The 144,179-nt window shown below is 38.8% G+C and overlaps 1 protein-coding gene across 12 annotated transcripts; it reads right to left on the minus strand.

The window, feature by feature from the left end:
* Positions 1-3,118: 3,118 nt before the first annotated feature.
* On the minus strand, positions 3,119-84,689 carry Mybpc1 (myosin binding protein C1). 12 transcript variants are annotated; one of them, XM_077798525.1, is made up of 34 exons: positions 84,513-84,689; positions 67,678-67,713; positions 65,028-65,069; positions 64,862-64,903; positions 57,878-57,916; positions 57,276-57,311; positions 55,578-55,691; positions 53,696-53,844; positions 52,880-52,997; positions 51,510-51,561; positions 49,258-49,314; positions 44,049-44,215; positions 42,878-43,010; positions 40,787-40,911; positions 39,792-39,897; positions 38,074-38,240; positions 36,757-36,919; positions 35,227-35,333; positions 34,769-34,902; positions 29,231-29,390; positions 27,926-28,030; positions 26,942-27,130; positions 25,972-26,106; positions 22,782-22,835; positions 21,748-21,915; positions 18,778-18,866; positions 15,367-15,562; positions 13,886-14,025; positions 11,138-11,297; positions 10,082-10,218; positions 8,186-8,372; positions 5,995-6,053; positions 4,538-4,580; positions 3,257-3,396 (listed from the first exon to the last, which is right to left on the minus strand). In XM_077798525.1, exons 1-33 carry the CDS (start codon positions 84,535-84,537, stop codon positions 4,575-4,577), a joined length of 3,597 nt encoding a protein of 1,198 aa, XP_077654651.1. In that variant the 5' UTR covers positions 84,538-84,689; the 3' UTR covers positions 3,257-3,396; positions 4,538-4,574. The 12 variants fall into 12 exon arrangements, with proteins under 12 accessions (XP_077654650.1, XP_026252572.1, XP_026252562.1 ...); XM_077798526.1 differs by having other exon boundaries at positions 5,986-6,053; positions 84,513-84,688; XM_077798529.1 differs by lacking the exon at positions 5,995-6,053 and having other exon boundaries at positions 84,513-84,687.
* Between the last annotated feature and the right edge of the window lie 59,490 nt (positions 84,690-144,179).

Genomic DNA, 144,179 nt, shown 5'->3' on the forward strand with positions numbered 1-144,179 from the left:
ATTCTGTTCACTGAGGCCAGGCAGGGCTGCAGGTAAATTGCTTCTTGGAAAAGAGAGCATGTGGAGGTCAGCACAGCAGGCCCATTTTATAGAATTATTTTCTTAGCTTCCTGTTCCCACCACCCTCATCTGTCTGTTCCCTAACACATCCATCTATCCATCCATCCACCCACTCATCTTCTATTGGTTCAGTTTCTCTGGAGAACCCTAATACAGAAGTCATGCTATAGCCTTGGAGTCTGGAATTCCTCAGTTCTACACTTATCAGGGAAGTTTCAGTCACCTGTCTTTGATTGAACCATATGGGGTTATATCACAAGTATCTCTGCCATCACCAGTATTAACTGAAGAACAAAAACCTTTCTTTTACTGCATTTAGTTAGCACTAGGGACGATTCCGGTTGACTTTAGAATCTGAGACTGAGGTAGAACCCCCACACAGGACAGAGAATTTCTCAATTCAATCCCCTTAGCTGTCCTCAGACTCATACTACATTTGATTTAGAAAAATAAAGCACTATGGCATGTCCTGTACTCCACACATTGATACTGTAACAGAATCCTTTTGAAATTAAAAGCCCTAAAATAGTTCCCCCCAAACTTGCTGGTTATTGTTTTCTCAATCTCAGTGGAAGCTGAAATACTGCCACTAAAGTCCAGGTGGCTTGAGCAAAGGCTGAAAAACAGGAATTGTGACATTCTCTGGCTAGCACTGCCTAGATAAATCTATACATAGGTATAGTTCCTGGCTTTTGTTTCTATAAAGTGTAAACTCCTCTATAGGACCTGCAGAGAAATTTACTTGCTTCTCCCTAGTTTTAGCCAAATTGTATTAAATTCATTTTTTTTCCTTCTTAACTGCTTATTTTTCATGCAGACAGCCAATCCCAGTCAGCTGGGATTTGGGTAGGTCCCTAGGTTGGCTGCCAGTAACTACTAACAAATATAGAAACCATGTTATCCAACTTCTGCAAATCCTCTAACACCTGCCGTGTTTGTTTCCCTTTGTGTATTAGTCATATACATTATCAATGCACGAAATGGTTTATTCATCATTTGAGTTCCTAGCTGAGCTGATCAGTGTACACATCAGACCTTCAATAACGCACAGGTTGAGCTAAACAGAACATTTCAGAATTCAATTTAAAAGTGAAGAGTTAAAGACATATTACCTTGTTTCAATGTTTCTTCTATTGGTTTTTCTTCTACTTCAATAATTTAGATGAGAACATTCAGCAAACTCTTTTAAATGAAGTAAATAAAGTGTAATCCTTTAAAATTCTGAATGTAAAGTTTCCAAAAAGAATTTTTGGTAAATTTCTGTGACATATAATTGAGCCATGACACTTTTGGTATGTTTTGCTCTTTACAGTTTCAAAATGAACTTTTTTCTTCCTTTTTAGAACTTTGCGGTGTATGGGTACCTTTAATTCGAGGCAAGATCATATGCAGAAAATTAGCATTATAAAACACAGGATATAAGTAGAGTGTCTAAGTCATGAATGTGGAACCTAAACCATGGAAGGATGCTTTACAGTCACTCTAGGCTGTGTTTATAAATGGCCTAACAGACTTGACCATGACTTGGCAAAATCAGGCAACGGATATTTGAGTTAGGCAGCCAGCCAGGCTGTTGCAATGCTGCCAGATTGGCCCTTTAGGTCCCTGGGTTTCACATCCAAGTATTCAACCAACCACAGATTAAAAATATTTGGGGAGAAAATGCATTTGCATTAAACGTGGGAAACTTTTTTCCTTGTCATTATCCTCTTAGCAATACAGAGCAAGAACAATTAAAATAGCATTTACATGTACTCAGTATTATAAGCAAACTAGTAATGATTTGAAACATACAGGAGGAATATAGAGATTATATGCAAACACTATGATATTGAAGAGAAGAGATAAAAGTGTTCTGCTTCTACAGGGAGTCCTGGAACCAATCCCTGATACCCATGGACTCAGGGATGACTATATTTTGGAGTTGTTGGGAATATAGGAGAGGGGTAATAACCAATATTCCTAACAACCATAAAGGGCAAGGTCACCAACCAATTAGAATGGAAAAAGAGGGGGCCACCATAGTTTGGACACAAACTAGTTTTCTCTTGCTGTTCTCAAATGTCCTGCAACTACCTGGATGATCCACCTGTTCTTTCATGAGCCTGTCATCACCCAGATCCACGACCACCATCACAACTCTGATCTGGAGAAGAAGCAGTGCAGAGATTTTAACAATGTCATCCCATGATGCTATGAAAGCACCTGTGAGTCACTATTTATTCAGCCTCTGGGACAAGGGAAAAGGGGGAGGAATCATGGGCAAAACAGTAATGAGGTGGTACCTTACACTTGCATTCTACTCCCTTCTCTGAAACTATAATATCAGGAAGAGCAAAGGAAGTTGCTTAAAAAAAAAAAAAAGACTATGGATTAGTACAAATGTTTCTCAGCTGCTAGAATTTTTTTTAAAAAAAGAGGTTCCCTTCAAATCAAACAGATACCATCAGCTAACCCTAATTTTGTAACTGCTCTGAAGTCTGCAACAGTCTCCCATCCCTAGGACTAGCTATTTTGGCAGGAGATCTAGTGGATTTGTCCAGGAAGCCCTGCCAGAGACACCATAGGGGTTGTACCCGAGTTTGGTAGCATCCTGGCTCTCAGCCTTTGTTCCTCAGTTCTGTGTCTGAGAATTCGATGCCAAACACATAAATGAATACAATGACATTTCATCGTAAACACTTGACATGTGTTGTACTACTTCCTGAATTAGTTTTCCTTTCTACTGAGAAAATTTGTCTGAAAGGTAAACTTTAAGAAATCTTTAATGAATTCAAATGGGAAAAAGGTGGAGGGGGCATAGATCTTTGTGTTAAGCAGGCCTGTGTGAAATAAACCACTCTTAAGTTATTTAGAAAAAAGTCCATATACCAAGAGCAAGATGGGTGTTCAAGTTTCTACCATGGTGTATTGCATTCTTTACTCCAAGAGAGGGGGACCTTGTACAGCCTATTCTTTGAAACTAAAACAATTGCTTTTGCTTATTCTTTTCTACGATGCTTTTTAAAAGAAAATACAGCGGAGCATAAACAATAACAGCCAAGGCGCTGACAGCAAATGAGATTTTGTTTGCAATTTTTAATTAAGCAACCAGTGCAAACAATTTTTTTTTTCTCTTCAACATTCAGAGGAAAGAAAATGACCACACTTGGGGGCCTGGTGGAAAACCAGAAAATGCTTTCTCTTTTCAATCAGATTTCAAAGCAGCAGAATTCAGAGAGGCTATGCCCAGCCCTCAGTATTCCTCAGGATTGCTTGAGTGTAAGTCTCGCAAATATGAATCAATTATGTTTGGAGGCACACCTTGCAAGAGGAGCCTGCAGAAGGACAGCCCACCTATAAAGGACAGAGAGAAGGGAAAAGTCAAAACCATCTATGTGAAAAATCACTGAAATAATACTACTGCACTAGCTGCCTGGAAATGAGACTAATTATGATTTTATTACTACAAAGATTCATTCAATCCCTACTTGGAAATCTTCTCCAGGTTTAGTACATTTAGAATTTAAAGCCCTTGGCATCTAGACAGAAAAGCAAGTTCCCAGAAGACCCATAGCAGTTACTCCCCTTCTATTGTTCAATCTTAGTTTAAATTCCTAAATGGTAGAAAACACTTATTGTTCTTAGAGAGGTTTTGTGATTGCTCTATAAATGATTTAAAGGTTCTGGCACAACAAATGCATACCATGTTATGGGTCAGTGGGAAGATCTGTTTCCAGTTTGTTAATGCTCCTTTTAATTAAGCACAAAAAGTTCTGATTCAAGCAGATTGGAGAAGAAAAGACTCTTTCCTTTAACTTTGACCACTTCTAAACTGTCGAAAGTGCAAAAATTGGAACTATTTGGTTAAAAATAGTAGGAATGGTCCAATACCTTCTGAAGGTGAGAGAAATGCCTAACATTTCGTACCTACCTTCCAAGTTTCTGAATTTTTATATTAAAAAAAACAAAAGCCTCATTCAAATGAGAACCCACGAAACCACAAAACTGCACGGTCCTTCAATGAAGGGTTTTACTACTTGCTAATAAATTCATGTCCAGACAAAAAACAGCATGCTATTTGAAACATTCTTAAAACTTCTTTAATGCAAATTTGAGAAAGTCATTCTCCTTAACAAAATAAAAAAACTCAAGTCACATATTGGTAGAAATGATGCCACTTATGTACATGTCCATTCCTTGATGCAAAGAATGCAGAATGCGTGGGTATCAATCATGTCCATCTACATTAAATGCTTTGATTCATGCTCTATCACATTCAACAGTTTGTTTCATGTCACTAGGAGATTGTCATGATGAATAAGTACTAGATATTAATTTAAGATGCTGAAAAATACAAATTAATACTACAAAGTTAGCAATTTTAAGGAGTCTATTTTCATTGGATTACGTAATGAAAATCATGCCATACTCCACAGGCTTGGTATGGCTTATGATAGTCATAAGCTTCATATGCCAAAACCATATGAAAGCTTACCTTAGATGGCAATATACATTCAAACATCCTTATTGTGCTACAACTAAGGAAAAGAGAGAAAGAGAGAAAGAGAGAGAGAGAAGTTGTAAGCATTAATAAACTGCTAACACCCAAGTTGAGTACTGGTTGGATGAAATTATGGTCACAATTATGAGGAGTTGATTTCATTAATCCTTAGTCATGTGAAAGATGTGGGAAAATAGAAGCACATGGAATGAAGGGTGAGGATCCAGTCACTTCAAAAGGATCATTAATATGTAAAATATATATATTAATATGCACAACCACTCTACCAGAGAGGTGGCAAAGCCAATCTGATGGTATAGTGAATATTTATGGTAAGAGCTTCCAAACCATTAGCTTATGAAAAAAAAAAACCTACAACATATATATATTGTGTTTTTCATCAAAAGAAAAACATAGATATTTTACAAAATGTTAGTGTTCATATATATATGTTGAAATTCCAAAAGGCAAAATTATCAAGTATAAATATTAGACTAATATATTTCATAATATTCTATCCTGAACTGATTATATATAAATGATGTAAACAAATGCAAGACTTAAACACAGGATACAAAGTGACAATATGTATAACAATAAAACTTCAAAAGCAGAAGTTAATTTCTTCTTTGTAAAACTAACTCTATGTCTGGAGATTCAGAAAGCAAATATTGTAAACTTAGGCAAAGTCTACATTAAAGGTCATAACAGATTGTCAACTGGCCCCAAAGAATTCTTAACTGGCTCTTTCAAATGGGGGTGAATTATACATACATAATAGAACTCATTTATTGCTTAAAACACTTTATAGTGGGTCTTACACTTTTCTTTCCTTTTAAGTTCATAGACATATAAAATAATTTGGGTCCCATGGAAATGACTAAATTGTCCAATGGATAGAGATGGATTACAAACACTCTACTCACAAATTTGTAATGGGACAATCTTAAATATGAGTTTCCAGATGTTGGGTCTATTTTTATACCCTCCATCAAAAATGTGCATAACACTTGTCTACAATTAAAAGGTTCTATTTTCTGAATTCTGTCCTTCTTTTAAGAAAACTATGCTGTAAATTATCTTAAAGGACAAATATATCTTTCTATATTCAAAAAATGAAAATACTAAATATATGCCATTGATTCCCAAGTTTTGATAATCTTATTATATAAGCTGAGGACCTCTTCAAATGTAGTGTTCTGATTTGACTCCTGGGGACCTGTGGTCTGGTACTTAGTTTTCTGACAAAGCTCATGGTTTCTACATTACTTGATATCCTTGAATAATTTGGCCTTCCTTGTTCATGGCATAAACACTGTATGCCATGAGCTGCTAAGAAAACAGAATTAAAAGCAAATGAGAAAGTCAAGCTTTACATGCAAAGTGCGTTTTCATGTAAGAGGAATGGAACGGAAAGTAGAAATATCCAGTGGGATATGAACTTTTTAAACCTGTTGCTGCCCCTCCAGGAAGACTGGTTGTCCAGGGGTATTTACTCCTTGATATATCACTGCAGAATCAGAATATTTGTACCAGTATTTATTTATTCTTAGTTGACATTCTTACCTTTTTTTTTTACACAGCTTAACTTGATTCAAGTTACCTATTATCAGATAATAATCTGATGATAAAGAATCTCAGCATTACTTTTAGGACCAAAAGCTTTTTTTCAATACCACAGTTGATACCTTATCATGAACTTATAGGTTAAAATACATTATTCTGATTATTAAGTTCAACTACTATACAATTGACTATATGATTATTACTAAAAAGAATATAACATCCACATGCATAATACTGTTTGCTCTTATGGAAGGCTCCAAATATTGAACCATTTATAAAAGCATCATCAATGTCATTAGCAACATTCAATTTTTTTTCAAAGCATGAATAGGTGGTAATTTAAAAAAAAAATTTTGTTTTTGTTTTTTTAGAGGATGTCGAAATCCAAGTATCAACAACAACTTAAAACTAATAAAATGAGGAGTTTAGAAACCAGATGATGTGCAAACGTGACCTTAATCATCATTTAAAGCAAACAAAGTGGCTAAAAAATAATGTTTACATTTGTATGAATTATCTCAATTGTAAGGTTTGAAAAATTTTAAGAATATTATATGCCTGATGAGATAAAAATAAATTTTCGCCTATCACTTAGTTACAAGTCTGCATACCATATACCAGAGGACAGACAGAAATCATATGAGAAAGAAAACTGTTTTTAAAAAAAGTTGTAAGAAAGAAGTTATTTTGTTCAATAAGTTTCTTATACTACATTTAGGACTACACAGCTAAATAACTCTTTAAAAGAAACATTAATACCCTGAGCATTTACTATGATTTTATTTTTATTTGTTTTTTTTTTCTTTTTCTTTTTCTTTGTACCAGGATTAAACCCAGGGGCACTTAACCACTGAGCCACATGCCCAGTCCTTTATTATTATTATTAATTTTGAGAAAGGGTCTAGCCTAGGGTTTGCCTAGGGCAAACTTGCAATCCTCCTGCTTCATCCTCTAGAGTCACTGGGATTACAGGCATGTGCCACCATACCCAGTTTACTATGATTTTCTAAAATAGATATTTACAAAGTCATTTTTCTGACTTTTGGATTACAATTTTTTCATTATAAAGAAATAAGAGGGTTCGGGTTGGTCCTCAGTGATAGAGCACTTGCCAGGCATGTGTGAGGCACTGGGTTCAATTATCAGCAGCACATATAAATAAGTAAAATAAAGAAATAAAGGTCTATTGACAACTGAAAAAGTATTTAAAAAAATAAATAAGAATAAAAGACATTAGTTATCATAGAATAGCAATATGATACAGTGACGGATGAGAAAAAACACATTAGGATCCTGTCACCTAGTATCTCCTAATGAGGATTTTCTGCAGGAGTTCTCATAGTGTCCCAAAGTAGGTTTTTATTAACAAGAAAAACTTCAAAACAAAGACTCTAGCCAATTAACGAGAAAACTAAGATGACTGTTCATGCTGAGACTCTCTTATCACAAAAATCCTTATGTTTTCATGGTTTATATAAGTTGCCACATTTCTTAAAACTAATGCCAATGAAATGTACAAGTAAAAATTCTCTAGCAATTTTAAAAGCAACGGATTATAATATGTATATGCTATATTCTATTATGTGTATAATCAAACACTAAATTAACAAACTTAGTCTATATAGATTAAAAGTTTCACAGATAAGTAAACCAATTAAAAATAATATGAATTCCTTAGCTTCAGTTTCATTAGATGAATTTTTGCAGTAGGCTTCTATTTCTAGATAGACTACATCACCAAAGTAACGTGTTCATTGTATTTATTCTCAGCATGCTGTACACCCATTAACATTTCACTAAAGCTAATATTCCTTTAGTTAATAGGAAATAAGAAGAGATAAAAATAAACCAATTTAAATAATCAAGTAGTAGCCTTTAACAAATAAAGCAGAGTGGAGGCAGAATATAAAAATGTCTCCTCTCCCTGAATCCCCCCTCCCCCTTCTCTTGCTACTGCTACCATTACAACTGCCCCAGTTGCAGCATTTTGGCAAAGAGCTTGGATTTCGCATTAAGAATCATAATTACACAATGTTCCTTTGCTTTGGTCTATACATGAGACGGTGGGTGGCATACCTTTCACCTCCAGTTTGCATTCGATCTCCACTGTCCCCAGGTCATTGACCGCTTTGCAGCAGTAGGTGCCTCCATCATAGGGGCTCGGCTTGCGAATCTCCAGAGTACAGACTCCCTGGTTGCTGAACATCCTGTATCTTGGATCATCCACAATAGCAACTTTGTTTTTCATCCAGGTTATTTTGGGCTGAAGTTCAGATTGAAGAAAGTGAGGTCAAAACCTATCTGTATGTAGCACATTCAAAGACCATCAAAGCCAGTGACAGAATTTTAACGCATAGATTAGAAAGAAAGCACACTGAAGACTACACATCTACTTGGGCAGTGTATCTCTCAAATTACATTCCACTTAGTGGTTGGCAAGAAAGCAAGTGGGTAGTTCTGAAGGAGAAAGTCAGATTTGTTCAGGGGACATTGCTAGGGCAATCTTCCCAGATGGATTCTGTTGCATTTCAATTTGATCTATGTGGATACAAACATTTAGGTGTGAGCTGAATGAGTTTGGGGCATCCAGTGTACAGTGTGCATGGTGATAGATGTGTTAATTGTGATAATCATTACACAATATGCATGACATCTGAAGTCATCATCAGTGACAGTGGCTCTGCTCCCATCAGACAATGCAAGATCAGTTCCAACCCAGTCCCCCAGAAAGTTGATTTCATGCTCTGTGACTTCTGAACTGCACTTGAAATCCTTGATTCTCTACTCCCTTCTTCTGTCTACTCCTCCACTCTCTGAACACCTTCCTCAACACCTTCCACTTTTTATAATATTTTGTCTTGCTCTGAACCTAGATATGGCACCGTTCCTATCTCTTTCACGCAGTCCTCTTCTTCCTTCCAAATGGGAGCGTTCCCTTACGCTCACACCTTGGTCCTTGGCTTTTCACAGTACCCTCTTACCTCAGTGATAATCCTTTCTAGAGCTTGGGCTCCAAAGGGTGAAATGTAGCACCTCCACACTGGGCCTCCCAAACTGACACCAACAGCCCTGGATGTTCTCCTAAGCTCTGGATGAAACCTCTGATCTGCCTCCTCATCCTTCCGCACATCACTTCCATTTACACATTAATTCAGGGTCTTCCTTGTGTCCTATCTGGCTTCTCCCTTTGACTTCCCTATCTCTGTTGGCATATGCAGGAAACACACTACTGTTGTAATTTCCCAGATTCTAGGGCACTTTTCCACAGTTGCACCCAGGGACATAGTTTTTCATGGACAACTTTGTTAATTTGTTGTTATTTTCAAATGTCAACAACACGAAAACTTAAAACCTTTCTAAAGCTCTTCAGTGATCTCTTCCTTCTTTGTACTCTGCATTCTGCCTTGCATTACAGCATAATTGTTATTTACTTTAATCTGTTATAGAACTCTTTCTTTTCTTTTTTTTTTTTTGACTCTTGATGAGTCAAAATCACCACCTAATTTTTCAGGTGACTCAACATTGCTTTATTTTATTTACCTCTCGGTTCTTTCAAAATTAGGTGGTTTCCTTTTTCTTTTTCTTTTAGTAAAGACAAACATTTTTTTCCTACTACTTTTTTTTTTTTTTTTGGTGCCAGGATTGAACCCAGGGATGTTTAACCCCTGAGCCACACACCCAGCCCTTTTTATTTTTTTATTTGAAGCAGGGCCTCCCTAAATTCCTGGGCCTGGTCTTAAACTTGTGGTCCTCCTGCCTCAGCCATGTAATGCCTGGCTTTTACTACTTTTGAATAGTGAACCTAATTATCCACAAACACTGCTACTCTCCATTCCCCACATCCCAAAAAGACACAAATAGTGGTTAGAAGGTTCATTTATAAAAGTGTTAACCATTATAACATGGGAATATAAAAGAGGGACCTCGAGGTCCATTCCTCAGTTTAACTAACGTGATAGAACAGTATGGTACCTTGGGATTTCCTCTCACACTGCAGTTCAGGGTGGCGTTGTAACCAGCTATAGCATAGGTGTTAACCAAAGGCTGAGTAAACATGGGCGCCTCTGTGAAATCAAAGTCTTCATACACTGGATTTTTGTAGATTTTGCCTTAAAAACAAGTATTAAAATATGTTCAAAAGTACAAATTGGCTTGAGACTATATTATTCTTGGTATGCTTCACTCATGATTAAAACTTCCTTGAGCTTAGAAATAACACATGGCATACATTCAGAAAATGTACAGCCAATCATTACACACAAGATGGAAAGCCAGAATGGTCATCTGACTCTAAAACAAATATTGACAGGATTGGTTTTTTCCCCAAGAATTTTGATCAGAAATGTGTTCTAATGTGAATATCAGGAAGGGCTTTAGAGGGAGAGTGATTTATGACAAAATGAAAGGTTAAAGATAGAATTCAGCTTCTCCTTTCTTTGCTGAGTGGGTCTCATGTGTAGCTATATTGAAAGTGTCCAAGAATCAAAATACCAGAAATCCAAGAAGTAAATGTCTACTTTTTCCTATCCCAGTGACATTAGCCATTTAAAGCTCCATGGCCCAGAAACTGGAATCAATTAAAGCCTATATTTTAATTTATTTTTATTTTATTTTTTGTGCCAGAGATTGAACCCAGGGGCACTTAACCACTGAGCCACATCCCAAGCACTTTTTATATTTTATTTTCAAACATAGTCTTACTAAGTTGCTTAGGGCCTCATTAAGTTTCTGAGGCTAGCTTTGCACTTGAAATCCTCTTGCTTCAGCCTCCTCAGCTACTGGGATTACAGACATGTGCCACTGCTCTTGGCTTAAAGCCTTCATTAAAAAAAAAATGCAATGATAATGTAATATCCCTTGAATGATTTTGCCTGTAAAATTTAAATTTCACTTGAACATTTTTATCATAATTTTCCAATAATAATTGTTTCCATAGTTTTCCCCTCACCACATCTCCGCTTCTTTCAGCCTTATCCATCTAATCCCTGCCCACCTAGTTTTCTGGATGTCACTCCATTCCCGACTCACCATCCTTGGCAATCACAGCGCTCTCTTTTGTCATTGTCGCATCCTCGCTGAGGCCACACATGTTCTCAGCAAATACCCGGAAATAATATTCATTCCCTATGACCAGTTCAGTGATGGTAGCATTGGTTCGGTGATAATGCTCAATGACAGTGAACCATTCCTGAAAGAAAAAATGATAACAGTTTGAGAAAAATCAACTAAAAACACACAACTCTTCCAACTGTTGTTTAGAATAAATAACAAGTTTGTTTCATTAATGAAAAAAAAAAGAGTACTAGTTTTTATATTGAGAGTTACAACAAAGTACACGTGGCTTAATATTTTACAATTTGATTATACTTGACTATGAAATTCAATCTTCATGTACACATTAGATTCCATATACCTAGATGTCATTTTCTACCAACTTTATATTTTTTCATAACCGTACCATGTCTCTCATTTACTTATCTACCTACTTCTCTATCCATCTTTTGTAGAACAAAGTATAATTTTAGTGCCAACTTCTCTATTGATATTGATAAGATATGGAACTAAATTACCAGAGGAAAATTAATAGCATCCAGTGAATTTTCCAAACATCATTGACAGATTCTTCCAGATATCACCCCTTCTCAACCACCTAACCTCATTGGACACACTTTTATCACCTAACTTAGCTAATTTCTCCCCACAACACTAGCTACCAAAATTATATATGTATAAAAATATATGTATGATATATATACATGAAAATTAAATATATACAAGTTATATATATTATAATATCTATTTACTCATTTTACTTGTTTCCTCTTCATAGTCCCTCCTTGGAAAGTGCACTCCACAACATAAAACCTGATTTGCTTCTCAACTCTTTGTACCAATAGTGCCCATCACAGGTTTGTTTTTGTTTCCTCACCACAACACAAAACATAACAGTTTCTCTTGCAGCTGGATGAAACCACATCATACCATGTTTCATTACTAATAATTGAGAAAATATATGTGCTAACAAAATGTCACTTTATCAAGAAAAGCATCTTCCTTGGACACTCAGAGGCCTTCATGATCTATGATTTCTGGATATTTCAGACAGCAGATAGTTATATCTTTCTCTATTGCCAAAGCACTTAAATGCAAACCTCCATTCTAACATTTACTATATTGTGTTACCATTTGGCTTCATGTCTTCCTTCTTGCCTTGACTATGAGTGCCCCAAGAGTGGGAGTTGTCTTTTAAAAAAAAAATTATATGGAAAAAATTAAAAAATTAAAAAGTTTGATTCAGCAGCTACAATAGTGCTCAATATATGGTCAGAGATGAAAAGTGAGTGTTTGGGCACAGAATAAAAATAATGTTGACTGGGAATTTAAGTGGAGAACAGCATCTGCAGTTGTGATGACACAGGGATGAGTCGATTTCCTTGGGAGTGGCACTGGGAGGAGCAGCATCTTGTGGTCTCTTGGTCTGTCCCTGCCGGAATGCAACTGGAATACATGGTGGTGGGGGGTGTCCTAGGCAGATCTCAGTCACAAGGAGTGGCAATAAAGTCCTAGCTCTCCAGGATTTGACTGGATACCCATGTTCTCAAGAAGGCAAGTGTTGGGCAAGTATGCAGAGGGTGGAAGAACAGGGAGGCTCTGCAAGGAGCCCTCTGGGTTCACTGCCAGTATCAGGCTAAGGTCCAGTGGAAAACTCTTATTGCTAAGAAGCTGGAGACGTTCAGATCCTTCCTTCGCAAGGTCATCTATTGGTCCTGCTTTCAAGCTGTCCAGGTTTCCATGAAAGATATCACTTTAAATACCAAATCTTATTTTGACATGTAATCCCTACAGGGGTGGGGCAGGAGTGTGGGGACAAGCCATGCCTGTCACAGAAAGAAGTGGCTGAAACTTCTTTTCCTCAAAAATGTCTTTTCCCATACTTTCTCCTTCTATGAATCCAATGTAACTGCCAGACCTAATTTTCTTACTGAGAACTAAAAGAACAAATGCATAGACTTTCTATCTACATCATTTGGTATGATATTTTACCATAAGATGAAAAATGCTCTAAGTCACCATGTCCACACATTGATTTATTCATTCATTCATATACAGGTCAGTACTAAGGTGTAGAGTATGGGTTCTGATTCAGACACGAATGGCTAATTTCTGGTGATCTCCAACAAGCCACAGATCCTATATGAGCTTCATTTACTTCATCTGTAAAATATGGGTTATAATAATTCATACGCCAACTAGGTTGCTCCTTGAACACATTGTAATATTTTCCTCTTTAGGATCTTAGCTTAGGCTGCACATTGTAGAATATTTCTTTTCAATCTTGCTTTTGTCTCCATTTTTTTTAAAGACACAAGTCTCCACAATCCAACATTTGTTTCACAAGAAGAAAAGAGTTGCCAGCTACAGATTTGAGTCAGAATCGCTTTGAGTGAGTAAATATTTGTTGAACTTTACTAAGCATCGCACTAACTGCTTTATTGTTTAGCTTTATAATAGATAAGTGAGGTATGTATCTGGGCCTCCATTTTATAGATAAGGAAAATGGAGACCAAAGAGGTCCAGTGATTGATGACATGCATGTGGCCTCAAGTGACCTGGAGCCCGACTCTGTGGCTCCCAATGTGCTACTTGTTCTGCTCTGCAACATCACTTCTCCGTGGCTCCACAGTCTCCTCACCTGGCAGAACCTCACACCACCCCACCACCTCTTACGAGAGGTGATTTTGCTCCTGCCACTGAACAGAGAGCACCAGCCCTTACCATGCTCTTCTTGTCAGCCTTCTGGATCGTGTACCCTGTGATGGCCGCATTTCCATCATCCTTTGGTGGTGTCCACGTTAGAGCCACGTTCTCTCCCCAGACGTCTTCAATCTTCACAGACTGGGGTGGACCTGGACGGTCTACAGGATGGATTCACAGCATCACTGTGAGGTCCTTTTCCCTGCCAGTCTATACAGTTACATCTTAAAGTGTCCTCCTTCCCTTTGCCACAGGGAGGCGGAGCTCTTCCACACCCTAACATGAGGGGCATCTGAGACCCTGGGCCTTTGGTCAGAATGGAGCAGGACCAGATCCAAGGCCACAGAGCAACACTCCTGTCAGCAAAAACTAGAGAGGTTTAGCCACAGGGAAGAGGGCTTGGTTATAGGGCATGTCCTTTCACCCGAGGAGAGGCTCATCAGAGGCCCTTTGGTTAGAGAACCTCAATTTTTAGCAAATTGACTGAAATATAATAAAAATTATTGGAGGGATAGGGTTGTAGTTTTGTGGTACAGTGTTTGCCTAGCATGCATGAGGCTCTGGGTTCAATCCCCACCCAGCACCATAAGAATAAAAATACTGGAAACGAGACTTCTCCTAGCTCTGCTCTTAAAAATATTTCTTGACATCAAGAGAGTTATAGGGGCTGGGTGCACAGCACATGCCTGTAATTCCAGTGGCTCAGGAGGCTGAGGCTGGAGGATCCAGAGTTCAAAGCCAGCCTCAGCAATTTAGTGAGGCCCTTTCTCTAAATAAAATATTTTAAAAAGGGCTTGGGATGTGGGTCAGTGGTTTAGTACCTCTGGGTTCAATTCCCGGTATGAGAAGTAAAATAAAATAAAAATAAAAATAAAATTTAAAAATAGACAGTTATAGATCAGTTTAATAAGCGAGTACACCCCAAAAGGATCTCTGTTCTATTCCCCTAACTCTGGGCAAAAGCAGGAACTAACCTTTTTCTTTGTAAGCATCTAATAAGCCCTGAAGGAGCAACCCATTCAGTGTTTAACTGTTTAATTTTGTTTAGGTTCATCTTCCTTATATTTAACAAAAATTCCTCATTTCCCATTCAAACTTTTAAAGAGATTTTTAGGTATAGTAAGAAACATGTTAAGCTACATCCAGAATCTACATTTTTTTTAAGGCAAGAATTCAATATATAGAGTAGATTTATCATTGGGGAATTGAGAAACTCAGAGAGAGCTTGTTTGCTAAAGTTGTACAGATAGATTTCACCAAAAAGTACATACATTAATTTTCTTGAACACATGTGCCCCAAATCTTTTATGATTAACATTTTTAGTCAGTGAAAAGTTATTTTGAAATGCTAACAAATCTTAACAATTTATATATTTTTTTAATCTTAAAAAATTTTATGTAAAGGTAACCTAACGAAACTTTCCATTTCTCCCCTAATGTCATGGACATTTAGTTCCCACACTATTCTGACAGAACATTCGAGTTTCTTCCTCCAAACCTACCAACAATCTGGATGTCGATGGATGCGGTTTCCACATATTTTTCCACTTTGACCTGCAGATCGTATTTCCCAGAGTGGCTTCTCTCCGCTTTTCTGATAAATATGATTGTATCAGTCTCAGAGTTGCGGATGTTTATTTGATTCTTATCAATCTCTGCACCATCCTTCTTCCAAGTTAATTCTGGTCTTGGTTTTCCCTAAATAGAAAGACAAAAGAAGTAGAGGGGAGAAGGTGGATTGCCTGAGAGTGGTTTTCAACATGGCAGGAATGAATGACCATGGGCAAGGATGGAAAACAACACCCTTGGAGCCTTGGTGGGGGTGACAGTAGCAGGAGAGCCCCTGCCTGTGGGTTGCCTCTTGGGTGCAAAGCATGTGCGTGACACTTATTATCTCCCTTGATCTTCACATCAAGATAAGTATCATCAGCCTCTTTCTCTATGTAGGGGAGTTAAATGATTTGGCAAGGCCTGGCAGCTAAGTGTGCTAGAACTAAGTCTCTTTCGGACCTGCACTGCTCCATAGTCTGCACAAATAGGCTACTCGTCCGGAGCATGAGCTCTGAAGCCCTGCACTCTATATTTGGATCCTGACCATTTAATAGATGTGCAATCTTGGGCAAATGACTGCAACTCTCTGTGCCTCAGTTTCCCAATCTGTAAAATAGAAACAATAGTACTTATCTTACAAGATGGTTACAAAAGTTGAAGACCTACCAAAATTTCTGCATACTCAGGAATGTTTTATTAATATCATCTAAAGGTTAATGATTAGTATACACTATATTGTGCTGCTCACCTCAGACTTGCTTAGAATTCTCTCTCTGCTCTCTCTACCTGCTGATGCTATTTTTTTAAAATTTATATCTGACAGCGGAATGCATTACAATTCTTATTACACATATAGATATTTTTTATATCTCTGGTTGTATACAAAGTATATTCACACCAATTCGTATCTTTATGCATGTACTTTGTATAATTAATGATCATCACATCCCACCATCATTTATAACCCCATGCCCCCTCCCTTCCCCTCCAACAACTCTGCCCTATCTAGAGTTCGTCTATTCCTCCAGACTTAAAAGATAAATTTCAATCTGATTCAAGGGCATGAATTTCAGTTTCTATTACAAAGGAATGTCCTAGAATTTCTGATCACCCAGGCTCACTCCTGCAGACAAGAACTAAAAGTTAACTCAGAAATTAATTCAGTAATTCGTTAAAGGCACAGTTTTCCTAATGTGTTCCAGACATGGCTCGTGGCTGGCTGGGTTATGACACAGGATGTAGATACACATTAAACTCCTGCCCAGGGAGATTAAAGAATAATTGGGGTTGCTCACACTTGCAGAGAACAATGTAGGTCCCAGTGGCTCAGGAGACTGGGGCAGGAGGATTGTGAGTTCAAAGTCAGACTCAGCAAAAGCGAGGTACTAACTAAGCAACTCAGTGAGATCCTGTCTCTAAATAAAATACAAAATAGGACTGGGGATGTGGCTCAGTGATTGAGTGCCCCTGAGTTCAATCCCTGGTATCCCCCCACCAAAAAAAAAAAAAAAAAAAGGACAAACAGTTCCACATCTTCTTTCTTTAAAGGTACAGCTTGCTGTGAGCTACAAGAGAAAAACTGAGTTCTCTAATAACTTATGGAATGGCAAAAGCAAGCGACAGGGGACAAGAACTCTGCTATAGGCACTACCATTTACTTGTTGTGTGACCTTGGGCAAATCACTTAACTTCTCTGTCAATTTCTTCCCTCCTCAAGTGAGGGTAAGGATATCTACCCTTCCTGCCTCACTGGGCATTTCTGCTACCCTGAGCTGCAGCCCCTGCTTCACTGGGTGTTTCTAAGGATCAGATGAGGAAATGTCTGAAGCTCTAGAGGGTATACAAACATGGCACACAATTCTCATGGTCCCTTCCTGGTGGCCGAGAGGCTCCTGGGAAGCCCAACCTACGAGTCCCTGTTTTCATGCTTTCTCCTTTCCCAGACCCAGTGATGGAAGACAGAGACCCCCAAGATCTTGGAGGCTGAATCAGCCCTGGTGGTAGAAATGATCTGGAAACGGGAGGGCAGGGTCAGCAGCCAGCTCAGAGTAGGGCTGTGGCTGGCACTGGGTCTCCCGCCTGCTGTGACATACTCCCTTAGAGACTAGGAGGAAGGAGGTGGGAAGAGCCTGGCCAGCTCCTCCCCTCCCTGCTGGGCTCTGCCCAGTTGCTTTGGCCTTTGCTCTGATTTCAGGTGCTGTGTCTGCTGTACCACCTTTCTAAGGCTTGGGCCTGGATGCAGTGACATGGTCAGAATTAGCTGTCCCTTTAGCTTGGCTTTCATGGGAACCTGGGTTTGAACAGAGCTCTGTGAGTGTGTGTGTGTGTGTGTGTGTGTCTGAGTGTGCACATGTGTGCAAAGACCTAAATTCTAATTCAAGACCATGCTGCCTGATACAATAGACATGAGTTACACATGACTATTTAAGTTAGAATTAATTAAAGAAAATTAAAAATAAAAAAAACCTCTTCCTTAAACTTGCATTAGTTCCTGGTGGCTACATACATAGAACATCACAGAAGTTCTATTGAACAGCACTGCCTATTGTGTTCCATAAAGGTAGTCACGTGATTAGGGAGGTGGAGGGCTCTGAGGCTTTGGGGCAAGGCCCAGTGGGTGTGCACCTGTGTACCTGTGAGACCCAACCTGATTACTATAAGCAAAGCCTGGTTAATCTTGAGATCAACAGCTCAACCATTTAACAGTGAGCACATATTTTAGTGGCCTTAAGATTTCATATCTTGGTTCTCTCTCTTATTGGAATTTTGCTTGGTTCAGGGTCATGTGGGAACTAAGTGTGTCTTGTTTTCTTTTCTTTCTTTTTTTTTTTTTAAAGAGAAAGTGAGAGACAGAGTCAGAGAGAGAATTCTTTTTAATATTTATTTTTTAGTTCTCGGCGGACACAACATCTTTGTTTGTCTGTGGTAACCCGGGTCGCACGCATGCCAGGCGAGCGCGCTACTGCTTGAGCCACATCCCCAGCCCCGTGTCTTGTTTTCTTGAATGTTACACTGAGAGTTTCACTTAAAAGGATGGGTGTTACGGAGAGCTAGGACCAGAGAGGCCGCCGGCCATTCCTTTATCTGGTATCTCTTCAATGTTCCTCTCCCGCCCTCCAAGCTCCCTGAACTTTGGGCAAGACTAGATTTCATTTGTTTCATGCAGAAAAAAAAAAAAAACCTGACTATTTTGTAGGTTTCTCTACTTTTATGTTAGGAGATCCTTTAATCACTCCTTCCATTATGGACTCACTCTCCCTCTGAGGGTATCCTGAATCATTTAAGTGCTAGAATAGCCTCAACCCCTGCTCTTAAATACCCCATGCCTTGAAAAGGAAAATGAGGGACCCCTGGATTATTACCTGGAAAGGTATAACCAGATTGACTGCTTCTCCAACTCTGCGGATATAGGTTTGCTTCAGGTGCCTCGGGATGCGAATCTTTGGAGGCTCTGGGGGAAAGTAAAATAGTATAATTTTGAATCAGCACAGTATTCTGGAAATGGCCTTGCTTAAGCCCAATGGCACAGTGATCCCTGGTCTCTCCTTGTGGTCACAGCTCTGCAACACAATCTCGGATGTGTCATAAGCTTATATATGGCAACTTTGGTCAAAATGGTATTCTTTAAGCAGAGATGTTTTATTTTGATTCCACAAAATATATCCCTGACCTCCCTAACTTTAGCATAACTTTGTATTTTTATTGTCATTTAGACCTAAAGCAACTTTATAAAAAAAATCACCAAGTTTTCTCTCTCTCTCTCTTTTTTTTTAATAGTTTCTATCAGTAAGAATGCTCTCCAATGAACCTTCCAGAAAAGACTTACAAGCACCACTTTAGCTGGTAGGACTGTCCATTATTTCTCAGTATGGGGGGGGGAACAGTTTGAACATCTAGCATTTGCTATTTAGATGATTCTGTTCAAGTTTGATAGTTACTTTCTCCCTGTGTGACTCTGGTGAGGTATTCAACGGACAGACCTGAGTGTTAAAATTCATTAATTAAACACCATAAAGATACTAGAAAATGCTGATGCAAACCCAGGAGCAGGAAGGCTAAGACTCACAGGCTCTCAGGGATAAAGCATTTCTTAGGATGTTACAGGATTACAGGTGTGTGTCATGGCACCTGAGACTCAGCTTTCTATTCTAGATCAATCAGACAGTGGGTCTGGTCTCAGTCTTCTCTTAAGTAAAATGGAGATGACAGCAGCATACCTAATTCTAATTCAGAGCATGTTGTGAGAATTAAATGAAGTCATCCATGAAAGCATTTAACACAATGGCTGAGAATTTAAGAGCTCAATCATGTTTTGGAGATGGTGATGATGATGATGGTGACTAAATGTTAGGGCTGGAAGGAAAATTGTAGGTCCTTGAACTCCCTAACATTACATATGAGGAAATAGAGACCCAGCAAGATCCCATAACAAATTAAACAATAATAATAATATAGCTGATATATATTGAAGGTTTTCTATATGGCAAGGTCAGTGAAGTAAACAACATGGACTAATTTATTCAGTTCTCATAACCTGTTGATGTATTATTATTGTCCCTATTTTACAGATGAAGATATTAAGGCCTTAAAAAAATCATGTATTTTGTCCAAGGTCACAGAGCCAATAGATGGCAGAAACAGGATTAAACCTAAGCAGAATGATACCAGAATGGACTAAGAAAATGTATATGCTTCATGCTTTCTTTTATTCATCCTCATTTCCATCCAACCATCTGTTCATCCATCCACTACCCACTTATCTGTCTGTCCATTTCCTAACTCATTCCCAAAAAGGTTTTAGGAAGTCACATGCAATCTATGGTAAAACCTTATTGCAACCCAGATATCCAAGCTCTCTATCCAGTGTTTTTTCCTCTAGATTGGGGTTCTTAAACCTTTTGGCCTCAGCACTCTATTACAGATTAAAACTTACAGCTGGGGATGAAGCTTAGTGGTAGATCACTTTTCTAGAATGCATGAGGCCCAGGGTTCAGTCCCTAGCACACACACATAAATTATTATAGACCTATGAAAGCTTTTGTTTATGTGGACTGTGTTTATTATCATATAGAAATTAAAACTGAGTTTTGAAATGTTTACTGGTTCATTCAAAAACAATAGTGTAAATAATAAATAACCATATTTTATATTTTTAAAAACTCAACAAGGTCAGTTGCATTGTTTTATATTTTGGCAAATTGCTTTAATGTCTAGCTTAATAGAGGAAGTCAAATTCTCATGTTTGTTTCTACTTGTGGACAGTTGTAAATATTGGTTGAAGTATATAAAGGACAACTAGTTTCACACAGATGAAAGAAATATTTTAATAATTTTTTCAACAATTTGGATACTTCTCTTTGAGTCCACACAAAACACGGTGAGTGTAGTTTTCTAAAGATTAGCTACAATGTGAAGTTTGAAATCATTTCAATGAACTTTTTCATATTTTGTCACATTAAAATCCATTGTCTATTTTGCATTTTGAATATGCTTTTTTCCCCTGGCATGAATGTTTTTTAAGATGATAAGTCTTACTATGTTGCCTAGGCTGGCCCCAAACTTCTAGGCTCAAGCAATCCTTCTGCCTCAGCCTCCTAAGCAGTTGGGGCTAGAGGCACATGTCACTGTGCCCAACTTCCTTGCATGATTTTGTAACATATATTAGTAATTTGGAAAGTTTTACTCCACTGAATTTCCAAATGCTAAAATACAATTGCTTCATACTTTTCATTTCATTGTCACATGAGCTTATAAAAAACAATGTAATCAAGAACCAAGATTTAATAAAACTAACAATTTTGATGCTTCATTAAACAGCACTTTAAGGCAAAATGGCAAAACTAGACCTTTTATTTGAACTAGTAGTGTGTGGAGGTTAGTACAGTTTGGTGGCACTTTGTTCACTCTAAGGCACCAACAATTTTATTTACTTTCACTTTTACACCACTGGCGCAGATGTTTAAACATGGAAAAGGGCCAGAATGTATTCATATTATTATAGAAATGGCTTTGACCTTTTGACTCATTTAAGCCAAACTTCTGGTGTGGTAATCATTTGTACTGTTGCATTAACACAAAATCTTTCTTCAAGGTGAGCTGGCTCCTAGAACCTGGTCAGGTTAATTAACTGGTCCTCAGAATGCAAATTATAAATCCAAAGCTGACCTCCCACATTGCTCCCAAGGAGCTATTTTTTGTTTACTTCTAAATCCCAAGAAGCATTCATAAAATACCAAAGAAAAAACAATAAAATAAAGTTTGAGAAAGAGGTTTAAATAAAAAAGGCAAACAGTGTAAATGGGAGACCAAATTTTGAAATCCTTGACACTAACCTATGATTTCCTTCACAAGAATGGGCTGAGAATAGTACTTGGGCTCGCTGGCACCAGCGGCATTAACAGCCTTTACACGAACAAAGATCTTGGCATCTGTCGGCAGACCTGTGATGGTGAACTTGGTCTTGTCAATTAGATCCGTGTTTGCAACTATCCAGTCCTCAGCTAAAATCCATAAAAGGAGAAGAAAAGGAGGAGGAATGGTGTTTAGTGGAAGAAATCATCCCAGTAATTACAGTCAACTCCAACAGTATTTTGCTCCTAATCAAATCATTTGGAAAGAGTATGGCTTTGGTCTAAACTCGGATCAAAATGGTGGGCATTTTTCACGTGTTTAAGTTAAAAAATGGCCTAAAACAGCTAACATACACAACAGGAAGAAACCTCTTATTCGAGATTAAGGTATCCTAAATAATCATAATTATCCCCAAGAGTTTTGCAGCAATTTTATCCCAATTTGGTTTTATAATGATTGATGCGATCATGGCATTTAGTCATCTGTGTACATTAAAGTTCAGAAAAATAGGAAATTGCTATTCTTCTGAGAGGCTTCGACCTTTATAATCACATAATCTCTCTACTTTATCTTGGCTGGTTCATGATTATCAGACACTAATATGAGCATAGAGAATCTGTGTTCATTTGTATGCATGAAGAAAAGATCTTAACATTCACAAAACAGGAAACACAGCTCCTGAGTTATAAGCTCATATAGAGTCATCTCAATTCTTCATTCTGTCTAAAAATCTGATTTTTTTTTTCTTAGCTTTTAGTAGCTTTGTCTACAACATCAAGAGAATTTAAACCCAATATCCTGGGCTTGCAAATATTTCAGCTCTAAAAGTTAGCATGCATTATGCACAAAGGACAAAAGAGGGCTTGGATTCCAAGGACTAACTCCCCTCCTCCTCCCCCAGCTCTAGGGCTTTTTGGCATGTGGACAGTGGGCGTTCTTCGTGGGAGGTCATGGAACCTTCCCAGAAATGCTATCATATGGTAAGAAAGGCCAAGAGCTTCACAGGATACTTTACCTGGTAGATCAATCGCAGCCTCCCCACTTTCATCAGACTGTTTGGCTGATGTACCTTTGAGAATCCGTCATTAAAATTAATTAAAGACACCCACTTTCACACCAGAAGAATATGGTATCAGTAGTCAGCATTCTCTGTTAGTAAAGTATGCAAAATACGCAGAGATTTGTCTTCAGAGCAGTGACGGAGGAGACCAAACATGTTAGGGGGGGGGGGGTTCCTCAGGAGAGGCACAGCCTGCCCTGGGCAGCCTGTGGTTTTTGTTCTGAGACTCCTGCCCCAGAGAAGAGGAGGGAGAAGAAAAGAGAAGAGGAGGAAGCTTGGACATTTCCAACCGTGAGAAGAAGATACAGAGAAGAACTCTGAAAGGAAAGGAGAAGGAGGCCCTGGAATCCATGGAGGGCCAGCACACAGAGAAACCATTTATCCCTGTACCTGATCTTAGCAGGAAGGCTCTTCTCTAATCTCCAGGAACATCATGCTCCCAGGGTGGGGCTCCCTCATCAGAATCAGGGAGCATGGGCATTGTGATAAGGTCAGCCTCTCCTGCCAGGGCTCAGCCATGTTTAACGAGGCTCTTAATTGGAAATACAATCTGGCCCAGCAGTTCAGGAGGCTGTGACAACAAACTGTGTCAAGAAAGCAAACTGGGTCTGCCTGAGTCCTTCCATTCCATTGGGGTGGCTCACAGGGTGGCCTTGGGCCTGCCCCACTGATTTGGGGTGGTGACTTTCTTGATACAGGAGAGGAGCTAGGGATCAGGGTTAGGAGTTAACTGTGCCTGGGAACCTTCTCCTGCCTCTTCCAACCGTACCAGGAATATCATGGAGAAAAGTCTGGACTAGCCAGACAGTCTGGCCATTGAGAGGGCGTGTGGATGATAGAAACTTAACGTCTTTGAAAAGATAAAACTTTAAGCAAATGGTCTGCTTGAGAGCAATGGTGTTGGTATTTCACAGTCAAGAGACAATGAATGAGAAAGTGAAAGTACTGGAGTGAGGGAACATGTAGGGAAGAGTGAAGAAATGGTAAAGGAAAAATCTCCAAGAGAAAACAGGATGGTCAAGATCAGGAGGGGAAAAAAATCACCCATCTCTTCACATTTGAGCCACTTTAACAGGAGGGGAAACAGAAAGAAAGAAAATGATGTCTGAGGGGATGTGGAAGGGATATGTTGAGTTATTTAATACACAAGGTGAATTTTTAAGAAAGAAAAGAAGAAATGAGTTCGAAGGGGGGAAAAAACAAGAATAAAATACTGCAGGCATTAAAAAAAACAAAAACAAGAGAAAGAGTCAAAAAACAACACACGATCTTATACAAGAAAGAATTCTCTTCCAGAAGAGACCTGACATGTCTAAAAGCATTAAACACTACAGAAGATTAGTCTAGAGGACAGCAGCCATTAAATGAGAATGAAGAATAAGGCAGCCACATAAAGAAAGAAAAGACTGCAAGAAGATATACACGTTAAGAAAGAACTTCCATAGAAAGCTAATTCCAAAACGTTATGTGGCAAAATAGATACATAATAATGATTGTGTACATATACATATGTATAGATGTATATACATATATATCTACACAGACCACACACAAAATTTCGTAAAATACACTTCATTGTATTTTATCTAAGGTGGGTAACATCAAAATGACAGCCATCTATCATTTTGCTGTATCTTCTTACTTTTTAAACCTATCAGAAAGAAAAGAGTAAAGAATTTGCTCTGTTTCATACATACACAAGGTTTGAGCTCAGCAGCCACATCACATATAAGACTGGGAAATTCTGCTGGCCGGGCAATACAAAAAGCAGAGTGCAGTGCTCACGATTTTTTTTTTTTTTTTAAATAAGGGGACAAATGAAATGGGAATAAACCATATTCTGAAATCCTCAAGAATTTTCCTGTTGCATTTGTGACATTACCCCCCTCTCTTGCTGCACTAACCTTTTAATATCCCCATGGGTTTGGGTTAGTGCCTTTCTAAGCCCTGGAGAACCAATCACCAATCACGGCTCTCTTTGAGTGTAGTACATGTGAAAGGAACTCGGGGATGCCAGGGTACTTCATTCCCCATTTCTTCTTCCCTCTTGACCAGGGAGGATCATTTCTGTGGATGCCCCCATCCAGGGCCTGGGATTTCTTTGGAAGCAGCTTTCTCTGGGTAAGTTTTTCTTCAAAGTGGTTTTCTTCCAGGAAGGATGCATTCGTGTTCATATTCCCCACTTCCCAGATGCGCTCTGTAGCCTCTTTTCTTCACTTGGAGCATCCATGTCAAAGCTTGGCGTCCAAAGAGTTTTCTTAGAGGTCAAACCTTGGGCTCATTTTTGCAGAATAAGAAAAGATTTCCCTGGGGGATCCTTTACCATTCACCCAGGGTGGAGGCTGGGTCCAGAGCCAGAAGTTTAACTTACCCTTTTCAAGTTCCACCGCCTTCTAATCATGGCAATGGGAAACCAAGGAAAGCAACAAGCTTTGGTGACTGTCACAGCTTTTTGGATTTCAGGTAAACTCTGGCCTATATTTTCTAATGTCATTTTCTCTTTTTCCATTACTTCTGTGAGTAATTGTTTTATGGGCCTTGTTTCTCTTTTCCCTTTAAATTTAAGTGATTAAATTTTCATATACCCAAACCTTGAGATAAGTAACTGTCACATGTTGAAACTATTTCTTATACTCTCTGGGATTTAATGCCATTTCCTTTAAAATTAAAAGTCACTGTTAATTCTTTTTCTCCTTAAGAATACAAGAGATAATCACCAGGTAGTCTCTTATTATTAATCTAAACATGCAGCTCTTTTGATAGTGAGCTTCTGCTCAGCATAGGTTTTAGAATTTTCAACTTGCTAAACCTCAACAAGGTATTCACTGTGTTCTGGTACAATGCAATCCCACCGGTGGGGTTACAAAGTGGAAGACCCTGGAGTATCGTCAGAAGCCCTGCCTCCTAGGACCTTGGCTCATTTGTGTTGCCCAACTTTGCAGCCCAGCTAGGATATTTTTGAGGTCTCAGTTTGTTAGCATCAAGTACTAAAGAAGGGCTACATTTTTATACATCTCAGAAGAATGATCTTTGGCTTAATCTCATTTTCAATGGGAAAGAGATGAGTTTCCTTGAAAGACGAAAGGAAGTGGGGCATACCTCACCTACTGAGGACGGTATTCATGTGACTTCTAGTTGTACTTACTTCCTTCAAAGCAATACTCTAGCACATAGCCATCTAAACCTGCAGCACCAATCTGATCTGGGGGCCTCCACTTCATGGTGACAGTGGTGTCGGTGACAGAGTCAACAGCAAGCAGAGTAGGAGGGCTAGTGACAGCTTGAAAGAGGAAGAAACAGAAGAAACTATTAGCTAAAAGTTATCACCCAGGAACTCTGATGAAGTGAACTGGGATATCACTATAATTGGGCACAGCAGACTCACAGCTCAATAAAATTCAACCTAAACTCCTTGGGCATGGTTGTATATAGTGCAAAGATATGATCCACACAAGAATTGTGGCAATGACGTCACTTTTTCTCCAATTTGGGTGGTTGGTGTGAGAGGATGGGAGGCCAAGGAAGTCAAAGAAATCTAAGTTTGAGATCTAATGATCCAGAGTAAATTTCTTATAACCTTCTAATTTTAAAGTGTGAACTCTTTATGTTTCATTTCTATTGAAAAAAATACTTCAGTACCATAAAATAGTGGAGACATCTTTTGTTTCTTTGCTTACGTTGAACCAACATTTTTTGGTTTGAAAGATAATGTTTAATGTACAACCTTAAAGTAAGAGACTAGTTTCCAAGTGCAGGCTGTTGAACTGATCTCAGTTGGTTTTAGCCATATTGTAATATGTACACCAAAGTCTGCTTATACCTTGGGAAGACAGATGGAGAGTAGAGTTGGCTCCATGTTTTCATTGGGAGGTGGCTCCTAGAGTCACCTATGACTATCGCTGGATTTCTGGACATGAATTCTAGGGTCTACATTATGAAGACATTCAACTCTACCAAAGTTATCTTTAAATTTACCAGACAGAAAATTGCCCTAACCAATTCCTACCTCCTGCCCACCCACGGTTCTGAGAAGCCTCCCAGCTAGACATCAGAAGGGAAGACTTATATTATGGGATAATGATTCCCATGACAAAGACATCTCTCTCTTGACTCACCCAAGGGAACGAAGGGCTTAGAGGGCATACTGGGCTTGGAGATTCCAACAGCATTGACTGCAAAGATGCGGACCTCATAGGCCACACCTTCAATCATCTTCTTGGGCTCAAAAGTAGTTTCTTTACAGAGATCAAAATTCAGCCTCATCCACCTGGAACTTTGCTTCTTCTTTCTCTCAATAAAGTATCCTACGGGTACACAAAACAGAAACTGAAGATTTCCCCCCCCCCTTGGTCTCCAAAATTAAATTTTGTCAGATATTAGACATTCTTGAAATTTTTGCATATTCTCAGCATGGTAGGTGAAAGTCATATATGTATGTATTTCAACCCATCATATTCCATCAATTGTTAGAGATTATAGGGAATGCAAACATTAACATCCTATGATAAAGATAAAATAACTACCAGAAAAAAATAAAATTATACTAGAAAAAGAAAAAAAAACAGATTTCAGATAAGTAGACCATAGCAACTTAAATCAATATGGTTGGACAATATAGTCAGAGCCAATATAGTTGGCTCTGAGCCCCAGCAATGACGATAAAGAGGGGTAAGTGATTAGTTTTGTGAGTCTCATTACTGGTAAGGAGAAAAAAATTTTTATGCCATTGGGGAACCAAAATTTTCGAAGCATTTAAAGCTAAAAAAAGTTTCTTCATAACATGACCCTATGGAACTAGATATTTACTGAATAAAGCAGTGAAAGTTAGACTTATAGTTATTCAAAATTAGCTATTGAGTATTAATGATAAACAAAAAAAGAGAATAGGGAATAGATTAGATGATATTTGTTAGATCTAGTTAAATCTCAAGAGACTACAGAGCATCTCAAAATATATAAATTTCAATTTGAATGGATAAAGTCATAGTATAAGAGTTATTCTTGTAACTCAAAATTTTAAAAATGTATTCTATACTAAAACACATCAAGAGGATACCAACTGCACTGGAAATTACATAGACTGATCAAAATCCAGTTACCTAAGATTGGAGACCCTCCATCATAGACAGGAGGCTCCCAGTTCATGATGCACCAATCATCACCTACTTCTGTCACATTTGGTGCCACTGGAGGATCAGGGATGTCTGTAGCAGACCAAAAAAAAAAAAAAAAAAGACATGAAATAAAATGAAGAGAGAAAACAAAGTTATGTATACACATACACACACACACACACACACACACACATACATACACACACATGTAATAAGCACAGAAACTACTATTTCAAAAACGTTTCCATATTTCTTGAAATGTACTTAGTATCTAATTTGGACCAAAAGTTATGCTCAAATTTGGGGGCGATGTTGTCTCCAACTCCCTTAAACCAGTGTTACAACATTAAATAATAAGCTCCATGTGAAACCTAAGACTATTGCTCTTTCCCTTGAAAATGGCAACTAAGAAATTATTACCTGGATACTAGATGGTTATTGTTGTTGTTGTTTTTAAACTACAAATGAACTTCCAGAAGAAATGAATCAAGGCCTAACTATAACAAATTTTACATTTGTTAGAAGATTCAAGATGCTGACCAGTAGATATCTGAGTTAGAAATGAAATGTTTTGTAAGTATAGTTCAGTTCCTGCTAAAGTGACCAGTATCGGCCAATTTGAAATATGTCTCTTAAGGGACAACTGAAAAGAGAAGAGAGATCATTGAGACTTTGAAACATTAATAACCTGCTGGACCCATTTTTCTTTGGTTTAGTTAGGTTTAAGAAAAACACACTAAGGGGCTAGAGTTGTGGCTCAGGGGTAGAGCACTTGCCTGGCATGTATGAAACCTTGGGTTTGATCCTCAGCACCCAAATATAAATAAATAAATTAAATAAAAGATCCATTGACAATTAAAAAATATTTAAAAAAAGAAAAGAAAAATGCACTAAGGACCAAGATAGATCTTATTCTTCTGCATTGACTGTGATGTGGGAAATTATTTAGCAATTGTGTTTCAATGACTTTTAAAGGGCAACAAAAAGAGACGATGACTTTGCAGTTAATGATCAGGAATCCCAAATGGCTGACCTTTCCTCCAAAGTCAAGTCCTTGAGGCAAGAAAATAGAAGAGAAATTGAAGGAAGGGGGAGGAAATGGAAAGGAAGAGAAGAAAGTGGCAAAGGTTGAAAGAGAGGGAACAAGTGAGATTTATAAAATATAGCTATACTGTGCTTTCCTTTTGTTGGCTACCCAGAAAACCTGAGGCAACCAACACTTGGCGAGGTCTCCTCTGGATCTAGGTGTATCCATCTCATTATAGATGTCTGCTCCCCAAGAGGACTTACCCACAACTTTAATCTTGATGCTTGCATGTGCTTCTCCAGCTTCATTCTTCAGATTTATGTGGTAAACACCAGAGTCATCTCTTTCAGCCACATCAATGACCAAGGTGCTGCTATCAGGATAGGATTCTGCTCGTATCCGGCCACTGCCCTCCATGATAGCCTGACAAGGAGGGATAAAATGCAGCATGATGCGCACAAGAAGAGATACTTCAACTTGAGCTAGAAGTGGTGTTAATGCCCCAAATGCATTTTCTCTGTTTAATCTTCCAGCAACTCTAGCGACAGAGGCAGTATCCCATTTATACATGAGGAACCAAGACTTAACCTGTTCAAGTCCACAAGCTAAGAAGTAGTGGAACTGGGACTGGATCCCAGAGCCCATCAACCAACTCTTCCCAGAGAAAGATGGAGGACTGAAAATACGAGGGAAGAAGTGAACTTTTAGGACAGGAGTCTCTTCTTGAATGAAATTAGAAATACTTGGACTCATGTCAGAAATTAAATAATGATTTGTTAATTCCTATAGATGTCTTGAAAATTTTAAAAACATAGAAAAGGTTGAAGAAGGCCACCAGGTCAACTTTCCACTCAAGTTGTTGAATATGGATTTTCCATTTCCAATAAGGACATGGAAGAATGAATATGTAATTCCCAAAGTACAGAGAGAAGTTGGGGCTTCTGTTACTTTTTATTAGTTTTACTTTCTTCTATATTTTATTACTTTCTTTCTTTATTAAACCTGAAATTTAAAGAAACAACAATTTTTGGATTCTCAGATCATATTTTCCATATGAAAAATAATAGTGAATACACAAAGAGAAATAACAGAGAACGTTGGGGTAATTTAGAAACTTGGAAATTTGCCAGTAACTATTAAATTAACTTTCTCTTGTGTCAGATTGGGACTTATATAGGTCTTCAACAACACAAAATTGAGACATAGTAAGAATATACAAAATAACTTTCATAATTCATTTATTTTATAGTAAAATAAAATTTACTCAGTGTAGCCAAATACCAACCTAAGATTATAAAATATGTCCTTATTTACTTTAATGTGAAAAGAATATATTTATTTAGGGTGATATTACATGATCCTCTTTGGTTTTCTGTATTTTGATGTTTGCATATTGTGCTATGATATTTATAGAGAACATTTATAATTTTTGTATACCTGGTTCTATGAATTTTGACAAATTGATGCAATGTGTAATCATCACCCTGATTAAGATATAGACTATTTCTGTCACCTTCAATGGTACCTCCATGCTCCTTGGCAATCAACCCATATCTTACAATTTGGTCCCTGGCAACCACTATCTAATATCTGTCCCTTAGTTTTTCTTTTTTCCAAGTATCATATGACAAGAATCAAGCAGTGGATTGCCTTTTGAATATGGCATTACTTTGCATAATGCTTTTTAGATTCATCCATGTTGCTGCATCTATTACTAGTTCATTCTTTTTTATTGCTGAATTGTATTCCATTGTACTTTGCATGTGTTATTGATTCACAGCATAAAAAATATTGGTACAACTAGACTTTAGAGTTATTTCCAGGTTTTGGTAAAAATGAACAAAGCTTCTACAAATATTAATGTATAGGTTTTGGTGTAGACATGTGTCTTCATTTCTCTTGTGTAAATAACTAGAGAGAGTATCATAGAGTTGTATATAGTAAGTATGTGTTTATTAAAAACTATGAAATGGTTTTAATGCAATTCATGCAAAGTGGATGTACCATTTTGCATTCCCACCAGTGATGTCTGGAAGTTTAGTTGTTCCATATCCTTGCCAACATTTGATGCTGACAATTTTTAAGTATTTTACAAAATAATGTTTTAAAGTATTTTAAGGTCAGAATAATTATTTTGAGATTCATCTGTGTTCTTCTTACATGTATCAGAAACACATTCCTTTTTATTGTTGAGTATACTTAAAATTGCTTGAATATACTTAAAATTTGTCTACCCATTCTCACCATGTATGGAACTTGGGGTTATTTTTAGCTTTGGAATATTAAACATAAAATTACTACGGACATTTGTTCTAGTATATTTTTTTTGTTTTTTTTTAATATTATGTCACCTGCAAATAAAGGCAGTTTTACTTCTTCCTTTTCAATATGGATGAATTTTATTTATTTTTCATGCTTGGTTACCAAGCTCAAATACAATGTTGATTAGAGGTAGTGATAGTAGACATCTTCTCTTTCTCATTCTTGATCTTGGGAGGAAAGCATTCAGTCTTTATTAAGTAGGACAGTAACTGTAAGGTTTTTATAATATCTTCTACCATGTGAGGAAGTTCTTTTTACTTCTTAGTTTGTTGAGAGTTTTTTAAAATCAGGAATATATGGAATTTTTCATATTTTTGCTGTTTATTGAGATAATTGTGTTTTTCCTTTTTGTTAATGTCATGAACTTTATTGATTTTCAAATGTTAAACCAAGTTTTCCTTTTCCTGGATAAATACATCATTCTTTTCATATGTTGATGAATTTTATCTGCTAAATTTTTTTTTAGAACTTTTTCATCTGTTCATAAGCGATACATGTTTGTAGTTTTCTCTTCCTGTGATGTGGGAAATTATTTAGCAACTTTTTGTACTTCAGTGAAAATGGAACCAAAAGGGATCACAGTTTGCTTATCTCTTCACCTATGGAAAGACATACTGGTGCTTCCAAGTTTTGGCAATTATGAAGAAAGTGGCTATAAACACTTGTAAGCAGGTTTTTGTACGGATATTCAGTTCTCAACTCTTTTGAGTAAATACTGAAGAAGAGCTGAATCATGTAAAAAAAAAAGTGTGTTCCATTTTGAAAGAAACTGATGGACTCTCTTCCAACTGGCCATAGCATTGTACGTTCCTGTGGCTCCACATCCCAGCAAGCATTGGATGTTGTCTGTTCTGAATTTTGGCCACTCCAATGGGTGAGTCCTGGTATCTGATTGTTTTACTTTGTACTATACTAATGACATGTGGCGTGGGACCTCTTCTCCGGTGCTTACTTGCCATCTGTACTTATTCTTTGCGGTGTCTGTTCAAGTTCTTTTGCTCATTATTAAAGAAGATGAAGGGAGATCTCTTGAGTTTTTACAACCCTGGAGTGTCTCCAGTGCTTCTCACTTTACCCCCATTTCTTCAGCAGGACAGGAAGGCCTGAGGGATCTACAGTGGAGTCTTTCCCTTCCCCCCAGTAGGTCAGGCTCTGATACAACACCAGCAAGTTAGGCTCTGGTAAAATATTTTCTCCCCAATGCACGCCTCATTAAGAAGAGAATGCTCTAACATACTTCACGACGGCTTCTCCTGCCCCTGCTGGGATCTTGCTCCAGGATTCACTGTGAAGCCTGACAGAGCTCCTGAAAGTAAAATCGAAGAAGTGGGGGGTTTCCCATGACAGGGTCCCCCTGGAGTTTTGAACTCTCAGACTCCAGATATTTATCAATTACAGTCTAGGTTTTCCTCTCCTAGCACTGGTTTCCCAGGCAGAGGTTTCTGCTCTGGGTTGTGATTCTGTGTCTGCCTTTGTCTCTCCACGGTAGGGGTCAGCAGTCTGCCCTATCCTCTCACTTCTCTGACAGATTTGGAGGTGCTCATTTTCCAGTTTGTATACTGCCTTCTCTTGTAAGATGGACTGGCGACCTCCAAGCCCCTTAAATGCTAGAATGGAAACCGGAAGTTCAATTGGATGCCTCTCTTAGTTGTTTTAGACCCTTTCTATCCTATACTTCATTTTGGAAAGTTTCAATCACTGTGTCTTCAAATTTGCCTGCAAAATCTAATCAGCTATTAATTCCATCCACTTTTTTTTGAGGCATTTTATAAAGAGACATTTTATTTACAGTTTTTATCTTCTAGACAATTTGATTTGGGTCTTTACAAATAATTTTCCTCTTCATCCCCCCACCCCCTATTTTACTTCACTCTCTCTACTTTGAATGGAGAACTTAACATTTCTCCACCTAACTGCTTGAACATTGGGATATAATTGACTGTTTTCATGTCCTTGATTGCTAATTCTAATACAAGTGCAAGATCTGAGCTGGTTTCAATCAACCCTTCTCCTTTTGGGTTACATTTCCCACTCATTTCTCTGTTGTGATATTTGACCAATGGCAGATATTACAAATTTTACCTTTTTGGATGCTTGGTAATTTTGTATCCCAAATCTTGAGCTTTGCTCTAAAATGCAATTAAATTACTTGAAAATCAATGGAAGCTTTTAGGGCTTGCTTTTCTAATTTGTTAGATATGTCCTAAGCAGTGTCCAGTTCATTATTTCCACAACCAAGGCAAGGCCTTTGGGATGATTCTCCTCAATGCACTTTGCAGGATGAGGCTTTCAGTCTGCTCTAAGGAGGGACAAGCACTATTCCTGGCCTTGTGTGAATGACGCCCTCTTCTTTTTAATCCTCGGTGATGGTTCTTTCCTCAGTCCTGGGTGGTTTCCTGAACAATGTAAATTGATAACTTCTGAATACTTGAGAGGGACCCTCTGGGGAGCTCCAGGACTCTCTCTGAGCAACTCTCTTTTACAGTGTGACTCTGTTGGAACTCCAGCTATGCAGCTATGCAGCCTCCTTGTATGAAGGGAGTCCTAACCTTGGACTCTGTCTGGGTTTCTTTTCCTGGTACACTGCCTGGAAACTCTCTTAAGGCAGGAAGCTGGGACAATTGTAGACACACCTATTTCCATATTCAGGGTCACTGCTTTTCATTGTTTGGTGCCCATGCTCTTGAAAACCATCGTTCATATGTTTTGTCAATTTAGGGGCTTATTTCAAAGGAGCGTATATATCAGGTTCCTATTACTCTATTTTGATTGGAAGTAGAAGTCTGTTTTGCATTTCTACTTTTTTAAATGTAAAAATAGAATTTTCTTTTTTTTTCCTTCTTTTTGCAGGAAGCCATGGGTTACACTTGAGCGGACACTACTCTTCCACTCCAATCTAATCTTTCTCTTCCTCATTCACTCCACCCCAGCCCCACCCTCTTTCTTCCTATTCCTCCAGCACACCAAGCTTGCTCTCTCGCGCTGGACTTTGCACTTGCATGGTCTCTACCTGGAAATCTCTTCCCTTTCTTCTCTGCCTAAGGGGTCCCTTGCTGTTATTCTCAGAGGCGACCACTGACTATGCAGCCACTTGCTATCCGTGACATTCTCTTTTATTATCTTCATAATGCTTCTCGCTCTCCAAAGGGACTTTGTTCTGTCACTTATTTACTTTATCTAAAAAATTCACTATTTCTTCTCTATCCTACCTCATAGCATCAACAGAATGAAGGACCTTGTTCATAATGGGACCTTGTTCATTATGAACAAAAGCATACTTGACCACATGGTAGGGAGTTAGAATATGAAAAGAAAAGAATTATCAGATTTGCCTGAAAATCAATCATCTTTCCTTTTCAAAGAAATTACTGTACTCTTGGTTGTTGATTTGCCTTCTCCCTTCATCTGACTATTGGAGTGCAAGAAGTGGGACAGCCTCTGTGTGTGTGTGTGTGTGTGTGTGTGTGTGTGAGACAAACCTTATCTGCTCGGCTCCAAAGGCACTTAGGAGGTGGTTCTCCAGAGACAGGAATCTCAAGACGAAGCTTACTCCCTGCAATCACGGTCACTGTATTGTCAGCATCAAGACCATCCAGGATGATCTTAGGAGGATCTGGAGTATTAAGCATGGCCTTTGTTATCAGACAGTCATTTCCATGTGGTTAGTGATTGGCTAGTGCTTATTTTGGTTAGTGATTGGCTGGTGCTAAACATTGGTAATCCCGTGTTTTTATCTGACTAAAAAGAACACAAGAAGGGTCAAAGTAGTTGGTGCCCAGAACCTTGCAAAACTATCCCACTGTAAGATTTAAGAACCGAGTACTTCAGTTAGTGACTAATAGCAGGTGATATATCATATGGTTTTGGATACATTGCAATTCCTAGGCAAACCAGATCAGACCAATAAGAATACAACTATGCACTGATTTCTACTCACCAACAACATGAACTTTGGCAGGCAAAGTAACATTGTAGGCATCTGGTGTAAACACATAATCACCTTCATCTTCAATGAGGGCATTGGCTATAACTAACTTGTGGACTCTAAGGAAATGAGAAAAACATATTTCTAAGACTTAAGACTTAGACTATATATGAACCAAACTGAAAAGACACCTGTCCTTTACCTGATTTACTTCTTTCATGCATGAGAAAGGGAGAGGGAGAGGGAAACTGAGAGGAAGGGAGGGAGGGAGGGAGAGAGAGAGAGAGAGAGAGAGAGAGAGAGAGAGAGAGAGAGAGGAAGGAAGAATGAATGTGAAGTCTTAATTATTTGTTGACTTAAATTAGACTTCTATTTTGGAGTACATAGAAATATTTGTACCAAAAAATACCCTGCTTATTATGCGTGCAAAAGTCTATTCTTCTTTTTTTTTATTTTCATAACTTTAAAAAGATTAAGACATAGCACCTCAGTAATGCTACATTTGAAGATTCAAATTATAAATCATAATCTTGACTTGGTTTTACATGCCAAAAGAATAATAGTTCTTAATTTTATTGGTGTCACAAACCAGTGAATATCAGATGGATATTATGGACCCTTTCTCTACAGAAAGTGTGTATTTTGTATACACACAGAATTTTCTCACCATTTCAGAGGATTTGTAGATTCCCCAAAAGTCCATTCATGATTTTGTAAGAGCCCATTGGTTCAGACCCTTGCCTTAGATCTTTGCTAGATTCTAGGATATTATGCCCACCCCCTTCAAGGAAAAAAAATGTGACATTTACTGTTGTCAAAAGACAACATTAAAACAAATTTGTTTTAAAGATCTTAACTGGCAATTCTGGAACTGGGCAATACCTCATTCTATAAAGTAGAATGAGTATTCTGATGAGCTGAGCAGAAATTGACTTTATAGCAGAAAAGGGCTCAAGAAAGCAAAAACAACAAAAATTGGATTATTTCAAAGTTGCTTTCCTTGTACAGGTTAAAGCAGAGGGGATTTCCCTATCATGCCTGCTAAAACTGGTCTGCTTGGGATTTGGCTATTATTCTTCTTTTTCCAGATTTCATGGAAGATCAGATAAGCAACTTAGTTTGGGCATGGTGGTGTGGAACTTTAGCATGAGTAACTCCATGATGACTTGGTCGGTTGGACCTAGTACAGAAGCCAAGTTCAAATCAGTGGTCTACTCTACATCTTTTTTAACTTTGGTTGGGACAGTTCATACATTTGACCAGCTTGTCAGCTAGAGTTCAGCCCATTCCTCTAACCTCTTGTTTAGATGCAACAAAATTAGTCAACAAAGAACCATAGTGAAGTACAAATACAGGATCGTGAATAGGACATGATGTACAACAAAGAAATCACAGGTTCTTGCTAGTTGGAAGCAAAGAGCTAGACATAGGTCATCTCCCCATGGCTCCTCTCCAAACAGAAATTGCACAAGTATGTAAATGAGGAAGTGGGGAAGGTGGAGATGGTGACCAACCCTCACCAGTGGCACCTCGTTTGCTTACTTTCCTTTGTGAACAACCTTCAGACGGTCACTCTCCTGAACAGGCAGGCCATTTTTAGTCCATTTTCCTGGTATGTTTTCAGAGATCTCACACTTCAAGCATACTTCTTTTCCAAGTTTTACAGTCTGATCAGTCAGAGGTGTCAAAATCTTCAGAGGTCTCACTGTGGAGATAAGGAGCATCATGAGTGCAGAACCCAAGCTCAGACAGGCCAGCATGATGGCATTTCACAATGGGACTCTCACTTCTGCTACCATGCTTGTTTTGAAGATGAGAATTTGTTGCAGTGCAATCCATACACTAGAGGACAATTGTTATATTTATTGAGCATTTACTATGGGTAAAATTGCACCACTGGTTTTTATGAGGTTCTTTTAAAAAAATTGTGTCTCTAACAAATTTCTTGGAATGCTGTGTCCATATTTCCCTTTCTTGTGTAAACCTTGTGATTTTTACTGCATGATTTTGCATAGAATAATGATTATTAGGAATGAATATGTTGAATTAGAGCAGAACTGGCTGTACTTGCTTTAAATGGATACAAGTATCAAGACAAGGACCTGCCTGTGGTTGAAAAACATTTGATATTAGACTAAAATGGCCATAATTCCATGAAGCACAAGGAGTGTTTTGAGATTGCTTCTGAACAAATCCATGATCATATAAACTACAATTGGACAAGTAGGGAAATGATATTTTTGCTCTGCATGTCTTACCACTCATCCTGACATTTTGCTATTTTAATTTTCATGGCAAACTGGGACAGATTCTGTCACTGAGAAGTGACGACCATTAGAAAACATTTGGGAAAGTACATGGATTTTCTCAAAGCTCTGGAGCCTATTAGCTAATAAGCTCTTATTCATTGGTGGCATGTTCTTGATTATGCCCCGACTTGGTCTGAATAATTTTCTTCTTACCTCAAATGCAATTACAGAGTGTTGATTACTTATTTAATGACTAGATAGAATGCTTACTTACGGATTCAGGAAATATTATTGAGATTTTATATCTAAGTATTTACCATCTATTTTTATGGTCTTGAGATTAGAACAATTTGGATCACTTTTCTGGCTGATGATTTTTTTTTATATTTTCTTCCTGATATCAGTACTCTCCTATTAAATTCAGTAGTTGGTTCCTTTTTCAGAGTCCCTGACTATCTGATAGACACTCAGCTAAAATGGAATCCAATTTCACATCTTTAAAGATGCCACAGGAATGAATCAAATAGATTGGAACTTTCCTAAAACTGGATTGAAGAGCGCAACATGATTTGTGCACCAGCTCCAAAGAGGCCCAAGCAATCGTACTTACAGTCAACGCTCAGTTTGGCGGATGACTGTCCTCCCGTTGTCATCACTGAATACTCCGCGCTGTCAGCCTTCGTGGCTCCCTCTATGATCAAAATGTGTTTTTTGCCCTCAACTTTAATCCTGTATCTTGATTTTGGACCAGGGAAGATCTCTTCACCATTCTTAAACCTGAGTTAATATGGATCATAAAAAAAAAAAACTTTTATAAATCAACCTCCGGAAAACAAACTTCATCAGTCCCATTTCTTGATTTATCCCAGAGTCTCATACCATTTCTGGCAGATGCCAAACAAAGAAGAAAGATTTGCGGAGTTAAAAGACTGTATCAATCAATCTATCTGCCATTGGATTCATTCTGTAACAAATACCGTCTACAAAAATCATATTAAGAGAACATAAGCCAATCGGAGGAAGATGCTGAAAGTGGATAGTACCCCCTTCTGGGTTCTTGACACATTTTAAAGATAGCTGTGACAGTAGATTTGCATGAACAATCTAGTCTGTACCATTTGCTACAGATTCCTCTGTGTAATTTACTGTACTTCTCAACATAAAATTTTATTTTAAGATTTGGAATCCTCTAGTTTTTAATTTTGAGATTACTCAGAGGGAACATGTAAGAAAACACTCTCCACCTGACCAGGAAATAAAGCTTTTATTTATTTATTTACTTCCTTCCTTACTTACTTATTTTTACTTTTTTTTTAGCACAGGAAATCAAACCTAGGGCCTCACATATTCTACCACTGAGCTATATCCCCAGCCCCAGCTTTTTAAAATTTTTTTTTAAATTGGTGATTCTTAGTCTAAAATATTTTTCTGAGGATGCTGTAACAATACAGTGATGAGGATGTAATGAAAAAAACATGTTTTTGGTTTTTTTTTTCCATCTAAGTTGTCAGTAAGGATTGGTGAGAAGGATAGTGGTGTAGAGAGTCAGAGTATCCTCGGTCTTTGGAGTCAAACCGACCAGAGTAACCTGAGTAGTTATAAGTCCCTACCTTCCTACATCCTTACCAATATAGATTTCTGGATCTTTTCTCTGTCTTATAACTGAAAAGAACCCCAAGATTATAGAATAGTTGTAGTTGTCATCTTTACTAAGGATGAGATCTTTATAAGGTCAAGAGTCTGTTCATATGTTTAAAAGCCATGTGTATTTTCTGTTCTATTAACTAGGAAGATACTATTTTTGTGGCTCAGCAGTAGAGCACTCGCCTAGTATGTGCGAGGCCCTGAGTTCAATCCTCAGCGCCATATAAAAATAAATAATTAAAATAAAGGTATTGTGTCCAACTACAATTAAAAAATATTAAAAAAAATGGACAGAGGGCTGGGGTTATGGCTCAATGGTAGGGTGCTCACCTAGCATATGTGAAGCACTGGGTTCGATCCTCGGAACCACATAAAAATAAAATAAAGATATTGTGTCCACCTGAAACTGAAAAATATTTTTTAAAAATGGACAGATCTGAATGCAATGGCAAACACCTTTAATCCCCAGCAACTCGGGAGGCTATGGCAGGGTGATTGCAAGTTCAAAGCCATTCCCAGCAATTTAGTGAGGCTCTAAGCAACTTAGTGAGACCCTATCTCAAAATTAAAAAAAAAAAAAGAAAGAAAGAAAGAAAGAAAAAAGGCTGAGGATATGGCTCAGTGGTTAGGTGTTCCTGGTACAAAAAAAAATAAAAAAGGACAGACATCAGGAAAACTACTTACCATTTTACATTGGCATCATCTTCAGACACCTCACATTCTAATTCAACTCTTTCCCCACAATAAGCATTCATATCTTCCAGCTGTTTAGTCACCATAATTGGAGGTTCTAGTGTGAAAAGGGTGGAAATCAAAATCATTAAATATCAAAATCCTGTCTCCCAAACCTGACTTTTTCACAAATGAAAATCCAACAATACCAAAGCATCATCTATGGTAGTTCTATGGTAGTGAATAGGAGGTGAAGGTTTACTTATTTATTTTTTTACTCTCTGTTATTGGCAAAACAAATAGCTAACAACCCTGGAAAAGTTCTCCCAATTCTCTCACAGCTCTCCAAATTAAATAAATCATTGTTTTAGAGAGCAGATAAAATATGTATCAAGTATCCTTCTTTCAGCCAATAAGATACCAGGTGATAGACACTCCTGATAAGGAGAATGAATAACACTAAAGTTCTTTATTTTGGTTCTAAAAGGAGGGTAGAGATTATAGAGTTGTCTGTCATCAGAGGGCTTCATTAAAAAAACAACAAGTGGCATGTGGCTTCATTTCACCCCTCCAGTTCTTTTCACGTCTTCATAAATGATGATCTACTGATGCCAAATACCAAGCTGGTTTTAAGAGAATTCTATTTGTTATCAGTGGAGAGTGTGAAACAAGGATCATCCAGTGAAGTTTTTTGGGTTTCAGAAGCTATAACTATTTTAATTATCAGGCAGAACAGTGCTTGGCTTGAGTCAAAACTATGGGGCAGTTTTATTCAGAAGTTTCTTCTCCCCTTGACTTTTCTAGCCTTAGGACTTCTGAAGATTCCTTAGGATTCATGATACCTGCCAGTGCAGGGTAGCCTCAATGCTGGGTCAATCTAATGGCCAACCCAAACCATTTCTAGCTTGGAGCTAAAGAGGTTCCCTGACCAATTCTTTTGATCATTACCCCTGGGAGTAATGATGTACTGGGAGCACTGATGACCGTAGGAAGAAATTTCATCTTACCTCTCACAAAGAGCTCAGTAGAACATTTTTCATCACCAGCTGTCACATAATACTCTGAGTCATCTGTCAGCGAACAGTTATTGATAAACATGATTCTTTCGCATCCTTTGTGTTCAAAGATGTATCTGTTTTAAACAGGAGGAAGATAAACAGAGTCCATGAGCTTAATATTATTCTTTGCCTTATTGTCAGCAAAGATGGCTTATAATTTGGTAATATCTGAAAGTAAGGGAAATAATATTAATCATCCCTTTTTGTAGCATATATTTTACATAGTTTAATTAACATCAAACAAAAAACAATTCCCATGTTTATGATCTATGATACACATGCATGTTTATATACATTATTTAATTAGTTTATATTTTCTTTTTTACATGGTTTTTCTTTCAAATATAAACCAGTTCTCACATATTTGCTGTTTGATTTTTTTAAACCCACTGTTTGACAACAGGTTTGGTTGACAGTGTCAGATTTTTAACTCTGTGCATTCTTTTGTTCTAGATTTTTTATTAGTGTATTATATTTATACATAATTTCGGGGTTCATTTTAATATATTCATAAAATCATAATAACAAAATTTGCTCCATTTCAATCCCAGTACTGCCCCCTTCCAACTCTTCCTCCCACCCTCTAATCTCCTTTCTCTACTTTATTTGTCTTCCTTCTATTAATTTGGATTTTCAAATTGGTGCATCATAGTTACACAGAAAAGTGAAATTCATTGTGATATAGTCATACATGCACATAGCATAGTTTGGTCAATTTCATTTCACAGTTCTTCCCCTTTCCCATAACTCTGCACATTCTTCTAATGACCAATTCATGTGCTCTATGAAGGGGGCAGAGACTTAATCTTATTCATTGACATATATTCCATTCATTGCCGAGCACACGTACACAATAAACTGTTGGATGATTGTTTAATTTAACAGTTATATGACTAATCATTACAACAGTAGTAATTCTATACAATGTGACAGTCTCTTACATGAGCCTAAAACCCGTGCTTTCATATCACTATTAACATCTATTAAGAAAGTATTTGAGTAATCAGAAAGAGAAAACAGGAAGTCAAGAAGACAACAAATTTTAATGCTATGACCTGGATCATGGAGGAGCACATTAGAGCATTATAACAAACCAGAAAAAGTTAGTTGGGGTTGGGAAATTATCAAATTGAGGACTACAAGAATAAAACATTTCAACAATGTTTTCTAGATAAAACTAACCAAATCAAATTATGTTTTGGTAAATACAGGATGTCTTTAAGAGATTTTTGCACCAGATATAAACAATATTATCACAAAGTCACTCTGTTGGCATGATCACATTAAGAAATTGGAAACCACCTAATTGTACTCCAGAAGTGACAGATTTCCAGGATTAAAGTCTTTTATCAATGTACACGTGGCCCTTGTTAACTTAAAAAAATATACTGGAGTTGAAAATCTCTCAGGCTGAGGAGGATCTCTGTAAAGTAGTTTCATAATAGACTAGAGATACCATCAGACATCAGGGATTAGTTTGCCTACTTCCTTTGGGAGAGGGCCAAGAAATAATAAAACATGGGCTTAGACCTGCATTTCATTAGATCTCAACATGAAACACTTGTATTCAGATGCAACACTATGAGTAAGCACTCAAAATAGCTCCTGAATTGAATATAAAAGGTATTCGGCCATTATCAAATACAGATACTGTTTTCAAAAAACAAAAGTCATCTAATTATGAGGCATGATTTCTCACTGGCATATCAAATATGTATTTCAAAAGTTTTTAAGTTTTACTTTTAAAAACTGTGAAAAGTTTGGCAATCTCTTAAATAATTACATATAAGCTGTAGTGGCACTAAACTATAACTGGGAATCACTTGAAATAGTCTGTATAGAATTAAACATAAAGCAAAGTTTATTTCATATAATACTATGGTTTTAGTAATCATGAAATACATGCAGTGATTAAATTTTTATTCTCCGTTCATGTGCTTTTGCATTATAACTAAAAAGCCCTTGTATTCTCAGAAAATTAAGTCAAACACTGTTTGATTCCCTTATTTTTGTCATTGATTACTTGCAAAGCCCACTTACTTTGTGCTGGGTCGAATTTCTTGGCCATTTTTATACCATTTCACCTCCAATTTTGGATCTGCCAGTTCCACAACAAACCTTACTCTGCCTCCTTTATCAACCTGATATGCAGGATCAAGAATTTTTGCAAAAGCTGATCGATAGAAACAGCAAAATACGTTAGTATGTGTGTACATATGCTGAGAATTTAGTCAATATGTGTAAGAGAGCAGGACGAGGTGTCACATGACTGTAATCCCAGGGACTCAGGAAGCTGAGGCAGGAGGATTGCAAGTTCCAAGCCAGCCTCAGCAATTTAGTGAGACTCTGTCTCAAAATAAAAAAAAAATAAAAAAAAAAAAAACAGGACTGGGGATGTAGCTCAATGGAAAAGCACTCTTGGATTCAATCCCTAGTACACTGCATCTCTCTCTCTCTCTCTCTCTCTCTCTCTCTTTTTTCTTAGGAGTTACAGGATAATAGGAATGATCGCAAATGTAAACAAAATCCCTTCTAATTTCTCAACCTTTTCGAGGTGGTGGGGAGGATAGAAACAAGGAGATTTTTTTTAAAAAAGAAGTAGTGAGAATCTTTAAATTCTACCTGGGCAGCCTTAAAACAGTAAACATGGGATTGATGTATTATCCTGATGTATCATAAAACAGGTAGTTGACTGTTAGTACAGGAAAGTGAAAAGCTGATGATCTACTTAAAATGTATTCCTTTCTCTCTTTTCCCTCTTCATAAAGGTATTTAAAACCACAACAAAGTGCAACCACTTCAGATGCCCAGAGAGATGCATAGATGTTTTACAAAAAACGTACGGGGTGTGAGAAGTGGGCTTCCCAAACTCCCAGGATCGTAAGCATATGATAATAAAACAGAGACTCTGAGTAAGGCAGACGTGGAGGCTGAGAAAAGGGGTCCGTTGAAAAGTTCCAAGTGACAGCGCGGCTATTTACCACTCCACGTGGTCGATGGGACTGTAAATGTCGGTCTCCTAAACTCATCAGGAGCGGTCGGCTATCCACGGCTAGTACCGTGCAGGGCAGGGAACCACGACCTGAAGCCCCAGCTAACCAAAATAAACCCCAACCCCGTGCCAGGCGGGAAGAAGCACGGCGTGGGGTTCAGTCTGGCCTTTCCAGCGCACCTGCCCGGGGCCCGCGCTGCCACGCCCCGCGCCACTCACCCGCGCTCTTCTTCTCCACCCTGCGCATGCGCTTGAGCCGCTTGAGCATGCCGCGCAGGTCGGTGATGCCATACTGGAAAGCGATCTTCTCGTACTCGTTGGGGTTCGCGTTCTTCAGCAGCTCCCAGACGTCTACCTCGGGCTCCTCCTCCTGCGGCTTCACCTCCCTGTCCGGGAGAACCATTGCCTAGTTTAGTAGCTGCTCTGGCTCCCAAAGACACGGAAGCTCGGGTACCCTGTCCCACTTTTCGGTTGCCTTAAAAGCTCTGTTTTTAAACCTGGTTATTTCAAGTCGAATTGTTTGACTTGTTTTTACTCCCCTGCCCCTTTCTTTTTTGGAGGTATTGGGGATGGAATCCCAGCCCTTGAGCATGCCAGGCCAATGAAATTTTGGAGACGGTTTCAATAAGTAGAACGTCCAATATATGCTTTTGTTTTCCTAATTAAAAACACAATTTTAGGGGAGCAGAGGATGTCAGGAAATATACTGAAAACATTTTAAAATGTAATTGGAAGTGAGATTTTAAGGAACTTGAAGAATGGTTTTCACCTAAGAGATGGGTATTGCATTCATTCTGAAAGTGGGCAAAAATCTGAAAGATTTAAAATTTTGGTCTAGGAATGAAAAATAACCGATTTCTATGTTATTAATGTGCATATGGATACAAAGGCAATTTTTTTCAAATCTTTGGGTTTTGCCAGTAGCATTACCCTTCTATATTAGTAAGTATATACATTGACCATTTTTTATTTTTATATTAAAAAATCGAAACTACCATGAAGACTTTTTTTTTTCCTTTTTAAAAGAAAATTGTTTTTCCAAAATGGCAGGGGAAAAGAAGGGTGAGATGGAAAAAAAATCCATTTTCATCTTAACATACCGTCTTGAAAGTTTTTTGGAAGAAGGTTGAGGTAGAATTATAAACATATAAATGTTAAACTTAAAATGATGTAGGATTCCACGAACAAGAGGGAAGTATATTCTTAGGACTATTACCAAAATTATGAGCTCAAAATTTGATAACATAAAAATGTATAAACATTTATAGAACATATAAAAATATATAATATTTAAAGTGCCCTTGTTTTCCCTATTTCAAAACTCCCTGGGATAAAGACTTTGAGAAAAGGGGCATAGTATAAATGCAAAATATAATTTAAATGGATTTTCTTCATTGTCTAAATGGTTCTAATTTTGTTTAAGCTTAGTTGACTATTTTTATCTGATTAATTTAAAAATGTTACTGTGACTACTTAACATTTGATTTGGATATGATTTTCCAGACAACTGGTCAATTCATCTTATACATCAGTAGGAAAACAGATTCATGCTATTGTGTTAGGGAATGATGGGTTACTTATGGTTGCTTTGTCGAATTAATCACACCTTTAGATTTTCTCCTTTATATTCTTTTGTCATCATGGGCAAAGCATATGGGGGAGGCTAGGAGTTTAAGGTGACTTTAGCAAGTATAACTTCTAAATATCTAATTTCGTTTTTATATTGTCATGAAAGTCTTTTGCACTCTATGAGAGAGGGGATCACTGAGGTCAATCTTCTGGAAAATGGAGGTGAGAGGTCATTGGTCCATCGGTAATCTTCATGGGAAAGACTAGACAACTCCATTAGGAAAATGGAACTCAAAAAACTCAAGACAGGAAGCATTATCTTTATCTCACTGAAATGAAAATTCACCCTCTATTAACATGAGGAAATTGAAGAGCTCAAGAAATTGTCCTAAGATTGGAATAGTGGTAATGATTTGCCAGATGTGCAAGCAGTCTACATTTCAAGTTCATCTTTTAAAATATTTTAGTAGGAAGTCTTGGGGAATTGCAGTTAAAATGTGTGTGTGTGTGTGTGTGTGTGTGTGTGTGTGTGTGTGTGTATCTTTCTCTCTGGGAAAAAATCTTTTAATGCTTTATTTTTTGTCTTTAAACAATAAAAACTTTAAAATTATGCCAAACTTTAAAATTATGCCATACTAGATTGTTTAAAATTTGTATTTTAATTGAGAAGAATTATACACATGCACATTTTAAGTATCCTCCTGATATTGGTGGACAGATTTAAAGATAGCAAACTATGTATGATTTAAATAGCTAACAGGAAGCACAAGTCAAACACTGTGACATACCTAGATCTGTGAGGTGAATATTTATAAAAGGAGGCCAGTAATAAAGATAATAATTTTCTTGATTTCATTGTTTTATGAATCTTGATAAAATGAATTATCCTCAACAATTTTCACAGAAACACCAAGATACATGCCACTCTACCACATTCCCTACCAAATTCTGTATATGAATACCAATGACCTCTTGCTTTTTCCTTCTTTTTCTATCCATCACTTCATTGTATTCCGAATTGCAAACATATTGGAACGTGAGGTCAAGACTCTTCACTTGCAGCGTTTCCTTAACTCTAGAATGGATCTTTACTTACCATGGTGGCTGCACAGGAAACTAGCTGAATGGTATGGTAATTGCAGTAAGGAGAAAAATCAAAATTTCTGATTCCTTTCCATCATTGGCATAGACCTGTATAATGTCCACAGTACTTTCATCTACATCAAAATTTCTATAACTTGATGATCCTAGTGAACTATGAAACATTTATAGAAATTTTATGTAGAATAAGACTTTTAAGTATTTATATAGGTCTAATCCCACAACAGAATACAGCCCAAAAGATTTACCCTGATTTTATCTAATGTCTATTTGAAATAGACTCTGATCAGGGCGAGGAGATATTTTCTTTATACAGAGAAGTTGGGTGTAATTAGACTCATTCTGATGAGGATTTTGCCACACACTCTTGGGGAAATGGGAATGGCAACCATGTGTCATTACCATAATGAAAACATGCAATTCACACACACTAATATGAAAACACATCACATCTGAAGTTATAATAATGGATTAGTAGAGCATATTAAATGGACATAGTATTATATTAACAACAGTCTAATTATGAACCCAAATCTTTATTAGGGGATGTAGAGAAAATGAGAACTGGAGACATGTCGGCTGCCCATTTTTTCCTAATAATTTTTCTCCCATCATTTATAATTAGATTTCTTTCATTCTGCGATCTGCTGAATGAAAAAAAAAAGTCTGTTTTGTTCCTTTTTAACAGACAGTGACATTTAATAATCTACCATATCACATTTTGATTGATTGTGCGTGTGCATGTGTGTGTGTGATTTCTTTATGAGTATATGCTCTTTGAAGGAAACATAACATTTTCCTAGTGGAAGTATGTATTGATTTGCCACCTACTATTAACCAGGCCTTTTATACTTAATTTAGTTTTCACAATGTCTGTTAAGTCGTATTATTCTTCGCATTTACTGATGTGGAAAGCAAATCTCAGTGAGGACATATATTTTAATCAAAGCCACAGAATCAGTAGGTGGTAGAGTTGAGATTCAGGTCCCTGTTTTTGCCGCTCCCTGTTCCCTACTACAAATATGTTCATTCTTTTCTCTGTGCCAGGAGCTGGATTTCTTTCCCTCATATCTCCTGGCATTATATTCTGCACAAAGCACTTGGTATTTTCCTGGCAGAATAAATGATTGGAGTGTTTAAAAAAAAAAAAAACAATACTCTGCTTTACCTAGATTGTCGACATGCATTATAAACCCAAGCACCAGCTTGCAGGGCAGATTTGGAGTAGTTTTTCTTACATAGAGTCACAGAAAATGAGTTGACTCAGAAAAGGGAAACATGGATTTGAGTCCTTGCCCTGCCTCTAATTTCTATGTGACTTGGAGTAAGTCACTCAGTGTTTCTCTGGACCTTGGTTTCACATCTATAGAATAAGAGAAAATGAGGTTCACTTAAGGGCACTTCATATACTGTTTCTTTAAAAATGCACTTGGGGAATTAATAAATATTACTGCAACTAGTGATTATTTGAGGTATTCAAAGGAAGAAACATGTAGTTGATATTGCCATGTCTATTGATTGACTAATGTCCATCAGTAGTTAATAAATCACACCTGTTAATATTCCTCTTCTGAACCTAAATGTTGTGAAGAGTATAGATGAATTTTTCATCCACTTGAATAAAACCATCCTGCTAAACTGAGAATAAACATGAGCCCAGTTTATTACAAAGATTATAATTTGTTGCTAAGCCATTTGTACTATGGTCCTTTAATAAGCATAGAAAGCACTAGAAATAAAAATAAACATTAAAATTTATTTAAAATAAACCTGAAAAGCTCAATGAAAACTGGTATCATTATTTAAAAATATTGATTTAGAGTTATTCTCATATTTGCTAGATAAATGCAGTCTAGCAAAACCCAATTTCCTTTTGTTGCTTCTTCACTATAGTGAGTATCTGGTAAAATGTATGAATACATGTATAGTATAGTATATTATGTGATATGCATATATCTGGTTAGAAGTCCTATGAAATGGTTATGTACTAAATATTCACACTAAAATTCTATAAATTTTATCAAAGATAGAAAAATATCAAGGGAGTGTGAGTGATAATATTAAACATTTATTTCCATTTTACTACCATGTTTTATTGCTTCTAAAATGTACATTTGGGGGACATTTTAAACATCTCTGGAATAAGGATGTGTTTTTATAATCAATAGTGTGTCATAATAGTATTTGGAATAATTTTTTCCTTTGTGATTTACAAAATACTGGTATGCCTTTAAATCAATAAAGTCTTGAATTTGAAGAAATATTAAAAATCATCAACAATATCTTAATATAGATCTGTATATATGTGTGTGTGTGTGTGTGTGTGTGTATCACATGCAGAGATGTCTACGAAAATTGTGAAATTGATTTTTCAGTCAGTTATCAAATGTTAAAGCCAGGAGAATAGAGGTTTTATTTATTCAATCATGAGAAAGAATCAATATGTACACTCTTAGGGACTTCTAGGTATTTAAGTCCTATGTCTCAGTTTTCAAATTTCTCCATCCCCAGATAAGAACATGTGTGAAAATTTAGGTACTTTGAAAAAGGAAGTTCAAAAGCATCAGCTGAAGTCTTTAACAGATTAGTATATAGTTGTTTCTCTATTTCTTAGTAGACTCTATTATATTCTATAAGCAAAACACATTTTAAGAATTAATAACTCCTTGGAAAACATTCACTTTAAACTTGACTTCTCTGGGTGGGTGTCTAAAAGATTTCCAGGCCACAGTGCCCCACTCCATCACTTGGTTCTCACCTACGTTTCAGGAGACCACTAAAGTCAAGTTCCCCTGCATCTTCTTGACCTTCTCCACTGTCATTAACAAAAGAAAAGCAAAACTAGGTTTAATGCAAACACATACATGACAGTTTTCCCAAAACACTCTACATGTAACGTATATGCAATTTTGTGCTGGCACACGAGGACTAAATCAACACAAACTACTATTTCTTTTCACACAAGTGACATTGTACGTCAGAGTATGTACTTGTGGAAAAGTAAACAGGAGGAGCTTGTGTTCTCTACGATTTCAAAGGACACGATTTTGTAGATTGCATATATAAAATTGCTTGGATTTGTGTTAAAACCAGGTAACACAAATGCACTTAAGCCAAGCAACACAAAGTTCTTTGTTTTTGCAAGTCCGGGGGCCATAGAAACAAACCTGTGTAAAAAGCAAAGGACTTTTGCTGATCTCTGTTATTCACATAGGACAGAGATTGGCTTGGAGGTTGAAGTATACCAATGTCAGATATATAAGTACAAAGCCTTATATTCAAAGGTAACCTCTTTGCGTCCATGAATAGATGAATCAGATAATGTGATACCAACATAGCATAAAGATGGAACTAGCATTGGAGCTTTTGAAAAGATGCATTCCTTTCTATTTTAAAGGGATTGCTCTTTAAGTTACAGTCTTTTGATTTTGTCATCAATATGCTTTTAAAGGTATTTTAAAAATTATATCTTTGATTTTGTTAATGAACTCTTAGTGGTTTTTAAAAGTACTTTCTTCTAAAGAAATGCATCTTAAATTAGGCATGCAGCCACCATTGTGATTTCATCTGAACTCTATATAGAAGCTATGGAGTTGACATTTAAATGGTACATACTTACTTACATGTTTAACCTTTTAATGAAGATTTTGTTTCCTGCTCTTTACAAATGTTAGTTATGGTTTCTAAGAAAAGAGTCTGTGGGTTTAAAAACAGTGTGTATAACATGTAAGTCATAAGAATTAAACTCAAGTAATGTGTTTTCAAAACTGTAGGTGTTTAGGGACCTTTAAGTGAACCAATTTCTAGTCTTTTAAAGCAAAGAGATCATGTCTTTCCCAAAATATCCTCTTATGTGCCAGGAGCATAGCTTTAGACTTATGCATTTGCAAAATATGGGGTGAAAAGGGAAGCTAGAAAAAAAAGTAATGGAGTTTAGGAGTTTGACTTTTTTTTTTTCCAAGTAAAAAACACCATTGACTCTCAGGTGGTATTCAATATCTTTTAAAAGTAATTATAATTTTGATTTTTTTCATAATTTAGGAGGGAAATATGCCTTCTATTAACAGTCTAAATCATTGTTTCATAATAACAGGGTGTTTTGTAATTTTGGATGACTTTCCTTACTCAACAAAATTGTATGTGTATTCGGTTTTAGGAAGGACAAGACATGTGGTTTCCTTAAAGAATTTATATATTGCTATCATTAAAAATAAAGGGTAACATAGTGTCAGGGAGCTAGTTACATGTCTCACTGACTAGAAAAATTTTCATTTTTCTTCCTTGACACCCTGATTTTTCAGGCTTGGCTATTGCAAAAATTAAAGTAAATAGGTGTCTAAATTTTGCTGTTCAACAGGAGAGAGAGAGAGAGAGAGAGAGAGAGAGAGAGAGAGAGAGAGAGAGAAAGGAATTGAACCCAGGGCCTCATTCATGCTAGGCAAGCACTCTACCACTGAGCTACATCCCAGGCTTTTGTAATATTCTAAATGCCAGCTGTCTCAGTGTATTCCATTTAGTATAATCTAATATTATAAGGTGCTAACTTTAGTAAGTAGCTACTTGTTGTGGTTTTTCTGGGCAACTGGTTTAATAGGCCCATAGGTGATATCCAGATGAAAAGCAATGAAAATAAAAGTTTTCTCATGTTGTTTAACTGATGCTATAGGAAACATGTCTCTTTGAATATCTCATTGGGCTACTTTGTGGAAATAAATGCAATTACGGAAGAAGCCACATAAGAATAGATTGAAAGTGTATCTTTCTAAGGCAACTGTGAAACTCCAACAAATGGAAGCTTCACTACAAGATTATTCTAAAAAATCATCAGTGCATGCTTGATTGGGCATTTAACACATGAATTTCCTAGAACACCAACTTTTAAATAGGTGGTTTTTGATTTTGGTAAAAAGGATTGTTCCCACATGAAGTGTGGATGAAGGGAGGTGTGCTCTGAAAAATCCCCCACTTCATGTTATACGAAAGCTGTCTACATTCCCCTTTTGAAGTTACCTTCTCTTGAAGGCAGATCTGATGTCAATGTTTGGAGTAGTCCCGGTAGATTCTTTGAAAGGAAAAAAAGCAATATAATAAATACCCATTAAGAAGGAAAATTTGTGTTCAGTTTCTTTACAGGCATGGGAATTGATCAATTGGAAGAGAGTCAGGTGAAGGGAACAGCTGTCCTACTGAATGGCTGAGCTGCCAAGGCACCATCCTCCCCCATGAAGAGCCTATGGAGGGACCTTAGCGATTACCTTGTCTAGTTGTCATTCAACCTACCTGCCTGTTAGAATCACAAGGAACTTAAGAAATATATCAGCTTTCTGATCCTGCCTCCTGGAGATTTTTATTCACCAAATCGGGAAGGGGAAAACATAAATCAATATTCTAAAAAAGGCCTCCAGGTGACTCTCAGAGATGTCTGGCCCTGAAAGTGAAGTAGTGCTTCCCGAAACCAGATCCCCACTTCATACAGAAGTCTCAACAGTTCCCTGATCCATTATGGTTCAGCCTCTCCTTGATAGCTCCAGATGGGGATCTCACAACCTTCCCAGGCTGTCTGTATACCTTTCATGAAACATTTAATCTTAATGTGAAGACAAAATTAGCCTCTTTTTCCTTTCCATCTTTTAATTCTAATTTGCGTAAATCCTTCCTGAATACATAGAAAGGACATTTTTCTTCTTTTATGTGACAGCCCTCCCCCCTCTGCTATAAGCCACCTATGCCTACTGTCTTTCACCCACTCACTCAAGCTAGATAAGGTGTGGTTTCTAGATTCTTCATCCTCCTGGTTACTCTACTCCAGAAGGAATCCAGGTTGAGCTATGGTACCCATGACCAATGACATCACTCCAAGTGTGGAACAGTAGCATGTTGAAGAGAGAAGTTTCCTAAGTATCAATTCTACACCACTTGGAAAGCCCAGTTTAAAATCACTCTATTTGACTTTTTCAGCTACATCACACTTTGGATTCATCTTAAGTTGATGATCTTTGCTGCCAAATCAACTTTCCCTTTGTATACATATGAAGGGCGGGGGGGTCCTCCAACCTCAATGTACACATTTACATTTATCTCAATTTTATTTACTCTGGGTCATACACAGAGCATATAAATGGAGAACGTTCACATCTGACATTATTCCCTATAAAAGAAATTCTCCCTTCTACCTGGGCATCCTATGTCCTCACACCACATGACCTTATCTCCAAACCTGAGAGAGACAGCCATTGAAACAGCCATTCAGCAGTAGCAAAAATGTCACCATCCCTTATCTGGGAGCTTGAAGATATCATAGACCAGAGATACTTAGCAATCTTCCTCATCCTTTCCCACATTAAAAAAAAAATCACATTTATCCAGATAAGAAGGCTCACCGTGTACTTCAAGATCAAATGAACAGCTGTCAAACTTATCCTTGTAGGTGACCTCACATCTGTAGTTTCCTGCATAGTTCTCTTTGGCCTTGATGATCTGCATCTCAAATGTGTATATCTGTAATGAAATATACCCAGATATACTATTGTTATGGTTTAGATGTGGTGTTTCCCAAAAGCTCATGTGGGAAAGGATGCGAGAAGGTTTGGGGGAGAAATGATTGGGTTGTGAGAGTCTTAACTCAATCAGAGAAATAATCCCTTGATAGGTTTAACTGAGTGGTCACTGAAGTGGTAGGGTGTGGTTGGAGGAGCTGGGAATCGGGGCGTGGCTTTGGGGTATATATTTGTATCTAGCAATTGGGACAATTGGAGACCTCTCTCTGTTCTCTCTGATCATGATGTGAACTGCTTCCCTCTACCACACTCTCCCGCCATGATGTTTTGCCATACCTCAAACCCCAAAGAATGGAGCCAGCCTTCTATGGACTAAGACCTCTGAAACTTGTGAGCCCTTAAATAAACTTTTCCTCCTTTAAAGTTGTTCTGGTCAGGTCTTTTAGTCACAGCAGCCATAAAGCTGATGAAAACAACTCTAGTCCTACCTTGCCCACAAGGGGCCATCATCTTTCAGTTATGTCCCACAGTGGCAGAGCACAGCAAGATAATCACAATAGTGTAGATCCCGGGAATGTTAACTCCAGAGCATTTTCTAGGACTGAGATCTCTCAAAGCTAAACCTGAAGTGACTTCTTACCCACACAGAAGGAATGAGCTAGTCACACCCCTGAGCTGGGAAAGAGTTCAAAGCCATACCCGAGAGTGCCTCTCGAAGGTCTCCTTCAGCTGGAGATGCTTCCCAGCTTTGCTGGCCAGGTCCATCCATTTGCCTTTGAACCATTTGATAGTGGGTTTTCTAAGAAGGTCTTCAGCCTTGACTTTGGCTATAAAGGTGATGTTTTCACCTAGAAAAGGCACAAGGATTCGGTCTGTGATTTAAAACTGTCATTTGTTTTGCTTTCACCCAGAAGGAGTTGACCCAGAACCACTGAATAGACTGGGATGTGACTTGCATCTCCAGAATTCTGCAATGAATTGGCCCTGCTTTTTGATGAGTACCCTTGAGGTTCTTAGGATAGTTCAACTTGTTTTGCTTTTGAGTTTCATGAAGCAGAAAAAGAAGATTGGTGGAAAGAAATTTTACATATGGATCTACCTAAAATCTTAAAATTTTATATATACACATACATATACATACACATATATGGATATATAATATGTATATATAAATACATATAAATATGTTCTTTTTATTATGCAAGATGAGAGAACATCTGGAATTATAGGAATATGACTAAATGAAACGGTTTGAATTGACTGTCTGTGTATATTGACCTCTTGGACCTTAAGGACATCAAAACTTTACCCCTGCCACCAGCCCAGCATTTCAGTATCTTACAGGGACACAAGGGAGCCAACATTTTTGATCCCATGCAGTGTCCTGCATGCTAGAGCTGAAAGAAGGAATTTGGAAATATAGTTAGCTATGTGCTCATTCGCAGAATTTTGGATAAGCATCAAAGTTGGGTTCTGATCATAATATATTCCTCATAAAAACTGGTTAGTTAAAATTCTTGAACCTCCAAGGACTTTTCTAGAAGAACTATCCTGTTGATTTCTTTCATGGCACACAGACTTTGTGTTTTCCTGTTATTTCTTTTTGTCTCTCTTTTTAGACTCTGAGTACTCACATGTTATACTCAGTGTTCATCACAGTGCCTAAAACAGGAAGTGTAATTAGTATTTGTGGATGAATATTTCCAAAGCTGAACCATCTATTGGACTAGCCACCCCTAAGGTATATTATGCATTATAATTTAGTACATAGGCAGACTTATAATCATCTTATGGGGCGGTTTATGCCATAGCAACAGCAGACACTGGATCAGAACTTTATGTTATCTCAAGTACTATCAAAGCACCTCACAGAGCGTGCCTGTTATTACACACATTTTACAGATGAGGAAACTGAGGCATAAAGAAGCTAAATGGTCTGTCCCATTAGCAAAAAGCAGATTCAAAGTTAACCCTTGAAACCTTATCCGTGCCTCTGATGTCCCCACTATAAAATAAACATGGGCTCATACCCTGTTTCCAGTGCTCTCTTTCCAGTGTGGAAGCTGACCTTAAGGTCGCAGAGCCCACCTGCCCTCGGTTTAAGAACTACTCTGTGTTGCATGATTTTTTGCTGCTTTCTTAGTTTAATGTTGCAGCCAGCTCTTTTAAACCCAGTTCATCTCGTCTATGGGAGTCGTGGGAAAGAATCCAGCCATAAAAAAGAACGAAGTACCAATACATGCTACAAAATGGATGGGCCTCAAAACCATTCTACTAAATGAAAGAAGACAGATACAAAAACTCATCTATTGTATGAATCCATTTATATGAAATGCTCCGAACAGATCAACCCGTAGAGATATAAAGCAGTGAGTGCCTAGGCCTGGGGGGAGGGGTAAGGGGAGTAATTGCTTAATGAGGCCCATGATCTGGAGGTGGTGAAATGTTTGGGGGCTGGATAGAAGGAGTGATTGCACAACGCGGTGATTATACAACAGCTACCGAAAATTTCACTTTAAAATGGTGAATTTCACCTCAGTAATGGGGTGGAGGGGGGTGGGACTTAATTCGAGGTACTCACCCACTTTCACGGTTCCTGTTTGAGGTTTTTCAACAAACAGGGTGGACAGCTGGTTATTGGCATTCTGCTTGTCTTGTTCCTCTCCACCAGCAGGTGATTCACCAAGAGACCATTCTAGAGGGCAGAAAGAAGAAAAAGGATCATTTCAAGGCCAGGTTCTTGTTAGGCAGACTTACCTGAGTTTGCTGTTCTCATCAACGCTGATGCTTTTCCTTGTCTAATAAACATAGATAAATACAGCATCTTTCTTTGTGCCCCCAGCCACCATCACTAGAGAGGGACAAATTACCGTTCTTTAAGTAGATGTCTCTTCTCTGGTAGGGACAAAGGAACATTTTCTAATTCCTGGAAATAGTGAAAATTTTCCAATAAGTAGTTAACTCTGTCTTTCTGTCCCCTAACACATAAACAGTGGTAGGGAACTATTCAAACAGCAGGCTGTTTTTCCAAGTGACTGACTAGTAGGCCACATTTGTCCAACAGAACTTGAAAAGATTAGAGACAAGATCAGTTTAAGAGTAAACTGGCCGACAAAGCTGAGATAGTCCAGCCTGGCCTGCTATCTCTAGATTCCTTGTTATTGTATCACCGGGCAATTCTATTAGGGTTGTATAGATGTGGCAATAGTTTGACAATTAAATAACAGGATCATGACCTGCAGGTATAAATTTAAAGAATAGTGGAATTATCCTGCAAGGAGGAGAAAAAAAAAGAAAAAAAGAAAGAAAGAAACTGAGGCTTTCCCATGAAGAGAGACAGGCTGGAAATGAGGTTTAGTTTGCACCCAGGTGTTTGGTTGGTATTAATCTGTAGTCAATTTCAATAAGGAGGACAGGAGAGTGGACTGTAGACACTTCCTCTGTCTCTGAGCTGAATGCAGAGAAGATCAGTTTCAGTCTCTTAGTAACTGGAAAAAAATGCATGGGTCACCAACTCTACTTGTTAATGGGTCTTGAAAAGAAAGTGCACATTTAATTAGTTTAGTCTTCACGTATCAGCCATGCTCAGTGCGAGGTACTTGTAGCTACTGGACTCCATCATTTTCACAGTGAAGTTAAACAAAGTCGTCACATGATTAAACATCTTTGAAAACCCAAGTTAATGTTAAAATTGTATGATTTTTTGTGTCTATGATGTTAATAGTGACCATTCATGCTTAGAACATGAGGATAAGTATTTTTGTAGTTTCGATCACTTCTGTATGTAAGGTGCCTGTCAGATTGGCCGGCCCATAAGAGGCCCATGCTAGGATCCTATTTAAGCCCACAACACAAATTTGCAAGTAAATGAACAACCAAATAACAGCACAAAATGGTAGCAGCGATAGCCGGCAGGATGCATTAGAAAGTGTTCCTATCATCTGTACTTCAAATACAATGTTCTAGACAAATGCGAACTTCAGAAAATCCTAGGAATGAAGATTTAATTCTGTGTGTTTATTAAATGTTAAAAATGTTGAAACAAACTAACTGGTGGGATTCGTGTCTAGATTCTTGAATGTGTGTCTAGTACATATCACAACAAATTAATTGTTTCTCAATACATTAGTTTTCTTGTAAGAAGAAACGTAATGGAAGTTGCTCTAAAGGCTCCGAACTGAATAAAACAAGGATTAGAATCAAGACAGCATCAAGTAACAAGGTCATTAGTGACTACATTAAAATGGGGTCAGGAAGCCTTGTCCGGCTGTGTGCTTACCTGAATCTTTTCTCTCCAGGGCCCGACTACCCAAACCTGAAAGGAAAGTGTGATTTGGAGGATGCAAGGAGGTCAGGGGAAGGATGGACATGGAGGGCTGGCTTCAACCTTCTGGGACTCCCCAATACCCTGTGTCTATGATGTTAATAGTGACCGTTTCTTTCCCTGCTGGTGACAGGGAAAGAAAAACTAGAATTTGACTTGGATGGAAAATTGGTAGAGCTCCAGCCATAAAAGAATCTGTAAACATCTATGTCTTCTTGAAAAACAATAATAAAATTTAAAAATCCAAAATATCTCAATTTAAAGATCAGGGTAAAGGATCTATCTGTGGAAAAGGAAGAAAAGACAAAAGATTTTTGCCCCTAAAATTTATATTCAAAATCTACTACTCTTAACTACCTTTATTTTACAAAAAAAAAAAAAAAAAAAAAAAAAATCCTCCTTTGAAAATGTTCTCCCATAAAACAAACACAAATCTGCTTTTAAAACCAGGTTTTTCCTCTTGGTGCACTAACTCAGCCAGGCACCCTACCTTGGCTTTTCCTTTACTGTCAATCAATAAGATAGGAAGCGGGGAAAGGGGCAGGAATCGTCCTAACCTGGAGGCAAGGCACTAGGTGGGGAGGCTTCGTCTTCCTCTGAAACAAGAAACAGGAGTAAATAGTCAAGGAGGAAAGGACTTCATTCCAAGTCACCTGAGAAAAGAGAAATCTGAAAAAGAAGAGGAGAAACTACCAAAACATTTTCAACCACGGAGTAAGCCTAGACGACTAGGTACCTGAAAGGTTAAGCAAAAAGAAAAGAAAAAAACAAGGAAGAAAAGACACTAAAGGATGAGAAAGTAAGGTAACCCATAGATTAAATGAAAATATAGATTAATTAAATTAACTAATTAAATGAAAACACAGATGAAAAAATGGAACTCTATGAAGAGCTTTATGTGACTGTTGTTTAAGGAAAAATGGATGCTAAAAATCAAACCGTGGTGAATTCAGCCTTGAAGGTGATTTTTGAGTTCTATTCTGTAACTAAAGTCAATGACAGACATTATCATTGAGATATTACTAGGAATGGACACTGATATAAAAGCCTACATTACATGCATTTGGACACTGATATAAAAGCCTATAGGTACTATTTGAGAACTCATTTTCAGGCAGAAAACCCTATAATCCTCCTTCTGTCTTTAAGAAACAAACATCACAATTAATGAATATGAATTGATTTGTCTTATTTACTATTTTAGGAAAATTTTATAAGCATTTACCCCCAAATGATATTGGTATTTACCCATGCACATTTATAAAAATTCAAAATATGTCTTATAGTGTTTATGTGCAGAGGCACTGAATAGTCCCCTTGTTTAGAATATCTGAACAACAAAGTTCACGTTTTAGATGTGTGAAGAGGCATTTGGCATTATGGGAAACTCTGTCCCTTCCTTCCCAAAGCACAAAGACCCGCGATTTTATAAATAATCATTTCACGCTAAAAATACTAGAAAAGTTTTGAATTTCAATATACAAACATAAATGACTGTATAAAGCAAGATATAGAACATACATGTACATGACTGTTAATTAAAAAATACTTGTAAAAATTCCTGGGAATAAGAAGAAAAAAACAGCATATCTATATAATCTATCAGAATATTTACTACAGATTTTATTTAGCAGCCTGAAAAGTCTTACCCAAAACTTTCAACCAGGAATATCTCTTATTACTTTTAACAAAATAATGTAATACAGTGTATAAGGTCCCCCTAAAGATATTACCTTAGGACCCAAGAGGGAATTCACTGAGAACTCACAGGATTTGGGATTCTTTGGTGGAAGCTTTCAGTGGTCAAAGAAGCTTGGAAAATGCCAGGCTAAAGTTAAAAGCGTATGTGTTTGTGTGATGTGTGTTTTAAACTCTATTTAAGATAGCATTCAATTCCTTTATTTTATTTATTTATTTTTATGTGGTGCTGAGGATCAACCCCAGTGCCTCTCACATGCTAGGCCAGCACTCTACCGCTGAGCCACAACCCGAGCCTGATAACTTGGTTTTTTAACCCAAAGTTTGATGGATGATAGTATCAATGTCCACTAAGTATTAAGACTATTTGGGGGGGCATGCACAATTGTTTTAGATCATTAAGGAACATGTCCTAAAACAGTGCTTCAGGGGCCTATGAAATATTCTTTCTCTAGATGATACAACACACCCTCCACACAGCAGTGGCTTCTCGGTTGGCAATATTTAATTCATTCCCCATAGATTTCCTAATATACTTAATTAAGTATGAGATATTTTTGAAGCATCTCTTTGGTCCTGACATACTTTTCAAGTGGATAATGTAGTTAGGATGCTGGGATCCTGATCTTAGATTCTTGAAAAGTTCCCCATGAAAATTTGGCTGAATTGGGTGAGACAGAAGCCAGGTTCTATCACTGGGAGGGAAACAGAATATCCAAATCTTGCAGGTTGCATGCAATTCAACAACATAGACACAGCATGTTACAAAAAACAAACAAGACCCAAAACTAAAATATGCCAGTCATATTTCCTTTTTTGTCTTTAAAAGTGACTAAAATAATAACAAAAATGTAGACATCCATTCTGGACTTGCTAGAATATGGCATGAAGACCACAGCCGGAGAGCAGCCTGCTCTTTCTTCTAGCTGTGTAGAAATTCACCAAAGCAGACCTTCACTCATATTGAGGTCGTGGGAAAATAACATTTGTAAAACCAAAGAGATGATTATTTTAAACAACTGAAGTTTCCAAGGAAGAACTCCTGGAGAGTAGAGAAAGATCTCAGCCTCCTGTTATAGGCCTGGGATTTTACTCTGTGATGAGAGTCTTGCTACTGGAGAACAGGGGCTCTGGAGGGAGCAGAGTGTGCACATTCTTGTAACTTTTCATTCTCTTGGGAAATGATATGGTAATTAGCACTTCCAAACTCAGTTCACTTTCCACATCTTTTCTCCTGGAATGTTCATTAACGTTCCATAAAACTGTGTATTTATGGAGGTATAGGTATTCCTAAGCTATCAAGAGAATACTGTTATTTCAGAAAGACTGTTAGATATTTAAAATTTTCTATAAAAATAAAATACCTTGCAATTTTTCTGTCATATTGCTTACTATAGATTTAATGTAGCATTCAGTACTTCTACTTATGGTTTATTTTATTTTATTTATTTATTTTTTAAAGAGAGAGTGAGAGAGGAGAGAGAGAGAGAGAGAGAGAGAGAGAGAGAGAATTTTTTTTTAATATTTATTTTTTAGTTCTCGGCGGACACAACATCTTTGTTGGTATGTGGTGCTGAGGATCGAACCCGGGCAGCACGCATGCCAGACGAGTGCGCTACCGCTTGAGCCACATCCCCAGCCCAAACTTATGGTTTATTTTAATCGCCTGGTTAATTAAAATTTTAAGTAATATAAGCTTGATACAGTTATTAAGATTCTATGATAAAGAGTAAAAAGCACACAAAGTATATGGGGTTCATAAGTATCAGTTAGATGCTGATTGAGTATCTCATTTGATTTAGACAAATTCATGAATTCCTTAAGCAGGGTAATTAGTTGTAGTAAATATTGATGTAGATGATCAAAATGACAACAACAAAGTATGAAACATTAATTTATCATGTTTTGAGGCATTTGATTATTAGATTTTCTTAACGAGAAGACACATGCCTTCATACTCGCATGCTTATGAAACCAGGATTTATCTTACAATTAACTGTACATTTAATGTTTTTTTTCTTCCTCATAGCTATCAAATCAATGTTGCATCTTACAATGGCTACATCCTAGAATTTAAAAGTACAGTAATATTAATTTTTAGCAAAGTTTGTTACTAATAAGTAATGAAGTTAGAATACATCGAAAATGCAGAGAGACATTTTAGCAGTTGATTGCTTGACACCTAAAGGTAAATTGCACAAAAATGTTTTAATATACCAGTCAAAAGCACCAGGATAATGCTATAGCAAATGTAACAGGACCTAAATGAAGAAAAAAATTATAATCATTATTTTAATTTTAAAAAATTGCCTAATTAAGGAGAAAAACATGGGAATTTCTGCTGATTCACTTGGTCATCCAGCAATCAATCACTTTTAGGCCAAAAGGAAGACTTCTCATCCTAGTTTATGTGAGATATTTAATGTGCACAGGGTTCATTCACGATAGATTATATGGTAATGTTAATGCCTGGGAAGAGAAAATAAGTTTTATTTCCTTTGCAGTGATTACTGAAAAGAGTTATTTTTCTGGAAGGAAAATGAATAAACTTTAAAAAGGCAGTAATTCTCCCAAACAATTTTACCAAAATAGAGACTAGAGGCTACTAAGATATAAAAACTAAAATTTTTTAAAAAATATCAGAACTTAGTCATTGAAATGCGTCCCGATACTTAAAGTCATCTCTGATTCCAATGCTGTTGCTGCATTTGGGTCCAGGCACAGAACCGATATGGGAACATTCCACAGGGTCAGTTCTTTTTTTTTTAATATTTATTTTTTAGTTGTATACAATACCCTTATTTTGTTTATTTATTTTTATGTGATGCTGAGGATCAAACACAGGGCCTCGCACATGCTAGGCAAGCGCTCTACTGCTGAGCCTCATCCCCAGCCCCCACAGGGTCAATTCTTAAGTAGAAGAGATCTACTCTCATTACCTCTGTTCACACAAAGGATGATGATGCTGGTCAACAAAATAAAAAGGAAAAAAGAAAGAAGAAAATGACCCTACTCGACCATGTATACTATTCTCTACACAAGGCTCTCTGTGACTTTTGTCTGCTTCTAACACCCAAACCCACCATCCTCTGTTGATGCTTGTTTTTCCTCTTAAAGCAAAAGTTGGCTCCAGGAGAGCAGGACCTTGTGTCTACATGCGTCCCTAGCTCACAGATGATGGTCAGCAAATACTTGCTGAATAAGTATGCTAAAATAAAAGGCAGGTTTCTATTTCCATTAAGGATATAGAAAATAATTTATACTTTTAGCATCCCATTGATTTTCCATCTGAAATTAGAAGAATTCTAAGCCATAGCAAGCAGAATTTTTAAAATAAGGACTTGCCTCCTGGTGTTACCATTCTGAAAGGGATTTGCAAATTTAATTTCTGATATTGCTGTTTGATTAAACTCATTTCTTTATCGCCATCTCTATTTCTTCAATTACAGGAGACTTTGCTGGGGACTCAGTGTAAGGTCCTTGCTTAGCATCTTAAGTGACAGCAGCCATTTTAAGAAAAATTTCCCTTTCCCGCCCAAGGCGATGTTTATCCTTCCAGCAAACACGTTGAATAGAAATAAAAATCTATCCAAGTTACCACTGTTGAACTGGTTAGCAGGTAAACTAACGTGGAAATTCACCTCTTGGTTCAATTACATGAATATGTAGTGGACAATTGTCATCTGCAGCTCTGTGCCAGAGGCTGGAAGGAATGAGATGAGGGAACCAAAGAGGTGTTAAGACACAGTGCCTGGCCATCAAAAAGCACACAGCCTGTTGGGGAAAAGGAGTCGGCCATTAGTACATGACTTAGTGGAGATAAGAAAGATTGAATGACGAAAGCAACAGGTCCAAGAGAAATCAGAAAGAGGAAAGAAAGATGGAAATGAGCCAGAATGGTTAGAGGCAAGCTGTACAAAGGAGTGAAACCTGAGCTGGATAGTTAAATGGAGAGAGTAGGAGAAGGGAGAAAGGGTAGAGGAGGACATTCTAGTTAATCCTGGAGAAAAGCGGAGTTGTACCCCATGTAGCCCACGTGAGGCTTCCTTCTCACCTGAGGATGTACATGAGCAACAATGATTGCATCTGGTTTTTGTTTAAGTATTTTCTTTGAAATTTCCCTGTGCTTGATGAAAGTGGGTGGTAGTTGAAGAGAACTGATATTTAGGGGGGAAAATAACCCTCTGTTTACCTACCTTTTTTGTTTAGAAATGTCACTTTCTATCCTAAATTGATTTGCTTGCCAGGTATTTTGGCAACTCTCTGTACAAGGCAGTTTATGAACTTGTGACTGCGTGTGGCCACACCTTGCTTTTCTTCTGCAAATGTAAGAAAAATACTACTAATTTCAGGATGCCCTTGTCATTTCATCATACTGAATTCAATATAAATAAAAGAGCTTTGTCTGGTTGTTAAGTTGGTTGCTTTTCACTTTAGAGAAAGCTCATGTAAGGGTACCAATGTAATATGGTGAATTTTTCAGAAGAAGGGTCATGCATGGGCTTTGTCTAAACCTTGACAGCTTGCCCACTGGGATTACATCATCTGCTCTGTTGGTTGAGCCTTCTAGCCTGGTCCAAACACCTTTCCATATTTGGAAGTAGAGGTGTATTCCATCTGCCTTGTTGAGAATAATGTTACAGTAACTTCAGCCAGGATATCCAAACCTCCTTGAACCCATCTCATGGAAAGATTTCTAGGGGTTTGCACTGTCTGCATTCCATAAGAAAATAACCTTCAAACTGTGATCCACGTGGCCAGGATTAGTATTCATGTTACTATCCATGGAAGCCACTGAAGGTCAAGGACAAAGTGAGCGTGGACTAACATTATGTATTCATTTTTGAAAGTGTAAATTCAAGTTAGCTTAAAAGTGATCCAGTGTACTGAAAGAAAGAAAAAACATTATTTTATTAATGTTTAGAAGATAACAATATCATAGGAATTAGGTAGTGAAATATCAAAAACTAAGATACTTAACAAGCCTTTGAGCAGTGTCCAGGAAAAAGAGATTATTCTTATTGCAGTCAGGAAATAATTAATTATTTGAATACTTAGACTACATTATTCATTACACAAATAAAGGGTTGACATATGAAAACAATGATACAAACATATAAAGCAAATTTCTCAAATCCTCTTCCATGAAAACATTCTTCTATGGAAACTAACGCTCTTTAATTTAAGACAGACTATCAGTAATGACAATGACTTCATCCATGGTGAGACCAAGGAATTAGTATTTTATGGAATCATAGAAGTACATGATAAATATTTTTTCTAAAACCAGACTATATTCAAAAATGTAAAAATAGAAAAATATTGCAGGGATAAGTGAGTCTTTCAATTCAGTAAGAAACAATCTGCTATTTGTTCAACGTTCTATTGTTGATTTCAGTAAGTCATTATATAGATCTACATGAATATATACTCAAGGGTTATAAACTGAGGTGCTAGCCTTCAAAATTACTAGGAAACTTGGAATAGTTAATAAAATAACACAAGAACATTCAATTTTTAAAAAATCTGAGTATTTCAGATAATTTTCCCAATTGCTATAATCACCAAATCAAACATCTCTTTTCCTTAGCATGCACATTGGAACTTGGAAGCTGCCAGTTAATTTGCTGGCATCTCAACAAGCACTTGTAATATTTTTATCATTGTTGTTTTTCCTTGAGAAATTGTGTAATGGAAATATAGCAAAGCACTGTTTATCTTGGATCTTGCAGAGACGTTGATGAAAGACAATGCAGAGAAATTCACAATGACAATCATTATACTGACCTCTTCCTGCTTTTAATTTTGTTGAATTCAGTTCACTCTCCCTCCCTCCAACTCACCTTTTGCTGGTGTAGTTCCTGCCTCCTTCCCTTTATTTGGTTCTGTATGGAAAGTACAAACACATTTTTTAAAGTGTCTCAAAGCATTTTATTGTGTGATGAGCAATGGAGTAGGGTAGGGAGGGAGGAAATAAATGGCAATATTAATGGTGCTACTCCAACTCACCTTTTGCTGGTGTAGTTCCTGCCTCCTTCTCTTTATTTGGTTCTGTATGGAAAGTACAAGCACATTTTTTAAAGTGTCTCAAAGCATGCATTTTATTGTGTGATGAGCAATGGAGAAGAGTGGGAAGGGAGGAAATAAATGGCAACATTAATGGTGCTACATATCATTATGCTGTACATGAATTATTAATTGGGGAATTATAATTTAGAGTCACATTAAACTTTAATAAAAACAATAAGTGTGATCTTTTTTAAAAGTATGCATTAGAACAGGCAATAAATGTCTTGTTAAAATACACTCAACTAGCCAGCTATGGTGATGCACACTTGTAATCCCAGCTACTGAGGAGGCTGAGGCAGGAGGATTACATGTTTGAGGCTATACTGGGAAACTTAGCAAGATCTTATCCCAAAATAAAAAATAAAAAAATGACTGGGGATATAGCTAAGTTGTAAAGTGCCCCTGGGTTCAATCACCAGTACTGTCCCCCTCCACACCCACACTCCTCAGTTACAGAGGAATTATGTTATACAAACACTGGAGTAGAACTGAGTATAACGTGTGGGTTACTTCATTTTAGATCCCAATAAGGGATTGACTTTTTAGAGAAATTTGAACCATATAAAGTTCATGTGGACTTTGGGATATTATAGGAAGATACAAAATATGCAATTATGATGTATGTAGTTTCAAAGTAAATGTTTTGGTGTACATATGAATCTTCTGGATTGGATTTAGTGGTAATAAAAGAAGTGGCATCAAATTTTTATCAGCCAAGATCATCTAGTTTGCATTTTTTTCTGATCAGAATCATTCTAGTTCAGACACCTACAAATGGTATCTGATCTGACTCACAGTCTATGACAGGAAATAACTGTTTCACGTTATGCATCCTCTCTCTCTTGATGATTACAGACCCAAATCTCAGTTAACTATGAAGGACAACTTTAGCAGAGTTTGAGAGGAAACCTTTTAGCTACAGGAGGTCAATGTTGTGCAATGAATAGGAAATGTGGCATAATAAGAGGAATTTTATAGTGACCCAGTGACAGCATCTGATCTGAAGAACAGAGGGGAAAGGTTTATCTGTAATGATCAGTAGGTTCTCAGTATCCCCCAAATAAATCTGTATGTGCAAGACAACATACCAAGGGAGAAGATCCTAAGAAGCATGCCACACATCTATACCAATTTTAATATCAAGATCTACTAGAAACTACATCTGAGCTTGCCCTGGCTTGAACTCATATGACTCTGAGTCTATTTCATTCATTTGGACACAGGAATACTCTTCTACACTATTTAAATTTCAGTGTGTGGATCTAGTATTCTTAGCTGGACAAAGGGGCTTCTGTGAGCAGCTAGATTTCTAAAACTGTGCTCTGAGGGGAAAAAAAAAAGATGTCTTCAGAATGGAACCGCTTCATAATCCCCTCATAAATTTCCATGCAAAAAGACCAGAAACTGAGGCCTCATTCAACTCTTGCTTTCACCTGGGTTGACCCACAGTCTACAGAGACACCCTCCCCCACTTCATACCACATTGTCAATTCAAATAACCCAGGTTTAATTCTCCACTGCCTTAGGGGTTTCTTACAGAATTGCCTAATGCTGTCTTGTAGTAGTTATTCTCAGGGTTATATTTTACTTTTTACTTGACTGAAAACAAACAATATAGGATTATATGTCTTATTTGAAGCTCCACACGTATCTGGTCCAGTATGTTTGCCCCTAGTTATCAGTAAGCATTTGATAGACAGCTTTGCATCCTTCTCAAGGGTTAGAGTACCCTCTGGGGCTGTGCACATAGCAAATAACCAGCAAATAATTGCCAGTTTCTCATCCTCTTTAGGGAGGAAGAGTAACAAGAAAGAACATTTTGGTGTTTTCGTGGGAAAGGCACACGATATTGGTTGCTTCCATCTTGGGAGCTATTAGGCAGAGGCAAGCAGACAAATTATTCTGAAGGGCTGTGTTGGGGGTTTAACTTGGGCTTGCCATTATTTCAATTCTTTTCTCTTCCTTTGGTCCATGCATGTGTAAAAACTGGCTTCATGTGTTATATGTTGCTGGGCTCTGGGTTGACTTGCCAAGGATTTCTCTGGATCTCTATATTCATTGTTTTTTTGTTGCCACCTGGTGGACAATGGAATACTAAGAATTCAATAAATTGGTCCTGATGTTGAGTTTCAAAGCTCCCCAAACCTTTCTGGAAACTCCTCTGGGGACTTTCTGGAAGTGCCCAATGGTGACATAGTTCAAGTCGGCATCTCCCAGGTTCCAGATGGATTTACTCTCCACTCTCACAAGAAAAAGATAAGCTTTGTTTGACTTTCACTGTTAGGGAGGGAAATCCCATAAATCCTCCAGCCTCCACCAATATTAAACTTGAGCATAGCAATAATTTATGCATTTCTTGAGGGAATTTAAAATAATCACTCACATAATATATATGAAATGTCATTCAAATCAGATTAATATGAAAGAGTTATATAAACACAATGGATTATTTTGGTTACCAACTTATCACAATTGTCCAAGGTCTCGGTAGGAGTTAGGTTAAAGCTCACGGCATCAGTGGAAGCCAAACCGTGCTGGGATGGACGTTCTGTATATGCAGCCCAAATATGAGAGGCAGCGTTTAACTCACCTTCAGGTGGGGGAGCTGGGGCCACCACTTCATTTTCTACAAATAAAAAGAGTAATGGAAGCGTTAGTCTCACTTCTCAAAAAGAAAAGCTGCTTCCCATGTTCCCAAGATGCTCTCTACTCTGGAATACCATCTAACCTGTGCATGCTGACAAAAGACCATCCAGTGGCATCAAGAGACCCATGACACATTGCTTTTGGGTGTGAGGTGTCAGGTAAGAGATCTAAATGGTATTATATAGATTTCCAGGAGGTGGAAGAGAGAGTGATTAAAAGAGCACAGGTAACACAGGGAGCCAGGTCTCCTGCCACTTGGTTGCCCTTTCAGGAAGCCACGGACAGGGCATTAGATAGTACTAAACATATTTTCCACTCTGTAAAATGGGCCATGGCACCCATTTTATATGTATAGGGCTCCTATAAGAATGAAATGAGCCCCAGTGAGTGGGGCAGGCACATCCACAGAGTCTAAGGTGAGATTGGTGCAGAAAGAGACCCCCTTTCCCCAGAGATCAAGGGCACCAAAGTATCTGTAACATTGTCCTACCTGTGTGAGAGGCACTTTCTGAGAGATGATGAGACCAAAGTCCTCTGGCTTTGTAGCTTTTAGTTTTATTACAAAACAAGCCACCGTTCACTGGGAAACAGAATGAACCTCTCATAGATCTTTCTGGAAGTGCACCTACCCAGAGTAGATTTCTACCTACACTTGTCCAAAAGTTTCAAAGCTCTGATTTTGAGGTTTCACAACCTGGCGTTGGCTGTCCAGTATGATAGAGCAAACTGGCTACAGAGTATGTGAAAGAAACTTCTATTAAGGAATATATGATTTCTGGGTAGCTAATGGCATATCCATAGCCAAAAAGCATGAAATTTCCCCTTCCTAAGCCTGCAGATGCCCAGAAGTAGGAATTAGTGAGTGAAACAGCTGCTTCAACTCTAGGACAGGAAGAGGCAGTTAATGAAGGTGATTTCCTTTAAAACAATTTTCCACTTGATCATTAAATAAAATGTAAAGACATAAAAGGTTTTGTATTATAGTCACATTGTGGGATACCTAGGAGCCCGATCTGTTTCAGTGTCTGAGATTTTTCACATTCTTTTTTCCACATGTGACTCTAAACAGAATATTAACCCACAATGAGCAGTTTGGCCAAAGAGTCATCACTGTGTGTAGGCTGAGTACCCTGTTTTAGTCTAGTCTGGCTGATTAAATAAGCATAGAAAAATGAATGGATTGTACTGTAACAAGAACTAAGAACAGAGGATACAAGCTGTCGAGTTGCAACAATACCTTTTATCATCACTAATATTTTTGTGCCTGGTACAAACTGCAATTTGTTGGTTTGTTTTAAAAAAAGACTATTTTTGAACATTCAAATGACCACATATAAGTATATTATTATTTACTAATGAATGAAAAAGAGTATATAACCCAAAGCAGAGGGAAACCACATAACCATACAGGCTGGCCAAAGATAATGCAGCAGGGTGTGATGTAATTCACAGACAGAGTGAAAAATCTCAAGACACTGAGTGAAAACACCAGTGTCCCTGAGATGGTATCAACAGATAGGCTCTCGATTCTCCACCACATCATGGAAAGTATCATAATGCCATTGCCAACCAGAAGGCAAAACCCTCGGTCTAAGCATTTTATTTTCAGAGATCTGAGTGCAGAAATGGAAATCTAATATTGACAGCTTGGCTTTGGGCAAGTTGTTGAAGCACATGAATTGATATCAGAATACTGAGAGCCAGAAACCGGTTTCTTTGACACATTATCTTCTGGACTGAGCCACTGTCGCACAACGCCCCGGGACCTCATCCTGGCTCTTTCTACAGATAACTTTCTCTGCCCCTGGTCTCCTTTCCCTTCATGGCTGCAGAAGTTATTTATCCTGCCACTGTGTTTCATCCTGATATTCTACTTGAGAGGGTCTGTTACCTACTGGGTTAGGAACTCTCTCCAGGTTAGCATTGAAGCTGGTGTCAGTGGGCACTTCCTTGCTCTCTCTCTGTAGTGCCCAGTGGCTCCTCTATTCTAGAGCTGTCTTTCCTGTTCACCTTTTCACCTTTCTGTCCCTGAAAAAAACAATGTTCTTCTTTATTTCCCCATCAGACCTTCTATTTTTTTTTTTTTTTGTACATACAGTTAAATCAGACTGACGTAGTTTGAATCCTGACTGTATGCTTTGTTAGGTATGCGATCTGGGATGATTCCATGATCTCTGTTAGCCTCAGTTTCTTTATCGGTGAAATAATAATAAATGACCCCAAGGGTGTAATTCCCATGCAAAATGCATAACACAGCTCCCGGCAGGTAGAAAGAGCTCTGTCATTAAGAGCACTAGCTATTTTCATGGCTATCCTTTGGCAATCTTCGTCTTTGTAGTACCTCTTTCAAGGCTCTCTAAACTAATTACTCCATTGCATTCTGCCTTAATCTCTTGGCATGCTGGACCACACCATAATATACTATTTCTCGACTATAATTTAATTATTTTCCAGAGTCTCAGCCTACTTATATCTCTTTTGATCCCCAATTCAACAAAAATAAGAATGTTTCCTTCCTTTTCTAACTCCCTGGTATCTCATTTTGTTTCTGAAAACCCATTAAGTGTATAGCAAATTGATTTAAATAAAAAGAATTAAGGAGGGCTCCTCTGCTGGTTGCATGTGAAGTTGTTATTAAGTGTGTGTATCAAGTAGGCCATGCTATGTTATTTCCATTTCATAGATGAGGGAATTGAGGCACACCTCACTCATACAGATAGGGAAATATCCTATGAGGCTATGTGTCCTTAAGAATAAGACCTGTCAACTCAGGACATAGAATCTGTCACAAAGGCCCATTTTGTAAGGGCAGCTAGGGTTGCTTAAAATCCAAGTAAGACCAAGGGTGAATTCTAACTAAATAAATTAGAATCATCTTAGACACAGAAATTATAAATGCCCTGAATATAAATTCCTCATTTCTATCCATTTCTATTATGTGTATAGGGGCCATGGTCTATGTACTAGGTCAAAAATCAAATTAATATGAGAATCTAAAGGGTTTAATTCAACTTCCTCCAAATCCACAGAATTTTGGTCATTAACAGTCAACAGATAATCCAAACTTGGAAACATATAATTTGGATATTAATGCTAAGACATTTGTAGGATGGTTGCAGGAAATGGAAACTGGAAAATGTATGTCTGACTGATAAATAGGCAGACTTCTCCTTTTCAAAAACCACAGATTCCCCATTTCTTTATATCCAGTGAAGGAATAAAAAGTTAACAACTTGTTGGCACCAGCTAGATGCAGGACCTATATTATATTAATTCTTATAATTCTTCTTCTTCTTTTTTTATTCCAAGGATTGAACTCAGGTGCACTCAACCACTGAGCCACATCCCCAGCCCTATTTTGGATGTTATTTAGAGACAGAGTCTCACTGAGTTGCTTAGTTCCTTGCTCTTTGTTGGCTTTGAACTCTCGATCCTTCTGCCTCAACCTCCCAAGCTGCTGGGATTATAGGTATGAACCACCATGCCCAGCTAATTCTTATAATTCTTTAACTCTAGGAAGTTAGGACTATGATTATCCCCATTTTGCAGATGGAAATTGACGCTGACAAATCCCACAGCTCTGCCAGGGGTCAGCCTGAGAGCCTGTGCCTTGCACTTCCTTTCTTACTTACTAATTTTAACAGAGGCAGAAGAAATAAATAATTATTTCATTTTCCATAATGAGTTGACACATAGCCTCATAGGATATTTCCCGATCTGTATGAGTGAAGTGTGCCTCAATTCCCTCATCTATGAAATGGAAATAACAGTAAAACCTACCTCAAGGGTGGTTGGCAGGAATGAATGAGTTAACAGGGGCAGGGAACATGAAAAATGTCATATATGCTTTATCACTTCATGATTATTACCATGATTATCCTAATTCTTACTCACATGCACTTGTATAAAAGACACCAATGTCCTTCTGCATGTGCCACTTGCTACAGATCTGTCTTGTCTCCAAGTCCATGGGCTGTATGGTGTTAGAACATGTTTGGAACTGGGGTAGAGGCTGAGGAAGCAGGTGGGGACTGGACAGAGGTGGTAGGACCCTCCAAACCTTCTTTAGGATGGAAATAGTTATTGGTTTTGATGAACTTTACATGCATCATAGGTCATACAATGTCAATCAATCATCATGATGGTCTAGAAAGGATAAGAGTTCTTGGGCATTTGAAATAAGGAATTTAGCTTAACCTGGAGAGATGGAGAACCAGGAGTGGCAAAAGCCAAGCAACTCTTGACTGGGAAGGAAAATAAACTGTTACTGCTAAGTCTCAGGACCCTAGGGTGTCCCTTTTTACCTTGAAGGGACTGATCATGCACCCTCTCACTCTAACTCATGCTTTGGTCTCAGACAGATTCTGCAATGCTTTGCCACTAAAAACCATTTTGTGTTCCCCAAATTCATTGGCTGCCTCTATACAAATCATTCACTAACAGTAATGTCCATGGTGCCCCGCTGGCTAGTGAGTACCTAGGACCATCCATGCAACTAGAGTTCATTGAGCTCCCATTATGAACTAACTTAGCAAGGGCAAGGGGGTTATAAAAATGGCCAAGAACAGAGGAGATTCCTGTGTATAAGGAACTTACAGATAAATGAACTGCCTTTGAGTATCAATTTAATCACCTAACCAGATCACTGTACTCTCCTAGGACATTCAAGACTCACTACTTTCATAGTTCTTCTAGAGCATCCACAACCATAGTATGCATGGGAATCACCTAGAGATGGGATCCAACAGACTCCCAGGGTCAAAGCCAGTTTCAAGATTCTGCATTTCTAACAGGCTATAGGTACTGCTAGTCCTCGACCTACAATTTGAGTAACAAGGCTGGGCCTGGGCCCTCCATGTCACCCATTTCACTCTCCCATTTCAAAGGTAGTTGTGAACGCTAACAGGTTTACAGTAGATGGGGAATTTTCTTTTTCCCTTTGGTCACAAGCTTCTTGAGGACAAGGCCCGTCTCCTCCTCCTTTACAAGTTCCACACAGCAGGTGCTCCATAAATATAGTTGACTGGCAGGCTGTTCCTGCCCTGCACAAAAGCCCCTTCTGCATGCTGCCAAGAAATCAAGAACGGTCCGCTGGCACTCCATGGGCAGCTTTCTTCGTCTGTGTTACCCACAGGGAACACTATGTCTTCCATTGGTCTCCCTCCCACTGGCTAAAGGCTCCCAGGCATGCACCCAAACCCCATCATTAGATTTTGTCTTACTGTCAACACATGTCTTGCATTTCTTAACAAGGGCAGGAGAGCAATTAGGGCTAGAGTTTTGGCTCTCGGGAATAATAAACCCCTTGCCTTTCTAAGGAATCTCGCCCTTTTAAAATCTGGGCTGGAAAAGCAGAGAAGCAACTTGAGTCAAGGAACCTGTCCCACCCATTTCTTAGCAAATGACCCTCAGTCAACCATGTCAGCTCTGTTGTCAACCAGGTTAACTGTGTTGTCGTGGCCATGAGGCATCCACTTCCAGTAAGCTCTCTAAATCTTAGACAAGCAAATGGGTATTGACTGAGATCGGGGCCTGATACACTGGGCTTACTTAGAAGTCAAAGGACAAATTCTGTGGATCCTTCCCACGGTGTGAATAAAACTAGCCTTTTGTCCCCTCTCTGTCCTCCATCCATTGTCTGTTAAAAAACATACCAAGGGATGTACTCACTCATGAGCAGGAATATGTAAGTTGCTGTTGTAAAGCTTATTTGAAAATTAGGATATGTTTTGAAAAACAAAAAAACAAACAAAAAAATCCAACAAAATATTTTAGTGGGCAACACTGGATTCTGACCCAGCAGCTAAAGCCTGCTCCTTCCTTTTTGGGCAAGAGCGGCTGTTGTTTGATCCTTTCTAATTCATAGATATAGACTTTCTCTTCCTCTGCAACACTGAAATGCTTTCAAAGGGCTTGATCTATTTATAGTGGATTTTTCCCTATGATCACCTACTGTAAAAAGCACAGGTATGCCACCAATGGCATGCCTGCAGAGCCTGTGCCCGGGCATTCTAATTGACGGGCACTGGTGGCAGCTATGAAGTAGACAGCCCCATATGTGGCCTTTGTACTGCTGCTGAAACACTGGGAACCCAGTTCACTCCATAAATGGCTGGCTCTCTCCAGTGGAGGCCATTTCTATTTTCAACGATCAAGGGTTCCAGGGTCAGTAACTTGAAGGGTAAAAAATCTTAACTCTTAAAAGGCAGCAATCGGCCCTTCTTTCCATGTAGGCGTCTGTCCACTAAAACGACATACTCTGTTCTCTCCTTCCCATGAGCTCACTATCTCAAATAATACATTATTTTGTAGTACATTACAATACTAATATTACTGTATCATATTACATATATTAAAATAATAAATTATTAAAATAATATAGTGTTACTTCAAAATATTCAGTGTTTTCTTGTGTGCAATTTCATTTAGCTTTTTGATAACATGGAAGTATAATTATACCATACCATATGAATATGTTATGTATGCATAGAAAAGACAGGAAGAACATATAATAGAAGTTGTTATCAAATGTTATGTTTATAGATTTTTGTGTGTGTGTAGTTTTCATTCTGTCACTTTTTTGGGGAAAAGTTTTTGAAAAATAAACACACTAAAGCCATCATTTGGGGAGGTGGAAGAGAAAACTGCATGTAATTGCTAATTATTATTGCTTTTTCTGAAAATGGCATTCTAGGCTTAAATTAAATATGTGTATGTTTTATGTATGATAATCATCAATGATGCTGGTTTTACCTGGCTGATTCTTGTATTTCCACTTTTAGTAACATAACAGGTTATCTTTCTTTTTCAATTAAATAGGCAATAAACACCTACTAGGCTTTTTTCCTTGTTGATGGCAAGTTCTGGCCCTATGTACATGCTGCAGCCTGGCCCTCATATGCCTGAACAACAGCACAGTGGAAACTGCCCTAACATAGGAACATATTGTCTGCATGGAGACACACACAGTACTCAGGAAAAGTTTTGACTACATTAATTGAGTGTCACCAAAAAATTAGCAACCACAAATAGCAGTGCATTTTTATTGGGCATATTGATTATGTATCAGAAATTCAGGATTTGGACATAAATTAAGATTTAATTTAATATTTTAACAGTTATATGCTTATTTTGCCTTCTGCTCATTATAGACTATGAGTCCAGATATTTTATACATTGAATTTAAAGGATTTACGTATTTTTTAGAAGTAATCTAGTAGTTACCAAAGTATTATCTAAGATCTCCAAGAGTCCCTAAGACCCACAAGGTCAAAGCTACTTTCATAATAATGCTGAGGCATTGTTTGCTCTCCTCATTCACTTATTTCACAAATATAGAGTGAAAGTCTCTAGAGGATACTTAATAGGTGGTGACATCAATGGCCTGACAGCTGATAACTCTTAAAAGGCAGTAAAAATTGGCCTTTCTTTCCATGGATGTGTGCTTAATATTTTTGTGTTTCAATTGCTCATCAATTTTAATTTCCAATAAAATAATAAATATGCCAGTTTTTAAAAATAATTATTAACAGTGAAAATAATTCTGGGACCAAAAATTTTGAAAACTTCTGGTTTATAATTTATTGTAAATCTTCTTTAGAAAATGGCTGTGTATGTGCATGTGTGTGTTTAAAAAAATTCCTGCTGTATACTTCATTTGAGAAAAATATGCAGTTTTGACTGATAAAATGAATGAAGCAGTCAAATTAAAAATCACAAATGGATTTGGGGGGCAGTAACTTATTTTCCCTCTGTGCACAACAGAGAAAAAGATATCATCTTTTCAGTTTCCCCTGTTTGTTTTCGGCTATCTAGCAACGTTATTTATCCAGATAACAGCCGTTGACCTCTGAGAGGAAACTGGATCTGTCAAACTCCATGCACCCAGGGTCCCTGTGTTTTCCTCATGGGAGAACCCTACTGCTGTGTCTTAGTAAACCCAGAGTCTGCAACTAGTGGGAGGCAGATCAGGAGCCTAAGAAGCCACAGTTCAGATGCACACTCTCAGGTGCTGGTCTTGTATTTCATACCTGGAAAGTGAGTGCTCTCTTAAATGCTGCTCCAGCTAATCTTCAGGTAAACCCTACTGAACCAGATTGGTTATCTACAGCGCAGTCTATGACAACAAAGGCAAGCAAGACCAGGGCAACTTTACTGACTGATGAGAATAATAAGTCAGCAATGTCCCGGAAAGAGACGAAACAGACATGCCATAAATAATTAGACACAAACTCAAAATGCAAATCAATACAAGCCTATTTGACACAAAAGCAAGTCATTTGGGGCTCTCAAGATGCCATGTACTACAATAGCTGATATCTATAATTTAACACGAAATGAAGCTACATCCATTGTACTTTATTTTTAAAAGCAAAGAGTGATACATTACATTTTAGGAATTTTTCTATACAAATTAGTTAAAATAATAATGTTGTCAGGTATCAGAACAAAATGAACTCTTAGCTCTGCAGAGAATCCAGCTATTCAAAATGATTCCCTTAAGTCCATATTCATTTATGGGGGGGGGGGTGCAAGTGATGTCAAAATCTGTACCCTTAGGGTCTGAATGGATGGAATCTTAATTATGCGCTGAGTATGTAAACTTTCAGTGACTCAAGCTTCCGTCTGGTGGAATTTCCCTAAATCCACAGGACTTTTTCCCTCTCTGAGTCAACGTGTTCTTTTGTCTTTTTAATTATGCATGTTTCAACTCAATATGCCATTCCACACAGGAAGAGGATTAAAATATGGTCATTATTACAAAGCATCAAATATAAGATTTTTTTGCTACTATCTGATGACTTTATCTCTTCATTTCATGTTTTAAAAAAGAATTGAATGGGGGCTGGAGTGGTACAGATCAAGGGATTGTTGTAGTGTGAGGAAAGGAGGAAGCTCAAATTGAAATCTAAAACATTTTGCACAGGTTAAAAAAATGATTGCAAAAAATGATTTGAATTGTTAATAATTTTCCACTTTAGTCTCTTGTTGTGCCTTTGGGGGGGGGTACATCACTGACTTATGTATATGGCTATAGGGTAATAGGATAAGTCTTTAAAGGCCTTGCTTCAAGCCATTACTGGGCCTCACATTGGGTGACTTTTTTTTAAATAGAGGAAGGAGAGGCCTGATGCCAGGTGGGATCATTAAAAAAATTCCATAGCAGTAAATATAGTGGCGCTCAATCATCCACATGTGGTCATGAAGAGTTCTTTATGTGGTTATCTCAGAAAAATTCTGGTCTAGGTAGACCCCACCTGAAAGGTACCCCTCGTGACGTAGAGAAATCTTAATGTCCCTCAAACCCAAGCCTTGTAACTCTTGGTGGTAGATATAGTTACAGGTTCCACTGGGTAGGGTGACGATTTCATCTAAGTGGGAAAGACCATACCCCCACAATGGAACAATAAAGAAACAACTGATTATCCCCTTATATTTGACAACTGGGGTCACTCCCCACCCCCCCACCCCAGGCTGGACATAACACATTTCCATGGGAACACAAGAGAAGCCCCGGAGTGTAGGCCCTCTATTTGATGTATTTTATACGACCTAAACTTCCATGGGTAAAAGCTAAGATGTTTCACTATAAGTAACACAAGGACATATTTCCGGTGGGTAGCCGTGATGATTACAATAACAACAACACTTTGGGGGAATGTATTATAATCATTAATGCCAGGTGAGATGGGATGCAGTAGTCATTAGGTACCTTAGTGAAATTGCATTCAAAGTTTTTATTAAATGTGGGACATTTAATACTTTATACCACACAAGATTCCTGAGTTTTCTGTTTGAGGAGGAAAATACTTGATGTCTTATTGTATGTAAGCCTGTTCTCAGCACTTTATCTGATTAATTTTAGTTTTTACAAAGATCTAGTGAGTCAAGTACTGTTTTAATCATGTTACAGATGAGGCAACTGAGGCATACAAAGTGCCAGTAACTCTCAGTACATGCTGCAGCTGAAATTTGAACTGTCTAGAAAGTTTTATGAATACTTTCTAGTAATTTGTCTATGTTGCTATGTTTAATAATATTATTAATAAGCAGAGAAAAAGCTGAAATGCCTACTATATGGAGAACAATCTTAAAAAGACATATAACTCTGAACATGAGAAATTAAAATGTAGAGTTATACAAATAGGTGAACTTTTAGTTATAAGTAGAAATTCTGTCCTTAATTTTATACGAGGCATAGGCTATTATCCAATAAAAGTGAAGAATTCCTGAGGAATTTCTTTTTTTAAAGTTTAGAGGCTTTTTGGAGAAAGATTTGGATGACTTTGGAAGAGAAAAAAAAAAATGTTTAACCTAAAGAGATAAATGCAAGTCAAAAAAATGAATAAGATGAATTTATAAGATCTAACATCTGACATATCAAACATAATTTTAGATATTGCATTTATGTGCCAAATTGGCCTATAAAAGGATTCCTAAGGGAGTATAAAAGGGCGAAAGTCTTATCAAAGTGGATTTAGACTTGAAAGACATAATGAAAGCCAGATTACAGTTAGCTTTTTGTGATCTCATTTTAGAGAGAAAAATAAGCATGAGATCGAATGATCCTGGTCTTTCCTTTGCCAAATCAACTAATCTACACCCCAATCTGATGGTACCTAAATTTTACTCTGGAAACACACACAAAAGCCCATAAATTCTTGGCCTCATGAATGGGAACATTCTGAAATCTGGCTTGGATGTTTATCTTTGTGGTTGAACAAACATACTCTCTGTAAATTAAGGCTGACCCTGTTCACTTCATACAGACTCGCATGGGACAAGACAATATTGTCACTTTGGTATTCAGGCGTTGTCTTTGTAAGAAGTTATGGGGACACAGGACCTGTTTTTCTCTGGTTGTGAAATAATTTGCAGGCATGTAGGAGATTAATGACAAGGTCTTTGTTCTTTTTCACAGTTTCATCTCTCGCAATCACTGTGCTATTAATTTTTAGGAAATGGCTCTTGAATAAACAAGAGCTTCTTCATGGTTAACATCACTCAGAAAGGGATAATTCAGTAACTACCTTTCTATGTATTTAGGAAGTTTATCCAGCATGCAGTACTCTGAACCAATCAAGCAGTCCAGGAAAGAAGTGTTCCCTTAAGAACTAACATGTAAATAAAAACAAAGAAGACATAGCCATGTCCCCTTGGGCACACACATGAAATTAAATTTTTTTTCATTTTTTTTAATTGCTAGAACTTTAATTCTGTTTTTCCTGATTTAACCCACCCAAGCATGCCTAGAGATGAGGTCTAGAACTACTACAGAAATCACTGGCTGTTGGTAGTTCTTCATGTCACTTGATACAGGTTTCACAGACAAATTAGGGAGGAGTGCAGATAAAAATAGTAATTATTCATAATAATCAAAATTCTTCTCTAGGGATCTACATAAAGGCCCCAAAATACATTTTAAATAGAATATTCATAAGTATTTTAGGCAAAAAAAAAAAGATAATTTCTATGGCTGAAACAAAACAAACAATAAAAACCAAAAGGACCCCAGCAATTCCACAGAGCCCCCCATCACAAATCCCTAAAATTTGAAATATTACATTTGTTTCTTAAAATAATGCATAATTTAAGTGAACATAATTTCATGTTCATTTAAATCTTTAAAGAGACCATTTGTTAATTTATTTTTGTGCCCAAGCATTTTTAAAAAGAGGCTTCAGCCTGGGTAATTCATTCCAATGTGAATGTTGGAGAATTAGACTTTGAAATTGCTAAGAATAAGGAAACACTATGGATTGTGTGTGCCCACAAGCCTAAAAGAAAATGTTTCCAGGCCTTGTCTAATGGCCAAAATGAAGTGAGCCATTGAGATAATAAAGGATCACAAGTGCTTCATCTTTTCCCTTTCTCTTGGGTCCCTCAGATCAGCTGGTGAGCCTTACCCTTGACTTCACTGCTGTTTGAAAGGCCTGGGAACGAGAGGTAGACTTTAGACCTACTGAATGAAAATCAAGCACACAAACTTGTTTTTCCAAAGTTTTTTTTCAAAGCGATATATTTAGGACGCTACAGAGGAAAGCATTGGCCAGTCCTTTATTTATCTTCCTAACAGGTGCAGTATGAAGAGTCATAAAAGCAGGCGACTGAAAAGAATGATTCTGCCAAGTATTAAGCCCCTTCAGGGTGGGTGCATTTGCCGAAGAGTATTCCTTCTTTATAACAGAGAACTGAAGTCCATGCCATGAATCTTCCGGACAGCAAGGCAGTTTTTCTTTGTCTGTGTGTGTGTGTGGGGGGGGGCAGTTTAAGGAAATCATATTGTGGGATTCATTCATATAACTTCTTTATTCCTCATCCACGTCTTCAACTTGGCCTTAGTGAACCATTCAAAGTTAGGAGGAAAATAGAAGCCCTTAAGAAAATTCCTCCACCCTGTTCTTTCTTTTTATTTCCTATATATGATTAACTACTGCTGCTCCATTTGAGGTAAAGGTAATATTCTTTATATGTCATGACTTTTCAAAGACAAATTTATTTTGGTGCTTGAAATAACCCCAAATAGTGTCATGCAGGTGAAAACTGAAGGTCAAAGAGTAAGTAAATATGAGAGGGAGGCTTCCTACACCGGGGCTCCTTTTCTGACTATGACTAAGCCCTGGGCGATGCTTGCAAATAGGTGAGAGGTGATGGTGCTGCTGTACCTTCAGATGGGTTTTGAACTCAGCAGAAATTTAAAATCTGTTGAAATCTCTAGGGAGCAATGAAAAAAGATATAGAAATGGAAAATCTTTTCTGGACTGAAAACACACACACACACATACATACACACACACACACACACCACACACACACACACACAGTTGTCCATTACCAAGTTCCCACCTATTCAAGATCAATAGGGTAGATACTGTGTGCTGACACACACACACACACACAAAAGATCTGAAATCATAACACCAAGACCTTGATTCCTACACTTGCAGAATGACCCCTTAACATGACAATCATAAATGAACCTGTGTTTTGCCCTATGTCTGAGTTTTTAAGAAGGGATCTTACATGGAAGATGAGAAAACTAGTGAATCTCCGAAGGTGTTCTGAACAAAACACTAGTGCTAAGGAGGAACTGTGGCATTCTTCCAACAACTATGTGAAATATAAGGGGACTGGATATATCACATCACAAAAAAGTTCATGTGTAGGTCTCACTTCTGTGTTTTGGAAGAGAATTTTCTGGATTTTGCAGAATCTTAACAGCTAACAGCTATCTCAGGAGGATAAGAAACCAGGCTCATGGTTGTAATCATTTCATACTGCAAGAGATGAAATTTTAGGAAGTCATATTTATGGATTGAAAAACTATTTATAGTCTTTTTAAACTAGTAGAGATTCTACCTCCAGAAAGAAAGGCAATTGCAATTTTCTATTTCTATGTTGATAAAATTTCTTTTTGACTGGGAAGAGACATTTCCAAATAGTGTGATTTTTTTTAACACAGGAGAACCCAGAGGAAATTAACTGTAACGGACTTTAGATACCATCTCTTATGCATCTCTGAAATCTCAACAGCTAACATACAATAAGTGCACATTTAATAGTTGACACACAAATGAATGCATCAGCAAGTCAATCTGTGAGAGTCACACAAATCTGAAGCTTCCTTCTGTATCTCCTCTCAGCATTTTATTAGAATAAATAAATCCAATTTGTCCCATTGTCCCACATATGGAACACCTATAAAAACCTAAATATAAAATGAATATGTAATATAAATATATAATAATACAATAATATATAATTATAAAGGTAATACATAGTAATTTAATTATAATAATATATGTTAATTGTTAATATAATATATGTAATTATAATAATACATGGTAATTATAATATAATATAATAATATGTAAGCTCTAGATTATGATTTCCAACCTATTTTAATAAACCTGTGTTGGTTTCATTGAAATATTCAAACAATTGAAAACTTGGGACTTAATTAGTTAATTTTACTAGCCCTCTGGTTCTTCATGAATTCAAAGTGTATGACAGGTCTTTTATGTGTAACTGATAGTTCAAATAACATAATTCTCCAAAGAAGACACACACAATGGGAGTAGGACAAGGGGAAGTATTCTACTCCTTAAAAATAATACTCTCTGGAGTGGGGGTGTACGAAGTGGCAGAGCACATGCCTAACATGGATAGGGCCCTAGATTCAATCCTGAGCCCACAGAGGAAAAAACAATGCTTTCTTTTGTCAAAAAGGGTCACTAAGACATCTAGAATATTTTTAAGGATCTAAATAAGGACTGTTGACTAATTACCTCTATCAGACTTCCTCCTCAAGGTCCAAAGTTGCACATCTCCCAAGAGCCAATATGAGACAGTCAGAATGAGGCCACTGTAGGCTGGGAGATGGCTGAGCAAGACATGAAAACTCAGTGTTTTAGAGAGAACTGCCAGTTCCTGCCAGTCCATCCGAGGGCCAAACCAGCCCTTATGTCCTAACAAGACTCCAGGAAGCAGCCATGTCCTTCCTGGGCACACCTTCCCCAGCTAGGGAAGAGGTGAGAAGACCTGTATGAACTGGAGCAACCTGCAGAGAGTCTGAAATGACTGCGAAGAATTGGTTCCACGGCATGTTTAATTTGGGGGGCTGTCTTCTAGAGGGAGTCTTACACGGAACAAAAGCAACCCAGATAAAAATGAAATTTCCATTAGGAGAAGGTACTATTCATGACCAGAACATTGGCAACTGCCACACTCCTTAGTCTTCTGGTATCAATGATAGAAAAAGACAATGATTTCAATAAGAAAAACTCCTTAAATTATAGTTCCTTTAAAAATCAGTTCTGCTGACAAGAGAACACTAACAATAAAAATCTCTGTACTTCCTCAGTGAATTTTAAATATATCAGTAATCCCCCCACTTTTTTTTCCCCTCCTACTTCCCACCATCCAAATTTAAACTAACTAAAGAATCTAAGGGTATAAAATTACTGGTCTGGGTGGAGGGACTCCTACACAGCATATCAACAGTGTTTTTATAGTGAAAGAAGGTCAAGGAGACTGTAGTATCTGTGCTAATTTATATATACACATATGTCTAAAGTGAAAAAATATTTTTCTCTTTGCAGTTCTAAACTTTCATTTTCTGTAGAGGGAAAATGAATCAGATTGAGTTGTCAAACAAAACACAAAACTTCATCTTATCTAGCAGTCACAACAATTGAATTAGCTTTATAGGCTTTGCAGCCTGACTGACACCTTATTTATTAATTTTTCAGCTTTCTTGTCATTTTCAATTGGACTTTCAAACCACAAATGCAAACTCATCCACTCTACTCAGGATGATTAAAACAATATTCTGTCCTCAGTGAGGAAACAGAATGCACTTCATCCAAGTAAACCTTAAAGAGGCAAGTCAAGTGACAGATCAACTAAAAAGGACACTTAATACACATGTAAATCATTTGCATTACAAATATGACACTTTAGCAGGGGTTGGACTCACTGACTGATAGTCAGGATTAAGTTCCCATATTAATGCATGCATTTGGTGTGGTTATTTCTGGTGGAAGACTTCATCCATCAATGCCCTCCGCCACTAAGTAAGGCCAACCTGTAAACTGATCACCAGGCCTGTCAGCACTGGTTACTTAATTATATAAAGAAAATATATTCAAACGACTTTTGATAATATGGTTAGTATTTCAGCTTTGGGTTCAAACATGTAGCATCTTTCCCAAGGTTCTCCAAAATAATGGTTAAATGCATTTTTTTTAATAATTAAAAATGAAAAAGCTAAATATTATTTTTATATTCCTGCTAATTTGAGTGTGTGTGCTTGCGCTTTTATTTGCAGAAGTGAAAAAGAGAGATTCAGGAAGTATAATGAAGACTAGTTTTAATGAATAATATCTTAAAAGACATAATTAAGAGTTAAAGCCAATATATTTGAGTGGTGGATGGATGTGTTTTTCATTAATTTTCATAATCACTAATTCCAACTTATATTATTAATTAGTAATTTTAAAATATTGATCTTTTTATTGAAAAGAAAAACTTTATGGAAGGAAATACTTTTTTTCTGATGAAGATATTTTTATATTTTCACTTTAATTATTTTAAAAGGCTACCTTTGAAATTATACGTAATAAAACTCAGAAAGAACAAAATCTGTAACATTCAAAGACTTTTTCTTTTCATTCAGGAATTTGACAATGAAGCTCCAAAACAAAAACAAACTGGTAAAAGCAAAAAAATGCCTTCATTTGTATATTTTGAAGGTCTCTCCATTAAAAAAAAAAAAAACAAGTCTGTAAATAATGTTACAAATTCTTTTTTGAAGTCTTGGTCAAATTTATTAACTATTTGAAAAAGTGTTACAAGCCCCCACCCCAGCATAATGCAAATACATGATGAAAAAATTGAGATCAAAGCTAAGAAAACATGCTTAAAAATATAATGTGCTCACCATGAGCATTTAACATCCTCAAATTACACTTTAAAGATCCCCTGCACAAACAACAACAACAAAAAGATTTTCTTTTGCAAGTGAGTGATATAAATTTCATTTGACCATTGTAGTCAATATTCCTTTATAAACTATCATTATGAGATATTTTTCAATTCATTACACTCTTGCTATATTTTCCTCTAGTCTTTTGCCTCGACAAAAATCTTATCCTTGCATCACAGTGATTCTATTATTTTACAGTCTATATAAGAAATTGGATATTTGTTTGAAAATAGATACCTAAATAAACACACTTCATACAAAGTATAGCAAAAAGATTTACGGATGACTCTTACCCTCTTTCTTAGTGGGTTCTGGCATGGCCACAAATAAAATGTTATTCTCCAAAGAGCTTTTTCCCTTCCAGTACTAGTTGACAGAAACCCCAAGAGCAGTCGAGAGATGGTTCAGGTCAATGTGACAAGCAGTTGGGGAGAAATCCAGTGCTTTTATACTGCCTCTGGACATCAATCATGTTGGCACCTCCCTTCTTCAGCACAAGGATGCTGGAACTTGACAGCTACAGGGACCTTTCTTACATCTGTTGTCTGCACTCTGCTCTCTTGCCTACTGGAAGGAATCTCCTGTCCATCTCATGTGGCTGATGAGAACACCTCTAACTTTCTAAATTCAGCTGCAGCCTCGTGTTCTTTCTTGCTCTTCTCTCGCCATCTGACAGATGCGTGTGCCTATTCAGGAGTGCAGAAAGCTTGCTGCTCCGTAAAAAAATAGATTAACATCATGATATGCTAATCCAAGTATTTGCTTAATTTTCACTAAGATCAGAAAGAAACCTCTATTCAGACAATTTAATGCTCTCATTAGCTTGTCATTTTCATTAATTCTTAATTATTGGGTTTTAAATTTTTCTTTTTTTTCTTTTCCTTTATATTAATTTTTTATTGCTGCCTTCTAATTTCATTCATAATAATGTGATTCAGGGCAACATATTTGTATATGAACATAAGACAGTTTGGTTTCGTTCCCCAATACCTTCTCTTCTAAATTTTTGTATTTTATTGATGTTTCAAAATTAATTTGCCAAGCCAAATTTCTAAGTTGAATTGCTTTATTTTCTCTACCAACAATAGCAAAGATTTCTATCAAGGAATACATAGCATTTACCTTTTTTTTCTAAGAAATATTCTTTTTAAAATTATAGGGTATATAAAAGGATATATAAAGATTTCTATCAAGGAATACTCATAGCATTTACCTTCTTTTCTAAGAAATATTCTTTTTAAAAATTATAGGGCATATAAAAGCAATGATACATTCTGTAACATGAATGACCCTTATGCTCAGTGAAAGAAGCCAGACACAAAAATTAGACTGCAAAGTAACACGCCAACCCCTCTTCAATTCCATTTACTTGAACTATCTAGGATAGGCAAATCCAGAGTCAAAAACTAGCTTAGTGGTTGCTATGGACTGGGGGAAGTAGAATTAGGTGTGACTGCTTGTGGGTACAGGATTTCTTTTTGTAATGATGAAAATGTTCTGGAATTAGATGGTGGTGACCATCTAATTGTACACTAAAAATATGTGGGACATTGGCAAAGAAATTCAGACAGACAGGTAGTTATTGTTTTGATCACAGATGGCACATGGACATGCATATCTCACTTGAGATTTTTGTAGAATGTATCAGATTTGGTCAAATTCTTCAGAAACTCTCATGGAACTGATTTAAAATATATATATATGAACTACCAGGGGATTAAACTGAAAAAGACTATTTACTTTCTTTGTTCACATGCATGACACCTTAGAGACAAGGACTAAAACTGGTTGATATGAAAACTACCCATGCGCCTTTATTGGCATGCATGTTCAATGTAATTTTCAAGAGGCTGATTGATTTGTCCTGAACCAGCCACACTGTCTCGTTTAATTTCCCTGGTGGCTGAGAGCACAGCTGGTCAGACTTAGCTCTACCAAACCCTGTGCCAAGCTAACTTTTCATATAAGGATGGAAACTCGACTTAGAACTCAATAGCATCATGCTTTAACTATGTGGGGAGAGGGGGAAGCCGGCCAGTTGAGACAGTTCATGAACATCATCTATGAAACACATAGATATTCCTGAGCACTTTGTTTGCTTTTAAGATATATTTCTTTGATCTTAGCTGTTAAACAGATCGTGCCAACCGGAAAAACAGCATATTCTGCAATACAAAGCTAGAAAGGAAAAAAAAATAGAAGAGAGACATAGAGCTTTCTTGAGCCCTTTAGGAGTCAATTAGCAGATGAAATGAATTAGAGAACCTAGAATCAGAAGTCCGACCCTTGGGTTGTATTTCTGGACTCATCATTAACTAGCTGAGTTACTCTAAGAGAGTCAGGCAGACTTTCTGGGTCTTAGTTTCCTCTTGTGTAAAATGGGGGCATTAAAAAGTCACCTTGAGACCCCTTCTGGCCTTAGCATTGTGATACTATGTGGTAATTCCTAAAAAACAATCACTTTTCCAGCATTCTCAGCTCACTGAACACCACATATGAAATGGACAGAGGGGGCAGAGTATCATATTGCAGAAGAATGTTTATAGTGAGGGGTAGATTTCACACATACCACAAAAGAGGTGCCATGCCATCTTTGGCTTCTGCAGAAACCCCATGGGTTTTTAATACACTGATCATTTTACTGACGTGAATGAACATATGCCAGGAAATATTGACACTCATGGAGAAAGTATTTTATGACCTGGGAATACTTGGTTATAAAAGATTTGAATATTTAAGAAAAACACTATTGGAGGGGTTGGAAAAATGGACAAATTTTAGGATAAGCAGTTGTCTAGTATATAAGATGATTAAAGCAAAATTAGAATAACAAGTAAATTAGGATAATAAGTAGATATGAGTATTTACACTTTCAGTAAGGGGGAAAATGGCCAACAGGGCTCTTTTTTCCTTTGGTTAAATTCTTCATTGGATTTTTCCTTTTGTATTACTGATGATGAGGTTTGGTTGATTATAACAAACACAAAATAACAGATGGATCATGGTAAAAATCTTGCTCACATAAAACAAAGCTCAGGGCCACCAGGAACCCAGGATCCTTCTTCTTGCTCTATCATCTTCTAGGTGACTATGTAATCTAAAATGGCTTTCAACTGGGTACAGTGGTATGACACACAGGTAGGCCCAGCTACTCAGGAGGCTGAGACAAGAGAATCACTTGAGGCCAGGAGTTTGAGTCCAGCCTGGGTGATATTGTAAGACTCCACATCAAAAAAATCAAGTAATGAATTAAAATAAATAAAATGGCTTCGAGGGCATTAGCCATTATATTCCTATTCCAGGCAGCAGAAAAGAAAAAGAAAAAAGAACTCATTTCTCCATTTTAAGGAGCCTTCTTGTTTCCTTCCTCCCTCCCTCTCTTTCTTCCTTCTTCACTTTCTTTTTATGTATTGGGGATGGAACGCAGGGACACCACCCTCGACCTACATCCCCAACCCTTTTAAATTTTTATTTAGAGACAGGGTCTTGCTAAACTACCAAGACTGGCCTTGAACTTGTGGTCCTCCTTTCTCAGTCTCCCAAATTACTGGGATTACAGGCATGTGCCTGCACTCAGTTTAAAGAGACTTCTTTGAACCATACATTTATTACATCTCATGGACGAGACTTAATAACGTGGCTATATCTGGCTACAAAAGAAGCTGGGAAATGTATTATTTCATTGTCAGTGGTATTGAGCTCAGCTAAAACTTGAGGTTCTGTTACTAAGGAGAATGGTGTTGAACAGGTGACTCTCAATCTCTGCCACAACTTTCAAAATAAAAGCAATAATGTTCTCTGCATCAACCCAAAGACAGTGAAGGAGAAATAATAGCTAATAATCTCTCCCTCTCTCCAAGGTTATCCTCATTCCAAGGTATGACATGTGACCTAACTTTCCTTATATTCATAAAAATACACACAAACTTAACATTTATATGTAGGAAGTTCTTGATCTGCTTTTTAAGAAAGGGATCATTCTATTTACATTACTCTTCAACTTCTTGTTTTCATTTAACCTGTCATAGACATATATATATATATATATATATATATATATATATATATATATATATATAATTGTTCATGGTATGGATTACCATAGTGTGTCATATAATCTTTTTTTTTTTTTTTTTGGCCAGGGCTGGGTGTACCAGGGATTGAACTCAGGGGCACTGGATCACTGAGCCACATCCCCAGCCCTATTTTGTATTTTATTTAGAGACAGGGTCTCACTGAGTTGCTTAGTGTCTTGCTTTTGCTGAGGCTGGCATAGATCTTTTGCGATCCTCCTGCCTCAGCCTCTATGCAGGCGTGTGCCACCATGCCCGGCCTGTCATATGGTTTTGATTGTCACCTTTTGATGGACATTCAGGTTGTTTTCAGTGTTTACCTCCAAGTTTAATACTGCAGTCAATGTCATGGTAAAATAACAGGAATGGCATCGACAAGGTAAAAATAACAGGAATAATACAGGAAGGAAAAAATAAATAACTTTAAACTCCCTCATTCACATGATATAGAAATGAATTCTAGAACAACTAAGGTTTTAAATTTTAAAAATAAATAAACAGAAAATACTTGAAGAAAATTTATGACAGTCTTTGAACCATGGTGGAGAGACTTTTTTTTTAAGTAAAATAGAAAATACAGAAGCCATGGAGGAAAAGATGACAGATTTGAATAAACAAAAATTTATAGATTCTTTCGTAACAAAGGACATCATGAAATAAAAATGTTCAAAAAATAAAAAGGAGAGAAAGTAATTTGAAGAGCATAGAGTTAGCATCACCTGGACAAAAAAAATCTCCTTAGGATGGGGTTACATTCTGATAAACCCATTTTAAGTTGAAAATGCCTTCAAGTGAAAATGGATCTAATGCACCTCACCCACAGAGCATCAGAGCCTAGCCACACAGCACAAGGGAGAGTGTCTACTATTTCTATATGGGGTCCTGTGACTGACCCGGAGTTGTGACTCCTGCCACTGCCCAGCAACACCCACTGTCTGTCCCCAACCCAGGAGATCAAAATTCAAAATTTGAAGTTTTGGTTTCTGTTGAATGTAACCTGTGTTTGTACCATCATAAAATTGAAAGTGAATTTAAATAGAACCATGATCAGTCAGGACCATTTGTAAAGGATTTGAAGAAAAAAAGTGATTCACAGAAGCAAAGCCTTTCGGGAAAATGAAAACTTAAACAAACTTGTGGGTAATTCTAAAATGATTATATCTAGGGTGTGAGAAAACAGGTGATTCTGTTCAGTGCTGTTGAACTTTTGGATGAGCAACCTTTAGGGAAAGTAATGTAGCAAAAATATACTAAGATTTAAACTAGGTATACATACATGTAGGCAAACTCATTTTAAAAAAATGTATCATACTAATTTAAGTATCTATAAATTATAGCCTTTGTTTTCTTTTCAAAATTAATTGTCATCAAGACAAAATTCACATAACATAAAATTAACCATTTAAAAATGAAACATTCATACATCTATACAATGGAATATTACTCAGTCTTAAAGAAGAATGAAATCATGGCATTTGCCAGTAAAATGGAACTAGAGAATATCACACTAAGTGAAATAAACCCACCCCCCCAAAAGAAAGGCTGAATATTTTCTCTGATAAGCAGATGCTGATCCATTTTTCCATAGGGAAAAATGAAGGAGATTTGTATTATACAGAGGGGAGTTAGGGGAGTGCTGGGGCTGTGCTCAGGGGAAGGTCAGTAGAATAAGAGAGACATTATTACCCTATATACATGTATGATTACCCTATGGTGTGGCTCTGCACCCTGTATAGCCAGAGAATGAGAAGTTGTGCTCCATTTGTGTATAATGTGTCAAAAAGCATTCTCCTGTCATGTATAACTAATTATAACAAATTAATTTTTTTTAAAAAAAATGAAACATTCAGTAGTATTTAGTACATTATGAATGTTGTGTAACCATCACCTCCATTTACTATCAAAACACTTTCATCACCCCTAAAGGGAACACAGTACCTATTAAGCAGTTAACCCCATCAGTCTTTCTGCCTAGAACCTGGCTTCTATCAATGTTTTGTTTCTCTGTGGATTTACCTACTCTGGATATTTCATATGCATGGAATCATCCAATATATGACCTTTTGTGTCTGACTTTTTTTTTTTACTTAACATGTTGTTTTTGAGATTCGTTCATAATATGGTGTGTATACTTTTATGACTGAATAATATTCTTTTGTATTGATATGCCCATTTCTCATTGATATATATTTGAGTTGTTTCCATCTTTTATGATTGGTACTATGAACATAGGTGTATATGTATTTGTTTGAACATCTGATTTCAATTCTTTTGCATACATTCCTAGAAATAGAACTGTATCATATGGCAATTTATGCTTAACTTAAAAAATATTTTTGGTACCAGGGATTGAACCCAGGGGCACTCAACCACTAAGCCATATTCCCAGACCTTTTTATTTTTTATTTTGAGCCAGGGTCTCATGAGTTTACCCAGGGCATCACTAAGTTGCTGAGACCAGCTTTCAACTTGCCATCCTCCTGCCTCAGCCTCCCGAGCCAATGGGATTATAGGCATATGCTGCCACGCCCAGCTATGTTTAACTTTTTGAGAAACCACTGAACTGTTTTCTACTGCAGCTATACCCCGTTTACTTCTCACCAACAGTGTGTAATTTCTTTACATTCTTGCCAACACTTGTTATCTTGCCAACACTTGTTATCTTGCCAACACTACCCTGTCTTTTGGAAATTATAACCATCCTAGGGGAAGTGGGATTGTATTTCATTATCATTTTGATTTGTGTTTCTCTAATGACTAAGCTGTTGAACATCTTTCCATGTGCTCCTTCCTTCCTTCCTTCCTTCCTTCCTTCCTTCCTTCCTTTGGATTGAACCCAGAGGCATCTAATCACTGAGCAACATCCCCAACCATTTTGATTTTGAAACAGGGTCTTACTAAGTTGTTTGGGGCCTCAATAAATTGCTGAGGCTTGCTTTGAACTTGGGATCCTCCTGCATCAGCCTCCCCAGTTGCTGGGATTACAGGCGTGTATCACCATGACCAGTTATTTCTATATTTTTAAAAAATAAATTTAAAGCCCTATGTCCATTTAAAAAAATTGGATTATTTGTCTTTTTGTTGCAGGGTTGCAAGAATTCTTTATATAGTCTGAATACTAGACTCACTTTAGATATATGATTTGAAGATATTTTCTCCCATTCCTTAAATTGCCTTTTCACTTTCTTGATAATGCCATTTGATGCATACATTTTTAAAATTTTGATAAAGTCTAATTTATCTATTTTTTCTTCTGTTGTTCATACTGTGTCATATCTAAGAACTCATTGCCAGATCCAAGGTTCTGGAAAGTTGCTACATTTTCTCCTAAAATAATAGCTCTTATAGGTTGTTGATGCACTTCGAGTTTATTTTTTTTTATATATGCATGAGGTTGGGTTTCATATTAATTCTTTTGCATGTGGATATCCAGTTGTCCCAGTGCCATTTGTTGATTAAGTGTTCTTGGCATCCTAGTTGAAGATCTGTTGGTCATAGATGTGACTAAGTTTATTTCAGGTCTCTCAACCTTTTTCCCATTGATCTGTATGTCAGTCCTTATGCCAGTACCACATTGCTGTGATTACTGTTGCTTTGTAATAAATGTTGGAATTTGGAAGTGTGAATCCTCTGTCTTTGCTCATCTCTTATTGTTTTGGCTATTCAGACTCCCTCAAAATTCCATATGAATTTGAGAATCAGCTTTTCTATTTCTTTAGCAAGAGCACTAAGGTTTTTATAAAGATTTGTACTGAATCTGAAGATGGTCTTGGGGAGTAGCCACCTTAACAATAGTTAACTCTTCCAATCTATGGACATGAGGTGTCTTCCCATTTATTCAGGTCTTTGTTAATTTCCTTCAGCAACATTTTATAGATAGCAGTGTCCAAGTCTTGGATTTCCTCGGTTAATTTCAGCCCTAGCTATTTTATTCTTTTGGATGCTATTGTAATTGGAATTGTTTTCTTAATTTCTATGTTGAGTTGTTCCTTGATGGTGTATTCAAATGTGGTTGGTTGATTTTTGTGTTTATCTTTTATCCTGTAACTTTGCTGAATTTGTTTATTAGTTCAGTTTTTTTATCACGTGTCCTACTTCATATTTTTTTACAAACATGATTATGTATTTTGAAAATAAAGATGGTTTTATTTCATCCTTTCCAACTCAAATGACTTTTATTTCATTTTCTTGCCTAATTGTTCTGACTAGAACTCATAATGTTGACCAGCAGTCATGAAGGTAGATATCTTGTCATTTCCCTGATTTGAAGGGGAAAATGTTTCATCTTCCACCACTGAGTATAATATTAAGGGCTCAGTGGTTGAGTACCCCTGAGTTCAATCCTCAGTACAAAAAAATAAATAAATAAAGCTGACTATGTTATTAGTCATGAGTTTTTCATGAATGCCTTTTATCATATTTAGGCTGTTCTTTTTTATTTATAGTTTCTAAGGTTTTTTTTTTTTTTAATCATGAAAGGGTGTTGGATTCTGTCAAATGCATTCTGTACATTGCTTGAGATGACTGTGTGGGTTTTTTCTATTCGTTATGTTAACGTGGTGTTAACATTGAATAATTTTCTTATGTTGAGCCACCCTTGCATTCCTGGGATACATTCTTCTTGGTCAAAGGATACAATCCTTTTAATATGCCATTGATTTCAGTTTGCTGTTTTGTTGTTGTTGTTGTTGAGAAACTTTGCATTTGTATTTGTAAAGGATCCTGGTCTGTAATTCTTTTCTTGTAGTATCTTTATTTGGCTTTGGTATCCACATCATACCATAAAACCTCATAAAACCAGTCAGGAAGTGTTCCCTTCTGAGGGATTGGTGCTCATTTTTGAGAAGGGTTCATGCTAGTTTTTCTTTAAATGTTTAGTAGAATTTACTAGTGAAATTATCTGACTCTAGATTTTTCTTTGAATCGATCTTCAAAAAATTTTTAACAATTTCTTTACATGGTATGAGTCTGTTCAGATTATATATTTATTCTTGCATCTATTTTGGTATTTTGACTATTTTTAGGAGTTTGCACAGCATATAGTTGTTCATAGGATTCTCTTATAATTCTTTGGATTTCTGTAAGGGCAATAGAAAATTTCTGATTTTAGTTACTTGCATCTTTTTTCTTTTATTCCTTGCCAGTCTAGCTAAAAATTTTCGATTTTTTAAATTATTTTTCAAAGAACCAACTTTGGCCTCACTGACTTATTTTTTTCTATTCTCTATTTCATTTATCTCTGCCCTAATCTTTATTTTTTCCTTCTCTTTCTGCTAGCTTATGGTCTGTTTTCTTACTTTTTTTAAAGCTCCTTAAGGTATACAGTCAGGTTATTAACTTGACATCTCTCTTCTTTTTTATTGTAGGTGTTTATTACCATAAATTTCCTCTTGGCACTGCTTCCATGGTATCTCATAAGTTTTGGTATATTGTGTTTTTTATTTCATTCATGTCGTAATATGTTTTGATTTCTTTAACCTATGGGTTGTTTAAGATTGTGTTAATTTCTACTTATTTGTGAATTTTCTAGTCTTTCTTCTTTACTAATTTCTAGCATTATTCCATTGTAGTCAGAGAATATAAGCATAATTAAAAATTTTAAAAAACATATTAAGACCTGTTTTTTGACCTAACATATGGTCCACCCTGAAGAGTGTTCACTGTATACTTAAGAAGAATGTGTATTGTGCTGTTGTTGAGTGGAGGAGAGTGTTCTATATAAGTCTGTTAAGTCTTGTGTTATTCAAGTCCTCTATCTCCTTACTGATCTCTGTCTGGATTTTTTTTTAATTCATTATTGAAAATGGAATGTTGAAGTCCCCCAAATGTTATTGTAGAACTATCTATTTCTCCTTTTAATGCTGTCAATGTTTGCTTCATATATTTTGGAGCTCTGTTGTTGGGTATATTTATGTTCTCAATTGTTATAGCTTTATTAATACATAATGTTCTTTGTCCCTTGAAAGAATTTTTAAAATAAAATATATTTTCTTTGATATTGACACTGAACTCTATTCCGTTCTGACAACAAATAATATTCAAGCATAAAAGAAATATAAGGATTTTATTAATATTCAAGCATAAAAGAAATATAAGAATTTTTTCATTTGTAAGACAAAAAATAGATATTTAATGGAAATAGAACTTTATAAGTGGAATAAAATGTTATTCAGGAAGAGGAAAAAAATAATGTTAAATTTCCAGTGTTTCGAGAACTCATGTCTTTCATATTTTATGGTGGTTATCTTATCATTATGGTGCTTTTATGCCATGGGAGATATTTAAAGTAGGTATAGTTTTCTTTTTTAATGTCAACTTTTATAGAATGCTAGAAATTGCAGTCTTTGAAACTTTTTAAACTTTGATAAAAATTTTGAATATCAATTTGAAAATGTATGAAAATTGCCCAAGAAATTTTTTAGAGGTGTTAGTAGTCAGCTTGGGATGCCAAAACAAAATATCATAGACTGGGTTTCTTAAACCACAGAAATTCATTTTCCACAGTTCTGGAAGCCTGAGATGAGGGTGGCAGCATGGTCAAGTTCTGGTGAGGACCTTCTTCCTCCCTTGCAGATGATTCTTTCCCTGTGCCCTTACCTAGAGGGGAGAGACACAGAGCACACTCTCTGGTGTCTCTCCTTATGAAGGCTTTAGTACCATTGTCACACCCTCATGATCTCACGTGAACCTCATTACCTCTCAAGAGCCTCAGTTGCCATCACACTAGGGATGGGGGCTTTAGCATATGAAATTGTTGAGAACACAATTTATGTGTTGAGAACACAATTTATGTGAACAAATTAGCTGAAGAACTCTGTGTAGTATACCCATTTTGGAAGAAGTAACTAAGAGGGAGGGACTGATGGATCTAACTGTCAGGAAAGAGACCCTGCCTCTCCCCTGAGTTTCCCTCTTCTTTTTCCGTGGCCCTTTGGAGAGATTTCCTCAAGATTCAGCTCCTGGCCCTTTGCTGTTCCCCATGGTGAGCTAACCCCCTCTCATGTTCTCAGCTATGGCTACATGATGACTCCCAGGAAGCACCTCTGAACTTAACCCCGAGCCTCCACTTCTTTTTGTTTTTTTCTTAAATATTTAATTTTTAGTTGTAGTTGGACACAATACCTTTATTTTATTTATTTTTGTGTGTGCTGAGGATCTAACCCAGGGCCTTGCATGTGCTAGGCAAGCACTCTACTGCTGAGCCACAACCTCAGCCCTGAGCCTCCACTTCTGAACCTGAACATTCTCTATGTTGAATATTTTAAAAATTAAACTGTAAGAGATCATAGCAATGACTAAAACTGTCATATTACCATCCAGATTTTTCTATGCATATTTTGTGGAGTTTTTTTTTTTAACTAAGTCATGAATATCAGAGGTCTAGGATCCAAAATAAAAGTCAAAATCCAAAAGAGCAGGTTACCTAGTAATTTAAAATTTGAAGGATGACTCCACAAAATTATTACTAACTGTTTTAGGTCTAGCAGCTCTCCCTGATTCGGAGTAAAACAGGAAAGAACAAGAGGTGTAGGTGGGAAAGTTTTGATGAGTTTGTAAAATTTTAGCAGAGCTGTGCTATGTAATGTTTAAGTGAATTTTAGCTCTCTCTTTGAGTGTGTTTGTGTGTGTGTGTGTGTGTATGTGAGAGAGAGAAAGAGAGAAAGAGAGAGAAATTCATTCTATGTAATTTGCAGCTATCAAGACAATGATGTTTCTATCTAATATATTAAAAATTCATATTATTGAATAGTTCTTTAAATCTTGCACTTGTGTGAATAGATGGTATTAAATTTGAAGATGTTCCTTCAAAGACTTTATGGATATCAATTTTATAAAAAACAAAACAAACAAACAACAACAAAAAAAAACCAACTTTCTTGCAGCAAGATGTTCCCAGGCTTATCATACTTTGAAGTTGAAAAAAAGAAAACTGCCTTCTTGAAATTCCTTAGTGTGACTTTGAGTTTTATTTCACACCAAGTACAAGTTCATACTGGAAGACTTGCAGGCTATCAATAGAACTCTGCTCACCCGCCTTATTTTAAAGGCAAAGCATGTTAAGCCCTCTAAGCCTCTCCTCATAAGACATACCCTTCATCTCCCAAATTAGTCCTGGTGCCTCTGCTGGATCCCTTCCAAGACTCAGATGTTCTTTTAAGCTTCATGTCCTACCACACACCATGCGGTAGGCTACAAGTAGTGACAGTTCCTGTGCCTTAAAATCTCCTTTAATTTATGGACTCTAGCAAGTTTCAAAGTCTATAGCTTCTGTTCCCTGCTTATCATGCCTATTAGAAAAACACAAAATATTTCTTAATTCGGTAAAATATAGATTGTATTACAATAATTTTTTTATGACAAGGATCAAACAAAAAAAGACAATAAATAAAAACCTCAGGATCAAAGTACAGTGTAATCAGAGGCCCCTGACCTTGACCATGATTTCCCACTTGTGAGTCTTTGCTCCTACTAGGGAGGGAGGGATTCACCCTCCCATCACAGTGAATCCAAAGCTGATTCATTTTTGAAGAATAAATTGCAATTACTTACAGTAATTATGCATCTTATCTTCCTGCTATTGTCCTTTTGATGTTTAATCTTTATTGCTTACACCAGAAATCTCAACCGGGCAGCCTATGAGTCAAACCCAGCTTGCGAGTAAGGTTCATTTAGCCCACACATTTGTTTCATATTAAAAAAATGTGAAAATCACACAGGCTATGAATTTCTGCTTCATAGTCCATAGCATGTGTAAGTGGTAATTTGCAGATGAAAAACATATATGAACTAGTTGACAGGCAAATCTGTTTTAAGTGAGGTTATTTAGACCCAATAATTCCTCCCACTCTCCTATTCCATTATAACACCATTCAGAATCTATCAGTAAATACCTACTTACCTTCTCCTGTTGACAGTTTGGAGATATAAAACAAGCAAGTCCAGCACTGCACACTACCACGGGGGACTGTTTGAGATGATAAGAGATAAGTGCATGAAATGATTATAATTGGAATTTCAAGGCAGCTCATTAAAATGTTTTGAGAAATGAGATTCTGGAGTCAGTCAGAGTGGGTTTATAGCCTGGCTGCACAATTAGAATCTTGTGCCGGTGGGTAAATGTTTAACCTCTCTGAGCCTTAGTTTCTTCATCCTTTGCTGGCCCCCTTCTGAGATCCAGATTGGGACAATCATCATATCAGTCCCATGGAGATGAAGGAGGATTAACTGAGGTAACACAAGGAGAGTCCTGACCCAGTGTCTGGACCCGGTAAGGCTTCTACAGATGGAAAGGGTTATTATTTGCATCTGAATGACCAGAATCTTCTATGGTACACACAGGGGCATCTAATCAATACATAAACTTCACCTTGCTCTATTTGCAACCAGTCTGTATCATCAAGCAATTTGCTATATTCTACAAAAAACGGTTCCTTAATATTCAGAGTTTATTCCATGTGTGATTGCTGACTCTGTGTGGGTGTGACAGAAAAGATCAGTTTGTCACCAGGAGTCCTTTTGCACCATGGACATGTAAAGGCCAGCCCTTGGACTGCAGCTGCAGCTGCTATTTGTAGCCTATGTGATGAGATTCTGGGGCTCTGATTTATTTTCTCCCCTGTTCTTTTGTTTGAAAAGACCTTAGTCCTGCTCAGCTACCCTGGTCATTGCTGCTATCTCATTTTGCCTTTGTGGTTATAGATGTACTTCTTCTCTCAGTTCTTTCCCAGAAAATTCAGGAAAATCATCATCATCATTTAGATTACAATGTCCTGGACAGGCTGATAAGTATTTTTCATATATTATCAAATTTAATACTCATAAAACACTATGGGATGGGCACCATGGTTATCCTCATTTTAAGATGAGGAAATTGAGGCAGAAGGAGATTAAATGTTCTCCAAAGCTCACTATCAGAGGTGAAGCCAGTAGTTAAAAACAGATGTTTTCCGAACCCCTGGTCTTAAAGAAGGTGGCTTTCCTTCTAGATCCACTCCAACAGATTTTTGAAGTAGCTGCCTGCAACACTACTTTAAGGACTTAATATTATATTTGAGATAAGTGACGAAAATGTACTCATCAATTAGTAAAGTCTATAATGGGTTTTTAATTAATTAATTAGTTTATTAATGTATTTATTTATTTTTTGGCACCAGGGAAGGAACTGGACCACATCTTAACCACTGAACCACATCTCCAGCCCATTTTATTTTTTATTTTGAGGCAGGGTCTTGTTAAGTTGCTTAGGTCCTTGCTAAATTACGGAGGCTGACTTTGAACTCCTGATCCTCCTGCCTCAGCCTCCTGTGTCACTGGGATTACAGGAATGTACCACTGTGCTGAGCTATAGTGGGTTTTCAAACTGCATATTTGTTGATTTATTGTTTATGATAGGAAAGGGTACCTAAATAAGAGTCTTAGTATCTTAATTTTCAAAGAGGTATCAATAGAATAATTTCATTCATTAGGACCACAGGTAAGACAAAGTCATAGGTATCATTTTAAATATTCTTGAAAGTTAATATTGTCCTGTTTCCATAAAGGAAGATAGAGAAGCATTTTCCTATCTTAAGACCCCATCAAGCTGGGAAAAGTGGCTCATGCCTGTGATCCCAGTGGTTTGGGAGACTGAGGCAAGAATCAGCTCAAAGGCAGCCTTAGCAACTTAGTGGGGCCCTAAGCAACTTAGTGAAACCCTGTTGCAAAATTAAAAAAAAAAAAAAAAAAAAAAATATATATATATATATATATATATATATATATATGGCTGAGGATGTGACTCAGTGGTTAAACTCCTCTGGGTTCAACCCCCGGTTCCATTAAAAATAATAATGATGATGATGAAGTTCAAGATCTTTCAAGTAGAAACAACATTTATGCACATTCAAGTCCTGCCAAGTCTAAAAGTCTTTGGTATAAAGGAGAATTCTATGTACATCTCTTAAGAACTGAAGAAACTAAAATTCAAGCAAGTGATGAGCCTAGTTCAGAGTTGTTCCTGAGTTGCAAACAGTTGAGAACAGATAGTTTTGGCTGATACAAGGTAGCCAAAACTTTCAGGTTTCAAAGACCCAAATACAGAAGTGACAAAAAGGAGCTCAAACAGTAGAGGAGTAGAGAGAACTGCTAACAATTCTGGAGCTCCAGGTCTCAAGTCTGGACAAAAGCTCTAGTCATAAATGACTTTCATTAACTGGGGTCATGTCTACCTTTCTTGTGAGAGGCCAACTTCAATTAACTAGCATAATAATCATCTTCCAAAAGTGAGCTTGAATATTTTTTTAAGAAACTCCAGAAAAATTTAGAACTAAATATAGAAAAGTTTTACAGAATCAGAAGCAATGTATTAATATTTTTGCATTAATATTTGGCATTTACTGTGTTATTTAAGGGACAGTCTTGTAATTCTAATTTAAAATGTAAAATTAAGTAATTAATTTAGACTTGTGGTTTTATGTTGAAATTTGAGTTTATGTATGGTATTTGCACATTTCAGAGAATTTTTTTTACACACAAGAGTTGTATAAATATTTAAGAATTTAGTGTGCACACACAAGTATATAACAATGAATCCTGTTATTATGTATAATTATATTGCAGCACCTTAAAAATTCCCCCCAAATAAATAAATACATATTTAGGGAGTTATTTTTCATACAACTAAAATATTTTTTTAAAAAAGAAAAATATATTAAATAAATAATTTCTAGCCCATTAAAGTGATATGCTGTTTAGAAAGATAATTTATCTTTATGAATTAAGCTTGTAAACAGAATGACATAATGATATCTCTTTCAAAGTGATGACTAAATCTTGCCATAAGTAAATGTATAGATTACATTTATAACCTGATTTTGTGTGTGTGTGTGTGTGTGTATGTGGTGCAGGCGATTGAACCCAGGGCCTTGTGCATGCAAGGCAAGCACTCTACCAAATGAGCTATATCCCCAGCTGTAAGCTGAATTTAAAAGCTTAAAAAATTGGGGGGGCTGGGGATGTGGCTCAAGCGGTACCGTGCTTGCCTGGCATGCACAGGGCGCTGGGTTCGATCCTCAGCATCACATAAAAATAAAATAAAGATGTTGTGTCCACCAAAAACTAAAAGATAATATTTTAAAAATTCTCTCTCTCTCCCTCCCCCTTAAAAAAAACTGGGCTCATGAATTGGTAGCTATAATAAATTTAATACAAATCATTTATTCCAAGAAAAACTTCTGAATCTCTTTTGTACTTGTGAAAGCCTCCATTGCCCCCCAAACCTTCTCTTCATGGAAAGCATCACTTACTTGTCATTTGATTCAATTATGGTTTCCTGAGCAACCAAGAATTTACAGCCAGTCCTTATAGGGGACCTCAATTCAACTCATCTCAATACCCATTTTCTGACTACCTCCTCTTTCGGTGTTATTGCTGGGTATTCAACAGTGAAGAAGACACAGTGTTGCCCTCAAAGAACCTATGGTTTGCTGGGAGACAGACAAGTAAACAGCTTACCTGGTGGCAATTCACACATTACTATCCTCATAGTGATGGAATGGGTTGAGTGTCTTGTCCAATTGCAGCTAGAGAACTGGAGCTCATTGCTGACACCATTTTGCCATTGTTGGTGATACCATGAAACTAACCAAAAAGCCAGGCATGATTTCTTTCATTGGTTGAAGAGTACATCCCACTTGCATAAAAGATTTCTTAAAGCTAAAGTTGCATTACTCACACAGAATGACCATAGCTTCTTCCATCTTCCTTCTCAGAATTAGCATCACCTTCCACCCAATTGTCCAAGCCAGATCCCTCATTGACTCTGCCATTCTTCAAGCTCCACATGCCACCATGGTCATTTTTCCCTCTCGGGGTCAAAGGGAAATTATAATTGCACATATTGACCAAGTTTCTAGTTATATGTATACCTTTGCTTGTGTGTGACTTGGTCCCTGGGATGTATTCCCATTGCATATGCTCAACTAGAAGATCTACAGAGTCACAATCCTAAAGCATTTTTCATAAATAACCTAAATCTCCAACAACACTTAAAAAAACCCTCCAGTCTGCCTCTCGCCTTGGGCCCTCCACACAGGACATCCGTTACACCCTTAGCATAGTCCAGTTGACCCCTTCTGACAACAGGAGGGAAAATTTTTCAAATTTTAACCAGACACTTGGAAATTGCTCATGAAATGAAAAACTTTGTTCTAGATTTAGACAGATGTTTTACAACCTGGTCATACATTTGAGTCCCCTGGGGAACTTGAAATAAATACCCTTTTTAGGGTTTCACTGCCTTGCCCAAGCCTACATTCTAATTTAACTGGTGAGGAGTAGGGTGGTATACCAGCATGTATATGTTATCAATGTTTTCTTAGCAAAAGAAAATGTACACTCAGGTTTTGGGGGACCCAGTGGCTGTAGATAATTGGATTCCCATAGGGGTTGCTCATTTCATACAATGGAGGTCTTTCTAAATGGCTGCTGTTAGTAGAATGCCATCTCACTAAAGTTACAATTGCAGAAGACCTCTTCTCACAGTGGCTGCTTAATGTTGATTTCAGTTTCTTCGTCAAGTCGTTAATGATCTAGTAACCGTCACTAAATCTGCCAAGAAACCCGATATGCAAGAAATTCTATAACAAAGAGATTTACAATTACTTTTTAAAAGCCGGATACTTAGCTGAGTAGAAAGTGTCATATTCTGTTAATGAGTCACATTAAAAAAAAATCAGTTTTCTGGGGCTGGGATTGTGTCTCAGCACTAGATCACTCACCTAACACATGTGAGGCACTGGGTTCAATCCTCAGTGCCACATATATATAAATAAAATAAAGGTATTGTGTCCACAACTAAAAATATTTTTTTAAATCAGTTTTCTTCCTGTTTTCTACCAAAATTATCATATATATTTCTTTTACAGTCTAGAGTTATGCTAAGATGGAATTTTGGTGCTTTATAGACAGACTGAGAATCTTTTTTAATATACAATGTTGTTGCCAAAAAAGAAGAAAATGTGTCAGCAAACATATAGGACAAAATAATTCTATAGTGTATGAATTTTTAAATAGAAAATTCACTGGGCTGGGGATGTGGCTCAGGCGGTAGCGCGCTCCCCTGGCATGCGCGCAGCCTGGGTTCGATCCTCAGCACCACATACCAACAAAGATGTTGTGTCCGCCGAGAACTAAAAAATAAATATTAAAAAAAAAAAAAAACGGTTTCTCATAAAAAAAAAAAAAAAAAGAAAAGAAAATTCACTACTTGTCTCTGCTTGCTGGTTGTTATGTCCTGAGCTGTTTTCCTCCACCATGCCCTTCTGCCATGATGTTCTGCCTCACTTCAGGCCCAGAGATATGGTGTAGGCCAACCATGGATTGAACCTCCAAAACAGGAGTTAAAATATACCTCCTTCTCTAAAAATTCACCACTTTTTCTTTGCCCCCAATATCAATACAATGATATCTGGGGGAGAGAGTCAACTTAATGGTGTGTTCAGAAAAATTAGGACAAAAGTATTTTTATATTTAATAGTCCATATCATCTAATTATTTATGATATACTCTACTACCAAAAATCCTATTAAATTTACTGTCTTTGAAATGGAAAGTAGGAAGAGATGAGGATTTGTATATTGTTTTTAAGAACTGTACTTCTGCAGGATATGAACATGATAAGCAGATGCTGTATGTAATAGGGTAAAATCTCCCTCTGAGAGCCCAAAGAAAATTTTTCCATCGTGTGACACTGCACAGTCAGCCAAATGTATCATAAATTGTTAATTTTCTAATCTACCAAACCCGAAGAGTTCATCTTTCTTGTTTATTTTATAAAAATCCCAAGGTCGATTTTCTTTTGAATTGTTCAAGAGAGACCAGGCACAAATAACACTATTAGATCATTTCCATATTTGTAGAAAAGACAAATCACACATTTCCAATCCTTTCCCATATTTCCCTTGAAGGTTTTATTCAAGGTCATACTAATGTTTTTTGTAGGAAAAAAATTTTATATTCATTGAACAAAAGTGTTTTTTAAAGAAAATAAAATATTAAGCTCTTATACTGAAATTTTCTGATTTTTTTAAAAGAAAATTGATCACACGGGGCTGGGGATGTGGCTCACTCACCTGGCATGCGCGAGGCACTGGGTTCGATCCTCAACACCACATAAAAATAAAATAAACATATTGTGTCCACCTAAAACTAAAAAATAAATATTTAAAAAAGAAAATTGATCACAGCACACAGTGTTGCTTTAAAACAAAATGATGTGTCATCACATTTTTAAAAGTTAAGAGTTTACCGTCCCTTCCTCCCTCACCATTTTAAAGTGGATATTTATAGGTTTGATGAAATGGATATTTTGTATATATTTATCTCATCAACTCTACATACTTAAAGGAGATTTATAGGATCATATTCCTAGGCATAAGTGACTTAAATCACTCTCAACACAACCTCTTAACGTCCCATTAACTCTGTGATCCTCTCTATAAACCGAGTAGATATGACCAACACACTACTCCGATATTTTTTGAGAGAGAAAGAAGCAATTCTGTAGATCCACAAAACCGGTTTTCACCTCCAGAATGTCCCAGTTTCTAAAGAGAAAAGGAGACACTGGTTGAGAGGCCTGTCTATGGGGGAAGATTCCTTGTCCCAAAATAAACTCTTCCTGCTCAAGTTAGAGCCTCGGGCTTAAAGTATCAGCATCCTGGAACCAGAACAATACAAACATGGGATAAGATTAATGAGACAGGAGCATTTGTACGTGATGTGGTCATCGCTCTGTTAGTGTGGGCTCGGTGACACGCTGGGAATGCACCGAAGTTAGGGGGAATTCTAGTCAACCATAAAGGAAAGCTAGGTGCCATCTACTGGTGAAGAGACTGAAAATAAGTCGTACATTTTCACTTTTTCAACAAAACTGTTTTTTCAGACAACACAGTCTGTAGGAGATGGTTTTAAGGAAACACAAATCATCATCCTGTGGTCAGGATGGAATTGGAAAGGTCATCTAGTCCTTTACCTAGCCTGATTTAGAAATGGTCATTTCTATTTTGGCAAAACTCTGTGCACACTAGCAATGAAGACCACGTGAGAGGGTATTAACTGTGACGCTTTACAATTATGAAGAAAACGAGCCTCGTGTTCAATAATGAGAATCTCATAAAATATTACATATTAATTAATTAATTATTATAAATAGGGCACTGTGGTGCAGGCCAATAATCCCAGTAACTCAGGGAGCCTGAGGCAGGAAGATCATGAGTTCAAAGTCAGCCTCAGCAAAAGCAAGGTGCTAAGCAACTCAGTGAGACCCTGGCTCTAAATAAAATACAAAAAAAGGGCTAGGGATATGGCTCAACAGTCGACTGCCCCGGGTTCAATCCCCAGTACAAAAAAAAAAAAAAAAAAAGGAAAGAAAGAAAGAAAAATAAAACAATCATTTGAAATTCCACTATTCCAGCATTTAATGTTGTTGGTAATTTCCTCTCTTTCCAAATCAATTTCACACTGTTTTATACGTACACATTTTATTTGCTACTTTTCTGTGTTATTACAATAACTCTAGAAGTTTTCCAATTTTAAAGATATGAACTTTTCTTCATTTCCTATGCTACATACACCTCGATGTAATTTAAAACAAAACATATACAGCTTTACCTTCCCATCTCAACCCTTTCCCTTTGTTAGCCTTGTTTCAATATTGTTGACATGCTATCACCAAGGATAAAGCTCCAGCATCTTCCAAAATAGAGACTAAGGAAACGATCAGATTTCTTTAATGCTCTGCCCAGCACAGTAACTTGGCTGATGGAATAAATACATGCTGGACAGTGGCGTCCGTGGCCTCATGAATCCAGGGCTGGCCTCATGAATAAAGGGCCGGTGGAAAACATCACAACTCTTGCAAAACCCACCAAATTACAACGATAACATCCTTCGGTGAATGGAAACCAAGTGGGAAGCGTGGCTTGATCTGGTTTGAATGCCAGTGAAGAAGTGTGAGGCACTGGGAAGATATTTGGAAGAGAAGAGCTTGATTAAGTTTAGCTTGCATTGCTTTTCTGTTTAACTGACAGAGACTCCTAGAGGATTTGGAAAAGCAAAAATAAGGGGTGTACGCAACTCTGAGTGTTGATGGAAAGTGTTATTCAAGTACATGCCTTGCCTAAGAAAGGAAAGGGGAACCATTTGGGGTAACAATGATGAAAGGTTGAAGACTCGTGGGTTTCACTATGTGAAGCTCTACTGTATTACACTCGGGTTATTTTGAGACTGTCACGAGAGCACTTGAACCCTGAACAAAGAACCTCTCCTTGCTTTATCCCATTGCAGATGAAAGTAAAGTGGTTCAAGTGCCCAGATTCTGATGCAGCTATAAAACTCCCAACTTTGCTTTTGCTTTCTCCAAAAAGTAACATCATTCCAAAATATGTTTAGCTCCATTTTCCCATGCTGTTTATAATGGTCAGCCTGAGGGAACATGAGTTCCCAGGACTGGTGACACACAGAGTGCGCACTTGATTTAGCTGGCGAAAGATACAGTAAGAAAATCTTAATACATTTAGTCACACTTGGTTTTAGCCAGCTTTGTCCTTTGGTTCTGACAGGAGCTGAAAGTAGAAAAGAAAAAAATAGAATCACCAAGAACATGTGTTTAAAGCTAGTGTTGCTTGCAAATAAGCAATTCTGGAATCTTCAAGCCTTCAAGCCTTTTCTATGACAGATACAGAAGAATAAATTTGAAATTATAATAAAGGTGGAGGCACTTTTTTTAAAAAAAAGAGAATAAATAAGCCATGTAATAGCTGAACAAACACCATAATTATTTTGACAATACTCGTATTGCTCTAAGTTCAACGTAACTTGGTTGCCACTCTGGAAAACATCTGTGTGACAAATTAGGACATCGATCCCAAGTCCTGTCCTAGATTATCGCCAGTTAACTGGAGTCTCTCTCCCTTTCCTTCCATTGCCTGAACTTGGCTAAGCTCCCAAATGAATAAGGATCTTCCATCTCAGCAGCAGATATCCAGAGCAGTTATAAATATAGGCTCAAACTGCCTCACTCACGAGGTTAGGTTTTAGCTTCTGATATACGAAGTGCTAATGGTTTCAGTGAATACCTAGCCAAAAATCTGCAGTCTTCTCTTTGCATATAATTTATTACGATTGTATTATCTGAGTGAGTAATAACTTAAGTAAAAGATTTCCAGCCCCTTTGCTTTTTACCCCCTCACCCCATTCAGATTTAGTGATAACATTCAAGTTCCATGTCATCCAAAGTTTTGATAAAGCCATTCTCCTCTCTCCATCTCAGGACTCATGAAATAATATCACTGGTACTGCAATTTATGGATTACAACAACCCTGTGTGTGAGATACTATTGTTATCCTTACTTGACAGACGGAGAAACTCAGGAATAAAGGTTGAAGTATTTTGCCCGTGGTCACATAGCTGGTAGGTGAGGGAGAAATTTGAATTGATTGTTAAGTTGTGTGCCTATATTCTGAACCTTGGAGAAAATATAAGCCAGCTGACACCCTGGGTCTCTCATCTTATTTCCCTGTCCCTACATAAACTTGTTCATTTTGAGCAAAATCTGGTGGGTTTTGTCCTTGATTTGATTCTTCAATAATTCACATTCATACATGACACTTAAAATGTCAGCAGTGACATCTTCTCTGAAAAATATTCAGCCTTATGCCCATGGGTAGCCTCAGTTAAGCACTCCACAGATTCTAGCACATGAATAACATCCAATAGACACAAACATAGATGATGTTTTAAGTTACAGTCAGGTTCTTGGTGACTCTTTTTTCTCTCTTCCCTGGTGAGTCCACCTGTTCCTCCTTTCACGTGTCTTTCCACCCTCACTTGGTGTCCTTCTTTTACATTTGTCTCTGACATGTTCTTTCTTGTGGGTGCCAAACATCCTTGTGACGGGACCAAAAAACAAAGTCATGTGATGATAGTATTCACAACTTTGCTTTCCTCTCTGGTCTGCCAAAGGGAATTCTCCCTCCCCTCAAATCTACACGGAGGAGGGATTCTTGCTTATATAAGATAGGCGAGGTGAATCCATAAAAGAACGTTGGGGATGGAGATAGCAGAGGGTGGGGCAGTAGAAAGCCTTCTGGGATTGGATGTTGGAGATTTGGAGAGGCTCGAGAAAGGTTTGCAGTTGAAGGATAAAAAGGGTGTGGATTAGACAGGATGATTTTAGTAACTGTTGCTGGGAAACGTGCATTTGGATTCTCTTGAATGTTCTTGAATGTTGCAAGTAAAAGATGAAAGTCTTTTAGAAATTTTTTCTTTTCTTTTTCTTTCTTTTTTTTCTTTTTTTTTTCTTCTTTAAATGCAATTCCATACAGAGCATAGTACACAGGGAAACTCCCTATTCTGATTTTATTACTGTTATGTCCTGGTTTACATCCTCATTCTTAGGCAAAGATCAGGGAGAAGATCATTTTTACCAGAGGGAATAGAAGATGCAAAATCCCTAAATGAGAGTACTGGAGTACAGGGGAGTACAGGAGGAAACTAGGAGTATTGGAGGAATTTACTGTGATTGGAGTTTAACAGGTGCCAGGGAGAGTTGTACAAGGTCAAGTGGGAGAGATGATCATGAGTCAGATCCTAGGTCAGGAAAGACTTTGAACTTTGTTCTAAGTATAAATGAAAGCCATTAGAATTTCTAAGCAGATGAATTGTTTTACTGGCTGAATGCTTGTTCCCCCCCCCCCAAAATAATCCTATGTTGAAATGCTCTACCCTGTGTGATAGTATTAGGAAGGGGGCCTTTGCCTGGTATGGTGGTACATGCCTGTAATCCCAGCAACTCAGGAGGCTGAGGTGGAAAGATCACAGTTTGGTAATTTAGAAAAATCCTGTCTCAAAATAAAAAATAAAAGGACTGGAGATATAGCTTAGTAGTATAGTGTCCCTGGGTTTGATCTCCAGTACTGCTGGGGGGGGGACATGGAAAGGGGGGAGGCAGGGCCTTTGGAAGGTAATTGGGTCACAAGGGTGGGCCCCTCATGAAGGAGAGTAGCACCCTTATAAGAAAAGACACGAGAACTTCCTCTCCCTCTGTTCTCTGCTGTATGAGACATAAAAAGAAGGAAGCCAGGAGGTGGGCCCTCACCAAGACGAACTAGGTACCTTGATCTTGGACTTCTCAGCCTGCAGAATTATGAAAAATAAATATTGTTCAAGTCACCCAGTCTATGGAAAATCATTGTGACAGCCCGAATTTACTGAAACAAGCAAAATGATCTGTCACTTTTAGGACTTTCTGGGTGCTGGAAGGAACCTGTATTTGCAGAGTGGGTAGCAGCAGAAGTGTGCGGTGATAAGAGACCCAGTTGGCTTTGAAGGAGGCTGGTGACAAGGGCGTTGAAGTGTGTACGGTTTGGGGAGATGCTTTGGAGATTAGAATTGATAGGATTTATTGATGGATTAAGGTAGGAGATTAAGGGCAAGGAAGAAACCAAGGCTGTTTCAGAATCACAGTCGAATATGTGAGATCAGAGTTCATTCAGAGAAGTGGTCAGGCCTGGAGAGACGGATGCTGATTGAACTGTGGGCCCAGATGAGATGTCTTAGGGAAATACCGCTACTGCAGAAGAGACGGCACCCAGAAACAAATTCTTAGTCTCTCCAGATTTAGAGGTGGACCAGAGGAGAAAGAGATAGGGTTCTGAAGAGTAGAGGCTTGTAAAAAATAGAATAAGGAGAGCCAGCCGTGGTGATACAACCTATAATTTCAGTGGCTTTGGAGGCTGAAGCAGTAGGGTCGCAAGTTCAAGGTCAGCCTCAGCAACTTAAAGAGACCCTGTCTTAAAATTTAAACATGTAAAGTTCTGGGGATGTGGCTCCGTAGCAGAGAAACCCTGTGTTCAGTCCCTGGTACTAAAGACAAAGAGGAAGGAAGGAAAGAAGGAAGCAAGGGAGGGAGGAAAGGTGGGAGGGAGGGAGGGACTGAGAAAGGAAAACAGATGAAAGAATCCAAGTAAAGTATGTAGAAGTTGAAGAAAAAAAATTTAAAAGGTCAAGAGTGCCAAATCCTCTTGAGAGATGAAGTTTTAAAGACTTGTGAACTTGGCCTGTTGAAATGGGAGTCACGTGACCTCAGTGAGTGTCAGTGGAAGGCAGGAGAGGAAGCCAAACTGCAGTGAGTTGAGGAGAGATGCTTGGATGAAGGACTGGAGGCATCAACCACCAGTGACTCAAGAAGCTGTCACAAGGGCTGGGGATGTGGCTCAAGCGGTAGCGCGCTCGCCTGGCATGCGTGCGGCCCAGGTTGGATCCTCAGCACCACATACCAACAAAGATGTTGTGTCTGCAGAAAATTAAAAAAAAAATAAATAAATGTTGAAAATTCTCCCTCTCTCTCTTTAAAAAATAAATAAATAAGTAAGTAAAAGTTTCTCTTTAAAAAAAAAAAGAAGCTGTCACAAGTTAGGGAACACAGAGAGTGGGAAGGTAGCTCAGAGACAATGTGGGCTCAAGATAGGTTTTTGTTTTGTTTTGTTTCTACATGGACAATAGTAGACCATGTTTTCATGCTAGTGGGAATAATCAATAGTTCTATTTCATCCTCACTGTGGGAATATCTTATCTTCATGGTATAGGTGAGGAAACTATGGATCTGAAAGATTTTTGTTTTCTCCAAATGTCATTCTGTTGATAAGCGACAGAGCCAAGATTCTAACTATTAATTAATATTAACTCTAACTATTAATGTTGTTACCATGGAAGTGGGTTGGTTATCATGAGAGTGGGTTGTTATAAAAGAAAGTTTGGGCCCAGCACAGTGGTGCACACTGGTAATCCCAGCGGCTCTGGAAGTGGAGACAGGAGCTTTGCAAGTTCAAAGCCAGTCTCAGCAACTTAGCAAGGCCCTAAGCAACTTAGTGAGACCCCATCTCAAATTTTAAAATATTTAAAAAGGGCTGGGGATGTTGCTCAGTGGTTAAGCACCCCTGGTTTCAATCCATATACAAGGAAAAAAAAAAAGCATGTTTGACCCCCTCTTGCTCTTTTACTCCCACCTTGTCTTGCCCTTCCATGTCCATGGGATGATGCAGGATGAAAGCCCTCACCAGATATCAGAGCTATGTTCTTTAATTTACCATCCTCTGGAACCATGAACCAGAGAAATTTTGGTTCATTATAGGCAGTCTCAGATATTCTGTTATAGGAGCAAAATGGACAAAGTTTGGCTTGTGCTCTGATGGAGAAATCCATCCGGTGATACGCACAACAGGCAATGGGGGCACCTTCTGTGGAAAGGAGAGGAGGGTCTGATCAAGGAAAGTTCTGAGGGGTCTGGAGGGCGTGGAGGACATTTGCATCAGAGAAAGCAGCCAGGGCAAGGGCACGGAAACACACACAGGTGCCATGTTCAGGCACTGGCAAGAGGGGTGGTGAGGCTGGAGTTAGGGTGCATGGCCGGCCCTGGGAAGAGCCAGGCGTGGAGACTAACAAGGAAGCTAAGGCAGACTCTCAGGGGTCTCATCTGAACTTCTAAAGATTTTTTTGTTTGTTTGTTTGTAAGCAGACTCGTATCATTTTCCAGCATAGGTACACAGTATCTGTGTGTTCCTTGCCCGACCACCTCGTCTGAGTGAATTTGCTTCAAATGCCTCTGCCAACCTGGGCCTTGGTCCTTCTGGTAAGACATCCTAGGGACTCTGTATTTTGATAAGACTGCAACTGCCAGCCACAAGTGATAAGTAGCCTGGGGACTGTGAGAATATTCTGGGAAGTGTGTGTGTGTGTGTGTGTGTGTATGTAAGAGGGGGCAGACATAATAAACACTTATACCAAGCACACCATGAAATATTACATTTTTTAAAATTTTTTTTTAAAGAGAGAGTGAGAGACGGAGAGAGAGAGTGAGAGAGAATTTTTTTTTAATATTTATTTTTTAGTTTTCAGCAGGCACAACATCTTTGTTTTGTATGTGGTGCTGAGGATCGAACCCGGGCCGCACGCATGCCAGGCGAGCGCGCTACCGCTTGAGCCACATCCCCAGCCTGAAATATTACATTTTTTTTTTACTAAGACTGGGGATTGAACCACAGGGTGCTCTACATTCCCAGCCATAATTTTTTTTTTCTTTTTCTTTTTTTTTTTTTGTGACAAGGGCCCACTAAGTTGCCCAGGCTGGCCTGGAACTTGTGATTCTTCTGCCTCAGCCTTCCAACTTGCTGGGATTACAGGCATGTGCTGTAATTACACCCAGCTGAAATATTACACCAGCCCTCTTGCCAATTTTTTTTCTTAGATTCAATTTCAATATTATACATAACATTCACTTACCATATAAGTAATCAACTTCAAAGCAAAATATCAATACAATTAAAGAGAAAAATTTTTCCACTATGAAAATACCAATGAATGGCATTAATAAAATTTTATGACCTTTTGGTTTTAATCATTATGTAATTTATATATCATTAAAATCAAGCATTGAATTATTTTCTCTCTTAACTGTATCTCATAGTTTTCCATTCATTCATTCATTCATTGTATATTGTAAAGTAATAATCATAATCATAAATATATACATATTTATTTAATCCTCAGAGCAAATCTATGAGCCAGATACTATTATTATTGTCATTTCTAGATGGAGAAACTAAAGCTCAAAGATGCTAACCAACATGCTTATCATCACAGACAGCAAGTATTATAGCCCACACTCAACCTACACCAAGTAGGTACCATTGTTCTGATATTTGCTATTCAATTGCACTGTTACTGAGTACACTATGATTGCTTAATAAATTCCTAACTTTTGGCTATGTGGGATTCTCATAGCACTGTTGGAAAAACATTTGTACTTTTTAAAATTTTTATTTTTTATAAGACTGGGGATTGAACCCAGGACCTCACACATGCTAGGCAAATATTCTACCACTTAGCTATACCCTTAGTCCTTTTTATTTTATTATGGCAGGGTCTTGCCAAATTATCTAGGCTAAGCTCAAATGTGCAAACCTCCTGCCTCAGCCTTCTGAATAGCTGGGATCACAGACGTGCATCATCGTGCCTTGCACATTTACACCATTTTTTAAAAGCAGGGAGTCACGGAGCAGAGAGATGTAGCCATGCCTTCAAGCTGTATTCCCAAAGTGAATATGAACTATCTGGGACCTTTGTGTCTGATATTCTGATCCTTCCTCACAATCATCCCACTGATTCTCAAATTCCCTAACTATCTGTCAACATCCCAACTGCTCAATGGTCCTACCTACACTGAGGGGTTTTGTTCTTTATTTATTTTATTTTCAAACCTCAAAAGAAATACCCTCTTTTTGCCATAAACCAAACAATACAACAACAACAAAAAGCAAACATTCTCATGTGTAGTGCCGCCTCCACTACAGATTTCACCATAACCCCCGTCCTCCAAACTCAAGGTAACTAATGGCAACAGTTGAAATATACCCTCCTTATTCCTGAATAAGGTGTTTGCTTTCTCCTTTTTGGAAATTCAAATGGATTGAACTTTGCATGTTACCATGCAACTTATTTTTTTAGTCCAAATCAAAAGATGGTAGAATGAGAAGGACATCATTACCCTAGGTATGTGTATGGCTGCACATACTGTGTGATGCTATATCGTGTACAATCACTGAAATGAAAAGTTGTGCTGCAATTGTGTGCAATGAATCAAAATGCATTCCGCTGTCATATATACCTAATTAAGATTAATTAATTTAAAAAATTAGTCCAAATCAATGCACACAGCAAATAATCATTATTTTTTTAGAGAGAATGAATTTTTCTAATATTTATTTTTTTAGTTTTCGACAGACACAGCATCTTTGTTGGTATGTGGTGCTGAGGATGGAACCCGGGCCGCACGCATGCCAGGCAAGCGCGCTACCGCTTGAGCCACATCCCCAGCCCCAAATAATCATTATTTTTAACAACACAATTGTTGTAGACACAACACAAATTTTCCCTTTTTCCCATACGAATAAACATTGTTCACTTTTGACCAAACAAAACGGCAATAAGCATCCTTGAAAAAACAGCTTTATATTCTAGTGCTTTTATTTATTCAAGAAAAACTTCAGATAGAACAATTCCTGGGTGAAGGTATATGTGTGTTTTAAATCTGAATGCACACTGCCACATTTCTTCCCCCACAGTTACAGTAACTAGAATTCCTAACCTCACCTCAATGTAGGGCAATATGTATTTCCTCATATCCGGTCAGCACTGGATGTTACTAATCCTTTTGAAATTTTTCAAAATATTTTCCCCCAAAATGGTACCTCGTTTTTTTGATATGGATTTTCCTAATTACCAATAAGGTTAAATAACTTTTCAGGTGATTATTATCTTTATTAGCCTTTTAGGGAATTTTTTTTCTCCTATGAATCATTTTTATTTAAAACTCCTTTAGGTGTTGCTCTATTTTGAAATGCATGAAGAGAAACAATAGTATCATAAATCTAAATGGGCGTATTTCAATGGAAAGGAGGGTTGTATAAGAGAATTCACTGTGAGGTGTTTCTGTTTGTTAATTTCTTTCTTAACAGGTCTGTTGGAGCAGATGCTCACCCACACAAACACGCACAAACACACACACACACACACACTCACGTGGAGGGTGGCCCTCTCTTATCCTCTCTTTTCTTGCCCTTTGCTCTGCTTTTCCCTTCCTCTTGAGCAGACCCTTTTGCCTCACCCCTGGGTACTAACAGTCCACCGTGTGCCTCCAGGGGCCTCTTCCTGGCTCCCCACTTAGGGCCCTTTGCTTTAGGACCAAATCAGGTGGAAGGGAGTTGGGGGGTAAATGTCCCGGCTTCCTCTCACCTGGGCTGTTTTAGTCAGCTCTTTCACTTCTGTGACCAAAGGACCTGACCAGTGTAAAGGGGGGAAGGTGTATTGGGGGGCTCACAGCTTCAGAGGTCTAAGTCCACAGAAGGCGGCCTCCATTGCTCAGGGCTAGAGGTGAGGCCCAACATCCCGGCAGAAGAGTGTGGCCGAGGGAAGCAGCTCACATCACGATCAGGAAGCAGAGAGAGTTTCCACTCTCCAGATACAAATAGATACCCAAAGCTAGGCTCCCTGGTCCCGCCTCCTCCAGCCACACCCTACCACTTCAGTGACCCCAGAGAATCCTTATAGGGAATTACTTCACTGATTGGGTTAAGACTTACGATCCAATCATATTTCCTCTGGACCTTCTTGTATTGTCTCACATGTGAGCTTTTGAGGGATACCTCACATCCAAACATAACACTGGGGAAGGGAGGTTTTAGTTTTAGTTTTTTTTTTTTTTTTAAAGAAATGAGGTTCACTCTGATACCCAAGCTGGCCTTGAACTCTTGAACTCAAGTTCTTTCAAGTAGATGGGACTACAGGTGAGCTACCATGTCTGGTGGGAGATCATGATAAGATATATTTGATATAGTCTCCCAGAATTCTAATTCTGGGCTAGTCTTGGTTACCAATAACATACCTTTTGTTGTCTGTTTTGTGTTTCAATCTCACTTCCAGAATCTCTTGTTTTGTTTGTTTGTTTTTTTAAACTAAGAATGAACCCATAGGTGCTTAACCACTGAGCCCTATCCCCAGTTCCTTTTATTTTGAGACAAGCTCTCATTAAGTTGCTTAGGGCTTCGCTAAGTTGTTAAGGCTGGCTTTGAACTTGTGATCCTCCTGCCTCGGCCTCCCAAACTCCTGGGGATACAGGCTTGCACTACCACACCTGGCCCCAGAACCTCCTGTCAGTGTTTCCTTGGGAAATGTCTACCGAACGCTTTTCCACCTGGCACTCTGTGAGCTGCCGGAGGCACACAGGTGAATGAGATACTCAAAGTCCCTGCCATGCACTTACTCTGTGGTTTCCCATTCCCCAACTTCTCAATTGTTAAAGAGCACCAACAGGTGCAGGTTACAGAAAAGAGATACTGTTGAAGCCAATATTATCTACAACAAAGCCTAAAATTCAAACCATATGGACATAAATTCGGAGGGGCAAAAACTTGGAATCTGTACCTTGTCCCATTCTTTGTTAGGAATTTGACATAAACTTCTCTAAGAGGCCTTCTTTCAAATAGTCACATGTTTCTACAACTAATCAGCGGTGCTTACCTACCCTACAACAGCCCTACTCCATCCCCACCTCTCAACCCAACTGGTAAGTAAATTCTAGTCACATAAGATCTCAGAGAATATGTTGATCTTGTCACCTTGTCCCGTTTAATGGATTGTAAGGACTCCCCTTGAACACTCACACATAACAAATAGACACAAGCACATACACAGCATCACCTCAACGAAGAACAGTACAAGTTTCAGAAACACTCACCTGTTGATATGTGGATTGTTCTGGTGACAGGACATCTGTAGAATTGATAGACACCTACAGAAGTAAAAGGAGGCTTACATAATCTTTGTGGATATTTTCCTCCCTGAATCAAGCTTAGACTGAGACATTGTTGGGCCCCCTTGGCTTTGGGATGAACATGTCTTTATGTTCATTCATTTAATAAGTTCAGTGTGCCAGGTGGCTGGTATACAGTGGGAACAAAATGAACAGAATCTGCCAGCTCTTCCAGGACTAGGTGGCTTCAGGACAGGTGTATTCACACATCTGTCCCTTGAACTTCATTACCTCACACCTAGTGTTGCAGGGGACAGACGAAGCAGACTCCAAATAGGAAGAGGAAGCAGATATTTTATTTGGCTATAGCCAGGTTCAGAGAGGTCAAAGCTTTCCACGTAATCAATCAATCCTCCTAAACCCTGAGTTCAGATAGTTTCAGAACTTTATACCCAGAGTGTAAGGGGAGGGGCTCAGAAGTTCACAGTCCGCAGAATTTCACATAAAAGCAGCTTTTTCTTTCACCGTTCTGGCCAAGTTAACCCTTCAAGGACAGCACCTGAGAAGGGGAGAAGTCTTCTCCTCTTTCTTTTCTTCTCCTGCCGGTTGTTACCATGGTGCCCAGTTGGTAACTTCTTTTATCTTAGAAATGTAGACATTTCTGTGAAGCCCAGCTCAAGGCCAGAGGCCTTGTTAAGGATTTGTCTTTTTTAAAAATAACATTTTGCATTTGCAAACACGCTCCACAAACAACTATACTGGATAAATGTTTGTGAAAAACTAGTAAAAGGGACATCCAGCACCTGGAGAGTAGATTTCTTCCAGGCCAGTGTGGCCAAGTAAAATAGAGCAGCAGGAAAATAAGAAGTTTACTGACACTGAACTCTTTGTAGAGACTCTTTTGCTGAGAGTCCTAAATCAATTATGGTGAAGATTTCTGGAGAAGTTAAGATTTTCTATGGAGGACGAGGTGCCACTACACTAAGAGAACGGTGGCTTCCACTTGGTTTCTGTGTTCCAACTTCCCTCCATGAAATATATACCAAAATTGAGAATTGAGTCTGTTTCGGAAGAGAAGGGCCAGCTTTCAGGTAGAGACAATTACTAGGAAGGAACAAAGTAATGTGCTGTGGATCCCGCTAAGTCTTTAGGAGTGTACCTATCTCTGCAATGACATGTGAGACCCCTTGCCAGGGTCACACCAGTGACTTTCCTCCAAATAGTCCCCTTCCTTGGCTCCCATGACCCATGACTGTTGGGAGCTGGCGACCGCACCCTGAAAATGGCGCTGGCTTCCTGCTTCTGATGACTTAGCGGTTGGAGTTAGAAGTAAACAACTCCTTGTAAGGCTGTGGGCTGGGCTCTGGCCTGTTTCTGCTGCGCTGCACCTATTAGACTCTTCCACGTAGTGCTGATTCATTGGCAAGGCTGGGTACTTAAGCTAGGGCAGACCGACTGCTTGCGCGCACGCTTTCTTCTCTTGTTCCTGTTTTCTCATCATGATTCAAAGGTCCTGAGTAAACTGCTGAAAGAAGAATCCTGTGTCGTGTTTCCCTTGCCGGCGAGGGGTCGCGACAATTGGTGGCCCATACGGGGAGGAATATTCCTCGAACCCAGGATCCAGAACTTTCAGCAGTCAGGGTGGTGCACCGGTAAGTTCCCAGGTAAAGTGGGAATCCGCAAGCAAATAGTGGGACGCTCCTCTGTAAATAAAGAGAGAGCGGGGAAAAAATAATAGAATAGGACGCTCCTCTGTAAATAAAGAGAGAGTGGGGCTTTTGTACTTTCACTTTCTTCATAGTTTTGAAAATATTATGGGTGTTACCTCTTCAAGCCCAATTTTTTTGGCCCTGGATGGGCTGCTGCGTTCAAAAGGACTTAAGGTGGAGCAGAGTACTTTGCAGATGTTTTTAAGAGAAGCTGATATAGCGGCTCCTTGGTTTGTTTTTTCAGGGAGTCTTACGATTCCCAGCTGGGACAAATTAGGGAGAGATCTGGATTTCACTTATGAGCAAGGTACTTTAGAGGGTGGCGTTAAACCACTTTGGAAATTGGTTAGAGAATGTATGGCAGACTGTAAATGCCAGGAAGCTGTGGGTGAGGGTCAGGCCGTTCTTGAACAACTACATGAGGAAAAATCTGAGGGGTCACATAGCGAAGTGGCAGAGAGTGTTAAGAGTAAGAGTAGTGAAAAGGGCAAAAGAGCCTGAAAATAAAAATAGGAGAAGGCTCTATTCAGACTTGACCGAACTAAAAACACCCGAGGACACAAGTGGCTCAGAGAGTTCTGAGGACCTTGATATATTGTTACAGCAACTACGTAAGATAAAAATGAAAAGGAAAAAAAGGGAGACACAAAGCATGAAAGCCTACCGTGAGAAAGGGGATAAATCTAATTTTGATAAATCTAATTCTGAAGAGGAGATTGAGAATTTAGAAGAAGATGCAATGCCTGTTGCATCGCCCTCATATGTGAGGGGAGTCCAAAGCTCCGGGAGAACTTTTCATACACAAGTTTGGAGAGCAGTTGATACAGATATGGGACTGGCGTACCTGGTTTTTCAGGACGCTAATAGGGGAAGATACCATGAGCCTTTAGATTTTAAAATAATTAAAACCTTGGCAGAATCTGTTCGCACTTATGGTGTAGATGCTGCTTTCACTCTTACTCAGGTGGAGCGGCTTACACTGATTTAGTACATTTACTACAGTCAAAGGGCTTGCTTATTTCACCTGATAAAGTACAGACAGGAGACTCTATTGATTATCTTGGTGCTAGTATCTCTTGTGAAGCTATTACACCCCAAAAGGTAACTCTCAGGACTGATAATTTGTATACGTTAAATGATTTTCAGAAATTATTGGGTGACATAAATTGGATTAGGGGTTACTTACATATTCCCAATGTTGAATTAAAACCCTTGTATGAAATTCTTAAAGGTGATTCAGATCTTGCTTCCCCTCGACATCTTACTGAGGAAGCCAGGTCAGTGTTGCTTAAAGTGGAAAAGGCTATACAACATGCTAGCCTTTGCAGGCTTCAAGAGGATAAGCCTCTTCAATTATGTGTGCTCGCCACTGTACGGCAACCTACTGGAGTTTTGTGGCAAGATGGTCCTTTGTTGTGGATACATCCACGTATATCCCCTGGAAAATCCCTTGAGTATTATCCTGATGCAGTTGCTTCTTTAGCTATGTTAGGGATACAACAAAGTATACAATTTTTTTGGTTTTTCTCCAACGTCTGTAATTGTTCCTTATACGTGTCAACAAATTCAAGTTTTGTGTGCTAACCTGGATAATTGGGCTATACTACGATGCTCTTTTCCAGGAGAGATAGATAATCACTATCCTTCACATCCTCTTATTACGTTTGTTAAGGAACATCCTATCATTTTCCCTAAAATCACTTCTTCTATGCCTATCCCAGGAGCTGCAAATATCTTTACAGATGGATCTAAAACTGTATTGGAGCCTATGTGGTAAATGATCAACCTCCTATCCAACATCAGTTTGCTCCTGGCAATCCACAATGGGTGGAGTTGCAAATTGTCATAAAAGTATTTGAACAATGTCTGTTTCCTTTTAATTTAATCTCAGATTCTGTTTATGTAGTTCAAGCTTTAAAGGTGTTGGAAACAGTGGGTCCCATACACACATCAGGAGTAATGTCTTCCCTTTTTCTCCATCTTCAAACATTGATTTGGAATCGCTCCGCCTGTTTTTACCCCTTGCATATTCGAGCCCACACAGGTTTACCGGGTGCTCTTTCTGCTGGCAATGCCCAAGCTGATCTTGCTACTCGTCCTTCATGGGTGTTCCCTGTTTCCTCCTTAGATCAAGCTAGAAACTTTCATAGTAAATTTCATATTAATGCACGAGCACTTCAGAAGCGCTTTGCTATCTCCCGTGCTGATGCTCGGCAGATTGTATTGGATTGTCCTAATTGTATCATTTTATATCATCCCTTTTCTGTAGGCGTAAATCCTCGTGGTTTGCGGCCTTTAACTATATGGCAAATGGATGTCACTCATGTTCCCGACTTTGGCAAACTTAAATATGTCCATGTGTCTGTAGATACTTGTTCTGGCATTATCCATGCTTCTGCTTTGTCTGGTGAAAAGGCTGGAAATGTTATCACGCATTGCTTGGAAGCCTGGGCAGCATGGGGATTACCACAGACCATTAAGACGGATACTGGACGTATACTGGATGACAATTTTCTTCCTTTTGCAACCAGATGGGTATCCAGCTTGTCCATGGTTTGCCCTACAATCCACAAGGTCAGGGTATTGTAGAGCGCGCACATAAGACTCTAAAAGAGATGCTAATAAAACAAAAAGGGGGAATTGGCTTAGGCCACACCCCGAAAGAGCGCCTCTCCCTGGCTCTATTCACTATTAATTTTTTTAATCTGGACATCCAAGGGCGCTCTGCTGCGACTAGGCACTGTTCGCCCTCTGCCCCGAACTTTGGGCAGGTTAAGTGGAAAGATGTACTTTCTGGACAATGGTATGGGCCTGATCCCATGCTGGCATGGGCACAAGGTTCTGTCTGTGTTTTCCCACAGGACCGAACGGAACCGTTGTGGGTGCCAGAGCGCCTCGTGCGGAAAGTCCCTCAGGCTCCGTCAGGAAGGAAGAATGAAGATGAACAAGATGAGGTGCTTGATGCTTCTCCTGATGGTGATCGGTCATGAGGTCGTCTGGACTGCAGAACGACTCCTCTGGGCGGTGGTAAAGACGTGGCCATGTCCATTGCCCGTTACTTCTCAGGCTGGTGTACTTCCATTTTTCTTCACTACTAATGGCTCTGCCACCATGGATTGGTCGACCTTGCCTATGGATACTGTAGCAGCTATTGATAACTTTTCTACTGTTTCATTATTTGACACATTGTGTTTCTCTGTACATGTTAATTACTCTGATTCCATGCCTTGTATTATGTTAACCAATCAATCTTTGGGCTGGTTTGATAGTGATGGTTCCCGAGACTCAAATGGTAATGCTACTATAATCAAGGGTGTTTTTCCTGCTAAGGTATTGAGAGCCAATACTTCTATCTGTGTCTATTGATGATGATAATTTGCCTGTATTATTGCAAAGAAACAAAAGAGACTTTGGTATAACTGCAGCCATTGTGGCAGCCGTTGCAGCTTCTGCTGTTGCGGCGGCCACTGTCGCCGCGGCTCTCGCTACTGCTGTGCTTACTGCTGATGCTGTGAACAAGCTTGCGGGTACTGCTGCAACAGCCATGGAGACTCGGACTGTGGTGGATCAACATCTACATCGTGGTATTGTGCTTCTAAATCAGCGGGTAGATCTGCTACAAGACCAAGTGGACATTTTGAGTCAAGTACTCACTCATGGGTGTTTATTGCCCATGGATGGACTACAAGAAATTGTTAGAGTAAATAAGATGCGAGTCCATATTGCTCCCGTGAAAGATGTAATATCATAGTTGTTTAAGTCTTTTAGTTTCTTGAAGCAATGGGCAGGCATGGGTGCACTGGCTGTGGTCCTGGTACTTGCCATTGGATTGTGCCTGTGGTGTCTGGTTCGTATGCGCAAGCGGCAGCGGGTGCGGAATCTTATGCTTGTACAAGCCTTTGCCGCTTGAGAGGCAGGACAGTCCCCTCAAGCATGGCTCACCATGCTCAAGTGATCGACACAGCACAGGGTGCGAGGCAAGGCACTGCACTTGGGAGCTCTAGGTTTGAGTCCCAAGAAAAGCATGTCCTATTGCATGTGGGTTTGATGTCGACGCCCCACCTCCATGAAAAAGGCATGGGTCGGAATGGTGACTCGCCTGGGGAGGCGCCCCTCAGGAGTGTGCCATTATTTACGGCCACTTTTGCACAATGGAGATAGGACCTCTACTTTTACCTGTTGCTTGTAAAACAGAAAGGGGGAACTGTTGGGAGCTGGCGACCGCACCCTGAAAATGGCTCTGGCTTCCTGCTTCTGATGACTTAGCGGTTGGAGTTGTTAGAGGTAAACAACTCCTTGTAAGGCTGTGGGCTGGGCTCTGGCCTGCTTCCGCTGCGCTGCACCTACTGGACTCCTCCACGTGGTGCTAGTTCATTGGCGGGGCTGGGTACTTAAGCTGGGGCAGACCGACCACTCGCTCTCTTGTTCCTGTTTTCTCATCATGATTCAAAGGTCCTGAGTAAACTGCTGAAAGAAGAATCCTGTGTCGTGTTTCCCTTGCCGGCGAGGGGTCGCGACACAACTCTCTCCTGGTTTTCTTCCCACCCGGACATTTCTTCCTTTTCCTCCTTTGCAGTCTCACCTCTGTCCATGGGCTTTGGAATGATGGCGTCCTCCAAGGAGCAGCTTCCATTTTGCCTAGTAAACTCCTCTTCATTCTTCAAATCTCATCCTGAATGTCCCTCCCTCAGAGAAGCCTTTCCTTGTCTCCTTGGTCAAACATGCCCCTCTTATTAACATTCACAGCACCAGGCTTGCCTTTCTGTGTATCTCATCTTTAAACTGATTGGTATAATTAGTGAATTTCTCCCTAGAATCCAGCTCCATGAGAATAAGATCTCCTCCTACCTAAGGTATATATATCATTAGAGGCATCTTCATGGGTGTGCAGTGCACTTACACAAGGCTCACACTCAGAAGGGCCACACACAGAGCATACAGCTCTGTTATCACTATCTTGAAATTCTTGTTATATTTGAACCAGCAACCCTACATTTTTCTTTTGCACTGGCCCCACAAATTATGTAGCCAGTTCCGGTACTGATGATATCTCGAGCTCCTAGCAGCATCTGGCACATAGTAGATGCTCAACAAATATCAGTTGAATGAGTGAATGGAGAAATGACTGACTGACTAGATATAGCGTGTCCAGAGCTAAAAAAAAAAAAAAAAAAAAAATGTAGCTGGATATGTCTGACTCCCAAACCTATGCATTTTGCACTTTTCCATATGCTGTTAGACTCAGCGATGGGTCTGAGTTTGACTAAATCTGCCCACGGACCTTCCTTTCCCCCTCATTCCTCCAGATTGTTTTCTCCTGGGTAGGATTGCAGTGGCAGCATTCTCTGGCACAAACATTCCTCTGAGTCATAGAGCAATCCCATCGCGAGGGCCCAGACAGCTGCAGCTGTCAGGCATCTGTGAGTTACTTTGAGATGGCATGAAAAATATCTCCCAATTGGTTAAATCTACCTTCTGCCCTGCCCCTGGATTTGTAGGATTGACTTTTCTACAGAAGACTTTCTGGGTACATCTGAACATACAGCTCCCGCGGCTGAAAAGAATGGACCTTCTCAAGTTCAGTTGAGATAAGCCCTTACTTCAAAATTAATTTGAAGTTGATCTGCAGCTCTTTGAGCTGTCTGTAGTCATCTTAACTTAGAGGAGTAACATGAAAGGATTAGACTTGGAATCAGGAACCTGGGGCAGGAATGGAGAATTGATTCCGATTTGGTAAAGGGAATTTGTGAACTGGCTTGTCTTCCTAAAGCTGAGGAGTCTGTCTCCACGATTAAGCTTGCAGTAGATAGATTTGTAAAATCCGACCTTGAAGCCACCATCAAAGCAAAAAAACAAACAAACCTGGGGCCGCCTTTGGTGCAGTGCCCACTGGGCAAATATTTAGCTCTTTCAGCGTTCCAGAGAGGAGCTCTCTGCCCATAAACCACCTTCAAATGGCATGCCGGGAAAAGATTTAGGCTCAAAGAGAATTAGCTGGTGTGCTTTCAGCCATGCGTAAATCACACCCAGGGTAAGGGGCAGGGGGCAGGGGTTGCTATGCAAATAATCAGCCCTAGGAATGGCATAGCCCAACATTCTTTTGAATAAAAAGCTGAGCAAGGCCTGGTTCATGACATTGAGCTTTGCCACATCGATCATGTCACTTAACTACTTACCTTATCACAGTTAAGTTTGTCCTCTTGGTTTTATGTTGCAGGCATGGATAATAAATCCTGTTGGCTTTTTGTAAAAGTTGAGGGCATTAGCCTTTGGATCCATAGGTTTAAATGGCAAGTGATTAGAATCTCAAATAATCTCTGTTCGCTGACTCATATATCCTAGAAAAGTCTCAAGGGCAGTTTAAGGTCCTCAGGAGTCTGGTGGGTACAGAAAGGACACTGTAACACACTTGCCCATTCTGCAAAGATCAAGAGCTTTCAAATATCAATGTGCTCTCTTTTTGTGATATCATTCCAAAGAGAACTGGCTAGGAATGTCTCCTACCAACCAATCAACTCTCATATAATGATGATGCTCATAATCATCATCAGAAGCACTAGCCCTTTTTGGATGATTACTATATAGTATATAGTATTCTAAGCACTCTACATGTATTAGTTGATTTATTGCCTACTTACCACAACCTTCTGAGATAGGAACTATAACTTTTGACAGACGAGGAAACGGGCACAGAAAGTGACACCAGGTCACTCTATCTTGAGAGGGAACTCTAGTGATAATTCTAATGACATTTTCTGGGATTGTGTGTTATAGGATTTTGCAAAGGTGACTTGGAAAGTAAATTTTTTTGAATGCATTTTTTTTAAGTATTGGGGGTTTAACCCAGGTGTGCTTTACCATTGAGTTATATCCCCAGTTCACCCCCACAACTATCCCCACCTTTTAGATTTTTTGTTTTGAGAGAGAATCTCACTAAGTTTCTTAGGGTCTCACTAAACTGCTGAGGCTGTCCTCAAACTTGTGATCCTCATGTCTTAGCCACCTGAGCTGCTGGGATTATAGGTGTGGGCCACCATGTTCAGCTGGAAAGTGTTTTTAAGTGAACTGAAAATGCTGAAAACTTAAAGGATAGAGCTTTAAATAAAAGGAGAAAATCAACATAATGTTTAAAAAATAAAAACTTATGACTATTTGGAATGCAGTTGGAATTGTACCAAGTTCTCACACATTCTAGGCAAGTGCTCTACACCCCTAACATGGGACATGTATGCTTCAAAAGTCAACTCAAAGAAGAGAGCCAGTTATAAGGAAATCATACCCAGGTAAGATAATGAGACTTTTTATTTGGCATTTATTGATGCTTTTTGCTAGGGATTATTTTCCATATTAGGATGCAGGTCAGTCTAAGCACGTCTCAAATGTCAATCCAAGCCTCTCTTTCAATAAATATAGACTAAGGCACAGTCCATCACTGCCCTTCTTGGGGCCTCACATTGAAGTAATAGTTGCAACTTTTATTTCAAGTCACAAAGTCACTTTCTTTAAATTTATGTTCTGAGTTGGGTTCACTTGGGCTGCTTTTACAAGTTGGTAAGTCGTGAACTTTCAGATGGGACTATTATCTCTTTTTGCTCCTTCAACGGGATGCAAATCAAATTTTCAGAATAATTAAAGGGAAAACTTAACCAGAGGTACGCAGAGGTGATTAGTACAGCTTTAAGTACCCATTTCAAACTAGAAAACAAGATGGAGAAGAAATATCGGAGAGGTATCTGTAGTTGGTGAACTAAGTAGTTTCAGAAACACAAAAGTCAAAAATAAAACCAAAGCCAATAGCTAAGCTCACTTTAAATCACACGAAACTAATTATCTATCCAGGAACTAAATAATAACTGGGGAATGAGCAGTGGTCATTCTTCTAGCTGATTTTGTACCAACCCAAGATTATCAGCAAGGGAAACTTTCTTGGAGAGATGCTACTGTGGAAAACTTGCAAGTTATCTTGGGCTACAAATAGCTTTGCTTGAACTGGTCTAGAGGAAATGGAAATGGAATCTTTTATCACATGTAAGCTGGAAGTAGTAATCTACTGAGATGGAGGACATTGGTATAAGCACCCAGGGCAACCAAGGTATTACTTCCACCTCTCCCACTGACCCCCAGTGGAAACCCTTGTGTTATCAGCTCAGTATCCATTCCTCTTTCTTCTGGAAGCCTAGATATTCTTGGGTAAACCATTCACTCTCCATCTTCAGTCGCTCTGATTGTCCAACTTACCGTCTGACTTCAGATGTAACAATATAATCCAAGGCTGATCAAGAAAAAAACACCCCACTGGCTGGCTGCTGAAGTGGGTTCAGGGATGATCCCAGGATTCAAGCTGGCCAGTAAGACTTAAGCCTGTCACTCCCTTCCCATCCCGTCCCCTGCCCCGGTAATTGGTAACTTGTTTACTAAGGTTGGATTACAGGAACTTGGGACTGGAAGGGGAGTCAGGAAGCCAGAGAACACGCAGAGGCCAACGTCTAGAGACTTCATTTCGTTGAGGTCTTTTTGTTTTTGCAGTATCAGGGATGGAACCCAGGGCCTTGCACACTCTAGGCCAGTGCTCTATCACTGAGCTACACTCCCAGTACCCCTTGTGTTGAGTTTTGATTTTGCCTGAAGGTAGAGAGAGCCACTGCAGGAATGATCAGAGCTGAGACTCAAAGGTTATTTCAGCATCCATTCAAGGCCCTGGGTGTCAAGACCTCCCTTGAGGTGACAAAGGCACGTTGGGCAGAAGAGTGCTGTAGGAGCTTGTCACTCTTGAAGAGGCAGAACAGCCTGGCTCAGTGGCGCCTGCCTAAATCCCAGTGCCTTGAAAGAACAGGTATAGGGGTGGCAGGGGAGGGAGGCAACAGGGGCACCACTCCTAGTTTGGGGCCTTGGTGGATAGAGGAGCCGTTCACTTATGCCCAGGCAGGGGAGGTGGGCCAAGGCTGAGTCTGGGAACAGGCTGAATACAGACCTTCCTCTGGGGAGAGGTTCTGAAGCTTTGGCTCATGGTCGTCAGGAGGCTCAAGAAGTGAGGGGAGGGATAAGCTGGGCCAGGAGGGCATGTAGAAGGCTCCATGCTCCTGCCACAGCTCAGGAAAGCACCTGCCTCCATCACAGGATGGGTCGCAAGGATAGGCAATAAGCAGAACTTCCAGAGCCTAAGGGAAGTTGGCACAATGTTTCAGCGCCTCAGGGCACACAGGCTGGGCCCCGTAGTGCAGCAGCACTTCGAAGAAAACCTCGGGTTCCCAGTGGGGGGGCGTCCTGGGCAGCCTGCAGAGCAAGTGCAGTTCATGGGGGTGTAGCCTGCCCCATTGGGGAGCCCTGCACAGGCCCCATAGCGCAGCTGTAGCAGCTCAGCCACGGCCTTCAGCGGTTGGCACGGTGTTGTATAGTGGTGCGTGGCACTTGCGCCCAGGCGCCCTGGCCTCTAGGAGGTGGCATGCTGCGGCCTAGTGCTGCTGGCCACTCCTGGGGCCCTCTGCTTCAGCTCAAGGCCCACATTGGTCTCTGTGAGGATGGCCTTAGGCCTGAGCCTAAATAACTCCATTTTTAAAAGTCTAGTTTGAAACCTGCAGTCTCACCAGGCACATCCACAGAGCCCCCCAGGATGGCCTCAGACAAGTCACTTCTCCTCACCCTGATAATAGAGTGAAGCCCCTGGCAGGCTGTCCTTGCCTGATACAGGGGAAAGGTGAGAAGATCAGGGTGGAGACCACCAGACCAGATGTTTCTGACCTCAGGGTAAATGATGTCACTGAGAAATCTGGTGTTAGCTGATAAGGATTACAAGAGGGGTCAAAAGCCCCAAAATTTAGTATAAATAATAGAGCTGATGAACAGGCATTCAGCGAGCCAAAACAAGGATGCACTGGATCTGGAGAGCCTGATGAGGACCTGGACTGATATCCATCACTACTGTCTCAAGGGGGCAAAATTGCGACGTATGCAGTTGAGGGGAGGAATAAAGAATGTCCACGCACCTCTGCCCCTTTCAAGGCTTTATTGACTCAAATTACTCAATGCAATTTCACTCTATAGGTTCTGAATCAAGGAAATGACAATCCTTAATGCTCGGCACTGCAATAGACATAATCAATTCACAGCAAACAATTCTAGATTAACTCTAAGCACTGCAAAACAGGCTTAATCATGACAGGCTCATGACAGACATTCCCTCTGCCTGCTACGTTCAAAAGTCTCAAGCCTTAGGCTTTGTGTCCAGCAGATGCACACTCACTCAGGCCGCAGTGATCAGGTCCAGAACCAAGGCAGGCTTTTCCTGGCGTGGAGTGGACGACTGGTGGAGGAGGGGGTCTTAGGGAGGAGTTGCAGATCTCACCAAGGTCCAGACGAGGCGGTAGAGTTTGAGAGCGGTGAGGATCATGCAGAGGCTCAGAAACGATGAGAAGTGATGGGATGTCAGGTCCTCACCAGGCTCTCCAGCTCGAGTGCATCCTTGTTTTGGCTGGCTGAATCCCTGTTCATTAGCTCTATCATTTATACTAAATTTGGGGGCTTTTAACCCCCCTTTCAATCCTTATCAGCTAACACCAGATTTCTCAGTGACATCATTTACCCCGAGGTCAGAAACATCTGGTCTGATGGTCTCCACCCTGATCTTCTCGCCTTTCCCTCTTATCAGGCGAGGACAGCCTGCCAGCGGCTGCACTCTCTTTATCAGGGTGAAGCTGAGTAACTTGTCTGAGGCCTTACTGGAGGGATCTGTGGGTGTGCCTAGTGAGACTTCAGGTCTGCTTAGGCCTAAGGCCATCCTAACAACTTGTCATCCTTCTCCTAATCCTCTGCGTGATCCTCACCACTCTCAAACTCTATGGTCTTGTCTGGACCCTGGTGAGAGCAGCAATTTCTCCACAGGACCCTCTCTTCAGCTGGTCGTCCTGATCATGGCGGTGTGAGTGAGTGCGCATCTGCTGGACCTAAAGCCAAGGGCTTGAGATTTGGAGCTGACATTTGAACGTAGCAGGCAGAGGGAATGTCTGTCATGAGCCTATCATGAGCCTGTCATGATTAAGCCTGTTTTGCAGTGCTTAGAATTAATCTAGAATTGTTTGCTGTGAATTGATTATGTCTATTGCAGTGCCGAGCATTAAGGATTGTCATTTCCTTGATTCAGAACCTATAGAGTGAAATTGCATTGAGTAATTTGAGTCAATAAAGCCTTGAAAGGGGCAGAGGTGCGTGGACATTCTTTATTCCTCCCCTCAACTGCATACGTCGCAATTTTGCCCCGTCCTGACAGCCTCCTAAACCTGTCACTTTTGTTAGAACTATTGGGATTGGGGCTTCCTTTATCTTTCTGTTATAAGTTGATAAGCTAGTAGGATATATCCTGGAATTACTAGGAATGCTCTGATCCCCAATGGGTAGATTCTACCCGAGAATGAAGCCATCACAGGGAGAAGCAAAGCTCAAACAGCAGGAAAGACAAAGGCTTAATAGGATCATATTTGAGTGCTGAGAGCCATTAGCCAAGTAGGCATGACAATTTCCTTGCCAGCGTACCCCATGTTGCTTAGAGGAAGGACTCGTGGAAATGGCCTTGCCTTTGGACCCAGGTCATTTGCAGTGACATTGCATGTATGCTTGAGTAAGGTGACTTTGCTCAAGGACCAGGGCGGATCCAGGTTTAGGGTGTATCCTACTGGGATTAGGGAGTATCTCGCTCCTTGGGTTTAGGGTGGTTCCAGGTTTAAGGTGTACCCTGCTGGGAATAGGGTGTATCCTGCTGCCTCAGGCAAGCCAGCTCCTTGAATTCCCATTGAGTTCTCCTGGGATTAAAAAAGTATTTGGGATTTGGAGCCTGGTGGAGTAGGTGGATTTTGCCCAGAACGTGTGTAGAGTGCCGGTGTGAGTTTGGGAATTAAGAATTGCTGTTTGAATCTACAAGGTGTGTGGTGGCTCGTGATTTTGTGTCCAGCCAGACTGTGGCATTTGAGAATCAGTAACCAGGGCTGGGGCTGGGGCTCAGAGGTGGAGCACTTGCCTAGCACGTGTGAGGCACTGAGTTCAATCCTTAGTGCCACATAGAGACAAGTAAATAAAATACAGGTATTTTGTCCCCATACAACTAAAAAATACACATTGTGAGAGAGAGAGAGAGAGAGAGAGAGAGAGAGAGAGAGTCTTCTCTCAACTATCTCTTGTAGGAACGGTGGAAAAGCTCCTTAAACTCAACAAGCCAAAGCAACCGTTTATGTTTCTGAGATTTTATTAGCAGGACCATAGGGGCCAGTCGCAGAAGAGAAGGGGGGAAGAGAGGGGGGGAGGGGAGGGGAGGGAAGGGAAGGGGGGAAGGGGAGGGAAGAGAGGGGGAGAGTAAGAGCAAGCACGAACAGGGTGTTGATATTTATGGGCTTAAGGCAGGATGAGGAGGATCAGGGCGAGTGGGCTGCTACTTCTTCATTGGCCGAGAGTTCGAGCCACTTCAGGGATTGGTGATTCGCCATTCAAAGTTCGAGCAATTCACAGGGATTGGAGGTGAGGGTTCGTGCGCCATTCAGTGCATCATGGACCTGAGCTCCCAGAAGAGAAGCGCTCCATCTTTACCAACATCCCTTCCTTAGTGAGGGCTTATTCTGGCCACCCTATTTAATATAACCTGGTCCCCACCCTGCATCCTAATCCCCTTTGCTAGAATCTTCTTTTTCTCTTTTCCATAACATTATCAACTTTTAACGCACTAGATTATTTTCTGTTTAATATGGTTGTTGTTTGTCATCTGTTTCTGCTAGAGGCTCCAACAAGGACAGGGGGTCTTGGTCCGTTTTGTCCCCTAGTGTATCTGGAGGACCTAACATGAAGTCTGGACATCATTTTAGTGTTATTTAAAATGAGCATGAGCCAGTGAGATTTCACTCATGTTACCATTTTAAGCAAGACTTTTGAAGGTTAGGACTAGATATTGTACATGGTCCAAAAGCTAAAGAGAAATCGCTAATGTCACACTTGTTGGTAAATGCCGAAGTCTGGCTGGGCACAAAATAACCGAGCCACCACAAAGCCTTGTAGATTCAAACAGCAACTCTTTATTCCTGAACTCTCACCGGCACTCTACACACACTACCTGGGAATACACTCCCTCCACCGGGCTCCTCGCGCCAATTCTCTCAGAACCCTGCAAGAACTCAAGGAGCAGGCGCCTGAGGCAGCAGGATCCGCCCTATTCCCAGCAGGATCCACCCTAAACCCTAAACCCTGAGCAGGGTCACCTTTCAACCCAAAATGCCATGCTCATTTCTACTTGGCTATGGCTCTCAGCAGGTAAAGATGGCACCTGGAGCACTTCTCTTCTGGGAGCTCAGGTCCATGAAGCACCATGAAGCACTGAATGGCGCGCAAACCATAACCTCCAATCCCTATGAATGGCTCAAACTTTGAATGGCACATCACCAATCCCTGAAGTGGCGCAAACTCTCAGCCAATGAAGAAGTAACAGCCCACTCGCCCTGATCCTCCTTATCCTGCATTAAGCCCATAAATAGCAACACCCTGTTCATGCTGGCTCTCTTACTCTCCCCCTCTCCCTCTCACCCACTCTCTCTCACCTGTGCTCTCTCTCACTCTTCTCCCTCTCCCCTTCTGCTCTCTCCTCTCTCTCTCCCTCTCACCCTCTTACTCTCCCCCTCTTCTCTCTCTCTCTCTCTCTCTCTCTCTCTCTCTCTCTCTCTCTCTCCCCTCCCCACCCCCCTTCTCTTCTGCTACTGGCCACTACGGTCCTGCTAATAAAATCTCTGAAAGGTAACCGGTTGCTTTGGCTTATTGAGTTTTCGGAGCTTTTTCTGCCATTCCTACAACACTATACATTTATTAATAGAAAATATAAGTCTCTGGTCCAAGACCTTATCATCCACTGCCTATACCATATTTTCTCTTGGATATCTTCAAGATATCTCAGATTTTACAATTCAAAAATTGAATGCCTAATTTTTCCCCTCAAAATTTTATCCCCTCTTGTTCTTTCTGTCCAGATATTGTGGTGCATGCCTCTAATCCCAGTGACTTGGGAGGAGGAGGCAGGAGGATCACAAATTGGAGGCCAACTTCAACAAGGTAGTGAGGCCCTAAACAACTTAGTGGGATCCTGTCTCAAAAAAAAAGGACTGGGATGTAACTCAGTGGTAAAGCACCTCTGAGTTAAATCCCCCACTACTCACCCCCCCCGCCGCCACACACACAAAAACACATACACAGACAGACACAAATCTTGTTCTCTCCGAGCTCTGTATCCTGAAGAAGGATATAACCTTCCATCCAACTAAACAGCCTAAAGCTCTAGGACTTACTCTTGACATCTACCTTTCCCTTATCTTCTCTATCCAGCTTATCACTTAGTTCAGCTCTTTTTACTGTTTAACTATTCTTCCCTCCCTATTCCCCAGTTCTGGGGATTGAAACCACAGGTGCTTTACCACTGAGCTACATCCCCAGCCCTTTTTTTAATGTAAATTTTTTATTGATATATGCCAGCAGAATGCACACATCCCTTTTTAATTAATTTTTGAGACACGGTCTCACTAAGTTGCTGAGATTGATCTTGGACTTGTGATCAGCTCCTGCCCAAGGCTCCCAAGTTACTGGCATTACAGGTGTGCACCAGTGCATTTTCAAATCCGTCAAATCTGTTTGCACTTCTTTCAAATCTGTCTACTTGTCTTCATATTTAATATAACCTCTTGCTTGGACTATGGCAATAATATTCTTTTTTTTTTTTTGGAGGGGTACTGGGGATAGAACTCAGAGGCACTTGACCACTGAGCCATCTCTCCAGCCCTATTTTGTATTTTATTTAGAGACAGGGTCTCGCTGAGTTGCTTAGCACCTTGCTTTTGCTGAGGCTGGCTTTGAACTCACGATCCTCCTACCTCAACCTCTCGAGCCACTGGGAGTACAGCCATGGGATACCATGCCTGGCAGCAATAATAGTCTTGTTCCCATTTTTCTTAATCCCTTTTGTTATAATCAAAGCTTCATCCCTGGGTTTCATAAATTGACTTCCAAACCACTAATGTATAATCGAATCAAGCCTTTATTGAAGCACACCGGTGGCGACTGACCAGAACATAAAGCTGATCCCCTGATCAGCCCCGAACTATTGCAAGGGTGCTCCTATAAGCCTGAAAACCACAAAAGGGATGTTCGGGGGTCTAGCCAATGCAAGCAAGCCAGATTACAGAAGCGGGAAAGTGCAGTCAAGCCGAGGGAAGCCTAACCAATCACAGCCCAATCACCCCAGTTATAGAAACAGAGCCCCGTTACCCTAGTTATAGAAAAAATGCCCAAATTAGGTAGTTCTGTGATCTTAAAGGTTTCTATAGCAAAAGGAAAAAAACATCTTGCCCCAGTCATGACCCTTCTACTTGGCATGGTTGCTTTATAGGATGAAGTCATAAAACAAAATGGAGTCACATTTGCTTCTACTATCACACTTTAAGCACTCCTTTGATATTGCACTCAGATGTCTTTTCAAAAGGCAAATCTGATCATGTCTTTCCTTTTTGTTTCTACCTAGAGTTGGGATTCATTGGCTTGATTTGAAATATTTAAGAGTTTCACTTTCTTTTATGGAATGGTTGGTCCCTTTGGGGGTTCACCTCTAAGCTGCAGTCAAACTCCTCTATAGTCTGCTCTCCTAACCCCAAGAGGCACAGACAGAGGCACAGGCTGGTGTGGGATAACAGAAGAGCAGTGAAAGGGAGACCTAGAGGAGGGAGTTTATGTGCCTTTTGTATCCGAAAAGGCATGCAAAGCCCCTGGCCCGGTCTTTGTCTCTTGGTGTACTGACACTTTTATATCATCAACATGATAAGGAATCAAAGTGAGGTCTGAGTCAGCAAAGAAAAGCATCCCAAGTTTTGGAAACCCCCTGATGGCTTCCCAGTGATCCTCCTGTAAACAAAAATTCCTCTTGTATGTAATTTTGTATAACCCTGAGGATCACCTTCCCTTTCCATGCATTTTCCCTTCTCTCTCCCTTTCCCTCCCCCCTCTCATCCCTATTAATGTTAATCTTCTTCTCCTGTTCTTTGTCCCTACTCTGTCCTTAGTTACTCCCCTTATATCAAGGAAGTCATTTGGCATTTGTTTTTTAAGGATTGGCTAGCTTCACTTAGCATAATCTGCTCTAATGCCATCCATTTCCCTCCAAATTCTATGATTTTGTCATTTGGGGGTTGAGAGAGAAGAGGGGAGGGGAGGGGAGGGGGGATAGTAGAGGTTAGGATAGAGAACAGAATTCATCAGACACTAGAATGGCAATATGTAAATCAATGGAAATGTAATTGATGTAACTGATGTGATTCAGCAATCTGTATACGGGGTAAAAATGGGAGTTCATAACCCTTTTGAATCAAACTGTGAAATATGATATATCAAATTAGATGTAATGTTTTGAAAGACCAACAATAAAAAAAAAAAATTCCTTCGCTCTGTCAAACACCTGTCATGCCTGGGCCCACTTACTCCTCCAGCCTAACTTCAGCCCCCAGTCCTCACTCCCTGTACAAGGCCCACATCCTTCTTTCACCACCTCAGGACTTCTGTTCATGCCATTCCATTGCCTGGAATGCCTCTCCACTGGGTTAATGCCTCCCATCCTCCAGCCCACCTCTCTGGGGAAAATGCTCCTGACCAAATCAAAGTCCCTCCTCTTAGAACAACCTGTCCTCTCCACAGCAATTATACTGGTTGGCAAGCCTCTTTGTGGATTATTTGATGAATGGCTTTCTCCCCCAACTGGGTGGTAAGCTCATGAGTGCAGGAACTGTAAATTCTGCTTACACTTGACTCCCTAGTGACTAGCCAAGTTCCTGACCCAGAGTAAGTCCTCAATACATATTTGTTGAATAATAGGATAATAAAATAAATGAATATGTAAATGAATGAAGTAATTAGAGATATTCTAGTATCTGGAAATTTCCAAGATATCTATTTTAAATGGCCCCAAACAACAACCATTGCTGGATTATTTCATTGTTTATTCTAAAACTGCCATATCCGTGCCCCAGGTAACAATTTATACAACATGGTGCTTAGGTCCTCAAATAGATCCTATGATATTAATATGAATTTGTGGCTCTAAGCCATAGTTTGGAGAAGACAAATATTATCTTCTTACCACATTGAAATATGGTTTCAATCTCTTAGAGGAGATCACCAAAAAGCAAGCTGTGAAAATTTTATACCGTGGACCTAATTTTACATCCTAGTAAAAATCTGATACTGTTTGGAAAATTCAATAAGAATCTATTTGCAGACTTAATTGGTGTAAAGAACTTTTCCAGGTTACAGGTTACCCAGCTTTGCAAAAGCAGAGCTCAAGACCCATCTCTCCCTGGTAAGCTTAAAGGCGGGTGATGAAGAGGTGTATAATTTTCACCATCATGACATGCTGAAAGATATGTGGTCCTTATGCTTAGAGTAGGATTGCTTTGATCATTATGAGGATGTGATTAAGCTTCCATCTGATGATAGAAAGAGCTAACACACACACACAGAGAAGAGCTAACACTTAGTACCAACTATGCCAGGCAATATTCTAAATTCTCATTTAATCCCCATAACAATTATAAATGATGTTGGTACTATCATTTCCTCCAGTTTATAGGTGAAGAAACTAAAGCACAGAAAGATGATATAATTTTCCTAAGATTATACTAAGGGCTTCTGGCTGCAGAGCTCACCTCCACACTGTTTGCTATGGTCCCCACTAACCCTGTGGCTGCTGAGCACTTGAAATGTGGCCAGTCAGGATCCAGATGCACTGTATGTGTGAAATGTGCACTATATTTTGAAGACATTATGAAATACAAAGAATATCTTATTAATAATATTTCAATTGATTATATATCTGTATGATAATATTTTAAATATACAGGGATGTCATTAAAATTAGTTTCAGCTATTTATTTTCTTTTTTATGTAATATTTAATTCTATTTGTATCTACTTTGATTGGACAGTGCTGGCCCACACTCACGCTGCATTGGCCCTTCATGGACAATGAATGCCTGCACTTTACATAGGGCTATTAGCAAAGTAAATGAACTATCAGCATGAATGATGCATTGTAAAATGTGGAAGAGAAAAAAGAATAGAATTAATGGTGCCACCCCCAGTTTATCAGCAGCACTAAAATCCCAAATCAGGGAGAGACGTTAGCTTTTGTCTTTAGCACATAGAGCTCTGCAGTGTGATTCATTGTCTAGGACCCTTCTCATTTCTAGACCCTGTCCTGGCTCCAGCCTTTGCAGACTTCAGCAACCTATTGACATCTTCCTGTTCTCTTCTAGATAGCAGGGGGGGGGGAGCATCCTTCCTGATGATTTCTCTTTGTGCCTGTTAGCATTTCCTTATATCCAGAAATTGTATCTATTCATGGACTTGTTCTTTTTTTCCTCCTCAGCTTTATTGAGTAATAATGGACACATAAAAATTGCATTTATTTAAGGTATACAATAAGATGCTCTGGTATAAATATATATTGTGAAGTGATTATCACAATAAGCTGATGAACAGATCGGTCACCCTGTATGGTCACCTTGTTTCGTGTGTAGTGAGAACACTTTAAGATCTACTCTCCTAGCAAATTTCAAGTACACAATACCTCTTCATTATAACAAGTTATAAAGTTATGAAAACTTTTTTTAAATAAAATACGAGGAAGGCTCTATTATTATCTCTATTTTCAGATTAGACAATAAAATATTGCCTCGGCGGACACAACATCTTTGTTTGTATGTGGTGCTGAGGATCGAACCTGGGCCGCACACATGCCAGGCGAGCGCGCTACCGCTTGAGCCACATCCCCAGCCCATGAAAACTTTTTAAAAGACATTTGATAATAAAATATTTTGGTGTGTGAATGAAAATAATATATAGATTCTTCCTCCTTTTTACGACACATTCTAGAGCACCCTATGTGCAGGCCAAACCACAAGACGTTCCTCCTGGAGGTTGCATTTTAACTGAACCAGTATTCACCAGGCCCTGCTATGGGTTGAGCACTGAGGGTGTGAAAACTGATGATCAAGGTTTTGCCTTTAAAGCAGGTCATAGGGAAGAAAAAGTAAGTTTTAAAGAAATCACTGTCATTACTTTGATTACCACGTTAAAACTCCTAGGAAGTGGGGGCAGTGCTGTTACTTCCATTTTTCAGATGAGGCTGTGTTGCTGAGAAATGAGCTCCGCTGCTAGGGCCGGGCTGTTAGAAATGGTAGATGCATACACCCCACCCCAGATTACTCTGTTACCCTGATCATTGGCTCTCCTCGGGGCTGCCATGAGGAGCTCTGCCCAGATCAGGGGGAGGAACTCTAAGTAGACCTCTGTGTTCTCCAACATGGTGGCCACTAGCCACACATGGCGATTTAAACTGAAATTAATTACAATCAGCTAATATAAAATAACTCAGTTCTTTATTGGTGACAGCCTCCTTTTAAATGCTCAATCGCCACAAGTACTTGGTGGCTACCAAATTGGGCAGCAGAGAAGAGAATGTTTCCCTACAGAGAATGCTACTGGATAGTGCTGCCATGAATTCATTTTAATTTGGTATTTATTAACAAATAACAATCCATGCTTACTAAAAAAAAAATTACTCTAAATGAGGCCTTATTTAAACCTTCTAACAATTTCTATGAGGAAGCCTCTATTATTATCTCTATTTTCAGATTAGGGAACTGAGGCCAGAGGAGTGTTGTTGGGATCTGAATACAGTTAGTCTAGTGCCAGAGTGGGTGTCAGTCCTCCTTGGTGTAGTCCTTGAACCACCACCAGCGGCAGCAGCAGCATCACCTGCTAACTTGTGTGAAATACAAATCCTTAGGCCTCCCCAGAACTGATGAATCAGAAGTTCTTGGTGGGACACAGTTGTGTTTTAACCTCTGCATTCTGTTGTGTCATATTCTGTGGCATGCCTAGAGTGCCGCTCGGCCTGGCTAGTAGTATCTTTTATATATATAATATTTATATTTATCTCTTTCTTTCTTTCTTTATTTTTATGTGTTGCTGAGGATCGAATCCAGTACCTCACAAGAACGAGGTAAGCGTTCTACCGCTGAACTATAACCCCAGCCCCTAGTAGTATCTGGCGCAGTCTGTTTGGGCACAATTCAGGAGCCACTTGTCAAAAGAAACTAAGTTTATTTTTAGAACTACAAACGCCAAACAAAACAGCTCCTCAGGAAAAAACCCTCAGAGCCCAACTGCCACCACCAGCTTCCACAAGCCTCTCACCCCCACACCAGCCTCTCCACCTCCCCCAATCCTCCTGCTCTTGAGGCCGATTGGCTGGGTTGTGTGGGCGGAGCCAAAGAAGTCCCCCAATGAGCAGCTCCGTGGAGGAGCCAATCAGCTAGATGGTGCTGGGGCCGCTGTGAGCCAATCATCAGCTGGCAGTCTGAAGGGCAGGGAAACAGCCCAATGAACATCACCGCAGAGGAGCCAATCAGCTAGATGTTGCTGGGGCCGCTGTGAGCCAATCATCAGCTGGCAGTTGGAAGTTTGCTGGGGCCCCTTTGGCTGTGGCTCTCAACAGTATCTTTTAATAGGAGAGTATGTGTCCAACAAAAACTTTTTTACTGGAATACAAAGAATAATTGCTAATGAATGTGTACTGAGCACTCATCCCATAGCAGATTTAAGGGTCCATTTTTAATTGAATAATCTAAATGAGCTAACTTGTCCATTTCTACACAGTAAGAGGATTTTGTTCTGTTCCCCCCCCCCCCAGGACTTGGGCTTGAACCAAGTGCACCACTGAGATACATTTCCAGCCCTTTTAAAATTGTGAGACAGGCTCTTTGTAAATTACCGAGGCCGGCCTTGAACTTGTGATCTTCCTGCCTCCACCTCCCAAGTAGCTGGGATTACAGGTGTGAGCTACCCCTTGGGCACAAATGAGTTTTTTCGTTCTCTGTTGCTTGATCATCTCCTCCTCCTCCTCCTCCATCACCACCTCTTTCTCCTTCTCTCCTCCGGCTCTTTCTTCTTCTCCTTCTCTCCCTCCTCCTTTTTCCTCTTCTCTGGATCTCATTCTATCCATTTTTTAAAAATTCAGCCTAAGGCTGGGCATTGTGGCTCATGCCTCTGATTCCAGCGACTTGGAATACTGAGGTAGGAAGATCACAAGTTCAAGGTCGGCTTCAGTAAGTGAGACCCTGTCTCAAAAGAATAAGAAGGACTGGGCATGTATCTCATTGGTAAAGCACCCCTGGGTTCAATTCCTAGTACCAAAAAAAAACAAACAAACAAAACCCTAAAATCTTTCCACATCAAAAGATATATACCTTAGAATACACCAACCTGACCTGAATTTCTGTCCCTGGAGGTTTTAAAACAGCAGAAATTCACTCATTCTGTTACATTCTCCCGTGTTACATGTCTTTATTGACATCTAATATGCATCAGGCATTGTCTTGGCTAACAAAGAAGAGACAAATTTCCTCCCTTTAGGAGGCTTTTATTCTTAGCTTCTCATTCAAAATCTATATTCTTATACTGTTTGTGAAGAGAAAAACAATAAATAAGCAGATAAATAAAAACAACAAATGCAACAGGAAAGATTCTGTGCTAGGGAATAATCATGACCTCTCTGAGATACCTTGAAGATACATGAAGGAAGGAAAAAAAAACTGTCATTCAAAGAGCCTAGAAGATGGAATTGCAGACAGGAGCAGGGACAGTATATGCAAAGGCCCTGAGGTGGGAGTTTGGCTAGTTCAAGGAACTGACAGGTGGTGGGTTTTAGGGGAAGGTCATTTGGGAGGGCTGAGCTAATGTTGGAAATACAGGAAGAGGCCAGATCATGCAGGGCCACATAGCAAGAAGTTTGGATTTAATTCTAAATGGGATTTTATGCTTTAACAAGGAACAACAAAAGATCATGACCTACTTGTGATCTTTTACAGATTTTTTTAGTTGGTTATTTTTTTGCAGTACTGGGGGTGAGGATTGAACCTGGGGTGTGCTACCACTGAGAAGATACATTCTTAAAACATCTTTTTAAATTTTATTTTATTTATTTATTATTTTTTGAGACAGGGTTTGGCTGAGTTGCCCAGGCTGGCTATGAACTTACAATCCTCCTGCTTCAGCCTTTGGAGTTGCTGGGATTACAGGTGTGTGCCACAGTGCTTGACTGAACTGAATCCTTTTCCACACACATCTCTGTATGTATGTGTGAATGTATCTGCAAAAATATATGCCTCTCAGTGCCATGGGTGCTACTTGTAATCAGTGTCATGATCTTTTGCAGTTTTAAAAGATCATTGATTTTAAGAGCCAAGACTGGAAGAAGGAAGGATAGTGGCTGTGTCCACATGCCTGATGATAATGGAGATGGAGCTTAGGAGATAGATACAAAAGTATTTCGGGGGCAGATAACTGTGTGCTCAGGACCTGATTAATAGGTAGAGTATAAATGTGTGTTCAATAAGTGAACGAACAAATAGATGTTTCTCTAGGACTTATGATGCCCCTTTAATGCCTATTTATTGAACAAGTAAACCTGACAAGGGGGTGGCAAGAAGCTTCTCTGGTAAGAGAAGCTTACCAAGCTTACCAAGCTTCTAAGAGAAGCTCTAAGTTTTTTTTTTTTTTAATTTTTAAAATTTGTTTTAATTAGTTGTACATGACTGTAGAATGCATTCATGTACTTTGATATATCACACATAGATGGGATATAATTTCTTATTTTTCTGAGTGTACATGTTGCAGGATCACATTGGTCATACAGTCACATATATACATACAATAATAATATCTGTTTCATTCTACTGTCTTTCCTATCCCCACATCCCCTCTCCTCCCCTTCCATCACTTCCCTCTACCTAATCTAAGGTAACACTATTCTTCCCTAGTATCCCCACCTTATTGTGAATTAGCATCCGCATATTAGAGAAAACATTGGGCCTTTGGTTTTGTGGGATCGGCTTATTTCACTTAGCATGATATTCTCCAACTCCAACCATTTACTGGTAAATGCAGTAATTTCACTCTTCTTTAAAACTGAGTAATTTCCCAATGAGTATATATACCCTATTTTCTTTATCCATTCATCTCTTGAGGGACACCTAGGTTGGTTCCATAGTTGAGCTATTGTGAATTGAGCTGCTATAAACAATGATGTGGTTGGGGCTGGGGTTGGGGCTCAGCGGTAGAGCACTTGCCTAGCACATGCAAGACCCTGGGTTCGATCTTCAGCACCACATAAAAATAAATAAACAAAGGTATTGTGTCTAACTACAACTAAAAATAAATAAATATTTTAGTAAAAACATTGATGTGGCTGCGTCACTATAGTATGCTGGTTTTAAGTCCTTTGGGTGTAAACTAAGGAGTGAGAAGGCTGGGTCAAATGGTGGTTCCATTCTCAATTTTCTGAGGACTCTCCATACAGCTTTCCATAGTGGTTGCACCAATTTGCAGTCCCACCAGCAACATATGAGTGTGCCATTTCACCACATCCTCAGCAACATTTATTGTTGCCTGTATTCTTGATGATCGCCATTCTGACAGGAGTGAGATGAAATCTTAGAGTAGTTTTGACTTGCATTTCTGTAATTGCTAGAGATTTGAACACTTTAGTGACAGCTCTAACTTGTGGAGTGCCTTTTGCCTTTTTTTTTTTTTTTTTTGGTAGAACCCAGGGACACTTCACAACTGAACCACATCCCCAGCTCTTTTTATCTTTTATTTTGACATATGATCTCACTAAGTTCCTTAGGGCCTTGCTAAGTTGCCAAGGCTGGCTTTGAACTCACAATTCTCCTGTCTCAGCCTCCCAAATTGCTGGGATTACAGGCGTGCACCACCACACATGGCTCCATTTTATTTTTAATTCTGAGACAGGATCTCCCTAAATTGCTGAGGGTTTTGCTAATTTTCTGAGGCTGCCCTTGACGTTGCCATCCTCCTGCCTCAGCCTTCCACATTGCTGGGATCACAGGCATATGCCCTGCAAGTGGCACTTATGAAGTGCCTTTCATGTGCCATTTGTGCATTTGTCAATTCATCCTCACAAGAGTTCTATGGGGGTGGGGGTGCTATCATCACCCCTATTTTACAGCTGGGGAAACAAACTCATAGATTCTTTTAACACCTTTATTCCATAAGGGTTTGTTGCAGGATGCCATGGATCATAAGCACCAGAACTAATATTGGACCCGGGTCTGTCTGATACTGAAGCTCATTCACTATTACTGGGTTATGCTGTCTCTAATAAAAATAAGAAAATTGAAAAAAAAAAAAACCAGACCTTCCCTCAATCTGCTCTGTAATTTATGTGACAGTAAGTACAAAATGGGAGGTGGACAGGCTCAGTTCAGAGCACAGCATAAGCCTGCAACCCTGACCTTTCCTCCCTAACTCAGAACACTCATCTGTATGACACCAGGATCTCTTGCCATGAGTGGAGACAGGGAGCTGGCTGGCTCCATGCGTCTGCATTCCCACTTGCTGTCCCCTGGGTCCAACTGCTTGCAGCTCCCTGATATTAGGTCTCGATGGCTAAGTCTGGCCTGGCACCAGGGAGAGGGACTCCGAGGCTGAGAATTCTTGCTGGCCGCTGGGAGGGCTAGATAACACCAGAGAGATGCTGGCATGCTCAAAAGAAGAAGCGCTATTTTGAGAATATGGTCAAGTAATGTTTCACAGTGGAAAAACCAGTGGCACTCTGCAGTAGGATGTGACCTGACATGAGTTATAGCTTGGGCATCAGTGCCCTGGGTTTCTATTTTTATCCCTAAACTTGCAGTTGGAACTCTTTAAAAGGCTGGTACCTAAGAAAGAGATAAAAGCCTCTTTTTTTTTTTTCTAATATTTCTGGAAAATATCAGAGTTTAAGATTGACAGCCAACCTGTTAAATCTATTATCAGATGATAGACCTGGATTTTAAGATATGGATTTAACATAAAGGAACACAACACAGCTATTAAAATAATGATATGAAGTTTTATTTGTCAACAAGTAAACAAGTTCCTGCAACATTTTTTTGGGCAAAAAGATGGTTACAAAATAGAGCGCATACCATGGCGCCATTTTGTAAAATATGTACATGTTTATTATTTGTATAGAAAAATTTGAGGAGATATAACATACATTAATGTGGTTATTGTGATTTTTATTTATATTTTATAAACTTTTAGCAAGAAGTTTGAATTATGTGCCTAACCAGAAAGGTTAAAAAAACGGGGGGCAGGGGGATGCAGCAGTTTCTGTATTGAAGGAAAAAGATGGTGGCCAAGGGACCTCTGACCAAATGCTTGAGGGAAACCGTAAAGGGTGAGGTTGGGGTGAGGCCCAACACCTTGGCTAAGGTTTTGTTTCTAATATTCTCATAAAAGAAAGTATTCTATTTCTAAAATTGTCCCCAGATTGTTTATGTTATGTTGACTTATGTTATGTGAGCTATGGGTTAGATTTATAAATGTGGATTCAAAGAACATCCACAAAACTCTTAAGAAGAAAAAGAAAAATTAATCAGCCATTGCGTTCAAAAGTTTAGTCAGTGCACTGGAATGGATTAACATGGGACACTTGGGCTGGGACCAGAACAGCTGTTTTTGTAAGGTTAACAGATGTCTACCAAAGGCAGACAGTCTGGGAGAGGAGAGATGATTTTTGTAAGACAGGAGATCAAAGAGCTTCAGGCACCTTGACCGTGAGAGTTAATGGGGGCCACTCAGCAGAGGGAAAGCAGAAAGCTACTCTCAGCATGTGCCAGGGCAGAATTCATCTGCCATGCTCATCTCCCCTAGTTCCTTAATCTAGGAAGAGGGTTTTATTCCCCTTCAGTTTTTTCCTCAACTAGATATACCTAAACTTCAATTCATTTAAAGAGCATAATGGTTTTTTTTTTCTTTTGGAACAGGAAATTGAACCCAGAGGGTTTTGACCCCTGAGCCATATCCCAGCCATTTTTAAGACTTTTTAAATTTTGAGACAGGGTTTCTCTAAGTAGATTAAGGCCTTGCTAAATTGCTGAGGCTGGCTTTGAATTTGTGATCTTCCTTCCTCAGCCCCTGGAGTTGCTGGAATTACACGTGCGTGCCATCATACCCAGTCTACCATAACATTTTGGGTAAGTAGTTAACCTAAAAGAGCTTGTCACCCAGTGGCCCAGGAGACAGAGGCAGGAGGATGTTGAGCTCAAATCCAGCCTCAGCAATTGAGCAAGGCCCTAAGCAACTTAGGGAGACTCTGTCTCAAAATAAAAAGGTCTGGGGATGTGGCTCAGTGGTAAAGCACCCCTGCCTGGGTTCAATCCCTGGTACCAAAAAAGAAAAAAATTAAATAAAAACGTTGGCCTTTTACACTAGCATTTTGGAAGATTTAAGAATATGTTAAAGATTACACAATTAAGCCTGGTGTGGGGTTGCATACCTATAATCCCAGGGACTTGAGAGGATAAGGCAGGAGGATTGTGAGTTCAAAGTCAGCCTCACCAATTTAGCAAGGTCCTGAAGAACTTAACGAGAACTTGTCTCAAAATAAAACATGAGAAGGCTGTAGATGTGGCTCAGTGGTTATGTGCCCCTGAGTTCAATCCCTGGTATACACACACACACACACACACACACACACACACACACAGATTATATGATTATACATTTAAATATGGAGCACAAAGTCCTCTATGGATGTTATGGACTGAAGTGTGTCCCTGCAAAATTCATGTTGAAATCATGTACCTCAGAATGTGACAATAGCATCAATGCCGATGGAATTAGTTAACAGGAAGTCATGCTGCCATTGAATGAACCCTAATCCAGTATGACTATTATCCTCATCAAGAGGAGAAATTTGGATAC

The sequence above is a fragment of the Urocitellus parryii genome, chromosome 5, assembly GCF_045843805.1.
Source record: "Urocitellus parryii isolate mUroPar1 chromosome 5, mUroPar1.hap1, whole genome shotgun sequence".
NCBI classification, from domain to species: Eukaryota; Metazoa; Chordata; class Mammalia; order Rodentia; family Sciuridae; genus Urocitellus; species Urocitellus parryii.

Coding starts and splice junctions, on each gene's coding strand:
- Mybpc1 (XM_077798524.1), bottom strand. CDS start 84,537: ATGCCAGAACCCACTAAGAAAGAGG. Junction 35,334..36,756: donor AAGGTTGTTCACAAAGGAAA/GTAAGCAAACGA, acceptor TCATTTCCTTAG/AGTCCACAAGTTAGTTATAG. Junction 8,373..10,081: donor GTGTGAGAGGAAATCCCAAG/GTACCATACTGT, acceptor TCTGAACTTCAG/CCCAAAATAACCTGGATGAA.